The sequence below is a fragment of the Scyliorhinus torazame genome, chromosome 11, assembly GCF_047496885.1.
Source record: "Scyliorhinus torazame isolate Kashiwa2021f chromosome 11, sScyTor2.1, whole genome shotgun sequence".
NCBI lineage: Eukaryota > Metazoa > Chordata > Chondrichthyes > Carcharhiniformes > Scyliorhinidae > Scyliorhinus > Scyliorhinus torazame.
Window position 1 is genome coordinate 228,566,660 of NC_092717.1, and position 141,732 is coordinate 228,708,391.

Consider the following 141,732-nt stretch of genomic DNA (forward strand, 5'->3'; position numbering starts at 1 on the left):
TGCATGAAGGATGTGATGGGGAGTGCCCTTCTCACCACCAGCCAAGCTAGGTCTTGGTGCTTGTTTGAAAGTTCTGTCGATGAGGCATTCTGCCAGGTGACTCTGACAGTCTGCCCAGGGAACCATCCAACATGATCCACCCTCTCCTTTTCCCTAAGGGCCTTGAGGGCATTACGTGCAGGCCACTGCTTGATTGCCTTGTGGTCAAGGGTATTTTTCTTAACAACCTTTTACACAAGGGACAGGTGGTACAATATAACTACTTGGAGCATTCCGCGGCAATATGGCTAGACACATCCTTCGCAACACCGGGGACAAGTAGAGCATCAGTATGTAGTGACACTTAGTGTTTTGCATACTGGGGGTCCATGCACAGCTTGATGCAGCCGCATATAAAGATGACCATCAGGATGAGGGCAGTATTGGGTACATTTCTCACTCCCTTATCCAGAGATTTGTGCATGGTGCCCCTTCAGACACGATCTATCTTGGATCGGCAGATGAACTTGAAGATGGCTTGGGTGATTGCTGGGATGCAGGACCAGGGTATGTCCCAGACCTGCGGCACAAACAGCAACACGAGAGTACCTCACACCTGATGACTAGGTTTTTGCCTGCATTGGAGAGGAAGTGTTGCTCCCACATGCCCAGTTTCTATCTTTTCTTGCCCATATGCTCCTCCCAGCTTTTGGCGCATGTCCCAGCTGCTCCAACCCATATCCCCAGCACCTTCAGATAATCTGACCTGACGGTGAAGTGGACAGAGAACCAGTCAGCCCAGTTCCCAAAGAACATGGCCTCGCTCTTGCCATGGTTTACCTTGGCTCCCGAGGCATGTTTGAACTAGTCAGAGGTGTTCAAGAGCCTGCGCACCGACACAGGATCTGAACAGAAGACAGTGATGTTCTCCATGTACAGGGAGGCTTTGACCTGCTTGCCTCCGCTGCCTGGGATCACTACTCTTATACCCGAATCCTTCCTGATGGACTCGGCAAAAGGTTCTATGCAACACACAAACAAGACAGAGGAGAGGGGGCAGCCCTGCCTGAACAGATTTGATCTGAAAGCTTTCTGATTCTCACCCATCGATTGAGACTGTGCTACTGATGTTTGTGTAGAGCAGTTGGATCCAATTGCGGTTACCCTGCCTAAACCCCATTTTGGCGAAGACATCCATCATGTAGGTGTGCGATATCCTATCAGGCGTCTTCTCCTGGTCCAGGTTGATAAGGCAGGTGTCCTCTCTCCTGTCTGGCACATGGGCGATCATATCCCTGAGTAGCGCAAAGCTAACAGAGATCTTCCTGCCGGGTACAGCACAGGTCTGGTCAGGGTGGATTACCGACTTCAGAGCAGACTTGACTCGGTTGGCGATGATCTTGGCTAGAATTTTATACTCCACATTCAACAGTGAAATGAGTTGACAATTTCGAATTTCTTCCCTTTCTCCCTTCTGCTTGTAGATGAGGGTGATGATGCCTTTCCTCATGGATTCTGACATGCTGCCATCCAGAAGCATACTCTTGTACACGTCCAGTAGGTCCATCCCACAAAGCCGAATACAACTCAGCTGGTACACCATTTTACTCGGCTCAAAGGACTTGATGGCCTTTGCAACTCATCCTGAGTTAGCGGTTTGTCCAGGTTTTCCCGCTCGCTGTCGTCTAAGACCTCTGTGATGGACAACAGGAAAGACTGGGAAGCAGTGCTGTCTGTTGGCTTCAGATCAGACAGTCCGGCATGAAATAATTTGCTGATAATCAGAATGTCAGACTGCGATGGCTTTTCTGAGCCATCTTCTTCCTTCAGGCTGCTGATCACAGAGGTCTCTCATTCAGCTACATGCTCCCCTCCCTCTGGTTTTCCTGTAGGTGACAGTCGGCCATTAGGAGGCAGTGGTCAGAGAAGAACAGCGGTTTGATGTCAGTGGACCTGACCGTGAACGCACGGGACACAAACGAAAGTCTGTCCTTGGACGGACCCACTCGATCTGCAGGGTTGCTGTAGACGTCGTGTAGTTTGGCACCTTTTACCGTTTCCATCCGGAGTCTGGACATAGCGTCCAGTTTGCTGTTGGCCCTTCCGGATCGTCCAGTTGAAGACACCGTCCAGAATGACCGGCATGGAAGTGACCAACAGCAGTGAAGGACTGCCAGCCTCCCACCCTTTATGGCCGGGGCGTACACGTTGATGAGTCTGAGAGGATCGTTTTTGTCTGTGGCGTCAGCTACGAGGAGGTGTCCGGCCACCACCTCCTTAACTGCGGTGCCTCCCCACAGCAGAATACCCAGCCCCGAGGAATGGCAATCCTGACCAGATGGATGACCCGTGGGACCACCAGTTTGACCAGCATCTGAGGTGTGGAATCCCACACTCCTCCTGGAACAGTAACCCACACTCCTCCTGGAACAGTAACCCACACTCCTCCTGGAACAGTAACCCACACTCCTCCTGGAACAGTAACCCACACTCCTCCTGGAACGCTTTAACGTTGACCAGGTAACTAAGCCACACACTGTGAAAAATCTTTAATGCTTCGCACCTTAATAGATGCAATTTGAAAACTAATTTTTTAAAAGTAGAGTTACCAGTCTCAGAGTCCAGAGCCTGTACACCTGCAGGTTCAGGTTGTTGGGTGTGGCCCTTCGTACCGGTGGTGCTGGCAAACTGTTTCAGGATAGCTGAGAAAACAGGCCTGGTCCATATCGGGCTCGTAGCCTCGACTGGATGACACTATGGGGGGTTTGTAGCCACTCAGTTATGCTGGAGGTGGAGGCCCATCTTCGCCTCTTATTTTTCTACTCCCGGATTTTTAAAACATTTTTTTTATTTTTTTAAATTAATTCATGGATGTGAGCATCGCTGGCTGTGCAGCATTTATTGCCCATCCTTAATTGCCCTTGAGAGGGCAGTTAAGAGTCAACCGCATCACTGTGGGTCTGGAGCCACATGTAGACAAGACCAGGTAAGGATGGCAGATTTCCTTCCCTAAAGGACATTAGCGAACCAGGTGGGTTTTTACAACAATCGGCAATGGTTTCATGGTCATCATTTAATTCCAGATTTCTATTGAATTCAAATTTCACCATCTGCAGTGGCAGGATTCAAACCCAGGATCCCAGAGCATTACTCTGGTCTCTGGTTAACTAGTCCAGTGACAATACCACTACGCCACAGCCTCTCCTTTTTCGGGAGCTGGTCTGTGATTTTACTTTTATTGTCTGGGGTGCTTTGGTCACATTGATGCTCGCATCGACCAGCAGTTGATGTTCCTGGGACTTTTCGTCAACTTCATCGTCCCTGGTCTGGGGATTCTGCCACTCCCTCTCCACCTCAGTACTTGGCTTCTTAATTTGTGGATAACGGCCAGCTTGTCCTTCCTCATCTGAGGAGGCATGGCATTGGAGGTGCCCCCAATGTCACCCAGTTGCCGCTTTTCACCAGCAAACCATTCTTCAGTTTCTTTTGCTTTGTCCGCTTTAGTTTTTCTCTGGTCATCAGTGCCCTTCATTTACTCTCCCTCCTCTTCCATGGAATCTTCCTTTTCCGATGGGGGTGGACTGTGTTTTCCATGTGTACTGGGGACTCCGCCTTTTGTTGAGGGTCCTTGTGTTTGTTCCCAACATCTTGTGCTGTGGTGTCTTTGTCATTGGAGGGTACATGAGCCTCCTGTGTGGTGATCTTTTTCACTCCGCCGCTGATGATTTGTGCATAGGTACCATCCTGTTTTGGGCAGGCCCTGTAAAGATGGCCAGCCTCCTCACATAGATTGCAGAATTTGGCTTTGATGCAGTCCTTCATCATGTGTCCCTCCTGCATGTAGCTTTTACAGAAGGTGACGCTGCAGTTGGCAGCAACATGTCCAGTTTTGCCACAGGTGCGACACACTCATGGCTGCCCCACATAATAAAGGTAGCCTCAACTTCCTCCAACTGGAGGGGGCTGCAGGGCCTCTCATTCACTCGTCCAAACACTGAAAGTGTCTTTCACTTCAGCGCTGTTTCCTTTCAGTTTGACGTACCTGATGAGGAACGTGAGCACATCCAGCACAGGGATGTGGGGATTGTACAGTTTTGCTGCGAAGGTAGAGTGAACAGACGCTCCGCAATCAGGATGGACAGGGGGCCTTGCTCGCCTTTTTCCTTGAACATCTTCAGAAGCTTGAAGCATCCCACAACGCTTTTGAAGGTGACGTCAAAGTATCCATTGTTGGGGAAGTCTTGCAAGCAGAAGATATCTGCCGCTTCAAACCCACAGCACTTGAACAGCACCCGCTTCACAAAATAGGTTTGATCTACAGGCGAGTCTCCTCACAATTTCCTCACTGTTACTCGGACAGTGTTCCGCACTCCTTGGCCAGGTGCTGGAAAAGCAGCTGCAGCCATAGCTCAAATGCTGAGAGTCATGTTGTACTGGCATCAGGCCGAAGTCAGAGGCTTAAAGGTAGTTTGAGACACTTGATGGATTAAAATGTATAAAGATTATGTATTATAAAGGCTGGCTGTGCTTCAAGTTGCTGAGACACTTGGACCAGATCTTACTTCAAGATCAGGGTTACTGAGCATAGCGAGAATGGAAATTGCAGAAGCATTGGCCATAATTTTCCAATCTTTCTTAGACTCAAAGAGAATTGCAAATATGCCATTGTTCAAAAAAGGGCATAACGATAAGTCCAGCAACTTCAAGTTGTGACTAATCAAGGAGATTGAATAAAGGCAGGGAGCCAGTTCATCACTGACCAGCTGGAAGCATAACCCTTTGGAGTATTCCACCTGGAACCATAACAAATTTCGGGACCCCACCCAAGGACGAGTCATACCAATATGAGGGGAAACCTTTTTATGTAGTGACCTGGCATGCACAGCCTGAAAACGTGATGGGGGCAGATTCAATCATTGCTTTCAAAAGAAGACTGGATCATTATCTGAAGAGGAAAGGTTTGTAGAACTACGGGGAAATGTTGGGGGAGTTGGACAAGGTGGTTTGTTCTTGCAGAGAGTCAGCATGGGCACTTTGGGCCACATGGCCTGCTCCTGTTCTGTCATCATTCTACGAAGTTATGGTCATTCACTCCAATTAGTCTATTGGTTAGGGTTGCCGCGACTCCAGGATTGTCCTACAGTCTCGAGGAATTAAAGGTTAACCACCAGGTGAGTGCTGCAAACTTCACAAGTGAACAAAAATCATTGAAGTATTAAAATAAAAATTCTATGAGCACTTTTTCTATTCCCTATAAAAATATCAGGGATGGGAGGAAAAGAGAGTTGAGACTCGTGAAATTGAATAATGAATGGTCTTGTTTATTTTCCAATTGGTGCAGGAAGGTGATTTGTTCTGAGAGTATATGTCTTTTCAACCATTACCAGTCGTGTAGGATCTGGTCGTTAAAGATAGGAGGTCATGCAGCAAAACCTCCTCAACTGCATCCAATCAAACGCAGCTATCCTAATGTCAGTCAGCCTGCTAGCTCTGCGTGTTCGTGCGTGTTCTCAGACTTCTGTATCTCCTGCCCGATGGAAGAAGTTGGAAGAGTGAGTAAGCCGGGTGGGAGGGATCTTTGATTATGCTGTCCGCTTTCCCCAGGCAGCGGGAGGTGTAGATGGGTCGGGTGTTTCGTGGTCCGGGTCGGGTCCAAATTGAGGTTGGGGCATCACTTCCAGTTTGGGCCTCATCTACTTCCAGGTCGGGTCGGGTCATCTTGGGTGCAGCCAGGGCAGGTCGAGTCGGGTCCAAAGGTCTCCACCGGCCTCGTAGGATGTTCAAACCTGCAAGGTAAGATAAAAAACAAAGGTTAGTAATAATGTTAGTCTTAAAATTAAATTTTTAAAAATTAGAACGATTATAAGATAAGTGAAAAGAGGATCTGTTCGGGAGAGATCGCAGAGAGTCGCCACGCTCCAGCGCCATCTTGCTGTCCTATTGTAAGATGCCATTTATGTGAATTGCTCGGGAAATGATAGAGTGAGATTCTTGAGCAAATTGTCAGAGGGAGTGACAAGGTATTGGAGATGCTGGCAGGCTTAAAAGTGGACAAGTCTCCAGGTCCAGATGAATTGCATCCCAGGCTGCTGTGGGAAGCGAGGGAGGAGATTGCAGGGGCTCTGACCCAAATTTTTAATTCCTCTCTGGCCACGGGGAAGGTACCAGAGGACTGGAGAACAGTTAATGTGGTCCCACTATTTAAGACAGGTTGGAGAGATAAGCCGCAAAACTACAGACCAGTGAGTCCCTTGTCAGTGATAGGGAAACTATTGAAGAAAATTCTGAAGGAGAGAATCTATCTCAACTTGGAGAGGCAAGGTTTGATCAGCGATAGCATGGCTTTGTCAGAGGAAGGTCAAGCCTAACAAATTTGTTTGAACTTTTGATCATGTGACCAGGTGTGTAGATGAGGGTAGTGCAGTTGATATAGTTTACATGGATTTCGGCAAAGCCTTTGATAAGGTCCCACATGGGTGGCTTATAAAGAAGGCAAATACACATGGCTTACAGGGTAACTTGATAAGATGAATTCAAAATTGGCTTAGCTGTAGGAGTCAGAGGGTGATGACAGACAGCTGCTTTAGTCACTGGAAGCCAGTGACCAGTGGTGTACCACAGGGATCTGTGCTGTGTTCCCTATTGTTTGACATTTATATAAATTACATAGATGACTATGTGGGGGATAGGATCAGTAGGTTTGTGGATGACACAAAGATTGGCCGGGTGGTTAATAGTGAGATTGAGTGTCTTGGGTTACAGGAAAATAACCCTGGTGGTCAAATGGGCAGAAAGGTAGTAGATGGAATTTAACCCTGAAAAGTGTGAGGTGAAGGAGTAATGTGACAAGGAAGTAGTCAATGAATGGCATGACACTGGGAAATTCTGAGAATCAAAGGGACCTTGGCGTGTTTGTCCATAGATCTCTGAAGGAAGAAGGGTAGGTTAATAGGGTGGTGAAAAAGGCATATGGAACACTTGCCTTTGTCAATCAAAGTATCGATTACAAAAGCAAGGAGATCATGTTGGAATTTTATAGAACTGAGGTGAGGCCACATCTGGAGTACTGTGTGCAATTCTGATCGCCACATTAAAGGAAGGATGTGAGTGCCCTGGAGGGGGTGCAGAGGCGATTCACCAGGATGTTGCCTGGGATGGAACATTTAAGTAATGAAGTGAGGTTGGATAGGTTTGGGCTGTTTTCGCTGGAGCAGAGAAGACTGAGGGGTGACCTGATCGAGGTGTACAAGTTATGAGGGGCATGGACAGGGTGGATAGAGAGCAGCTGTTCCCCTTAGTTGAAGGGTCAGTTGCGAGGGAATACAAGTTCAAGGTGAGGGGCAGGAGGTCTAGGGGGGATTTGAGGAAAAACATTTTTACCCAGAGGGTGGTGACGGTCTGGAATGCACTGCCTGGGAGGGTGGTAGAGGTGAGTAAAAGGTACCTGGATGAGCCCTTGGCACATCATAACATTCAAGGCTATGGACCAAGTGTTGGCAAATGGAATTAGGTAGGCAGGTCAGATGTCTTTCATGCATTGGTGTAGATTTGATGGGCTGAAAGGCCTCTTCTGTGCTGTATTATTCTGTGATCTGTGATTCTGTGAAATATTTTAAGTATTATAATGATAAAACTCAATGACTATGTAGAATTACAGAGAAGCTACAGCACTAGGATTAGGCCATCCAGCCCAACTGTACTCATTATGCTCCACACAACTCTCCTTACATGCTACTTCTTCCCACCCAATCGAGTCCTCCATTTATTCCTTTCCCTTAGATACGATCAGCGGGATTCTCCGCCAGCGGGATTCTCTGTTGCGCCGGCAGCGCACCCACGCCCATAGGTTTCCCGGCTGCGTGGGGTGGCCACAATGGAAAATCCCATTGACGGGTGGTGGGAACGCAGAATCCCGCTGCTGGCAAGGGCACGTCGCCCAGGAAAACACGGCTGGTGGACCGGAGAATCCCACTCAATATTTACAAATAGAGATGCGTGACACCCAAGTGCGATGCCTGTTATGTGATGGAGGAATGTCATATACAAGGGGCAGTATTTTCCCATTGGAGGTGGCATTCAGGAGACAGGTTGCAATATCACCTCTGTCTCTAGCCTGTCATGAAGAGCAATTTCCACAGGCTCAGGGTCTTAATGACCCTGGAGATGGGTCTGCTGCCCAATTAGGGGGTGGGAAGCAAGAATAGAAGTGAGACACCAGGGGAAGGGATCATATTCAGGGCTCAAATGGGCGATCATTGCTGTGGCTGCCACCTGTGCAAAATATGGAGAGACTGGTTCTTGTCAAAGTAGCCAAAGAAAAGTACATATGGACCTCGCATGGCATTTCTCCTAACAAGTTTTACAAGAGGTTTACAAGAATGAGCCCAGGAATGAGGAACTTCAGTTATGAGGATAGATTGGAGAGATTGGGACTGTTCTCCTTGGAGAGAAGAAGGCTAAGAGGAGATTTGATAGAGATGTTCAAAATCATGAGGGAGATGGTCAGGGTAGAGAGGGAGAAACTGTGCCCTCGCGTAAACCGTTCAAGAATGAGAGGGCACAGATTTAAAGGCAAAAGAAGCAAATGTGATGTGAGAAATAACATTTTCATTCAGCGAATGGTTGGAATGTACTGCCTGGAAGTGTAGAGGCAAGTTCAATTGAGGCATTCAAGAGGGCATTAGATGATTATTTGAATCGAGACAATGAGGAGGGGTACGGGGAAAAGGTAGGGGAACCGCACTAAGTCATGATGCCCGTTTGGAGAGCTGGTGCTGACACAATGGGCCAAATGGCCTCCTTCTACACTGTAACAATCCTGTGAAGTTCTCAGCTTGCAGCTTTATAAAATCTGGAGCGCTGTGGCATTGTGGTATTGTTCCTGGACTAGCAATCCGGAGAACCAGAGTACTGCTCTGGGATTCCAGGTTCAAATCCCACCACTGTAGATGGTGAAATTTGAATTCAGTTAAATGGAATTAAAAGTCTTGTGATGACCATGAACCCAATGTCAATTGTTGTAAAAACCCATCTGGTTCACTAATATCTTTTAGGGAACGAAATCTGCCATCCTTACCCGGTCTGCCCGACATATGACTCCAGATCTACACAGCGATGTGGTTGACTGCCCCTCAAAGGCAATTAGGGATAGGCAATAAATGCTGGCACAGCCTGTGACGCCCACGTCCCATGAACGATTAAAATAAAACAAGCTTAATCTCTTTAAGGCCACAAAATAATATTATTATTTGGAGACAGTGTTTCAGGTTACTCGAACCGTAATTGCTGTTTGATTGGGTAATGAGAGGCTGATAGTGTATTACCGTACAGGGGCAGTACCTCAATGTCGAATGAAATGCTAAGCCAAGACGTTATCTAGTCTCTCAGCTGGATGTGAAAGCTCCCACATCACTAAAGAGTTGGTGGGGGTGGTGTTTCAATGGTCTGAATGGTGTTTCCATGGTTATTTTGGTCAATATTATCCTTCACCAACATCATTCCAAAAAGAAAATCTTCTTGCCATTGTGACATTGCTGTTTTCAGGGTGTTGCTGTGCGTTATTTGCTACATTCTCTCAATTACAGCAGTGACTACACTCCAAAGGTAATTCACTAGCTGTAGCACGCTTGGTATGTCCTCAAGGTCATGAAAGGCACCAGATCAATATGAGTCTTTCCTTTTATTTTTGCAATGTGCTTGTCATTATCAGACTGCTAATTTACAATTCTAACCAAGTGTAACATCTGGGTCTAATGTCTGAGATTGTGAGCACTAGAACTTTTAACATATTACTAGCTAATAGCCTGTGATGATGCTCATGATGGAATCAGATGATGCTTTTGTAAGGAACAGTGTTAAAAGGGAGTGCACATCTCCTAGGGAAGCATCTTCAGAGACATCTCTGTAAAATTGGAGAAGGCCATTCAACTCCTCACGGTTTGTTCCCACATATAGCTCTATGTGACTGTAATAATTCTTTCAGGTCACTCTAATTTTCCTCTGGAAGGTAACTCAGTAATTTATCCAAATTTCTAGTTACTTCCTCATTGTCCAATCTAATTTGAGGAATGTCAAATTCAGAATCATCTGGATTTATCTCTTTTCTCGAAGTTATAACTATTGACTCATCCTCCTGCTTTCCTTCATAGAATCCCTGCAGTGCAGAAGGAGACCATTCAGCCGATCGAGTCTGCAACGATCCTCCGAAAGAGTACTCAACTCAGGTCCACAGCCCCATCCACCCTGCCCTACCCGTGTAACCCAATCTGCACATCCAATTTTAGCATGACCAATAAGGCCCACTAAATCTTGCTTTTAATGGTTCACCGACCACTGGTAATAACACTTGCCCCCACTAACAAAGCTACAAATTTTTGATTTCTTAATCCGCCTCTTTTTTCATTACAATTTTAAATGCTTTCCAGCCAACTCAACAGCCCGATTTAATCCCTCTCTAAAGTTTTTGTAAAAATAAATTTAGTGTACCCAATTCATCTTTTCCAATTAAGGGGCAATTTAGCGTGGCCAATCCACCTACACTGCACATCTTTGGGTTGTGGGGGCGAAACCCACGCAAACACGGGGAGAATGTGCAAACTCCACACGGACAGTGACCCAGAGCCGGGATCGAACCTGGGACCTCGGCGCCGTGAGACTACAGGGCTAACCCAATGCGCCACCGTGCTGCCCACCCTCTCTAAAGTTTGACACATAGTCCAAACATTTAGTCTCAGAACACGTACTCATCAATTTCTCCTTAATAAAATTAAATGGTCCACTTACCCCATGACCAAAAATCAATTTGAATGGACTGAATTTAGTTGATTCATTAGGTGCATCCCTAATTGCAAATAGTGCAAATGGATTTTTTTATCCCAATCCTCTGGATAATCCTGACTGTAGGTTCCCAACATGACTTGAAGTTTGATGCTCTCTTTCTATTTTTTTTTTTCATAAAATATCAATAACAAAATGAGAAAGAAAAAAGAACCCAACAGGGTTAAGTACAAAACACAATCTAAAAAAGCAACCCCCAAACCCCTCCCCCCCTGTATCTAAATAATAAATTAACATTAGCCAGAGGAAATGGGCGAGGTACTAAATGAATACTTTGCATCAGTATTCACCAAAGAGAAGAAATTGGTAGATGTTGAGTCTGGAGAAGGGTGTGTAGATAGCCTGGGTCACATTGAGATCCAAAAAGACGAGGTGTTGGGTGTCTTAAAAAATATTAAGGTAGATAAGTCCCCAGGGCCTGATGGGATCTACCCCAGAATACTGAAGGAGGCTGGAGAGGAAATTGCTGAGGCCTTGACAGAAATCTTTGGATCCTCACTGTCTTCAGGGGATGTCCCGGAGGACTGGAGAATAGCCAATGTTGTTCCTCTGTTTAAGAAGGGTAGCAAGGATAATCCAGGGAACTACAGGCCGGTGAGCCTTACTTCAGTGGTAGGGAAATTACTGGAGAGAATTCTTCGAGACAGGATCTACTCCCATTTGGAAGCAAATGGACGTATTAGTGAGAGGCAGCATGGTTTTGTGAAGGGGAGGTCGTGTCTCACTAACTTGATAGAGTTTTTCGAGGAGGTCACTAAGATGATTGATGCAGGTAGGGCAGTGGATGTTGTCTATATGGACTTCAGTAAGGCCTTTGGCAAGGTCCCTCATGGTAGACTAGTACAAAAGGTGAAGTCACACGGGATCAGGGGTGAGCTGGCAAGGTGGATACAGAACTGGCTAGGTCATAGAAGGCAGAGAGTAGCAATGGAAGGATGCTTTTCTAATTGGAGGGCTGTGACCAGTGGTGTTCCACAGGGATCAGTGCTGGGACCTTTGCTGTTTGTAGTATATATAAATGATTTGGAGGAAAATGTAACTGGTCTGATTAGTAAGTTTGCAGACGACACAAAGGTTGGTGGAATTGCGGATAGCGATGAGGACTGTCAGAGGATACAGCAGGATTTAGATTGTTTGGAGACTTGGGCGGAGAGATGGCAGATGGAGTTTAATCCGGACAAATGTGAGGTAATGCATTTTGGAAGGTCTAATGCAGGTAGGGAATATACAGTGAATGGTAGAACCCTCAAGAGTATTGGAAGTCAAAGAGATCTAGGAGTACAGGGCCACAGGTCATTGAAAGGGGCAACACAGGTGGAGAAGGTAGTCAAGAAGGCATACGGCATGCTTGCCTTCATTGGCTGGGGCATTGAGTATAAGAATTGGCAAGTCATGTTGCAGCTGTATAGAACCTTAGTTAGGCCACACTTGGAGTATAGTGTTCAATTCTGGTCGCCACACTACCAGAAGGATGTGGAGGCTTTAGAGAGGGTGCAGAAGAGATTTACCAGAATGTTGCCTGGTATGGAGGGCATTAGCTATGAGGAGCGGTTGAATAAACTCGGTTTGTTCTCACTGGAACGAAGGAGGTTGAGGGGAGACCTGATAGAGGTCTACAAAATTATGAGGGGCAGAGACAGAGTGGATAGTCAGAGGCTTTTCCCCAGGGTATAGGGGTCAATTACTAGGGGGCATAGGTTTGAGGTGAGAGGAGCAAGGTTTAGAGTAGATGAACGAGGCAAGTTTTTTACGCAGAGGGTAATGGGTGCCTGGAATTCGCTACCGGAGGAGGTGGTGGAAGCAGGGACGATCGTGACATTTAAGGGGCATCTTGACAAATACATGAATAGGATGGGAATAGAGGGATACGGACCCAGGAAGTGTAGAAGATTGTAGTTTAGTCGGGCAGCATGGTCGGCACGGGCTTGGAGGGCCGAAGGGCCTGTTCCTGTGCTGTACATTTCTTTGTTCTTTGTTTGTTTATTAACACCCCGACTTAAGACAACAGGTGTATACACCCCCTCAGACCCCCCAGTGTAAATAATACAAACAAAAATAAAGTAAACCCCCCCCCCCCCACCCCCCGAGCTGCTGCTGCTATTGACCAATGTCTATCGTTCTGCCAGAAAGTCTAAGAACGGTTGCCACCGCCTAAAGAACCCTTGTACCGACCCTCTCAAGGTGAATTTCACCCTCTCCAATTTAATTAACCCTGCCATATCGCTGATCCAGGATTCCACGCTTGGGGGCCTCGTATCTTTCCACTGAAGGAGAATCCTTCGCCGGGCTACCAGGGATGCAAAGGCCAGAATTCCGGCCTCTTTCGCCTCCTGCACTCCCGGCTCCTCTGCCACCCCAAATATTGCGAGCCTCCAGCCCGGTTTGACCCTGGATCCTACCACCCTCGACACCGTCCTCGCTACGCCCTTCCAAAATTCCTCCCGCGCTGGGTATGCCCAGAACATATGGGTGTGATTTGCTGGGCTCCCTGAGCACCTTACACACCTGTCCTCACCCCCAAAGAACCTGCTCATCCTTGTCCCGGTCATGTGTGCCCTGTGCAGCACCTTAAACTGTATGAGGCTGAGCCTCGCGCATGAAGAGGAAGAGTTCACCCTCCCTAGGGCATCTGCCCACGTCCCCTCTTCGATCTCCTCTCCCAACTCCTCCTCCCACTTACCTTTCAACTCCACCACCGAGGCCTCCTCCTCCTGCATCACCTGGTAAGTTTCCGAGATCTTCCCCACTCCCACCCACCCCCCCGAGAGCGATGCTCTCTTTCTAATGCTCCCTGTTATTCTGGATGAAGCGCAGTTGAGTTAAATTGATTTATTCCTAAGCTATTCATAACTTCTCTCAATATAAACTTTGATCTTGATCTGATTGGACTTCCTTTGGTAGTCCGTATCTGGTAACAAATTTAGTTAACTCCTCTACAATCCTCTTAGCTCTCATATCTGGGAATCTAGTCGACACAGCCATTATAGTTAACAAATACTGATTCTCAGTTTTTGTCCCACAATCAATTATGACCCGAGTAAAAGGTTCCACAGATACAAGAATGGGTATTAAGAGTGGTGATTTGATTATCACTTGAGGTTTTCTTATCACCTGACACGTGTGATATATACGACAAAATTAAACCACATCCTTATGCAGACCAGGCCAATCAAAATGTTTTTTGAATTTTCCTCACTCCTAAATGCCCACACCTGGAATCTCAAGCGCTACTCACAAAACCTCCTTTCTATAACCCAGAACCTTGGCCTTTATCCTCTTTCCCCATTTTGTTGAGGCCCACCAGCATGGTGGCCAGCGCTTCCATCACTGCCACCCTGACTGCTGCCTTGAATTCAGTCTTTATCTCCTCTTTCACCTTTTTCAGTTCCCTTGAGAGGAACATCTCCCATTCATTCTCTGACTTGTTTTGTTGTTGGGGGGGAGCTTGTTTTACATGTCGCTGGTCCCCCCCCCCCCACCGTCTCGTGGGCCCGCTGACCTGCTCGTTCGTGCACCTGTCCTTTAGCGCGATTTCTGATGTCTCTGCGGCCTCTGGAGCTGCTGATTCCTGGCACCTCTGTTGATCCTTGTATTGTTGAAGGTGAGTGGATGTTTAAGTCTGGTTTATGTGGGCTAATTTCAGCCAGAAGTGCCTATTTTCTTGTCATTCGGAGGAGAGCAACCTGATGTGCGACTGCTCAGCACATCCTTGTCACCGGAAGCCTGATCTATCACTTTAATTACCTCTGCCTTCCTCATCCCTGCAGGTAAATACAACTGCAACTTGTCCGCCAATTCCAAAAGTTTTGTTTTAAGCACCTTTTGTAAACCACACGGGGTTATTTCTTCAACACCCAGGAAACTCTTTGCCTCTGAAAGAACCATTTTACACGCCACTCCTTAGCAAACTGATGGAGTATCAACACCTGAAACCAGCATCCCTTACATTCACTGGGCGCCATTCTCCACTCCCATGCCGGTTGGGAGAATCGCCTGGGCCGCCAAAATTTCCGGGGACGCCGGTCCGACGCACTCCCGCGATTCTCCCAAGCGGCGGGAACGGCACGGTCGAATTTCGCGGGCCACAGGCCGGAGAATCGCTGGAGACACCCAAAATGGCGATTCTCCAGCACCCCCGCTATTCTGAGGCCCGGATGGGCCGAGCGGCCAGGCCAAATCGGCGGGTTCCCCCCGGCGCCATCCACACCTGGTCGCTGCAGTCGTGGGCGGTGCGTGAACGCTGGGGGGGGGGGGGCGGCCTGTGGGGGGGGTGAGGGGGGATCCTGCACCGGGCTTCACCTGGAATGTGGGGTGGCCCGCGATCGGTGCCCACCGATCGTCGGGCCGTCCTCTCTGAAGGAGGACCCCCTTCCTTCCGCGGCCCCGCAAGATCCGTCCCCCATCTTCTTGCGGGGCGGATTTAGAGAGGACGGCAACCACGCATGCGCGGGTTGGCCTCGTGGATGACGCCCGTTATGCGGCGCCGGCTGCGTCATCTATGCGGCGCTGCTTTTACGTGGGTGACAAGACCTGGCGCATGTAGATGACGCGGCCCTGATCCTGGCCCATTGTCAGGGCCTGAATCGGTCGTGACCGGGGTCGTTCCGCGCCGTCGTGAACCTCGACGGCGTTCACGGCGGCGCGGCCACTTCGAGTGGGAGTGGAGAATCCCGCCCCAGTCTTTAAATTCAATAATCCCAAGAAAAACAAGGATTACACTTTTTAAATGTTGTTAGGTTTCTAAATGAGAATCCAACTACTTTCAATTTATAAAACTGTGAGGAAATGGTACTGTACTACAGGAGTGATAACACTGACCAATAGGTATCATTTATGTTAAAACAAACTTTGATTAATCACATTAGTAACAAGAAAATAGCTTTACAGTTAATAGTTACAACAGTTCTTAAGTGAAAGGAGAAACCTTAACTTATTTCCTAAATCTGCCACTATACTCCAATTAAGCAAAGCAATGTTTTTAAATACCATTCATGAATAAAGTTAACAGCCAGTGTTTTACTTACTTTACTCTGTGCTGAATCTTTGGTGGGAAGACTAAACTGAAACACCTGTGTTCAGATTAAAGTTCTAGGACCTACTAACTCTTCAGATAGACCTGACTCCTCCCATTAACTACATCGTCTGTACCCAAAGCATAAGGCATTATTTTGTCTCTTCTTACGAGATGTCCTTTGATTTTTTTTTAGCCAGGACCAAACACAATATTCCACATAGATTATCTACACTCCATGGGTTTTTAAACCTAAACAGTATTCTATTAGCTAGCTATCTGTAAAGAAGTAAATGCTTCTCAAGGTCTATTTGCAGAATATTTCATCTGAAAATCAATGATTATCTCACTTTTACAACACCTTGATCATCATTCTAGCAGTCATACTGTCTGTATGCAGCTTAGCCCACATTTTAATGACGTTATTGAAAATAAATATAAAATATGTCAATTTCTTCCATTCATCACAGTTTTTAAGAACTCCGCTGATGTAAAAGGCGAGGGTACCCCAAAACTCAGAAGGGTAACGTGGAACACCGGTTCTTAGTGGTGTGTAATTTCGATATAGTATAATGTGAGGAAAGATATGCAAACCAGTGAGGAAAAATGTTGTAATTAATAGATAAAAAAGTATTTATTAACTTAAAAGAACACATAACAGTTTCATGCACTGCAGCGCCCCTAGACGCAAGCAAAATGTCTTAAGTACATTAATGGCTGTACATACATTATATCTCATGAAGTTAACCCCTGTTATGGCAGCACGGTGCACAGTGGTTAGCACTGCGGCCTCACGGCGCTGAGGATCCCAGGTACGATCCCGGCTCTGGGTCACTGTCCGTGTGGAGTTTGCACATTCTCCCCGTGTTTGCGTGGGTTTCGCCCCCACAACCCAAATGATGTGCAGGCTAGGTGGATTGGCCACGCTAAATTGCCCCTTAATTGGAAAAAAATGAATTGAGTATTCTAAATATATAAAGAAAATGTTAACCCCTGTTCCCAGCTATCCACATTCCTCAATTCTGAGAATTGCCCCTTGCCCAAACAACATTCAATATTATATAATTCTATCAGCTAAATCCAGGTACAGTCACCATGGGATGCACTGTAAATTCTATAATTCTATGCCACTCTATCTTAATAACACCTTGGACCAGGCTTTCAGTATTTAGGTATGAATCATATTCAGTATTTAGATATGAATTATATTCTTATCTCACACTTTGAACTCGCCTCTTGTACAGTTTTCACACCTACTCAGAAGATCTGGCAGCATCTGTGGAGAGAGAAAAAGAGTTCATGCTTGGAGTTTGTGTGACTTTTTCAGAGCCTTTATTCACTTAATCCACTTGATCTGCACACAAGCTTTGTTTTGTTCATATGATAATTGCATCAAATGAAGCGTAAATTGACAGATTTTGCCCTTTCATGCACTGCAGCGCCCCTAGACGCAAGCAAAATATCACCACCACTGTCGCTCCATGTCCATGCGTTTTATTTTAGGTTCAGTTTTTGACACCAGGCAGGATTATGTTGAATGCCACCAGACAATCCTTTTGACGAGGGACCAGGGAACTCAAGAGTGTCCTTACTGAAGGATTGTCTGGCATGGATTGACTCAGCAGTGAGCTGAATTGAGCCTGCAGTAGTGCAGGAATACAGCGGCCTTTGCACTTTCTGTTCGAAGTGGCTCTGCCGGACAGATTACTCAGCGATTCCCGCAGATTTTAGTGGCGGTAAAATGCAAAGAGCTCTGTGTGTGTGTTTGGAAAGAGGGCAAACAGCAGAGTGCTGCAGGAGAGGAAGCTGTTAATTGTTCTGACTGAGAACACAGGCTGTTATTGGGATGCACACTAGAGAGCAGCAGAGAGAGAGTGCGTGAGAGTGAGAGAGAGCTGGGTCAGACGTCCAGATATTATCCACTCTAACCAAAGTGTGAGCGGAGGAAAGGGGCGATGGCTGGGTCGGAGGAGAGGAGCAGCCAGCAGCCGCTGGGAGAATGTCTGGACGCGGCAGTGAAGGTGGCGCTGGAAGCCGGCAAGGTGAATGAGCAGATTCCCGAGGTGATACTTATTCAGTGTGAGAGAAGGGGGTGAAGGACAGTCAGAGCTGACTCCCCGCACACACAGACACACACACACACAGCACCAGGCCGATCAGCAGGGCAGGCAGGACAAGACGCCTTGGTTGTTTAATCTGTTTTTATTTTAGTGGCACTTTTGAGGTCCTGCTGCTCTGGGGGCAGGTCCAAAACCACTCTTCCTGCATCAGGCGGGTTGTTCCTGTCTCTTTTTTTAAACACTGAAATGTTAAAAGGTCTACCACGTTGATAAATTAAATAATGTTGGGCGTCTGGCCAATTACCCAGTCGATCGATTGCTTAATGTAAACGAGAACTGGATTGTATCGCAAAAGTATGGGATGTGTAACCAACTGTTAGGCCAAGAAAAGGGAGGGGGGAGTTTGTTAAAGGAAATCGGATTTGTAAAGATTTGGAAATCAGTACTTGGTTTTTCACAATGCTCCTGTGAATCACCTTCAAATGCAGCTTTGTCACATCTGCAGCTGACCCCCAGTGTCTGTGTTTCCCGTAAATGTAATTGCAGATTGTCATTTCAACAGGAAGGAAATGGAATGAGCAGGTTTGAGAGAGAGAAAACATCCTGGGCGCCACAGCCTGAGGTTGAGAGCCCGGTGGGCTCACTGAGGGCTTGGTGAATGTCAGCGAGACCTTGAGATGAAACTGCAGCCTCAGATAGTGTGGGTTTCATTGATGTGCCGCCGGACAGCAGTGACGTTTGGAAAAGGCTGCATTAAATATTGGTAATTGGAGTGTGAGTGCGGAGAGCCAGGTCTCCGCATTATAAAGAGATCAAGGTTGTGGGTGAAAGTGCAAAAACAAACATTTGCAAAGATAACATCAGAACTGAGAGGCTAAAGCTTCAGGGAAGACGGACAGGCCCAGGGAAGGAGGAGGTACAACCTGACCCAGGCCTGCAAGATTATGCAAGGCTTTGATAAAGTCGACAGGGAGAATCCTCAAAGTGCTACAAATATAAAATGGTCACCGCTTAATCCAGTATAGAATTCAGGAGACATGGTTAGATTGTGGAATTTAGGACCTCAAGGAGCAGCTGAAGTGGATAACATATTTGAGTGGATGTTAGGGAGGAAGGTTATGCTGACAGTGCTGATGTAGGGGGTGGAATGAAGCTACCCTGGAGCATAAACTTTTATTTCTCTTTCTGGAGGTGGTTTGACATTGAACTCACCCACTCTAATTTACACTTCCTCCTCTGTCCCTTGTGCTGTTTATTCATTCATTCTTTAATCTGATTGCTTAAGGAGACACGTAGTTACGTGGCCCTGTCCTCCCTGGCTCTTTTACTGTGCTTTTACCAGCATCTTGTCATTTTAAAACTCTTGTCACAATAAAGATATCCCTAACTTTCACGATACAAACTTTAGTCAATGTGGACTCTTTGAAAGTGTCCCCTTTTAATAAGGAAACGTCAGTGTGCTGCAGTGATTACCAAATAATTCACTCAGGTTTCTGGAAAGTTGTTAAAATAGAAGTAAACATGGATGGAGTGCCCTCCCTTGAATAGGCATTCTCAGGAAACAGTTTAAAATAATCTAGATTCGTATTTGTGCACCTTAGAATAATTGAATGTTGGCTTTCTGTGTAAGAAAGGGGTAAAGCTAGTTAGCTTCATGGGTTTTGGTTTCATTTTAAACTGTGCCTACATTGTAATTAAAAATAAACAAGGTTTAGACCATAAGACAGAGGAGCAGAATTAGGCCACTCGGCCCATTGAGTCTGCTCCGCCATTCAATCATGGCTGATATTTTTCTCATCCCCATTCTCCTGCCTTCTCCTCATAACTCCTGATCCCCTTATTAATGAAGAACCTATCTATCTCTGTCTTAAAGACACTCAGTGATTTGGCCTCCACAGCCTTCTGCGGCAAAGAGTTCCACAGATTCACCACCCTCTGGCTGAGGAAATTCCTCCTCATCGCTGTTCTAAAGGATCGACCCTTTAGTCTGAGATGCTGTCCTCTGCTTCTAGTTTTTCCTACAAATGGAAACATCCTCTCCACGTCTACTCTATCCAAGTCTCGCAGTATCTTTAGATACGTTTAAAGAAAGGGTGTTGCTTAGGAACCAGGCGCCCACACTGAAAAGCGTAAGGACTTGTGATTCAGTTGGAACCAGGTATGTGAGAAGAAAGCAGTTCTCAGAAACTGCCAGCACAGGCAGCACAATGGAGTGAGGGGCAGAAAGCAAATTCCTAAAGCTAAAGAACAGATCGTTCTGAAATGGAAGAGGAGGCTTCTTGCGTTGGGGCGCTGGTCCTTGCCCATCTCCCATTTTCCCAGGCCAGGTATACAGCGAGCCCGATGATGGTGGCAAGCCTTAAAATTTGGAATCAGCTGAAGTGGCACTTTGGATTGGGGGGGCATGACGGTATTGTCGCCGATGTATGGAAACCATAGATTTGCACTGTTGGGGATAGACGCAACTTATAGGAGCTGGAGGAGGGAGGTGTTTGAGAGGATCAGGGATCTGTTTTTGGAGGGTAGGTTCGTGGGGCTGGAGGAGTTAAAGGAGAAATACCAGCTCCCAAGGGGGAGCGAATTTAGATATATGCAGGTGTGGGACTTTGTTCGCAAAGAGTTTCCTTCATTCCTTCAGCTGCCGGGGCATACATTGATGTATAGATTGTTATCATGCGATTAACTTGGGGAAGTGACAATCTCAGATGTATATGAGTGATTGCTGGAGACGGGGAAGGCTCTGTTAAAAGAGATAAAGGGGAAGTGGTAGGTGGAGCTGGGAGTGGCACTGGGGGGAGGTGTCTGGAGTTTTCGGGTGAACTCGACCTCCTCTTGTGCCAGGGTGAGCCTGAATCAATTTCAAGTGGTTCACAGGCCTCATATAACTAGGGCGCATATGCATGGGTTCTTTCCTGATGTGGAGAACAGGTTGAGAGGTGCCTAAGTGGGCGGCAAATCACGTGCATATGTTTTGGTCCTGTCTGAAACTGGGCAAGTTCTGGGCATCAGTGTTTGAGACTTTGTCGACAAATGTGGGGGTGGGGGGAGATTGGAGCCGATGCCTTTGGTGGCAATTTTCGGTGTATCAGGATTTGCCAGAGCTGCTGGAGGGGAAGGGGGCCGATGTCTTTGGCCTTCATCTCTCTGATTGCCCAGGAACGAATCCTACTTTGATAGTCTGGTGATGGCACCACGGGCTTCGCCGTGGTCGGGGGATGTGGCAGAGTTCCTGCAAATGGAAAAAAAATAGTTTTCCCTTAGTGAGTCAGAGGACGGGTTCCATTCGAGGTAGAGGCCGCTCATCTCTGTTTTCAAAGATCTGTTTGTCACCAGCAGTTAAAGGGGGGTGGGGGGAGAGAGGTTGGGGAGAGGGGAGAGTTTGTTTTGGGGGTAAAATTAATTTGTTTAAGAGATATGAAAATGACATTGTCTGTAATATGGTTGTGTGTCTTTAAAACGATTGTGGAGAAGTTTTGGTATTGTTTGGAATAAAATACATTTTCAAAAGAAGAATAGAAACTGAAATGAAAGAGAACATAGAACATACAGTGCAGAAGGAGGCCATTCGGTCCATCGAGTCTGCACTGACCCACTTAAGCCCTCACTTCCACCCTATTCCCGTAACCCAATAATCCCTCCTAACCTTTTTGGTCACTAAGGGCAATTTATCATGGCCAATCCACCTAACCTGCACGTCTTTGGACTGGTGGGAGGAAACCGGAGCACCCGGAGGAAACCCACACAGACACTGGGAAAACTTGCAGACTCCGCACAGGCAGTAACCCAGCAGGGAATCGAACCTGGGACCCTGGCGCTGTGAAGCCACAGTGCTAGCCACTTGTGCTACCATGCTGCCCCAGTTGCTGGAAGACTGAAGTCAAAGGGACAAAGAACTGAAATCTGAACAATGCACTGTTCACTGAAGTTAAACAAAGAGGAAGGGAGAGGCACCCAGTTAAAATCCGAGATGAAATGTGCAGACCTGGTGAAGTTGGCTAGCAAGAAGCGAGATATCTGAAGTAATCCTAAGGCTGGTGATGGCTTAATGCACCTGTAAAGCAGTAGTGGTCTGTTGGCATGGCTGGGCATCTGATCGGTGGTGTGGAAGCTTGAAGGTGGCAATTCAAGACAGAGGAATACTGAAAGGAGAGATTGAAATTCTGGAAGTGGATCCTTGGTGAAGGTGTCTGAGAGAAAGCGATGTTTTGGAGAATATTCTAAGGCTGCTTTTTGGAGAGTGGAGTTTGGAAACACTCATGTGGAAGCCTGAGTTCCAGTGAGACCAATTGTTTGGTTTCAGAGTGTGGTGTGTCGGACCACAGTTGGCCTGTTGGCTTACAGAGATATATTTTGTAACTTGTATTATCCTTAAAAATCTGTGTACATCTGTGAAAATGATAGGTGGGGTGAGGGAGTATTATATTATTGTCAACATTTAATGTCTAATGTTTTATTATTATGCTAAACGTTAATTGGGAGCCCTGCGATTCTGTTCATTCACATCTTGAAACAAAATATAGAAGTTACGGTCTATTGAACTGGGGTTCCATTCTGGGGGCTGACTGTCTAGTAGTAACACCAGCTGGGATTATAACAGCATGCTGAATATGAAACCACTTGTGAACTTACACCTGTCTAAGTATGTACAGGAACTGAATTTCAATGGTTCTGCTGTTCCCGACCCCCACCCCACCCACGACTCAGTGTGGAGAAACCTGTTTATCACAAGCAGATGTGAGCAGCCACCATTGGTCTCCTATTGTGTAGCAAAGCAGCGACTTCTAACTTTAAATAATTTGTGTGGACAGCAGAAGTATTGTTTATGTGACTGCATTATTGGATTGGATTGGATTTGTTTATTGTCACATGTACCAAGGTACAGTGGAAAATATTTTTCTGCGTGCAGCTCAAACAGGTCATTTAGTACATGAAAAGAAAATACATAATAGGGCAACACAAGGACCACAATGTAAATACCTCGGCATCGGGTGAAGCATACAGGAGTGTCGTATTAATCAGGGCAGTTCATAAAGAGGGTCGTTTAGGAGTCTGGTAACAGCGGAGAAGAAGCTGTTTTTGAATCTGTTTGTGCATGTTCTCAGACTTTTGTATCTCCTGCCCGATGGAAGAAGTTGGAAGAGTGAGTAAGCCGGGTGCGAGGGGTCTTTCCCAAGGCAGCGGGAGGTGTAGATAAAGTCAATGGATGGGAGGCAGGTTCGTGTGATGGACTGGGTAGTGTTCACGACTTTCTGAAGTTTCTTGTGGCCTTGGGACGAGCAGTTGCCATACCAGGCTGTGATGCAGCCAGATAGGATGCTTTCTATGGTGCATCTGTAAAAGTTGGTAAGACTCAGTGTGGACATGCTAAATTTCCTTAGTTTCCTGAGGAAGTATAGGCGCTGTTGTGCTTTCTTGGTCGTAGCGTCGACATGGGCGGATCAGGACAGAATGTTGGTGATATACACACCTAGGAATTTGAAACTGTTAACCATCTCCACCTCAGCCCTGTTGATGTTGACAGGGGTGTCTACAGTCATTTGCTTCCTGAAGTCAATGACCAGCTCCTTAGAATTGCTGGCATTGAGGGAGAGATTGTTGTCGCTGCACCACTCCACTAGTTTCTCGATCTCCCTCCTGTATTCTGACTCGTCGTTGTTCGAAACTGACTTCAGATAACAAATCAACTAAGGCATTGAGAGACGTGCTAATTTGTCTTTAGCGGCAAAGATTTGGCTCTACACAAATTTGGTCACAACTCCATGTGGTATCCAGAAACCTTCAACTTTCATTTTTAGCTTCAAATAATCATGAGAAAGACTCTATCCAGGTCTTTAAACACACAATTTGTTAAATTTTCTAAATGCATGCTTCATTTCTAAAATTCATCCTTTCGTGTGTGTGCGTGTGTGCATGCTTCAGGGAGTGAGTGTTTACATTTCAGGGTGAATAAACGTTTCTCTGTACTTCTGAGTTAAACTTATCAGGAAATGTGTTTCACTCCTATTACTAAAAGTCACAACACTCAAAAAGGTTTTAAAACGCTTCCTCCAAATATGCATCTTATTGCGAACAACTGAGAGGTGAGGGAAAGGTCATCCCACCACCACCCCCCTTCTATCCAAAACGAATGAGACACACCATCAGAGTCACTCCCCCAGCAAATCATGGCCTAATATTTTCTGACAGATAGCAAGCAACTTCAATGGCCCAGATTTTGCTACCGCGTGACATCTAACAGCATCTCCCGTTAGATCGAGTTTCCCTTCCATGATTACAACTTTTTACAAGGAGGTTGATGAAAGTGCAAATCTAATAATGACACAGTGAGGATTGATTGTGAAATTAACATTACCAGCACGAGAAGGAAATATAAATTCGACGTGAATTCAATGTCAAATCAGGTACAGAAGAGAAATAGAGGGACAGGAAGATTATGTTGAGGTAGAGGCAGGAAAGACAGAAAGGAAAGGTATTTTTTCATTACCATTTTAACTTTAACAATCTCCATCAGCAATTAAAATCTGACAGAATGAAAGTCCACATTTGTGATAGCTTTCCATACCAGAGAGGTTGAGTAATGGTAATTAAATGTATCATATATTTAAAAAGGTACAAGACTTATATGATGAGATTAGTTTATATCTACCATGTAAATGCAGCAACTTCACACTGTTCAGTGCTGAATCTGACAGTGAGATCCTTTTCTCTGTGAAGCTAATGGTTGAGGAGTGCATCTCCGACAGGAACCTTTGGATTTCCATGTTTAACCTTGCATCTGCCCTTGCCTGCGAGCCACTGTAACAATTGTGCAGAAATAACAGCAAATGCCATTAGCCTCATTGTTCTTTTTCAACAAAATATGACCCATTCATACTGATAAACCTTATTTCCTCTTTTGAATGTTCCATGGGTTTTTGACATGGAGGGTTCGACATACATGCTATCCAGCATCAGTAGGTTCATTTCAAACGAGCCCTGGGGTCAGTCAAGAACTACTTTACTTCGAGAAAAGACCTGTCGCGGCTGGCAACGGAACGTTGAGTGCCTGGTGCCCATCAAGAAAATACACTCCAACGAGAATCTTCAGGGGTGGGGGAGGAGTGGAATAGGAGGAAAGTAGCAAATATAACTTAATGTAACAGTACAGAAAGTGTCTGCAACAATGTTCATGCATTATTTTTATCCACAGATAATCAGGGAAGCATTAAGGATTGAAAAACGAGTGCAGACAAAATCCTCAGCAGCAGACCTCGTAACTGAAACAGATCGACTTGTTGAAAATCTAATTATCTCGACTCTAAGCGAGAAATTTCCTTCACACAGGTAGGTGTTTCTGAATGGCCGCCACGTACCCCATAGACATTATAATTTGGGTGGCACGGTAGCACAGCTCCAGGGTCCCAGGTTCGATTCCCGGCTTGGGTCACTGTCTGTGCGGAGTCTGCACGTTCTCCCCGTGTCTGCGTGGGTTTCCTCCGGGTGCTCCGGTTTCCTCCCACAGTCCAAAGATGTGGATTGCCCTTAGTATCCAAAAAGGTTAGGTGGACTGGGTTACGGGGACAGGGTGGAGATGTGGGCTTGGGTAGGATGCTCTTTCCAAGGGCCGGTGCAGACCTTATGGGCCGAATGGCCTCCTTCTGCACTGTAAATTCTATGATTCTATGATAATCTTCCCCACTTCGATACAGATCATTCTGACCAATGGCGATTAAGCATGGATTATCTGATCTCCTGCCTTTACCCATGGAAATAAGTGGCTGGTAAATTTGAAAATGGCTGAGATAGTTGCCAATACCTAAATGCTGTGCCCCATTTCATGCTTCTATCCCATACTGGATGGCAATAACCCCACAGGACAACCCTCTCATGTCAGAAATGAACCTAAACGGAGATAGAATGGCAGAGGGATGCAATACTCTACTGTATTGCATAATATTTTCAAAGCCAATACAGTAAGCTTTCAGTACTTTATTGTCTGCTTGTTGCTGCTTGATGCTGGATTTAACAAATGACAATTGAAATGACCAATCCCAAATTGGTGTGGAATGATTTAGTTAGTACTTTCGGTGCGTATGTAGCGAAGCGGGTGCACGTGGAGGAGCTCCCCCCGGGGATCGCATCTTTTCCCGTTTTTAGCTGGGAACTTGCACCCAAACTTTTACAATTTGTTTGTTCAAGCCCCCCCACGCCAAGGGGATGCGGAACAGGTGTCAAACCAGACGCCAAAAGAAGAAATAAATAACTTCAAATTGGAGACCTCAGGTGCATCAAAGGAATGCAAAATGGCGGCGGAGGCGACCGCAGTGCCGGGGGCACCCCCCTAACCATAGAGATTTTGGTGGCTGAGTTACAAAAGCTGCGCTAGAGGTTTCTGGGGTCACGAGAAAGCGATGGAGGCAGCGATTTCCTCGATCCAAGGGGCCCAGGCCAAAGTAGACGAGGTGGTGCAGCAGCAGAGTGTGAGGCTGCAGGAGGTAGGCGCTGCTCTGCCGAGGCAGAGCGACCAGATCGTTTGCTTGGAAGAAATGGCGAAGGTGGCGACCGATAATAGGGGTGTGCGGGCTAGGATGGATGGCCTGGAAAATCGGCCAGGAAGACCGGATATGAGGGGGCTGGATTGCCGGAGGGGGTTAGAGGGCCCAAACCCGGTGAAATTCATAGCGCAGGTCTCTGGAGGATGGTGGGTGAGGAGGTAATGGCGGCTCATCCAGAGCTGGATCGTGCCCTTAGGTCTCTGAGACATCGGCCTTGAATTGGGGAGCCGCCTCGTGCTGGGGAGCCGCCTCGTGCTGGGGAGCCGCCTCGTGCTGGGGAGCCGCCTCGTGCTGGGGAGCGGCCTCGTGCTGGGGAGCCGCCTCGTGCTGGGGAGCGGCCTCGTGCTGGGGAGCCGCCTCGTGCTGGGGAGCCGCCTCGTGCTGGGGAGCCGCCTCGTGCTGGGGAGCCGCCTCGTGCTGGGGAGCCGCCTCGTGCTGGGGAGCCGCCTCGTGCTGGGGAGCCGCCTCGTGCTGGGGAGCCGCCTCGTGCTGGGGAGCCGCCTCGTGCTGGGGAGCCGCCTCGTGCTGGGGAGCCGCCTCGTGCTGGGGAGCCGCCTCGTGCTGGGGAGCCGCCTCGTGCTGGGGAGCCGCCTCGTGCTGGGGAGCCGCCTCGTGCTGGGGAGCCGCCTCGTGCTGGGGAGCCGCCTCGTGCTGGGGAGCCGCCTCGTGCTGGGGAGCCGCCTCGTGCTGGGGAGCCGCCTCGTGCTGGGGAGCCGCCTCGTGCTGGGGAGCCGCCTCGTGCTGGGGAGCCGCCTCGTGCTGGGGAGCCGCCTCGTGCTGGGGAGCCGCCTCGTGCTGGGGAGCCGCCTCGTGCTGGGGAGCCGCCTCGTGCTGGGGAGCCGCCTCGTGCTGGGGAGCCGCCTCGTGCTGGGGAGCGGCCTCGTGCCGGGGAGCGGCCTCGTGCCGGGGAGCGGCCTCGTGCCGGGGAGCGGCCTCGTGCCGGGGAGCCGCCTCGTGCCGGGGAGCCGCCTCGTGCCGGGGAGCCGCCTCGTGCCGGGGAGCCGCCTCGTGCCGGGGAGCCGCCTCGTGCCGGGGAGCCGCCTCGTGCCGGGGAGCCGCCTCGTGCCGGGGAGCCGCCTCGTGCCGGGGAGCCGCCTCGTGCCGGGGAGCCGGCTCGGGCTGGGGAGCCGCCTCGAGTCTTCGTGGTCCGGTTCCACAATTATCAGGAAAAATAATAATTTTAAGATGGGAAGGCAACGGGTTGCAAATATATCGAAGCTTGCCAGGAGGCGCGCAGCTCTCAATGAGGCTAAGGTGGCACTGTATCACAAGAAAGTTCGGTTTGGAATGACTTACCCCCTGTCTTTGGGTGACGTATGAGAATGAACATCATTATTTTGAGATGCCAGAAAAGATGAGGTTGTCAGAATTGCAATAATTGTTGCAATAATTGTATCGGAATTGAAGGAAACTTTTTGGGAAAAGGGGGAAGGGTCGTTTGGGAGGTTTTTTTCTATTTGTCTGTACATTCTTGTTCATGGTTGAAGAGATTTGGGGTGATGTTTGTTGCTTTATATGAAGAAGTTTACTGTTTTTGCTTTTCTTACTTGGAATTTACCCCTTGGGCAAAAGGGCTTTTTGAAATGTTATGGTTATTGAAGTTTCTCTGTGCGGGGTCTACTCTGCAAGTGAGATTAATTAGTTAGTTAAAGGAAATGAGGAGTTGGGCTATCTGTGGCTCATAGCAGAGGGGTTCATTTAGTTTAAATTTAAGGGTTTATTAATGAAGTGCGGTAAGGGAGAGGGGTGGGTATTTGGGGTTTTGTCTATAGTTTATTTGGTTGTATGGATGTGGTGTTGGTGGGTGGCAGGGAGGGGGGGGGGGTAAGTTCTCTGGTGACTGGGGATTTTCTTTGTTGATTTGTGCTGGGAAATCTGGATAACTTGAGACCTAAGGTGTTATGACCTGGGATGGCGAGGGCCCTGTTGACCTTCATGGATCACATGGGGGTCTGACCCTTGGAGATTTTTACACCCGGGGGAGAGGGATTTCTTGGTCTTCTCTCTGGTCCACCAGGTCTGTTCTAAGAGTGACTTTTTTTGTGGTCGGTAGGTCCTTGCTGCCGGGGAGGGGTTTGACATTTCGCTGTTGCCGGATTAAAGCTTTTGCGACAGGATCTCCTCTGTCATCAAGACTTTAAAAGGAGTGAGGAGATTTCTCCCCCTACGCAATGGGAGGGGCTGAAGGTGGTCGTTAGAGGGGAGATTATCTCCTTTAAGGTGCATAAGGAAAAGAGCGAAAGGGCAGAGAGACAAAGGTTGGCGGATGCCGTCTTAGAGGTGGACCGTCAATACTCGATCAATCAGACACCAGAACCGCTGGCGAGTAGGAAGAAGCTGCAGTTGGAGTTTGGGCTTCTATCCGTGGACAGAGCGGTGTGCTTGCTGCAATGTTCATGGGGGACTCTTTATGAACACTGAGAAAAGGCTAATTGCTAGCTGGAACATCAGCTGGGGCAGGCAGCAGATGGCCTCTCGGGAAATAGTGCATATCTGGGGGGTGTTTACGGGGGCGGGGCGGGGGGAGGTTAGGTAGACTGGTCTCCCCACCCCTACCATGGTTAATGGGGCATTCAAAGCGTTCAATCAGAACTGTATGAGTCGGAACCCCCAGAGGATGAGTCCTCAATGTCAGAGTTTTTAGACGGTTTGGTCCTCCTGGTAGTGGAGCAAGAGGAGAGGGAGGAATTGGAAGTTCCTCTGACTCTGGAGGAGATTAAGGAGGGTATGGGTTTGATGCAGTCGGGGAAGGCACCAGGACCGGCTGGGTTCCCAAGTTAACTTGACAAAACGATTGGCGGATTGCTGACCCCAATGCTGCTCGAGATGGTTGAGGACTCTCTGATTCGAGAGACCTTGCCAGCCTCGACGGTGCAGGTGGCAATCCCCTTGATATTGAAAAAGGATAAAGACCCGGTGGAGTGTGGGTCATACCGCCCCATGTCTTTGTTGCAGACAGGTGCAAAGTTGCTAGCAAAGATATTGGTGACCCGCCGCCCAGGGATCATTTTGGAGGAGCAGACAGAATTTATCAAGCGGAGACAACTGTTGGCTAATTTCCGGCGACTGCCCAATGTGGTTCTGTCCCCTTCTCCATCTACTGAAGCAGAGATGATCATTTCTCTGGATGCAGAGAAAGCATTCGGTAGGGTGGAAGGGAGCTATTTATTTGAGGTCTTGGGCAGGTTCGGCTTTGGACTTTGGTTCATAGACAGGATATAGCTTTTGGACAGAGCCCCCACTGCAAGAGTCCCGACAAATTAATTAATCTGGAAATACTTCCGACTGGGAAGAGGCACAAGACAGGGATGTCCATTGTCTCCTCTACTGTCTGCCCTGGATATTGAACCTCTGGCTATCACACTGAGGTCATCCACAAAGTGGTGTGGAATAAATAGAGGGGGTAGGGAACACAGGGTATCCTTATATGCGGATGACCTGTTACTGTATGTGACGGACCCTCTCTCCAGTGCAGAGGAGATAATAAAACTGTTTGAGAGGTTTGGCTCCTTCTCAGGATACAGATTGAACCTGGGTAAAAGCAAATGTTTTCCGGTGAATCTCCCAGGAAGGGGAGCCGACCTGAGGAAGTTGCCTTTTCGCCTGGTCAGGTTCAACTTTAGTTATCGGGGAGTCCGTGTGGCCCATGACTGGGCTTTGTTGCAGAAGCTAAATTTTGGGGCCTGGTTGAGTGGTGAGGGAGGATCTGAAGAAATGGAAGAGACTTTGGCTGGAAGGATCCAATCAACTAAAATGAATATCGTCTCAAGATTTTTGTTTTTGTTTCAGTGCCTTCCAGTTTTTTTCAGTCTGTTTTTACAGAGGTCAATAAGATGATTTCATCATTTATTTGGGTGGGTAGGACCCTGCGGATCCATAGGTTTTTTTTTACTAAGGAATAGACAATCTGGGGGCCTTGCGTTATCAACCTGTTATATTATTATTGGGCGGCGAATATTGAGTGCGGGGTGGTATAGAGGTACGGAGTCGATGTGGGGGCGGATGAGAGTAATGACTGTAAAGGTACCAGCTTCAGGCCATTGGTTATAGCTTCCTTTCCGTTTTACCCGATGAAATGGCTGCCATCTTGAAAATATGGGACAATTTAAACGGCACTTCAAACTGGGTGCTATGTCGATGTTGGCCCCAGTCTGTGGAAACCATTGTTTTGTGCCTGGGGTATTGGATCTGTCCTTCAGGGTTGGAAGGGGGAGGGGTTGAAGAGGCTTGGTGATCTGTTGTTGATGGTAAGTTGCTCAGGGGCTGGGGAAGTGTAAGTTCTCAGGAGCTAACCAGTTTTAATATTATCAGGCACGAAACTGCGCGCACAAGGAAATTGTTTCCTTCCCTTTGATTCCCCCCCCCCCGTTGATGGACAAAATTATTTTGGCAGTAGGGGAGAGGGATGGGTGTCGGAGATCTACAGTCACCTGATGGTGTTGACAGATCAGATCCTGTTGGACAAAATTAAAAGAAAGTGGGTGGAGTTGGGCCAGGAACTTGAGGATGGGGAGTGGAGCAAGACTCTATATAGAGTCAACTCTACCTCTTTGTGCGCTAGACTCAGCCTGATACAATTCAAGATAGTGCATAGGGTGCATTTGACCAGGGCCCGAATGAGTGGGTTTTTTGTGGATGTAGCGGCCTGGTGTGATTGACCTCCGGGAGCCCTGCCCATCACACACATATGTTCTGGTCCTACCCTGGGGTCATGAACTTTTGGGTCTCCTTCTTCAGCACCATGTCGGGAATTCTTGGGGTTGACTTGAACCATGCCCTTTGGTGGCTATTTTGGGGATCTCAAACTTGCCGGAGTTACAGACTGGAGCGAAGGCAGCTGCTCTTGTCTTTGCTTCCTTGAGAGCCCTTAGGCGAATCTTGTTTAGCGGAGGTCCTCGTCCTGGCCCAGTGCAACAGCCTGGCTCGGCGACCTGATGGAATTTTTACACTTGGAAAACATCAAGTCTCTAATGAGAGGCTCGGCTGAAAGGCAGCCGCTTATTGCCTTTTTTCGAGAGTTGGTCACCATCAGATGCTGGGTGGGGGGGGGATATTGGTGATCGGTTGTTGTTTCTTTTGGGTTTGTGGGGGGGTGAATGAAAAAGTTGGAATACTGTCAACTGTTGTACATAAATGGTTGTAATGATGGTATTCTGGAAAATTGTTCACAAAATATATATTTTTTTTAACTGAAGTGGGACGGGTTGGGCGGTGGGGGATTGTTTTGTATATTGTATGAATTTGGTTGAATATTTTGTATGTTTGCAATCTGAAAATTTGAATAAAAACATATATTTTTTAAATGTTGCATTTATATATTCCAGTTGTAATAACCCTCACAAGACCCACCGGGACACCCTAATTGATCTCCCTGTGGGACTTGCGGAGTACGAGGACCCCTGCTAGTGAGTGGAGGACCATCAGTCGGGGTTTGTAAAAAATCGCCTCATAAAAGCCGCCTGGACTGAGTCCGGTGCGACCAGTATCCCGATGACCGTGGGACTGTAAGCCATGTTGCGGCCTTTACATTTGTTGTCGAATTAAGCTTCTTTTGGATTTACCTTCTCGGGGCTTCTGAGCTTTTACAACAGTGCTGGCTAGAAAGTCATGAAGTGACTAAATGAGGCGCTGCTGCTGCTTCTGAGGTGCTAAGACCCATCTTGCAGGTAAATTACAGCTTCTGATGGCAGAGGCTGCTGCTAGCCACCATTATCCCAGCTACTGCAGCCCAGAGCTATCATCCAATGAGTACAGGAATGTGGTGTGTTTCGTTTTCAAGCAGTGTTGGCAACCATGGAGCTTCCTCCAACATGGGTTAGGCTCACACCAGGGAAAGAAAAGTGTAAATGCGACTTTTGGGCAAAGCACCATTCATTCATTGACAAAGAGTCATCGGACTCAAAACGTTAGCTCTTTTCTCTCCCTACAGATGCTGCCAGACCAGCTGAGATTTTCCAGCATTTTCTATTTTGTTTCAGATTCCAGCATCCGCAGTAATTTGCTTTTTACCATTCGTTCAGTTCTTGTTTCAGTATTACTCCTGGTGATCTACAAAGTCCGTGAGCAGTGGTAGCCTCACTATACTGTGGTAAATCCTCCACTGGACGTGGTTCTGCTCGCAAATGTGTGAAACAAGTTAGTGATAGAACAGGGGGGGGCAACTAGGGAGTTAAGTTAGTGAGACATGATCTCCCCTTCACAAAACCATATTGCCTCTCGCTAATACATGTACTTATTATTCACTCAATGGGGCTCTACAATAATATTATTTTAAGTTTGCCTTCTTGTCTTAAGTGCCTTGTACAAAACAAAGTCTTGAAGCAGCTTGTTTGGATGTTTAGTGATCTGTCATTTGTAATTTCCAATTCTGTCAAGATGTGAATGCTGTGAACTTCCATATGCCCTTTCATTCCCAAGCATCATGTCTGCTTAAAAAAAAATATTCTCAGGGTACAGCTGGCACTGGCTAGTGTCTGTTGTACTTCTCTAGTTGCCCCTGAGAAGGTGATTGTGCTCCTTGCCATTGAAACACACAGTCCATGTGAAGATTATACACCCATTAGGAAGAGTTTTAAATGGGGAATAGCAAATCAGTAGCCTGTTTCATCTCTCTTCTCGTTGATATATCCAGTCCCTTCAATAGAAATAAAAAGTGGGAGAAATATGAAACCATCCCTTACGACAGTGGTAGGGAAATTATCAGAGAGGATTCTTCGAGACAGAATTTACTTTCACTTGGAAATAAGTGCATGTATTAGCGAGAGGCAATGTGGTTTTGTGAAGGGCAGATCATGTCTCACTAACTTGATCGGGTTTGCCGAGGAAGTGACAAAGATGATTGATGAGGGTAGGGCAATGGATGTTGTTTACAGGAACTTCAGTAAAGCTTTTGACAAGGTCCTCATGGCAGACTGGCACAGAAGGTGAATTTGCACGGGATCAGAGATGAGCTGGCAAGATGGATACAGAACTGGCTCGGTCATAGAAGACAGAGGGTAGCAGTGAAAGGGTGCGTTTTTGAATGGAAGGCTGTGACTAGTGGCATTCCTCAAGGATCAGTGCTGGAACCTTTGCTGTTTGTAATATATATAAATGATTTGGAGGAAAATGTAAACGGTTTGATAAGTAAGTTTGCAGATGACACAAAGGTTGGTGGAGCTGCGAATAGCAATGAGGACTCTCAGGATACAGCAGGATTTAGATTGTTTGGAGACATGGGCGGAGAGATGCCAAATGTGAGGTAATGCATTTTGGAAGGTCTAATGCAGGTGGGAAATATACAGTAAATGGCAGAATCCTTAAGAATATTGATAGGCAGAGGGATCTGGGTGGACAGGTACATAGGTCACTGAAAGTGGTAATGCAAGTGGAGAAGGTAGTCAAGAAGGCATATGGCATGCTTGCATTCATCGGCCGGGGCATTGAGTTTAAAAATTGGCAAGTCATGTTGCAGCATTACAGAACCTTAGTTAGGCCGCACTTGGAATTGTTGCTGATTTTGCCTTAGTTCAATTGCTCTGTTTTATTACCTTTGCTCTCGAGTTGCCAGGTAAGAGCCGTGAGGTGATGATGCAGCTGTACAAAACTTTGGTAAGGCCACATTTGGAGTACTGTGTACAGTTCTGGTCGCCTCATTTTAGGAAGGATGTGGAAGCTTTGGAAAAGGTGCAAAGGAGATTTACCAGGATGTTGCCTGGAATGGAGAGTAGGTCTTATGAGGAAAGGTTGAGGGTGCTAGGCCTTTTCTCATTAGAACGGAGAAGGATGAGGGGCGACTTGATAGAGGTTTATAAGATGATCAGGGGAATAGAGTAGACAGTCAGAGACTTTTTCCCCGGGTGGAACAAACCATTACAAGGGGACATAAATTTAAGGTGAAAGGTGGAAGATATAGGAGGGATATCAGAGGTAGGTTCTTTACCCAGAGAGTAGTGGGGGCATGGAATGCACTGCCTGTGGAAGTAGTTGAGTCAGAAACATTAGGGACCTTCAAGCAGCTATTGGATAGGTACATGGATTGCGGTAAAATGATATAGTGTAGATTTATTTGTTCTTAAGGGCAGCACGGTAGCATTATGGATAGCACAATTGCTTCACAGCTCCAGGGTCCCAGGTTCGATTCCGGCTTGGTTCACTGTCTGTGCGGAGTCTGCACGTCCTCCCCGTGTCTGCGTGGGTTTTCTCCGGGTGCTCCGGTTTCCTCCCACAGTCCAAAGATGTGCAGGTTAGGTGGATTGGCCATGATAAATTGCCCTTAGTGTCCAAAATTGCCCTTGGTGTTGGGTGGAGGTGTTGACCTTGGGTTGGGTGCTCTTTCCAAGAGCCGGTGCAGACTCAAAAGGGCCGAATGGCCTCCTTCTGCACTGTAAATTCAATGATAATCTATGATTAATCGAGGTCAAAGGTTCGGCACAACATCGTGGGCCGAAGGGCCTGTTGTGTGCTGTATTTTCTATGTTCTATGTTCTATGTATCTTTATGATACCGCCACGAGGTTCAAGTCCGAGTAATGATCAATAATCCAATACACAAATTTATTATTTAGGTACAGGGGGGGATGGGTTTGGGGGGTTGCTTTTTTAGATTGTGTTTTGTACTTAACCCTGTTGGGTTCTTGTTTCTTTCTCATTTTGTTATTGATATTTTATGAAAACCTTTAATAAAATTTTTTTTTTTTTTAAATCCAATACACCGATTAGTAAGGTTTAAATCAAAGCACATTTATTATACACAGTAATCGCTACTCATGCACAAATTCTACGTCTAAGCTACTTCTGCAACTAACAGGCCTATACTTAACTTTGGACTGGCCCACCAGGTCAGGGGAACAAATGGCCTTTCGCTCGGGTTCTGAGCCTGCGGGATTCGAAGTTGGTACGGCTTGGTAGCTAGGAGCACCTATCTCGTAGCGAGCGTTGAATTAAGACTTATGATTTTGATCTTCACTGCTCCGGTCACGGTCAATGTTGGTTCGTTGTTGCTGGGTGACCCGGGCAAGAAGAAGAGCGTGAAGAGAGCGAAGAGGTGGAGAAGAAGAGTGAAGAGAGAGCGATTTGAACTTGGGGCTCAACTCTTATAGTCCCCAGAGGCTTCCCGCCTTTCGGGCCGGACCCTGTACCTGGTCCCAAGTGATTGGACTTTGTCCCAATCGCTTGGTTCGATTTTCTCCAATACTGGAGCGGTTCCCTGATCGATGGGCGGTCTTGAGGTGCTCGTTCACCTCCTTTGTGTTGGCTCCTGCTGGCGCCGGGGAGTCTGGCTTTGCTTTGTGTGTCAAAATGTTACTTATTGCTCCTGGGGATTGCTCATCAGTATGCAGGTGGCTGTTCACTTTGTTATACTGATGGTCGCTGGTATCGATGTTGTCTGGTTTTTTGCAGAGGTAAATACACAGCAAACCTGCAGCTGCTGGTTGTTGTCTTGTTGGCTGACTTTCCCATCAGCCTTTGCCGTTCGTCATTTTGAATCGGGAGTTGGCCAATTTAAGTGGCTACAGAATAGTGTTCAATTCTGGTCGCCACACGACCAGAATGATGTGGAGGCTTTGGAGAAGGTACAGAAAAGATTTACCAGACTGTTGCCTGGTATGGAGGGCATTAGCTATGAGGAGAGGTTGAATAAACTTGGTTTGTTCTCATTGGAATGACGGAGGTTGAGGGGCGACCTGATAGAAATTTACAAAATTATGAGGGGCATAGACAGAGTGGATAGTCAGAAGCTTTTTTCCAGGGTGGAAGAGTCAATTACTAGGGGCATAGATTTAAAGTGAGAGGGGCAACGTTTAAAGGAGATGTACAAGGCAAGTTTTTTTACACCGAGGGTAGTGGGTGCCTGGAACTCGCTGCCGGAGGAGGTGGTGGAAGCAGGGACGATAGTGACGTTTAAGGGGCGTCTTGACAAATACATGAATAGGATGGGAATCGAGGGATATGGGGCGCGATTCTCTGCTCCCGCGACTAAGTGCCCACGCCGTCGTGAACGGAGTCGAGGTTCACGGCGGCGCAAAACGGCCCGGATCTCGACCGATTCAGGGCCCGAAAATGGGCTAGGATCGGGGCCGCGAGAAACCTGGGGGGGGGCGTGTCGCTAAAGCAGCGTCGTCAGCGCGCGCTGGGCATTGGCGCCGCATTAAACCGGCGCCATGTCATCCGCCACCTAACTGGCGTCACTCGCACATGCGTGGTTGCCGTCCTCCCCGAGGCCGCCCCGCAAGAAGATGTCGGATGGATCTTGCGGAGCGGCGGAGGAAAGGAGGTCCTCCTTCAGAGAGGCCGGCTCGCCGATCGGTGGGCACTGATCGCTGGCCAGACCCCTTTTGAGTGCAACACCGGCAAAAGTACCCCCCTCGCCCGCCCACAGGCCGCCCCCCCAGCGTTCCTGCGCTGTTCCCGCCGGCAGCGACCAGGTGTGGATGGTGCCGGCGGGAAGCCATCGCTTTGGGCAGGCCGCTCGGCCCATCCGGGCCGGAGAATAGCGGGTGTAGCGGAGAATCACCATTTTGGGTGTCCCGGGTGATTCTCCGGCCTGCGCTGCGCAGAACTCGACGGGGCCGTTCCCGCCGCTTGGGTGCATCGCGGGGAGGGCATCGGACTGGCGTCGCGGGGAAAAATGGCGCGCCAAGCGATTCACCAAACCGGCGCGGGAGCGGAGAATCGCGCCCATGGTCCCCGGAAGGGTAGGGGGATTTAGTTCAGAAGGACAGCATGGTCGGTGCAGGCTTGGAGGGCCGAAGGGCCTGTCCTGTGCTCTAATTTTCTTTGTATGAAAGCTCATTCATTTTGTTCCAGTTCTGCTATTATGGATCATAAACTCATGGGTTCCAAATGATTACACAAAGTGGCTATATTTTTTGAAGGTATTTAATTTTCTACCCTTTGTCTCTGTGGTGCTACATCAAATATTATCCTTTGCCACAAGTATGGGCTTGAACACTACCTTCGCCCCAATGCCGCAGTGTTAGTGACTGCCACATGGTGACTAAAAAAAAGTCCATTGTGATTGGCTGTAATATGTTTATCTGTCTGGTTAGTGTTTAGCACCAATCCTAGACACATGGCCTGGGACAGTGCATTGAAACGTCACTCTATTTGACATATTGAACCAACTCCTACTCTTTCTTTGTCAGGACCTCAAAATTCCCAACTACTATCTCCCTCTCTGTTTACTTCATCCTGCAATACTCAAAAACCAATCCTATTGACATTGAATTATTGATATGTCTTTTCTCATCTTTGGCGATCATAACTCTTCACCCTCACTGCTCCTCCACCCAAATGTTCAGTTTCAAAGCACCACAAGCCATTCTTTACACTGAGAACCGTGCACACCTGGGTGGTCTACAAAGAGGAAAATGAAACAATGGGCGGGATTCTTCGGCCACGCCTGCTCAGCGACCGGGAATTCCCGCCCGAGGTTCATGGACCTTTACGTGGTCTGTGTCCAGTCTGTGGCGACCTTGCAGCAGGCGCAGCCAAAGAATCCACCCCAATTTCTTTGTGGGTAAATACACACAGCTGGTTGGCATGTTACTGAGCCATTCAGAGAAAATCCATGCTTTAAGTTGCAGTCTTTGCTACGTTAGCTGGTCTAAGCCAGAGAGGGCTTCATTTGGCCCCAATTCCCTGGGCTGGGGAGAGAAAATCAGTGAAGGTTTCCATTGCTGAATATCATCAGTGACCCCTGCTGGCAGTCTCGATGATAGTGTAAAATAGCAAGAAGATATTGACAGACTAATTAAATGGGAAAATTTGTGACAGATGGATTTCAATCTAAGCAAGTGTGAGGTTATCCATTTTGGACCAAAAAAGGAGAGAGCAGAATACTTTCTAAATGGGAAGAGGTTGGATACAGTGGATGTCCAAAGAGATTTGGAGGTTCAGGTGCATTGATCCTTAAAATGCCACGAACAAGTGCAGAAATTAATCAAAAAGGCTAATGGAAAGCTAGCCTTTATATCTAAAAGATTGAATATAAAGACACCGAGGTTATGCTGCAGCTATGCAAACCCTGGTTAGACCCCATGTGGAGTACTGTGAGCAGTTCTGGGCACCACACCTTAGGAAGGATACTTTAGCCTTGGAGGGAGTGCAATGTAGCTTTACAAAAATGATACCTGGACTACGGAGATTACTAAGTCATGAGGAGAAGGGCAGCACGGTGGCTTAGAGGTTAACACTGCTGCCTCATGGCGCTGAGGACCCAGGTTCAATCCCGGCCCTGGGTCACTGTCCGTATGGTGTTTGCACATTCTCCCCTATCTGCGTGGGTCTCACACGCTGATGCACGATCAATTACACAAAGACGAGAATAGGATGTAATCGAGGCTTTATTACACTGAGATGTGTGGCCTCCTACAGCAGCTGACGAAATGGCTGCTGTACTGGGAGCACACATATTTATACTCCGCCTACTGGGCGGAGCCGGCAGGCAGGGATCTACCCCTGTACCTGTAGTACAGGGGCCTTACTGTAAAGCACCTATATATACAATATATACATCAGTGGTGACTACCACATTCACCCCCTGTTAAAAAATGAGTCCGGTGGGGGTGGTGGAGAACTATATACAGAAAGTTGTGTTTTAAAAGTACAGATAATATTACAAATTCAGGCGGTCCGGAGCCTTGATCTGTCGTTGAGAGCGCCGCAGTGCTGGTGGCGCGGCGGCTTGGTCTTCGGTGACTCCGGGAGCGTGTCGAAATCCTCTTCATCCCCGGGTGTGAGCAAGAGGAGGACAGATTGTCCCAGAGCGGAGAATGCGGTGGGGTGCGCCGGGGGGGGGGGGGCGGGGGGGGGGTGCGCCGGGGGGGGCGGGGGCAGGCGGGGGGTGGGGTGCGCCGGGGGGGGGGGGGCGGGCGGGGGGCGCCGGGGCGGGGGGGGGCGGGCGGGGGGAGGGGGGCGGCGGGGGGGGAGGCGGGCGGGGGGGGGGGCGCCGGGGCGGGGGGGGGTGGAATCAGCTGGTGCCAGGTCCCTGAGGGAGACTGCATCTTGGCGGCCGTCGGGGTATGCTACGTAGGCGTACTGCGGGTTGATGTGAAGTAGCTGTACCCTCTCAACCAACTGGTCCGCCTTGTGGAGTCGAACGTGTCTACGGAGGAGAACGGGCCCTGGAGCTGCCAGCCATGTCAGGAGCGAAACCCCTGAGATGGACTTCCTGGGGAAGGCAAAGAAACGTTCATGGGGGGGGGGATTCATTAGTCGTGGTTCACAGGAGCGACAGAATGGAGTGAAGTGCGTCGGGGAGGACCTCCTGCCAGCGGGAGGCCGGGAGATTTCTGGACCGTTGGGCCAGCTGGACAGCCCTCCATACCATACCATTTTCCCTCTCCACCTGCCCGTTTCCCCTGGGGTTGTAGCTGGTCATCCCGCTCAAGGCAATGCCCCTGTTGAGCAGGTACTGGCGCACCTCATCGCTCATGAATGAGGATCCCCGGTCGCTGTGGACTTAGGCAGGGAAGCCGAACAGAGCGAAGATGGTGTTGAGGGCTTTGATGACGGTGGCAGACGTCATGTCGGGGCATGGGACGGCAAAGGGGAATCGGGAATATTCATCGACCACACTGAGAAAGTACGTGTTGCAGTCGGTGGAGGGGAGGGGCCCTTTGAAGTCCACGCTGAGGCGTTCAAAGGGGCCGGTAGAAGTGCGGTTTACACTCCGCGCAGGCCTGGCAGTCTCTGGTGATCGCCCTGACTTCCTCGTTGGAGAACAAAGAACAAAGAAAAGTACAGCACAGGAACAGGCCCTTCGGCCCTCCAAGTCCATGCCGACCATGCTGCCCGACTAAACTACAATCTTCTACACTTCCTGAGTCCGTATCCCTCCATTCCCATCCTATTCATGTATTTGTCAAGATGCCCCTTAAATGTCACTATCGTCCCTGCTTCCACCACCTCCTCCGGCTGCGAGTTCCAGGCACCCACTACCCTCTGCGTAAAAAACGTGCCTCGTACATCTGCTCTAAACCTTGCCCCTCAAACCTTAAACCTATGCCCCCTAGTAATTGACCCCCCTACCCTGGGGAAAAGCCTCTGACTATCCACTCTGTCTATGCCCCTCAGAATTTTGTAGACCTCTACCAGGTCGCCCCTCAACCTCCGTCGTTCCAGTGAGAACAAACCGAGTTTATTCAACCGCTCCTCATGGCTAATGCCCTCCATACCAGGCAACATTCTGGTAAATCTCTTCTGCACCCTCTCTAAAGCCTCCACATCCTTCTGGTAGTGTGGCGACCAGAATTGAACACTACACTCCAAGTGTCCTAACCAAGGTTTTATACAGCTGCAACATGACTTGCTAATTCTTATACTCAATGCCCCGGCCAATGAAGGCAAGCATGCCGTATGCCTTCTGGACTACCTTCTCCACCTGTGTTGCCCCTTTCAGTGACCTTTGGACCTGTACACCTAGATCTCTCTGACTTTCAATACTCTTGAGGGTTCTACCATTCACTGTATATTCCCTACCTGCATTAGACCTTCCAAAATGCATTACCTCACATTTGTCCGGATTAAACTCCATCTGCCATCTCTCCGCCCAAGTCTCCAAACAATCTAAATCCTGCTGTATCCTCTGACAGTCCTCATCGCTATCCGCAATTCCACCAACTTTTGTGTCATCTGCAAACTTACTAATCAGACCAATTACATTTTCCTCCAAATCATTTATATATACTACAAACAGCAAAGGTCCCAGCCCTGATCCCTGCGGAACACCACTAGTCACAGCCCTCCAATTAGAAAAGCATCCTTCCATTGCTACTCTCTGCCTTCTATGACCTAGCCAGTTCTGTATCCACCTTGCCAGCTCACCCCTGATCCCGTGTGACTTCACCTTTTGTACCAGTCTACCATGAGGGACCGTGTCAAAGGCCTTACTGAAGTCCATATGGACAACATAAACTGCCCTACCTGCATCAATCATCTTTGTGACCTCCTCGAAAAACTCTATCAAGTTAGTGAGACACGACCTCCCCTTCACAAAACCATGCTGCCTCTCACCAATACGTCCATTTGCTTCCAAATGGGAGTAGATCCTGTCTCGAAGAATTCTCTCCAATAATTTTCCTACCACTGACGTAAGGCTCACCGGCCTGTAGTTCCCTGGATTATCCTTGCTACCCTTCTTAAACAGAGGAACAACATTGGCTATTCTCCAATCCTCCGGGACATCACCTGAAGACAGTGTGGATCCAAAGATTTCTGTCAACCCTTCAGCAATTTCCTCTCTCGCCTCCTTCAGTATTTTGGGGTAGATCCCATCAGGCCCTGGGGACTTCTCTACCTTAATATTTTTCAAGACGCCCAACACCTCGGGCGTCATTCTCCGACCCCCCGCCGGGTCGGAGAATCGCCGGGGGCTGGCGTGAATCCCGCCCCCGCCGGTTGCCGAAGTCTCCAGCACCGGATATTCGGCGGGGACGGGAATCGCGCCCCCCCCCCCGCTCGATTCTCCGGCCCGGATGGGCCGAAGTCCCGCCGATAAATTGCCTGTCCCGCCGGCGTGGATTAAACCACCTTTTGAACGGCGGGACAAGGCGGCGTGGGCGGGCTCCGGGGTCCTGGGGGGGGGGCGTGGGGCGATCTGGCCCCGGGGGGGGCCCCCACGGTGGCCTGGCCCGCGATCGGTGCCCACCGATCCGCGGGCGGGCCTGTGCCGTGGGGGCACTCTTTCCCTTCCGCCTCCGCCAAGGTCTCCACCATGGCGGAGGCGGAAGAGACTCCCTCCACTGCGCATGCGTGTGAAACTGTCAGCGGCCGCTGACGCTCCCGCGCATGCGCCGCCCCGACATGTCATTTCCACGCCAGCTGGCGGGGCAACAAAGGCCGTTTCCGCCAGGTGGCAGGGCGGAAATTCCTCCGGCGCCGGCCTAGCCCCTCAATGTTGGGGCTCGGCCCCCAAAGATGCGGAGCATTCCGCACCTTTGGGGCGGCGCAATGCCCGTCTGATTGGCGCCGTTTTGGGCGCCAGTCGGCGGACATCGCGCCCTTTCGGGAGAATTTCGCCCCTCGTCTTTTTGGATCTCAATGTGACCTAGGCTATCTACACACCCTTCTCCAGACTCAACATCTACCAATTCCTTCTCTTTGGTGAATGCTGATGCAAAGTATTCATTTAGTACCTCGCCCATTTCCTCTGGCTCCACATATAGATTCCCTTGCCTATCCTTCAGTGGGCCAACCCTTTCCCTGGCTACCTTCTTGCTTTTTATGTACGTGTAAAAAGCCTTGGGATTTTCCTTAACCCTATTTGCCAATGACTTTTCGTGACCCCTTCTAGCCCTCCTGACTCCTTGCTTAAGTTCCTTCCTACTTTCCTTATATTCCACACAGGCTTTTCACCTAACCTTTTTGGACACGAAGGACAATTTAGCATGGCCAATCCACCTAACCTGCACATCTTTGGACTGTGGGAGGAAACCGGAGCACCCGGAGGAAACCCACGCAGACATGGGAGAACGTGCAGACTTCGCACAGACAGTGATCTAAGCCGGGAATTGAACCTGGGACCCTGGAGATGTGAAGCAACAGTACTAATCACTGTGCTAACGCGCCGCACAGAAGGAGGCACAAGACGAGGCCATTCAGTCCATCATGTTTGAACTGGCCAAGAGAGAGAGATCCAGCCGAATCGCACTTTCCAGCTCTTTGGTCCATAGGTGGCAGCACTTCAAGGGCATTTAAAAACTAGTTTCTTAAATGCAATGAGAGTTTCTGCCTTTACCACACATTCAGACAATGGGCGGGATTCTCTGGTATCCGGCGGGGGGGGCCATACCGGCGCCAAAGAGGGGCGTGAACCACTCCGGCATCGGGCCACCCGGAAGGTGTGGAATCCTCCGCACCTTCGGGGGCTAGGACTGGCGCTGGAATGATTGGCGCCGCACCAATTGGCGCCGCGCCAACCGGCGGCGAAGGGCCTCCGCCAGCCGCCGCGAGTTGACGCATGCGCGGGAACGCCAGTGTTCCCAGAATCGCTGGCGTGATCCCTGCGCATGCGCAGTGCGTTTCTGCTCCGCGCCGGCCATGGTGGAGCTTTACAGCGGCCGGCACGGAGGGAAAGAGTGCCCCCACGGCACAGGCCCGCCCACAGATCGGTGGGCCCCGACCGCGGGCGAGGCCACGGTGGGGGCCAGGTCCCCACGCGCCGCCCCGAGGACTCCGCAGGCCGCCTGCAGAGCCAGGTCCCACCGGTAAGAACCTTGTGTAACATACGCTGGCGGGACAGGCCGAAAACGAGCGGCCGCTCGGCCCATTGCGGAGCGGACAATCGCCGGGGGGGGGGGGGACTGCCGGAGAATTCGGCAGCTGGTGTTGGGGCGGGATTCACACCGCTCCCCGGCGATTCTCCGGTCCGGCGGTTGGGGGGGGGGGGGGGGGGGGGGGGGGTCGGAGAATCCCGCCCAATGAGTTCCAGACCCTGACCGCCCGCTGGTTAAAAAACACAAATTCTCCTCAATTCCTCTCCAATTCTTTGTCAATAGCCTTAAATTTGTGATCCCTGGTTATTGATAAGACCATAAGACCTAGGAGCATAAGAAGGCCACTCTGCCCATCAAGTCTGCTCCGCCATTCAATGAGATCTCGGCTGATCTGATATAATCCTCAACTCCACTTTCCCACCCTATCCCCATAACCCTCGATTCCCTTACTGATTAAAAATCTGTTTATCTCAGCATTGAACATACTTAATGACCCAGCCTCTACAGCTCTCTGCGGTAAAGAATTCCACAGATTCACTCCCCTCTGAGAGATCAAATTCCTCCTCATCTCTGTCATAAGTGGGCGACTCCTTACTCTGAGAATATGCCCTCTGGTCCTAGTCTCTCCCACAAGGGGAACCATCCTCTCAGCATCCAACCTGCCAAGCCCCCTGAGAATCCTATATGTCTTAATAAGGTCACCTCTCATTCTTCTAAATTCTCATCAGTACAGGCCGAACCTAGTGAACCTTCTGTAGATTACCTCCAATGCCAGTGTATCTTTCCTCAGATATGGGGACCAAAACTGTTCACAGTATTCCAGGGGTGGACCAGGAGGATCACTACGCCTCAGGCAAGGGACAGGGTTGAGGACAGGGTCATGAATAACCTCCGCCGGTACGGGAATTGAACCCGCGCTGCTGGCCTCACTCTGCATCGTGAACCAGCTGTCCAGGCGATTGAGCATTTTATACAGTGCGGTAGTGTCTGTTTTGGACATAATCCGGAAATTTTCAGGTGCCTTTTTAGTCAGCGTCCAGTCATATACCTGCAAGTAACCCCGTTTCAAATAATTGAAAATGACTTTGGTAAACTATACTGAACCATTTAACAGCTTCATTGGTGTAAACTAGTCAGAGTCTTAGGAAGTTAAATACTTTTTTTGTTATGGAAATCATAAAATGTGCAGGTGGGGAGTGGGGAGGTGGGGGGGTGTTGACCAGTTTTGCATGCGAGGCCTGATCCACCAAATTCAGTCTTAAATCAGTGGAAAATATAAACAGAAGTGGATTTGGGCACAATGCACTTGCATTGAAAATTCCCAAATCTTTTACACTGGTTCAGGTGGTTCTGTCCACCGATTGGTGTAAACCAGCATAAATTAGGGGCCCATTATATTTGGAAAGTGTGGCACTACTGACTGGCGTTGAAAACATTTAAAATTGACCAGCCGTCCAGGCGACTGAGCATTTTATATAGTGTTGTAGTGTCTGTTTTGGACATAATCCGGAAATTTGGTAGGGCAGAGCGCAAAGCTATTTGCTGCAAAATGGTCATGTGCTTATCTATTTGCCTTGGAGTTATAGATGCAGTATCAGTACAGTCCCAGTGTGTTTATTGTTTATTTTCCCTTCATTACTATTGGATCATATTAATAACATTAGGTGATTACTGGACAGAATTTCACTTGACCATTTCTGGCTTAATTATTGAGCTGCAGCTTTGCTGAAAATCATCAAGGAAACTATACATTGTTCATTTACTGTTCTGATTTAAGGAACTCTACCTGTTTTAACCTCAATATTGAACATCTGTATCATCCTGCTACAGAACTGATCAATACTTATACTGTTGAATGAAAGATATAATTATGTAATAAATTAATTTAGAATTGCGGCTTGACTTGGTGGCTCAGTGATTAGCACTGCTGCCTCGCGGCGCTGAGGACCTGGCTTTGATCCCGGCCCTGGGTCACTGTCCGTGTGGAGTTTGCACATTCCCCCCGTGTCTGCGTGGGTTTCGCCCCAACCCAAAAAGATGTGCAGGGTAGGTGGAGTGGCCACACTAAATTGTCCCTTAATCGGGAAAAAAAGAATTGGGTACTTTTAAATTTAGGAAAAAAAGAATTTTAGCTTGACTTAAATATTCAATTTTGGTGACTAAGAAACGGTGGTACATATGGTTTGTAGTTAAATGCTGCGGTGTGCAGCTGAATGACCACATGTTGGCTTTTCTTTCATTGAAACAAATTTGTCATTGCAGATTTATTGGGGAAGAATCAGTTGCAGACGGTGAAAAGTGCTTTCTAACCGATGACCCCACGTGGATAATAGACCCCATTGATGGAACGTGTAACTTTGTACACGGGTATGATCTGTGCTTCATAAGATTATTTCCAGCCCTTCTCGACGATGGGAAGTCTCCTTGTATACAAAACTGGATTATGCATCCTTGCTTAAATTGTACAGGAATATTATGTTATTATGCAATGATCTGAATTCCACTTAAATGTTTTGTGTTGTTATTGTCCTTTGCTGGAGGAAATGCTTGCTTTTCAATGGTGGCAACAACAAATGTTGGCTGCTTTTTAGGGGTGAGTCTTTTTGCTTTCTTAATGGAGGCTATGGCGGCAAACGCCTCGGAAACAAGTTTGGGAATTTTAAAGCTACATTTTCTTCCCACTTTGTTGGATGCTGTTTAATTACACAGCCAGAAAACCAGCATTTCCTCATTTTCTATTGAGATGAATTTCATGGCCTAGGTTTTGGGTCCAATTTCCTCACCAGGCCAAGCAATTGTTTTTCTCTCTTTCAGTTTCTAAAGTGTGGGGATGCCGGCAATGGACTGGGGTGAGCACAATACGAAGTCTTCCAACACCAGGTTAAAGTCCCAACCAGTTTGTTTTGAATCACTAGCTTTCGGAGCACTGCTCCTTCCGTAGGTGAGTGGGTTCCAGAAACATTGATATAGACAAAGTCAAGGATGCAAGACGATACTTTGAATGCGAGTCTTTGCAGGTAATTAAGTCTACAGGTCCAGGTGGAGCAACTGGAGAGAGGGATAATCACAGGTTAATGAGGTGTCATCGATGTATCTGGTGTATAATGTCAGTTGAAGGTCCTGTGCGGTGAGGAGGTCTTATTCAAGACCTGGGCTTGCAAAATCCTACCAACTGCCTGGCTTGAGACAATTCACACCTCTTTAACCTGTGATTATCCCTCTCTCCAGTTGCTCCGTCTGGACCTGTAGACATAATTACCTGCAAAGACTCGCATTCAGTGTATCGTCTTGCATCCTTGACTTTGTCTACATATATGTTTATGGAACCCACCTCTTCATTCACCTGAGGAAGGAGCAGTGCTCCGAAAGCTAGTGATTCGAAACAAACCTGTTGGACCTTAACCTGGTGCTGTAAGACTTCTTTCAGTTTCAAAAGTGACATTGCTACATCAAGCAGAATGATGACACTGACTTCTCTGTTTTAGAGCACCGGTGGTGGCAGTTTCTATTGGACTTTCTGTCAAAAAAGAGGTAAAGAATATTGTGTGATGAACTGGCCTTCTGCATTTCAATTTCTTCAGTTGCCTTCCCCTCCTTGCTTTCCGCCTCTCATTCAGAAATTAACTCATCCCTGGGTTGCGATTCCAGATTCACAGCTTACCTGCCCCAAATAACCAGTTATTGAGAATGGATGGCGAGTGTTCCAAGCGGTCATTTGACTGCGCCGAGCATCACAGCCAGGCCTGATCTGAAAACTTGCCTGCTATATGTTCATTGGATAGCAATGAGGAGCTCTTCCCCCCCCCCCGCCTCTCGGCCAGAGGTACTGAGGCTAATTGTGGCAACCATCTCCCCAGATTAGCTGAAGCCAACTAAGGAAGCACTCTGAGATAATCAAACAGGGACCTTCAGGCACTTGGAGTGGAATGAGATTTTGGTTAAGCATGAAATCATTAAGAGAGTTGGAGCTGTGTCAGTATAGAACTGAGGAATTGCTCTAATTTAAAGCAAAACATTCTTTGCCTTAGATCTGTGTCGAGATGGCTTTAATGGATGCGAGGCTTACAGTGGGCGGGATTCTCCGGCCGTGCTGCCCAGCAACCGGAAATTCCCACCCGAGGTCAAAGAACCTTTACATGGTCCGCGTCCCGCCCGTAGCGATCTTGCAGCGGGTGGGGCGGGAAGAATCCAGCCCAATGTGTGTGACTTGAATAATGTGGACCATCTTGGGCGGTTAATGATGGAGTACGTCTGCATGAAGTGCTGACCAGTTGAATTGCCAGGCTTGAGGAGCAACTAATTACACAATACTACATGCAATGAGAAAAAATACCTTTCTAGAATTTGTGACCATTGGGATCGAGGGCCACAGAGCTGCAAAGATTGAGAAGATGTTGGCAGCAGCTTCTAGAGCATTTGGGAAGTGTTGAGGAGGATGGAACTTGAGGCTGTGGGAACCACGAGCAGGGCGACTGACACTAGGCCACAGCTGGATGTTGAAGGAGAACAGGGAATGGCTGAGAATGAAGGTAGGCTTTTAGTTGCCCAGGACTCCATGGTTATAAGGATTGATAGCAACTTTGGAAGCTTGTGTGGGAGGTGACAGCGTTTGGGACAGGACTAAGTGGGTGGGTAAAATTGATGCCAAGAAGATAAGAAATCTGAGTTCATAGTTCATGTGAGAACCAGCCACATAGATTAAGTGTAGAATAGAGGCCCTCACAAAGGGAATTTCAGAAGCTAAGATTGGACAAAAACAAAACGACTTTCAGTAATCTGGCTGCTGTCGTGTGCTAAACCTAATGTTTAGGCTATTCTGTGTGTGGCTGAATGCATTGTGTAGGCACAAAGATAAGGTGGCAGCTTCTAGAGCATGTCAGCACTGTAGTGAAATCCTTGTCCCACAGTGGAAAGGGTGTTTAGGGGGTGGAGGGGATAAGTTAGTATCAGTACTGGTGACTGCAAAGCTATTGCACTGTTGTAAATACCCAACTGGTTCCCTTCAGGAAGGCAATGAACTGCCCTTTGCCAGTATGGCTCATGCGTGACTTAAAAATGTTTGATTCTTGACGTTCCTCTGAAATGGCCTAGCAACCACTCCACTTTTGCTGCAAATCTCAGTCTGTGTCAGAAGGTTCAAAATGCCCCACAGTTACATCTTGGGATGTAGCAATAGTCTTTATGATGTCCCATAGTTCAACATTTTCAATTTACAGTGTTTTGTAACATATGCCTACAACTCTCTATTTCCTAGATGCCTACAAACAGACACTATGTCGATGCCTAGTTCCTTCCCGAGCCCAGTTTAAACCGTCTCTCATTTGTCAAGAAGGCAGCTTCACTGATTTTTTAAAAAAGGGACAGTGCCAAGTGAAGACAGCAAAGGGAATGAGGCATGATCTAAGATGTATATATCTGAACACTGGGAGTAATAAAGTAGATTAGACATGATAGTTAGGGAAGTAATATCAGAGGAACTTCTGAAACCTGTCTTCAGCAAGAGAATACGATTGAAGCACTGAACTGCAAAGTTACATAGAATTGAACAGGAATGAATGGAGATGAAGTGATGTTGTTTAGAAGTGAAGGTTTAAATGTGGCTCAAAGGAAAGAACTCAGCATCGTCAGAGTCTGTTTGCAATATGTTACAAACCACTGTAAATTTAAAATGTTGTACCTCCGGGTGTTGCAGTTTGCTCCCACAGCACCACAAGGCCGTCCTCCATTAAAGGTTAGGTTGAAGAATAATGCAATAACTTGCATTTCTATCGTGATCCTTGTGGAAAAGACAGCTCCTCAGAGTGAAAAAGCTGGTGTGAAGTGGAAAATGTAAATGGTAGAGCGTCCTGGATGAAGGCAAGGTCACTTAGAAATCCATTCAGGAGTGTTTTCAAAGCAAGGTGGAATGTGGCACAATATAGATGTTTAAGAATTTAGGAGAGCCAACATGAGCACATGATTGGTGTATGATGGCTGAACTGCCGTCGACCTGTCTTTTATCGACCCTCTTTCTGAGTGTAGTTTACTGACTGGAAGCACAGGATTGTGGAATCACCTCAATATACTTTTACTGATGGGAAGAAAAAGTAACATTTTATTTATCAGGAACAGGTGCAAATTACCAGGCCAAAAGTGCAATAATGAAAAAGAAAATTTAATCCACAAGAGGCCATTCAGCCCATTGTGCTGTGCCAGAAGATTATAGGTACGTGTCTGGTAAAAGGATTAAAAATTCTGAAAAAGCCAAGAAGGATTGTTTTGCTGTAGTACACAGAGGGTAGTGGGTGCCTGGAACTCGCTGCCGGAGGAGGTGGTGGAAGCAGGGACGATAGTAACGATTAAGGGGGATCTTGACAAATATATGAATAGGATGGGAATAGAGGGATACGGACCCCGGAAATGTAGAAGATTGTAGTTTAGTCGGGCAGCATTGTCGGCGCAGGCTTGGAGGGCCGAAGGGCCTGTTCCTGTGCTGTACTTTTCTTTGTTCTTTGTTCGAAACAGAGTTGAGGAGAGGCCGACCTGGGGGTGAATTTACTGCCAGACCCCATCGGAGGCCCCCCCCCCCCCCCGGTGAAGGAGCGCTTTTCCCCGCCCACAGGCTGCCCCCCCGACCCTTCGTGCAGAGTTCCCGCTGGCAGCGACCAGGGGTGAACGGCGCCGGTGGGACTCTGCCGTTTCCGTGTGGCCGCTCGGAGAATCGGCGGCCCCGCCAATTCCAGCGGCCAGCGCCGCGACGGCGACAATGGCGCCGATTCTCCGCGCCTCGGAAAATCGCGCGCCGGCGATGTGGCGCGGTTGCGGCGATTCTCCGGCCCGGCTCGGAGAATCGCGCCCCACATTGCTGTTTGCAGAACTTTACTAGGTAAAGATTGGTTGGCACATTTTCTACATTATAACAGTGATTACAACCAGTCTTTGGCAGCTTGTACAGACATTTGGAACCATCAAGCTTTTAAAGACTGGCTCTAAAGTGCTCTGGGATATCCTGAGACCAGGCGCTATATAAATGCAAGTCCCTTCTTTGTTAAGAGTCAGTTCTAAAATGTTGGGTTGCGAAATATACACGAGTATATATGCATGTTCCTAAAGACTTTCGCAATGCTGAGAGTTCAGGAGTGACATTTGGGAGGTACCCTGCATCTTATCTTTCCCTCTCCCGCTCAAATTTATTCATTCATTTTCTAAAATGTTTAATTTTTCCGAGTAGTTTGATATTAAATAACTCCTTCTGCCTTCATTCACTTCTGAAAATAAAACTCCAAATTTCAATGACAGCCTGTGGTTTTTGCACAATATCAAAGCACCATTGGGCGTGTGCAGAAACTGCTCACTTCTCCAGAATCATCTTAGATTGCGCGAGTGATTGCAGCTGCTTTACTCCGCAAACCGTCATCTTAAACCCCCGTCGACTGCCTGCTCCACCGCCTAGCATTCTGGCTTCTGAGTCACAACTTGGAAGTCCCACTCCAGGGCTTGAGCACACAGGTCAAGGCTGCTACTCCAGTGCAGTACCAAGGGAGGGAGCACTGCACTGTTGGAGGTGAATGGGTGAGATGTTAAATCTAGGCTCCATCTGCCTTCTCGGGTAGATGTAAAGACCCCATGGCTCTGTTTCAGAATGTAGCGTCCCTCAATCAAAATCAGAAAAGACAGTTTCTCTGGTCATTATCTCATTACTGTCTTTGGGAGCTTGCTGTGCACTGATTGGCTGTCGTGTTTGCCACATTATAACCATGAGTCACATTTTACTTTAAAAATTGTTCATTGATTGTAAAATGCTTTGGGACATTGGTGGTCATGAAGAGCATTATATCAATGCAAGTCTGGCTTTCTTAGTGTGAGGAGCTCCTGGGTATTTTTGTTGCTAAGATGAAGACTATCTGATCAGCTGCCCCTACCACTTCCTTCCCTTCCCTTGGCACACCGGGCAAAACGTCTTTGGAAACTGGCCTCTGCCTCAGCCCTGGACTTGTGTCTTTCTCTCGTTTCTCTCCTATCTCCCAGCATGCCCCCTCTGAGCTCACCTTGTTCATGAGATCCATCTCCAGCTCTCTCGACTAGACTGCTGACCATCCAACTTCCCTTCCTAGCCCCCCACCTTTGCTGATATTGTCAATGATTCCGTCTCCTCAGGTACTGCCCCCATTACTTCAAAACAGACTCAGCCCTCTCTTCAAAAAACCAACATTGTCCTTGGAAACCACAGCCCTGTCTCCAACCTCTCTTTCCCCTCAAGTCCATGAACATGTTGTCGCCTCCCAAACTCCTGTCCATCTTTCTCGGAACCCCATGTTTGAATTTTGGCTCTAAAACAATAACTAAGCGGTCTTGTCAAAGTGATCAACTACATCCGTTGTGACTGTGACAAGGAGTTTACCCCAGGTCCTTCTCGACCTGCCTGTTTGACAAGGTTGGCCACATCATCCTTCTTACAACACCTCTGCGTTGACTTCCAGCTGCATGGGACTGCACTCACTTGATTCTGTTCTTATCTGTCTAATCATAACCACGCAGTTTAAGGGTGATTGGGGATGGGCAACAAATGCTGGCATTGCCAGCGATGCCCACAGCTCATGAAATATATTTTTAAAATGTTTGTCTGATCTCCTATTTTGTTTTATAGTGCTCCTATGAAGCACCTCATTATGTTAAAGATGCTGTATAAAACTATATTACTGTTATTGTCGAAGGGCTCCAGATTGCTGGTGACATTATTTTCCCCCATTTCTTTCCCAATAGCTTGAACTTGGTGTAATATATAGCTGTGTTGAAGAGAAGTTATATACTGGCAGAAAAGGTCACGGAGCATTTTGTAATGGGCAGAAACTTCAGGCATCTAATCAGACAGGTTTGTTCATTTTCTCTGTCTCCTATTTTCAGATGTAAATGTGAAACGGCGATTTGATAAGAGTTTGAATTCATGGCACAAGAAAAAGGAAATTCATTGAATTGCTTTTGACAATGGTTAGTTACTGCTAACTTCATTCCTTTCCCAACCCCATTCACATGGATTGCTCCCAGTTGATGCAAGATAGACAGTTGCATCTTTGAGCACCTCACATCTCCGAGATCTTCACTGGGGCAGAGGCAGAAGGATCGGCAACAAAAATGGTTTTCCTTAAGGGGCTGTTAGAAAGGGTGTCGGTTTAGCTCAGTTGGCTGGACAGCTGGTGTGTGATGCAGAGCGAGGCCAACAGCGCGGGTTCAATCCCCGTACCAGCTGAGGTTATTCATGAAGGCCCACCTTCTCAACTTTGCCCCTAGCCTGAGGTGTGGTGGCCCTCAGGTTAAATCACCACCAGTCAGCTCTCACCCTTAAAGGGGAAAGAAGAGGCCTATGGTCACCTGGGACTATGGCTACTTTACATACTTACTACAAAGGTAACATTGCTTTGAATGTGAGTTCTAACTACCAGAGGACCTGGAGGACCAACATCTGACAGTGGGGTGCAGGATGAGTAATTAATCCTGAGTTACAGGAGTGGTGAGTACAGGTTAGAGAGGAAATTGGCAATGGCGTGAGTGCAGGGTGTGCAGGTTTCTGTACAGCAGCCTGCATCTATCACCCTTAACATAGTAAAACGACAGGACCAGTATCCAATTAAATCTGACATACTGAGCGATTAGATCGAGTGACCAAAAACCTGGTCATTGATGTATGTTTTAAGGAAAGTCTTTAAAGGGTCAGCAGAGAAGCAGAGAGATTTAGGAGAGAGCTCCAGAGCTCGGGGCCTAGGTAACTGCAAGCAGGCAGCTGAAGACAGAGCCACGAATGGTCTAGTGATTAAAATCAGGGGTGGCAAGAGGCCAGAATGGGAGGAGTATCAAAATCTCGGAGGATTGTAACTCTGGAGGGATTATGGAGATTGGGAGGAGGTGAGGGATTTGAGAACAATGATCAGAATTTTAAAATGGAGGCTTTTAATTTATTCTTTCACAGGGTGTGGGCATCACTGACTAGGTCAGCATTTATTGACCATCTTTTTATTAAATTAAAGGGCAGTTCAGCATGGCCAATCCACCTAACCTGCATATATTTGGGTTTTGGGGATGAAACCCATGCAGACACGGGGAGAATGTGCAAACTCCACACGGAGAGTGATCTGGGGCCGGAATCGAATCCGAGCCCTTGGCAACTTGAGGCAGCAGTGCTAACCACTGAGCATCTCTTTCATCACCTGGCCCATTCCCAATAATTACTGATTAACACAGCCACACCATCATGGTATAACCTGTAATGTTTAACCTGCCAATCTTGTCTGCAGCCATGTTTCCAATATCCCTCTTACATCTAAATCCTCACTTTAGATTATTAAGACTAATTTTATTGTTGATTTTGTGTCGATTGCTAGACGGGTAATTTAATATGCCATGTTTTTCATCTTCCTGTGTTTTACATCAGTGTTTTTATTGTTTTTCTTTATTCATTACATTTAAGTTAGACAACGTATAGATAGCAGATTTCCTTACCTCAATGACAGAAAGAAAAGGAAAAATTGTTCAGCAGGTCAGGCAGCAATTGTGGCGAGAGACTTGATGTTTCAGATCAATGACCTTAGTGAATCAGATGGGATTTTACGAGAATCCACTCGTTTCATGACTATTTCTAACGAAACTAGTGCATTATTCTGGATTTATTAACTAATGAGATTTAAATTTCCTCATGGTGGGATTTGAACTTAATTCTCTGGAGTGTTAGACCAGGCCTCTGGATTACTAGTCTAGTAACATAGGGCAGGATTTACCGACCACCCCGCTGTGTATTTTCCGGCAGCGAAGGTGGCCCGCCAGTGGGATCTACCAACCCCGCTGTTGTCAATGGGATTTGCCAGTGACAGCTCCCCTCGACGCTGGGAAACATGTGCGCTGGCGTGGGATGGAATTTCCCACCGGTAGATCCCGCCCACAGTCACTATGCTACTGCCTCCATGAACCTAAACTCCTAAAACCTTTGTTCCCCGAATAGTTGTTATCTTTTCTCTTCTTATGACCTTTGCTTTCAACATTTTTCTTGTTGTTAGGTTGCCAGCAATTCCACCAAATTCTACACACTCCCAACCCCTTACTGGTTTAAAGTCCTTTTGAGACCTTGTGTCGGCTAGGGCTTTGGTCCCAGCCTGGTCCAGCTGCAGTCTGTCTCAGCTGTATAGCTCCTTCCTGTCTGTCAGCAGTACACACGGGAAGATCCCTCCTCTGTTGTAAAATGGCCCCTATCGGGTCCGATAATTGTGTAATTGGTTGCCCACCTTGTTGGAGTGTGTTGGCAATTTTCTCCCCCACCCTCTCCTGGGAAAGTTCCTTGGAGGTGAGAATCCAATGCCCTTGCCTCAAGTGCCATCACCTCAAGTGCCATCGCCCCAAACGCCATCGCCCCAAACGCCATCGCCCCAAACGCCATCGCCCCAAACGCCATCGCCCCCATCGCCCCCAGCCCCATCGCCCCCAGCCCCATCGCCCCCAGCCCCATCGCCCCCAGCCCCATCGCCCCCAGCCCCATCGCCCCCAGCCCCATCGCCCCCAGCCCCATCGCCCCCAGCCCCATCGCCCCCAGCCCCATCGCCCCCAGCCCCATCGCCCCCAGCCCCATCGCCCCCAGCCCCATCGCCCCCAGCCCCATCGCCCCCAGCCCCATCGCCCCCAGCCCCATCGCCCCCAGCCCCATCGCCCCCAGCCCCATCGCCCCCAGCCCCATCGCCCCCAGCCCCATCGCCCCCAGCCCCATCGCCCCCAGCCCCATCGCCCCCAGCCCCATCGCCCCCAGCCCCATCGCCCCCAGCCCCATCGCCCCCAGCCCCATCGCCCCCAGCCCCATCGCCCCCAGCCCCATCGCCCCCAGCCCCATCGCCCCCAGCCCCATCGCCCCCAGCCCCATCGCCCCCAGCCCCATCGCCCCCAGCCCCATCGCCCCCAGCCCCATCGCCCCCAGCCCCATCGCCCCCAGCCCCATCGCCCCCAGCCCCATCGCCCCCAGCCCCATCGCCCCCAGCCCCATCGCCCCCAGCCCCATCGCCCCCAGCCCCATCGCCCCCAGCCCCATCGCCCCCAGCCCCATCGCCCCCAGCCCCATCGCCCCCAGCCCCATCGCCCCCAGCCCCATCGCCCCCAGCCCCATCGCCCCCAGCCCCATCGCCCCCAGCCCCATCGCCCCCAGCCCCATCGCCCCCAGCCCCATCGCCCCCAGCCCCATCGCCCCCAGCCCCATCGCCCCCAGCCCCATCGCCCCCAGCCCCATCGCCCCCAGCCCCATCGCCCCCAGCCCCATCGCCCCCAGCCCCATCGCCCCCAGCCCCATCGCCCCCAGCCCCATCGCCCCCAGCCCCATCGCCCCCAGCCCCATCGCCCCCAGCCCCATCGCCCCCAGCCCCATCGCCCCCAGCCCCATCGCCCCCAGCCCCATCGCCCCCAGCCCCATCGCCCCCAGCCCCATCGCCCCCAGCCCCATCGCCCCCAGCCCCATCGCCCCCAGCCCCATCGCCCCCAGCCCCATCGCCCCCAGCCCCATCGCCCCCAGCCCCATCGCCCCCAGCCCCATCGCCCCAGCCCCATCGCCCCCAGCCCCATCGCCCCCAGCCCCATCGCCCCCAGCCCCATCGCCCCCAGCCCCATCGCCCCCAGCCCCATCGCCCCCAGCCCCATCGCCCCCAGCCCCATCGCCCCCAGCCCCATCGCCCCCAGCCCCATCGCCCCCAGCCCCATCGCCCCCAGCCCCATCGCCCCCAGCCCCATCGCCCCCAGCCCCATCGCCCCCAGCCCCATCGCCCCCAGCCCCATCGCCCCCAGCCCCATCGCCCCCAGCCCCATCGCCCCCAGCCCCATCGCCCCCAGCCCCATCGCCCCCAGCCCCATCGCCCCCAGCCCCATCGCCCCCAGCCCCATCGCCCCCAGCCCCATCATCTCAAGCGCCATCACATTAAGCACCATCGCCTCCAGCCCTATCACCTCTAATCTCATCTCACAGGGGCTGGGAAATTTGAGTCCCACATAATTACTTCATACGGCATTTATTTATTCTAGTGTTAACTGATTTGCCTTTTCTGGGAATTCTTTAGCTCAATTTGGTTCGATGGTTAAAGCATGTTGCAGAATGACAGCAACAGCACGGTTTCAACCCTCGTATCGGCTTTGGTAGTTCATGGAGGCCTGTTTCCTCACCAGATGTGGGGCCCCTCAAGCTATCTAACCACTCTCTGTAATGGAGAGAGATGTTTTTGGTCCTTCATGGACTATGGCTGATTTCCGTGATTAACAACAGACATAATTTGATTTCTATTAGTTACTTTGGGTGCTCAGTTTATTTATATTTTGTTTGTCATGTATCTAATTATTTATTTATACCTAATAGTTAGATACTGTTGGGTCTTGTTCGCTAGTTAGATTTTAAAAGAAGTGGCCACTGAGGTAGTAGATGTTTTGATTTTGCAAAATTCCATAGATTCTGGAAAAGTTCTGTCAGATTGGAGCATGGTGAATGTAATTCCTCTATTCAAGAAAGGAGGGAGATAGAAAGTGGAAAACTACAGGCCAGTTAGCCTAACATCTGCCTCAGGGGAAATGCTAGAATCTATCATTAAGGTGGTTATAGTGGGGCATTTAGAAAATCTCAATCCAATTGGGCAGAGTCAACATTGTTTTGTGAAAGGGAAATTTATTTGATTTCTTTTGAGGAAGTCACAAGCAATATGGATAAAGGAGAACCTGTGGATATACTGTATTTAGAATCCCAGAAGGCATTTGACAAGGTGCCGTATCAAAGATTAATATACAAAATAACAGCTCATGGTGTAGTGGCTAATATATTAGCATCCATAGAGGATTGGTTAGCGAACAGGATACGCAAAGTAGGCAAAAATGGATAATTTTCAATTTGGTTGACAAGATGTTATCAGTAGAACAGTGCTGGGACCATAACTGTTTACAATCTAGATCAATGAAATAGTTGAAGGGACTGATTGTATTGTTGCTAAATTTGCTAATGATACAAAGATAGGTAGGAAAGTGAGTTATGAAGAGAACATTGGAGTCTGCAAAGCTAAATAGATAGGATAGGCAAGGGGGCAGAAAATTGGCAGATGGACTGTAATGTTGAAAAATATGAACTTGTCCACTTTGGCTGGGAGAATAGAAAACCGGCGAATTACCTCAATGGAGAGAGATCGCATAACTCTACAATAAAGAGGCACCTGGATGTCCTGGTGTATGAATCTCAAAGTCGGTAAGCAAGGACAGCAAGTTATCAGGAAGGCAAATGAAATGTTGTTGTTTATTGCAAGGGCAATTGAATATTTTGGGGATATTTTGCTAGGTTGTACAGGGAGTTGGTGAGGCCACTGTAGAGTACTGTGTACGGCTCAGGTTTCCTTATTTAAGAAAGGACTGAATTGCATTGGAAGCAAATCACAAAAAGTTCAACTTGACTGAGGGGGGAGGGGGGTTGGGGTCATCTTATCAGGAAATATTGGACAGGCTGAGGCTTGCACAAGTGGGTAGCACTGTGGCTTCACAGCGCCAGGGTCCCAGGTTTGATTCCCCGCTGGGTCACTGTCTGTGCGGAGTCTGCACGTTCTCCCCGTGTCTGCGTGGGTTTCCTCCGGGTGCTCCGGTTTCCTCCCACAGTCCAAAGACATGCGGGTTAGGTGGATTGGCCATGCTAAATTGCCCTTCGTGTCCAAAATGTTAGGAGGGGTTATTGGGTTACGGGGATAGGGTGGAAGTGAGGGCTTAAGTGGGTCGGTGCAGACTCGATAGGCTGAATGGCCTCCTTCGGCATTGTATGTTCTATGTTGAGTTTAGAAGGATGAGATTGATCTTATTGAAACATAGCAGATCCTGAGAGGGGCTGACATGGTGGATGCTGATTTATCTTATGGGAGAGTTTTGAGCGAGGGGGCAGTGTGAAAATAAGGGGTCTCCCATTTAAGACTGAGATGAGGAAAAATACTTTTCCCTGAGGGTCATGCGTGTGTGAAATCCTCTCCTTCAGAGAGTGATAGAGGCAGGGTCATTGCATATTTTTAAGGCAGAAGTAGATAGTTTCTTGACTAACGAGGGAGTGAAGGAGTATTGGTGGTCAACAGGAGAGTGACCTTGAGGTCATGGTCACATTGGCCTTGATCGTATTGAATGACAGAGCACGCATGAAGGGATGGATGGCCACCTCCTCCTGATTCGTATGTTCATATGTATTGCTCTGGAATATTAATTTCTTCAAATTTAAACTGCCTTTGATCTATTATTAATCTAAATATTAAAGTGCCAGGAAGTCACTGAATAATTAGCTTTTATTTCTCATATTCCGAAGTTTCCTGTGCCTCCGCTATGAAGACAAAATATCGAAGTCTTCCCATTGTTTGTTTCAGTCTATCGCTGCTCCTGAGTTCCAGCAGTGTTCCAATCCCTGGGGTGAATTCTCCGCTGGCGGGATTCTCTGTTCCGCTGGCAGTGCACCCCTGCCCGCGAGACATTTCCCAGCGGCATGGGGTGGCTATATTGGGAAGTTACATTGGCCGGTGGCGAGAACGGAGAATCCGCTGCCAGCAATGGCGCGCGGCACCGAGGAACACGCGGCTGGGGAGTTTTTTCATTCATTCATGGATTCTGGGCGTTGTTGGCAAGGCCAACATTTATTGCCCATTCCCAATTGCCCTACGACGAAGGTGGTGGTAGTGAACCATTTTCTTGAGTTGTTGCTGTCCATGTGGTGTAGGTACATCTACAGTGCTATTACGGAGTTACAGGATCTTGATTCAACAACTGGGAAGGAACGGCGATCTATTTCCAAGTCAACATCGCGTGTAGCTCCGAGAAGAACTTGGAGATGATGATGTTCCCGTGCATCTGTTGTCATTGGTTTCTTTCACAAAGTACCAGGTAAAAGGCTTATTAACAAAATTGAAGCTCCTGGAATAAACAAGATCCTTTTGATTAAAAAACTGGCTTAAAGACAGAAAGTAGCGAGTAGTGGTAAATGTTCAGACTGGAGGATGTTAGACAGTGGTGTTCCCCAAAGACCAGTGCCAGGACTGCTTTTTAAAAAATATCTATAAATGATTTGGATTTCAGAATACAGAGTAAAATTTCAGAATTTCCTGATGATACTAAACTTGGAGAAGCGGCAGACAGACGATGATATCAATCAACTGCGGTCAAGACTCGCAGAATAGGCAGACGAGTGACGGATGGAATTTAATACAGAGAAGGGCATGATCTTGGGCAGGGGCAGCCATGCGAGCAGGTTATGCTGGTGAACGGAAGTGAGGTGGCGGGGAAGAAGGCCAAAAGGGATGGCTGGGGGAGGGGGAAAGGGGAAGTGGGGGGGGAAGAAGGAGAAGGGAAAAGCGGGGGGGGTGGCGGGGGGAGGGGGAAAGGGGAAGTGGGGGGGAAGAAGGAGAAGGGGAAAAGCGGGGGGTGGGGGGGCGGAGTTTTGCAACGTGGCAGGGGGTGAGATGACATGGTCAAGGGGGAAGAAAGGGGCCATCTGGGATGGGCTAGGTACAGGGTGGAATTAAAGGGGCAGGAGTTAAGTGGGGAAGATGACGGATGGTGGAGGGGATTGGAGGCGCAAGCCTCCGGTAAGGTTGGTAACGTGGAACGTCCGGGGACTGAATGGGCCGGTTAAAAGGTCGCGGATATTTGCGCACCTCAGGAGCTTGAAAGCGGGGGTGGTCTTTTTGCAGGAGACACACCTCCGTGTGAAGGACCAGGTTAGGTTAAGGAAGGGGTGGGTCGGGCAGGTTTTTCACTCGGGGTTTGATTCAAAAACGAGGGGTGTGGCAATTTTAATGAGGAAAAAAATGGGATTTGTGAGTGCGAAGGAGGTGAGGGATCCAGGTGGGAGATATGTGATTGTGAGTGGGGTATTGGAAGGGGCACCGGTAGTGTTGGTAAATGTGTATGCCCCAAATTGGGATGATGTAGATTTTATGAGGGGGTTGCTGGCAGCAATCCCGGATTTGGCCACGTACCAGTTGATCATGGGAGGAGATTTTAACTGTGTCCTGGAGCCGAGGGTGGATAGATCGAGCCCCAGGTCGATGGGTAGGGTACGAATGGCAAGGGTGCTGGGGGGGTTTATGGATATGGTGGATCCTTGGTGCTTTCAGAACCCAGGGGGAAGGGAGTGTTCCTTCTTTTCACACGTCTGTAAGGTGTATTCGAGGATTGATTGCTTTGTAGTGAGTCGGGAGATTTTGGTTGGGGTGGGGGGGGGCAGAGTATGCGGGGATAGTTATCTCGGACCATGCACCCCACTGGCTGGATATTTGGTTCAGTACGGGACGAGAGCAGAGGCAGGGGTGGAGGTTTGAATTGGGGTTGTTGGCGGATGGAGCTTTTTGTGACCAGGTGCGGTTGGCGAATGGGGATTGTGTGGGGTTCGGTCGGAGTGGGGAGGTGACGGCGGGCATTTTTTCCAAGGTGCTGGGGGCAGTGGTCCGGAGAGAAATTGTCTCGTTTGCGGTTCGTGCAAGTGGGGGGGGCGGAGAGGGGGTACATGGCCATCTAGTGAGCGAGATGGTGGAGGTGGACAGGGAGTGTTCAGGGATGCCCATCGTGGAGGGATTGGCGGGGGGAAAGGGTTGCAGGGGCAATTTGGCGGGCTGGCAACAGGGAGGGCGGTGGGGCAGCTGTGTGGCGCAGGAGGGGTGCAATACGAGTATGGGGAGAGGGCAAGCCGCATGCTGGCGGAGACAGGCTGCACCCGGGGAAATATTGGGGATCCGGACTGGGGCTGGGGATGTGGTGTAGGAGCCAGGGAAGATAAATGAGGCATTTAGAGAGTGTTGCCGGGGACTTTGTGGAGCAGACCCAGGGGGAGAGGAGTGGGACATGGGGTGGTTTCTGGAGGAGCTGAAATTTCCCCAAGTGGAGGAAGCAAAGAGGAAGGCGTTGGAGGAGCCCCTGGGGCTGAGGGAAGTGCTGGATAGTATCAGGGGTATGAAGTCAGGGAAGGCCACAGGGTCGGATGGGTACCCGGCAGAATTTTATAAGGAATTGGCACCACATCTGTTGGGGGCGTTCAATGAAGCACTGGAGAAGGGGGAGTTGCCGGAGACGATGAAGCTGTCAGTAATCACACTAATCCCCCAAAAAGGGAAGGATCCGGTGGAATGTGGGTCGTATAGACCCATATCACTATTGAACACGGATGTGAAAATATTGGCTAGGTTGTTGGCGGGGAGGATGGAGGATTGTGTCCCGAGGGTGGTTGCAGAAGATCAAACTGGCTTCGTGAAGGGCAGGCAGCTCGCGAGTAATATAAGACGGCTGTTGAATGTGGTGATGAATCCGTCAAGAGCTCTGGTCCCAGAGGTGGTGGTGTCCATGGACACGGAGAAAGCATTTGATCGGGTGGATTCGCGGTACTTGTTCAAAGGTTTGGGTTTGCGCCGAGATTTGTGGCATGGGTGCAATTGCTGTTTGTGGCGCCAAGAGCGAGGGTGAGGACTAATGATATGAGCTCACGAAGCTTTGACTTACACAGGGGTACGAAGCAGGGATGTCCGCTGTCGCCGCTGCTGTTTGCGCTGGCCATAAAGCCATTGGCGATGGCTCTCGGGGGATCGGCAGAGTGGCAGGGGATAATGAGGGGACAGAGGGAGCATCGGGTTTCGCTCTATGCCGATGACCTCCTGCTGTATGTTTCGGATCCGTTGGAGAGTATGGGAAGGATTATGGGCCTGTTAGGGAGGTTTGGAGGGTTCTCGGGATACAAGCTGAATGAAGGGAAAAGCGAGGTATTCCTGGGGAATGAGTTGGCACAGCGGGCTAATTTAAGGGGGATGCCATTTACAGTAGCGAAGGAGAGGTTTAGGTACTTGGGGATTCAGTTAGTGAGAGAATGGACGGGGCTCCATAAGTGGAACTTACGAAGCTGGTGGAGGAGGCCAGGGAGGATCTTAAGAGGTGGGATACACTGCACTTAACATTGGCGGGCAGGGTCCAAGTGGTGAAAATGAATATTCTGCCGAGGTTCTTGTTTATTTTTCAGGCTCTCCCGATCTTTATATCAAAGGCCTTTTTTCGGAAAGTGGACACAATCATCTCTGACTTTGTATGGGTGGGGAAGGTGCGGAGGGTGGGGAGGACCCTGCTACAGAGGCAGAGGCAGCAGGGGGGGTTGGCGTTGCCAAACTTGCTTCATTATTATTGGCTGGCGAATGTGGGAATGAGAAGGGGTAGAGTGGGTTAGGATGGAGGAGGAATCTTGTAAGGGGTCTAGTTTGAGGGCTATGGTGATGGCCGCATTGCCAATGGCTCCGAGTAGGTATCCAGGGAGCCCAGTGGTGCAGTCCACGGTGAAGATATGGAATCAGCTGAGGAGGCATTTTAGGGTGGAAGGGATGTCTGTGCTAACGCCGCTGTGCGAGAATCATGGGTGTGAGCCGGGGGGGATGGATAGTGTATACAGGAGGTGGAAGGAAGTGGGGCTGGTCAAGGTGAGAGATCTGTATTTGGAGGAAGGGTTCGCCGGTCTGGAGAAGCTAAGGGAGAGGGTAGAGCTGCCGAGGGGTAGTGAGTTCAGGTATCTGCAGGTTAGGGACTTTGCACGAAAGGTCTGGAAGGGGTTCCCTAGGTTGCCGGGATACACCCTGCTGGAGCAACTGCTGCTTCTGGATGTGGAAGGGGAGGGAAGAATTGGGGATATATATAAGTGGCTGGCGGAGCAGGGAGGCGAGCGGGTGGTGAAGATCAAGGTGAAATGGAAAGTGGAATTGGGACGGGAGATCAATTGGGGAGTATGGAGTGAGGCACTGCGAAGGGTAAATGGGACCTCCCCTTGTACAAGGATGAGCCTGATACAGTTCAAGGTGGTGCACAGGGTGCATATGACTCGGACGAGAATGAGTGGGTTCTTTCAGGGGTATCAGATGAGTGTGAGAGGTGTGGGCGGGGGCCAGCGAATCATGCGCACATGTTTTGGGGTTGTGCAAAATTGGGAAGATTCTGGGCGGGAGTGTGTGGTGATATGCATCACTGTAAATACACAAGGGGTTAATGCAAATACACATAGACTAGATAAACACTAGAGGGGGCACCAGAGACATCATGACACACAGACATTCAACCAATAGGTCAGGTAAGATAGGGCATGACCAATGGGCATTCAAGACACATCCAGACATGACACTACCACAGGGATGCATTACACCAACCCATATAAAAGGATACAGCACACATGCTCAGTCTCTTTCCAGTGGAGACACTTAGTGAGTACAGACAGGGTTCATTGAAACATATCACACCCACCACGTGGATTGTAGCAGACTGGTTAGTCAGTCTGAGTAGCTATAGCAGGATTAACAGGAGAGTCGAATCCAAGTACGAGAATTGTTAATAGTTTAATAAATGTGTTAAAGCTATCTCCAAGTCTGAACCTTCCTTTGTCAGAGTGCACATCAAGGAAGCAGCTTTTGCTACGACAAGAGCATAACAAAACAGTGTTCGCGGTCTTAGCCAGGATAGTGGAGGAGGGAGTGGACCCGGACCCTTTGGTGGCGATATTTGGGGTTTCAGAGAAGCCGGAGCTCATGGAGAGGAGGAAGGCCGATGTCTTGGCCTTCGCCTCTCTGATTGCACGGCGACAAATTTTGCTGGCGTGGTGGTCGGCATCGCCACCGGGGGTCGCAGCATGGTTGGGTGACCTGTACGACTTGCTGCGGTTAGAGAAGATAAAGTACGAGTTAAGGGGCTCTGCAGGGGAGTTTGAGAGAAGGTGGGGGATGTTTGTGACCGTGTTTGAGGAGCTGTTCATCGCGGGGGGGGGGGGGTTAAAAAGGTGGAAAATCTGTACAAACTGTATAGTTGATTGTTGGGAAGAATGTTTCCCGGAGTGTTTATTTGCTGTAACCTACTTTGATACAAGTTTGAATAAAATGCATTTGTATCGAGAAGGGCGAGGTGATGTGTTTTGGCAGAAGGAATGAGGACAGGTGATACTGTAAAGACTCAATAGCACAGTGTGCAGGGACAGAGAACCCAGGGCTGCGGGTACATAAGCCTTTGAATGTGGCAGGATATATTGATGGCCTATTTATTTGCGTGGCTGAGTAAGCAGTTACAGTTTGATGTTAAGATAACAATTTATTCAAAGGCTTCAGCTGACGCAGTGTGAACGGTTGTGAGGCCTCCAGGACTGATTGGGAATAATATTCCGACACTTACTCTAATTGCTGGCTCGGGTGAGGAAACCGTTGTGCAGCTCCCGGGCAGCACAGCCCGATTTTCTCATCAGATAATGGAGCACTAAAAAATCAACAGAATGACAGAAGTGTACGCTGGTAAGAGAGCATTTCTTCATGTTTTCTGCTCTTAGTTCAGATATACCCTGTGTTAGATTCTGGGTGAAATAGAAGGAGATTTTCAAACCACTGCTCTGGCTTGGATTTCGACCCAAGCCACAGAAGTGAAATGGTCAGTGCTTACGTTCACAGTGATCGCCAGGTCCCCCGTCACTCCAGAGTTACACCGGACGTTTCGACAGGACAACTCACTTGTCCCGAGACGAGCGGACCTGTGCCAGCAATGTGGAGAGGACACTTCAGTGCAAAGGGACCTTGGGCCTGTCGTGTTGGGTGTTCTGCTATACAGACGAACCAACTCGGTTGTAGATGGTACAACTCTGTTTTATTACTCTTGATAACAACATCTGTAAACTTATGACTGTGGTTCGTAATTTACCCGTTAACCTGTGGACCCAGCCCTAACACTATCTTAGAGAGGCACTCAGCACATGGTGTCTGTCTGAGTGGCACGCTGTGAGCTCTGTGCCCTGAGCTGTCTCCTGCTGGAATGAGCGGGAACTGTGGCGTTCCCCGTTTTATAGTGCGTGTGCTGTCACTGGTGATTGGCTGTGATGTTGCGTGTGTGTTGATTGGTCCATTGATCTGTCCATCAGTGTGTATGTGTGTTTGCACCATGATATGTTTATCTGAATATCATGATCTCCCCCCTTTTTACAAGAATATGTGCCTTTGTGGTAATAAATATTGGTGTGTACTGAGTGCAGCTGAATATGTGTGTGCAATATCTACAACATGTACATGAGGCTAAACTATGTACATAGGAAGGTGTCAGGTGCAACAGAGCAACGAGGTTGTACCATAAACAAAACAAGTGCAATCATCAAACATCGAAAACGAACTCCTGTAACGACAAAAAGAGAAACACATTAACATTGCGGCAGAACATTTAGTGTGTCCACTGTGCAAACAGGCTCATAAGTCCAGCCTAGCAGGTGGGCGACGAGTTCGGGTTGACCGCCTCAAGGGTGGGTCAGGATCCACCGGCTGAGGAATGGGCATAGTGGCAGGAAGCTCCACGAAGTCGACATCAGGGACAACAGGAGGGCGTGACACCGGTGCACGATCACGTAGCGAGCACGGAAGCAGCCGAAGAGCCCGGCGATTACGCCGGCGAATGGAGCATCAGGCATGCGAACCAGGAACGAGCGGGGAGCCACGCGGCGGAGAACTTCGGCAGTTGCCGACCAGCCACCCTCTGGTAGGTGGATACGGACGTTGTCTCCAGGCGCCAAGGCAGGAAGATCAGTTGCCCGAGTGTCATGTGCCACCTTCTGCTGAGCACGCTGCTGTCGCATTCTCTGCAGTACTGGAGCATGGCCGGGTTTAGGAACATGAATGGACGGTACATTGATCCTGAGGGCGCGACCCATCAACAGCTGGGCTGGTGAGAGGCCAGTGGACAGTGGGGCCGAGCGATATGCCAGCAGGGCTAAACAGAAATTTGATCGGGCATCAGCAGCCTTGCAGAGGAGCCGCTTGACGATATGGACGCCCTTTTCCGCCTTGCCATTTGACTGGGGATGCAGAGGGCTGGACATCACGTGTGTGAAGCCATACGAAGCGGCAAAAGACCATTCTTGGCTCGCAAAACAGGGCCCGTTGTCAGACATGGCGGTGAGCGGAATGCCATGGCGAGCGAAGGTTTCGTTGCATGCCCTGATGACAGCTGATGATGTCAAGTCGTGCAGGCGTACGACCTCTGGATAATTTGAAAAATAGTCAATTATAATGACGTAGTCCCTGCCGAGCGCATGAAAGAGGTCCACACCCACCTTCGCCCAGGCACCGTTACCAACTCATGGGGCTGAAACGTCTCAGGGGGTTGTGCCGGCTGAAACCTTTGGCAGGTGGGGCAGTTGAGCACCATGTTAGCGATGTCGCCACTGAAGCCCGGCCAGTATCCAGCTTTTCGGGCCCTCCGCCTGCACATCTCGACCCCGAGATGGCCTTCGTGTAATTGTTCGAGGACCAGCCTGTGCATGCTGTGTGGAATCACAATCCAGTCCAGCTTTAGGAGGACACCGTCAATGACGGCCAAGTCGTCCCGGACATTGTAGAATTGCGGGCACTGTCCTTTGAGCCACCCTTCCGTCATGTGGCGCATCACACGTTGTAGAAGGGGATCAGCCACAGTCTCCCGGCGAATACGGGCCAGACTTGCATCATTAGCTGGCAGATTGGCCGATGTGAAGGCCACATGCGCTTCGACCTGACATACAAACCCCCCCGATTCGGGCGGGTTGCTCACTGCTCTCTGGACAGGGCATCCGCGATGATGAGGTCCTTTCCCGGGTTGTAGACCAGTTGGAAGTCGTACCTCCGGAGCTTGAGCAGAATGCACTGGAGGCGAGGGGTCATCTCATTCAGGTCCTTATTTATGATGCTGACCAGGGGGCGATGGTTGGTTTCCACGGTGAACTGAGGGAGACCATACACGTAGTCATGGAGCTTATCTATGCCGGTTAACAAACCCAGGCACTCCTTCTCAATCTGCGCATAGCGCTGATCTGTGGGGGTCATGGCCCGCGAGGCATAGGCGACCAGGGCCCATGATGCAGTGTCGTCTCGTTGCAGGAGTACCGCCCCAATGCCGGACTGGCTGGCATCAGTCGAGATCTTCGTATCTCGAGAAGTGTCGAAGAACGCGGGGCTGTGGTGAGCTTAATCTTGAGCTCCTCCCATTCCTTCTGGTGTGCGGGCAGCTACTGAAACTCTTCACCAGGTGGCAAAGAGCCATTGTGTGGGAGGCAAGGTTGGGAATGAACTTCCCCAGGAAGTTGACCATCCCAGGAAAGCGTAGCACTGCCTTCTTGTCTCCCGGCTGCGGCATGGCTGTAATAGCTGTCACTTTGTCTGCATCCGGACGCACTCCTGACCGGGATATGTGGTCCCCCAGAAACTTTAGCTCAGTTTGGCCAAAAGAACACTTGGCTCGGTTGAGGCGCAGGCCGTGTTCTTGTATCCGAGCAAAGACGCGCTGGAGACGACTGATGTGCTCCTGTGGTGTGGTGGACCAGATGATGACATCATCAACATAGACGCGCACCCCTTCGATGCCCTCCATCATCTGTTCCATGATTCTGTGAAACACCTTGGATGCCGAGATGATGCCAAACGGCATTCTATTGTAGCAGTACCTGCCAAAGGGAGTGTTGAAGGTGCACAGCTTCCTGCTGGACTGATCCAGTTGAATCTGCCAAAAACCCTTTGAGGCATCAAGCTTTGTAAAAATTTTAGCCCGGCCCATTTCGCTTGTGATCTCTTCCCATTTGGGTATAGGGTAGTGTTCCCCCATGATGTTGTTGTTCAGGTATTTCGGGTCGATGCAGATCCGGAGTTCGCCAGAGGGCTTTTTTACGCACACCATGGAGCTGACCCATGGCGTGGGCTCTGTGACCCGGGCAAGCACTCCTTGGTCCTGGAGATCCTGCAGCTGCTGCTTGAGGCGGTCTTTGAGTGGTGCTGGGACTCTACGAGGTGCGTGAATGACCGGGGTGCCATCCGGTTTGAGCCGTATTCTGTAAGTGTAGGGCAGTGTGCCCATGCCCTCAAAAGCCTCCTGGTTGTGGGCGAGGAGCGAGTGGAGCTGTGCCCTAAAGTCTGCATCCGGGAAGTCGGACGTGCCTTCTGGAGACAGAGTGTGTACCCGCTGAACGAGGTGGAGAACCTTGTGCGCCTAGCAAGGAGTCCTTCGATGATCCAACTATCTCAAAGGACACTGTGGCTGTGTATGCATTGTGTGTAACTTCGAGCTGGCAGGATCCCATGGCCGGGATAACATTTCCGTTGTAATCGACCATCTGACAGCGGGATGGCTGAATCGGTGGTTTGACCTTCAAGGCATAGAAGGCTGACCATGCAATAAGGTTGGCGGAGGCACCAGTGTCTAAACGGAATGTGATTGGTGATTGGTTCACCATTACGGTGGCACACCATTCATCACCCGGATTAACCCTATTCACTGGCATCAGCTGGTGGGTCCTACTTGGGGACATCCGATTCCTGTCAATGACCGCAATGCGGAAGGCTTCCCGGTCGTCAGTATCACCGGTCTGTACATCGTCAGGGTATGACTCGGTGTATGGAGGCTAAATGGCCCGCACGTCCCTGCAAGGCTGGCGGAATTGGGGAGCGTTGGCAGGTTGAGCTGCTCGACAGCAGGCAGCGTAGTGGCCCATCCTGCCACAGCGGAGGCATTGTCGATTCTTTGCTGGACATTGCCGCTTTAAATGTGCGGATCCACAGTTGCCGCACGTCGTGACGTCATGGCGTTCGTTGCGCCACCGCGCATGCGCAGCTCGGCCCTGCGTAGAGCGCGCTTGTGCATCATGTCCCTCTGCGCCGACGTCTCTTTTGGCGCGTACAAGCGTGGGAGGCCGCGGAAAGCGCGCGAAATGGCCGCCCTCGTCCGGGCCGCAGGCCGGGAGGAACTCGATCGACTGGACCCGCTCGGCCTCGTAGGACCCCTGCCGTGCCGATTCGGCCGCCTGGAATTGGGAGTACCGGCTGGTCGCTTTTTCATGGATGACGCAGGCTTCGATGGCGGTGGCTAGGGTGAGCCTCTTAATTTTGAGGAGCTGCTGGCGTAGGGTGCCCGAGGTGACCCCAAAAACTATCTGGTCCCGAATCATGGAATCGAAGGTGGCCTCATAGCCGCAGGACTGCGCGAGGATACGGAGGTGTGTCAGGAAAGATTGAAAAGACTCATCCTTACCCTGCAGGCGCTGCTGGAAGAGGTACCTCTCGAAGCTCTCGTTCACCTCGGCGCTGAAGTGTTGCTCAAGTTTTAGAAGGACCATCTTTTACTTTGTCTTGTCCTCGCCTTCCGTGAACACCAGGGAGTTGTAGATGTGGATGGCGTGTTGCCCTGCCGTGGAGAGGAGGAGGGCGATGTTCCTGGTGTCCGATGCATTCTCCCTTTCTGTGGCTTCTAGGAAGAACTGGAAGCGCTGTTTAAACAGCTTCCAGTTGACGCCGAGGTTTCCAGCGATTGGGAGCGGCTGCGGCGGGCTGATGGTGTCCATGGCGCAGGATGGCGGATCCCTGAAGATGTGCAGGTAGGTCTCACAGTTGCTGGGTTCCAATCCTGGTACTATGTCGTGTTGGGTGTTCCGCTATACAGACGAACCAACACGGTTGTAGATGGTACAACTCTGTTTTATTACTCTTGATAACAACATCTGTAAACTTATGACTGTGGTTCGTATTTTACCCGTTAACCTGTGGACCCAGCCCTAACATTATCCTAGAGAGGCACTCAGCACATGGTGTATGTCTGAGTGGCACGCTGTGAGCTCTGTGCCCTGAGCTGTCTCCTGCTGGAATGAGCGGGAACTGTGGTGTTCCCAGTTTTATAGTGCGTGTGCTCTCACTGTGGCTGTGATGTTGCGTGTGTATTGATTGGTCCGTTGATCTGTCCATCAGTGTGTATGTGTGTTTGCACCATGATATGTTTATCTGAATATCATGACAGGGCCCGCCTTCTCAACTTTGTCCCTCGCCTGAGGTGTGGTGATCCTCTGGTCAAATCACCACCAGTCAGCTCTCACCCTTAAAGGGGAAAGCAGCCTACAGCAAAGGGGCCTTGGAGCTAATTCCTGAAGTGCTCTTTTGTTGGCAATGCTGTTTCTGACTGGGGTCAATGTAAGTTCGCTGAACAATTTGACGTCTTCTCTTACAGACTTGTCAAAGGCTCTGATATTAACTGAACTTGGCTCAATTCGAGATCCTGTGGCAGTAAAGAAGCTGTTTAACAACATGGAGAGGTTACTGAAGGTGCCAGCACATGGGTGAGAAAGTCTAAATCTTCGAAAAAGCTGTAAAATGATTTGTTTTTTCCAATTAAGATGTTACTTGCTCCTAATGCAATGATTTCCAGATGATCACAGAGCCCTATACGTACAGTGTAGATTCTGAGATGTTTAGATTGAATAATAAAATGATAATTTATTCAGGGGAATTAGAAAGTATAAACAGAAATTAAGCTCTTTTGTTCTGAATATCACTTAAATAGGCCCCAGGTGGCAGAGTGGTTAGCACTGCTGCCTCACAGGCAATGGACCCAGGGTCGATTCCAGCCTTGGATGACTGTGTAGAGTTTGCACTTTCTCCCTGTGTCTGCATGCATGGGATTTCCTCCTGGTGCTCCGGTTTCCTCCCACAGTCCACAAATATGCAGGTTAGGTGGATTGGCCATGCAGGTTAGTTGGGGTTATGGAGAAGTAGTGGACAAGGTAGGGTACTTCTTAAGAGGGTCGGTGCAGACTCGATGGACCGAATGGCCTCTTTCTGCACTTTAGGGATTCTGTGGATTAAATTCTACATTTTTACTGACCACTATTTATTGTTTTTCTTCTGTTGAACACTAGGATTTTACCACACACAAATCAGCCATTGAGTGTATCACCTCCCTATGCTCTAACACTTTTTTGTGGTGTATTTTCACACACAGCATAATCAAGCCAGATTTAATAGAAATAAAAATAAATGGCAGATATTAGGCGAATGGTTTACCGACCTCGTTGCCATTGACTTGGTGACGTGACAAGGCTGGTGATTTGCGACACCGGAGATGTCTTGTGAGATTCACCGAACCCTGTGAGACATCACGATGTGGATCTCGCTCCCCCCCCCCCCCCCCCCACCCTCCCATGGCGGCCCACCCCTGAGGAGGGTCCCCCCAAACCTCACTGATCACTGGGGTGGCAAGTCCGGCACCCCCGGGCTCTTTGCCTGTGAGCAAAGAAAGCTACTCACCTCCTCGGCTCCCCGCAGAAGCCCTCCCAACAGGTTCACGTTTTAAAAGGGCGTACTAATTGGCACCAGCGTGACCACTTGCTGGGGAGGCCGATGAATCACAGGAGGCCGTTGGATATGGGGTGGCTCCCGTTAATTGCATGGAAATGGGGCTTAAGTGGTGATAATTGGTTTTTCGCCACGCTACGGCGAGATCCCGATTTCGCCTACGGGAGTGGGCCGGTTGCATCGCAAACCGTTTGGCACCAGGCGCAGTTCTTGTTTTCAGTCTCTCCCGCTATTCACCAGCCTTGTTTTGCTTGAGCAAGAGCGTAACAAGGCCGGAGAATCATAGAATTTACAGTGAAGGAGGCCATTCAGCCCATCGAGTCTGCACCGGCTCTGAGAAAAATCACCCTACCCAAGCCCACACCTCCACCCTATCCTCGTATCCGTACCTAACCTTTTTGGACACTACAGGGCAATGTATCATGGCAATCTTCCACAGACCTGCACATCTTTGGACTGTGGGAGGAAACCGGAGCACCCGGAGGAAACCCACGCACACACGGGGAGGACGTGCAGACTCCACTCAGCCAGTGACCCAAGCCGGGAATCGAACCTGGGACCTTGGAGCTGTGAAGCAACTGTGCCAACCACTGTGCTACCGTGCCTCACATGTTCATCATCATGTTCAAATCCCTGTATGGCCTCATCCCTTCCTATCTCTGTAATCCTCTCATGTATAACTCTCAGAATTCTGCATTTGTCCAGCTCTGATCCTGCTGTACATCCCTGCATGCTCTTTGCCTAATCATTTTGGCCATGTCTTCAGCTGTCGAGGCCCAAAGTTCTGGAACTCTTACCCTGGGCCTTTACCTCTAACTCCCTCTCTTTCTTTGAGGCCTCCTTGAAACCACATGTTTGAGGCAGCTTTTAATTACCTCCTAATATTTCCCGCTTGAGCTCAGTGATGATTTATCTCTGATTACACTTCCTCAAGGCTTTGGGGGTTACTGATCCTACGTTAGAGGCATCATTGTAAACGCAAGTCGTTGTTTTTTGTGTTATGTCGCTTTAATGAGGGGCAGTGAGTTATTTATCAGAAACAATCTCAGCCCAACTTTGAACCTTTATGTATAATCCTCTTTTTAAGATCCCGCCTTACCATCCATGGTTTGAAACTATGGGTAGTCAGCTGAACAAGTCTGTACATAAGAATACTTCAAATCCCCGATTTGTTTTAAAAACAGGGACTTCCTATTTTCCAATAGCCTTAAAGTAAGAATAATATTCCTTGAAGTCTGGAAGACAGTGAATGCAATTAGTGCAGATTTTTGATCATAATTGTACTGATTTTTTTTCTTGCTGTTTCTACGATTCCCAGGATCAGGATAATAGGAAGCGCGGCTCTTGACTTGTGCCATGTTGCAGCTGGTGATGTAGACGCCTTTTACCAGTTTGGCCTCCATTGCTGGGATATGGCTGCCGCCGCTGTGATCGTGAGGGAGGCCGGAGGAATCATGATGGATACAACAGGTAGGTGCAGCTGGCTCGTAAATTCTGGCTGATAACGCCACACGCAAGAACCCGATAGACATTTGTTTCCTGTAGGGTTTGCACCATGGAACAGTCCAACCCTAATCCCAAAGTATGTTTTAATCCCCCGAGAGTATTGTTCAACTGTCTTCTAACCGACCTAACAAGCCTGGTCCACACAGAGCTGAAAGTAGAACATCCTCCTGCGTCAGAGCCAACCCAGAGGCTCTGCATAATGAACAAAAGTCTGGTGATGATATTCCCTCTGCTAGATGCCCCCCCTCAGTCCACAGTTGAGATTAGATACAGTGCGGGGAGGTTTGCCAGAAAAACAGATGGGCTTGGGTTGGGTGGCTAGGTGGCAGGACCAGTGTGACTGGCAACCCAGCTTGCCCAGGAAGTGGGTTGGTAATTTAAATATTATAATGAGGCTACGCACCTTCTATTTAACCACAAGACTATCAAAGAGTGCTGATGGATCCAGGCGGTAAATGCGTTTCCACTTTCCTGCTGAATTTAGTTTTACCCGCTTCATCCCTCATCCTTTCCTTCCCCCTTCTGATCGTCACCCGATGTTTCTCATCTCCACACCAGGCCTCTGTTCTCTCCCTTTCTCCCTCCCACGCCTCCAGCCCCCAACTGCAGCCCCGTGCTGACCGCCAGCCATCCTCTCAATCTGACTGGCTGCAGCAGGGAAATGGAGGCAACAAATTGCTAATCCCATCCTCCCGTTAAACGCAGCAGGACTGGAGGGAAACCCAGTTTTCCCGACCTCAAAACTCCTACCCCGCTTCCGAGTTAATATCCAGCCAGCAAGCCGCCATCCAACCCATATTCCCTCCATTCAAGGTACAATGCAGTGAAGCCCCAAATATGCCTCCCATCTGATAACTTCTAATGGATAGAAAGCAGAACTGTTCCAGTGATTGGATGCTTTAGGTGGAGCAATCATGACTTGAGAGCAGTGACCCTAATAGAACATAAAGGAGAAAGCTTGTTAATAAGGACACTAGGATTCATTTCATTTGGGAAAACTCAGTAAGCCAGTGATAGGCACCCTAGGCTAGTGAGTGCTTCATCTTAGTGGACCATGAGATTGAAATCAGGTTTGTTCACTAACCATAGAATCCCTACAGTGCAAAGGAGGCAATTCGGCCCTTTGAACAAACACACTACATAGGCCCAATCCCCCATGGTATTCCTGAAACCCTACCTTAAGAGGCAATTGATCATGGCCAATCCACCTAACCTGCACACCTTTGAACTGTGGGAGGAAATCGGAGCACCCGGAGGAAATCCACGCAGACACGAGGAGAAAGAGCAAACTCCACACATCCAGTCACCCAAGGCCGGAATCACACCCGAGTCAATGATGCTGTGAGGCAGCAGTGCTTACCACTGTGCCTCCCATGACCCCATGAACAAGATTAAATATATTTAATACGTGTCGAATATTTCATAATGAGTTATAGAAAATACTTAATCATTTATCTATTAACTATCATTAACTTCAAATGATAAAAGCAAAATAAATATTTACACTTTGAATGCAGAGGGTGTGTATGGCCCTCAGAATGAATGTTGTGAGCAATCAGAATGCTCCTCACTGAACTTGCCCTTGCTTTATGTGCAAATGACTTCAGTCACATTGGTATGAGGTAAAAGCATGGACAGAAATCAGCAGAATGCGGCAATGGTCAACAAAATGTCTTGTGAGTCACAATCAGAACCCAGATGGGCTGCATGTGGCACCAAGGCTGCAGGTTGCCCACCATTGCGGTAAACCCATGTCCTAATATGTAACATGAGGCGTGGCACGGTGGCACTGGTTAGCACTGCTGCCTCACAGCACCAGGGACTCGGGTTTATTTCCAACCTTGGGTAAGTATTGATGTGGAGTTGGCACATTCTCCCCGTGTCTGCGTGGGTTTCCTCCCACAGACCAAAGATGTGATGGTTCGGAGGATTGGCTAAACCCTAAATTGCCCCTTAGTGTCCAGGGATGTGCAGGTTAGGTGGGGTTACGGGAATGGGCCTAGGTGGGGATGCAGGTTAGGTGGGTCGAATGGCTTCTATGATTCTAGCTGGACAAGCAGCATGTAGCTTACTAATGTTCCAGTTGTTAGGTTGTAGCTGGGTAAACTACAGCAGTACACCTGTGCATGTTGGGAAATCCTTCAACGTTAGACCTACTGAGGTGCAAACGGCCTCTCTAAATTGGAAGTGGCTCTATGGGAACCATGTCTGATCTTCATAAAGGGCAAACTGAAAATCTGTCTTTTACAATACCTTGACGATATTTAAAGATAAGCTATTGGTTGTTAGTGGAAACCATCTTCCTTTGTGCTGGGTAGGACTCCAGCCATTGGAGAGATTTCCCTTTGAACGCCATTGAATGAGTTTTACTGGGCGGTGCCTCAATCAGAGGGCAGTTGCTGTCACTGCCCCTCCTGCAGTAGTCAGCACGTGTCTACATTTGCATTGAGGTGATGCAAGGCCGAGAGACTGCAGCAGCATTTGAACCGAGTGCTGGTGAGTACATCGGGTGCTGGCTTTTCCTTTCAGACCAGATGAAGAAGTAAACTGTGCCACTGCTTGGCAGGCTGCTTGCTCTTCGATGACTTGTGGCAATAAATGGAATGGAGAGAGAGTGAGGAATACCATCATAGATATATAGCCAACGTATGGTCAGATTCTTGACCCAGATCTCCACCCATTTGTCTCTTCTTGGTTTTGCTGCTTTGTGGAAGTCATTGAGCAAAATTGAGCGTTAATAGCAAACAGGTTGATATTTGTACCAGTGTTACCTCATTGAATCTTACAATGCCCAATTGTTATATGGATTTATGAAAAGTTGATCCTGCTTTTACTGAGCCGACATCAGTTGTAGTTATCTTGTTTCTAGGAGAATCGTTAGACCTCATGTCTCGGAGGGTGGTGGCTGCTGGCACTTCTGAGATGGCTCATAAGATTTGCAAGGAACTGCAGCCAGTGGTGTACGAACGGGATGACAGCACTGAAAGCACAAGTAACTGACTGTTTAAATAAAGACAAATTCGGAGTGTTCACTGGTGGAACCGTAGCAGAACTGCACTGTTGAATCTTAAACCTAACTTACAGTGACAAGCTGCCATGATCTCCACACTGCTCCTTGCACTGTGACTGATGGCAAAAAAAATGTAACAGTGAACTGGCCGAATAATGTCCCATTCTCCATGCAGGAACCAACAATGTGCATCTTCTATTGAGTTGTGTTGGTCTAATTTTCTACTGTTACCATTTAATGTTTGGACAGATTGATGGGGATAAATGATCATTGTAACCCAACTGGCTGGTGAGGGAGCACGGTACATGGAATTCGGTGCACTGCTGCCTTTACACTGACTACAATGGACAATTAAACCAGACGAGCTGTAAAGTCAAGATTGCACCTACTCCTATCAGTTCCTCCATAAACATATTGGCAGGAATTTTCCAGCCGCTCACCAGCGGTGGGATTCTCCGGCACCCCCACCCACGGCATTCCCTGTAGCGTGGAGTGGCTTCAATGGGAATTTCCGTTGATAGCGGCAGGAGCAGAGATTCCCGCTAACAATGACCAGTGCGCCACCTCCTGCTGCCAAGAAACACGTGGCTGGGGAGGGTCTGCGAATCCCGTCCATTGGCCCAACCCCCCCCACGTAGTCTGTTGGGTTGGAGCTGACACAGTGACTTACTGAAGTGTGATGGGAGTGTGCAAAAACCTGGAACTAAAACTGTGATTCTGCAAAATATCAGTAAAAGATTAATCTCTCATCCTTTATCCAATATTTCAACCAATTCAACAATAATTCATTACTAACGGAGAAAATAAAAGTCAGGTTTAACATGTGTGTTCTCTTACTTAAACTACTCTCTGATTAAATGGGTCTTTGATGGGAGAGCAAAATGTGAGTGATAATGAGCCCGCTGTCCATTATCAACGATGCTTTTGTCTTATTCTTTCATGAGATTTGTGTGTGATTGGCAAGATCAGCATTTATTCCCCACCTCTGATTGTCCTTGAAGTGAGCAGCTTGCCATTTCAGAGGGCAGTTAAGAATCACCCATATTCTTGAGGATCTAGAATCATGTCGGCCAGACCAAGTAAGGATGGGAGATTTCCTAAAGGGCATTATCAAACCAAGGTTTTCACGTCAATCAATCAATGATAGTTATCATGGTCAGCATTACTGAGACTGGTTTTACATTCCAAATTAATGAATAGAATTTTAATTCCATGGGGGGATTCAAACCTACATCCCCAGAGAATGAGCCTCTGAATTACTAGTCCAATGACATAACCACCACACCACCATCTCCCCATCTCCCCTATCACACTGAGTGCGGCCTAAACAGGCTCCGTATTGATCAGCATACATTACTGTCAAAGATCAATTTGACCCTCCAAAATGTTTGAATCCAAACTCAAATGTTTTTGTAACTAGTTTTCATTTTAATTACTGTTGAGTGCATCGCTGAAAGTCTAACAGTCTGTAAACAGAGACATACTCCGACTGCTTTTAAAAAATGTCCTATTTTTTAAACCAACTTGTATTTCAGGGTTTTATTAATTTTACTGAGAATGCATCGTTGGCATAGAAATAAAATTTAAGTTCATTAATAAATAGTTTTATATTGTTGTCTCATCTCATGTCATTTCAAATCTGAAACATATTTGAACACACATTCCTGCTCTTTGACACACACCGGTTCCGGGGGGCACGGATCTTAACCAATTCAATCAAAATGACGAGTAGGTTCAATGTAGGGGGCGGGATTCTCCGCCGTCGGGATGCTCCGTTTTGCCGGCGCCCGGGGGTTTCCCGATGGCGTGGGGCTGCCCCACAATGGGAAATCCCATTGACCAGCCGGCAAAATGGAGCATCCCGCCCAGCGTTTTAAGAGGGACTTGGATTGTTAGTTGACAAGGGCGAATGTGCAGGGTTACAGGGAGAAGGTGGGGAGAATGGCACGAGGTACATTGTTCATTCAGGGAGCAGGCACAGATATAACCCATCCGTGTGATTTTTTTTTAATGTAGTTTTTCAAGTTTTTACAAGTGTTGCTTCAAAATAAAAGAAAAAGAGGGGGGAAAAAGCCATAAATATCAATGCAAAACAGGTACAGCACATAACAGAGGTCATTGCAAAAGCAGGGACAAATAAAATCGGATGAATCGGGGACAATATTCCCAACGTATTCCTTCCCCGGATACCGATCCGTCTGTATCACAGCAGGACACAGTTACATCCTACCCAGAGCTTCAAAAGAGAATAACAGGAAAAACATACCCTGAAAACCCCAGAGTTAAAGGAGAATTATACTGACGCCCACAACGTAATCAAACTCCCCTCCAGGCCCAGGTCAGAGCAGACAACCAACACAGAACTCCAAGAGTACAAGGAGAGAATCGGGCACCACCGGTTCAAGGAAATCCCAAACCCAGGGGGAGCGATTAAGCAATCGTGATGTGCCTGGCGCAGATCCAGGTGCTTCCCTGGAGAGCCCCAAATTGGGTTTTGTGCTGGGCGCCAGGCCGATTGTGAGTCACCTGACTCGCTCCGTCCGATGCGATCTGGACCTCGCCCTCACTTGGTGAAATTCAGATCAGCATATTTAAATGAGCCATTCGGCTTATTTAAATACTCGGACGCCAGATGAGTTGACGACCACGCGTGTGAGACCTCGCTAGGGTGCCATTTAGTACTGCTCTACACCAACGTGGACCAGGTGTAACAGCATCTCATGGCATCTTGCAGGCCATTAGAGACCCCCAGGTGGTCAGGGACGGGCAGTGTGGTACGCTGGCACCTTGGCACTGTCAGTCTGACACCCTGGCAGTGTGCCAGGGTGTCCAAATAGCAGTGCCAGGAAGCCAAGTGCACTGCCTGGTGCCAGGTTGGCACTACCAGGGTTCAGGCCCATTGAAGGAGAGGGGAGTTCCTAGAGGTTTTGCCAATGCTGGGGGGGTGGGGGGTGACGAAGGGGGTCAATAAAGTGAGCTTGAAGCAGGGGGAGAAAGATCAGAACTGCTGTTCAAAATTGCGCCCCGATCTGAAAGCAGCCATTCCTGCTGGCGAGATCAGCATGCCAGCAGGAAAAGTCTCGGAGTGTGGTCTCAGCAGGGAGGTGAAGTGCTGTTGAATAATGAGGTGGTTCTCGGCACTGCAGCCGCCAAACGTGCCCAAAAGCAGACTTTAAATTTTGTGTACTGAATCGCACCCAGGGTCACCGACAAAAAATTAAGAGAAGAGTAAAGAGCAAGGACATGAGCTACCAAACGCCATCCATCCGGTCCCAGGTCCTAGGGAAGGAGAGGCCACCGGACAGTCGAACCACATCTTCCCTCAGGGCACGTCAAAATAGCCTTTCTTGTGAAAGACTTTCCAACTTAAAGGTCAGAATTTTCCAGCGAGCCATTCAAACGTCTGATTACTTTGCCGGGATCAGAAGATTTCTAGGGAGAGGGGCCAGAAAATTCTGGCTAACATATCCAAGCCTCTAATGCTTGGACTACTGACGGAGCATCAAGTGATTAAATTCCACATTGTTCTGGTAAATTAACTTGCAAAATGGTTGGCACTACATCCGGAAGTGCAATTTGTTTCTAGTCTGTTTACCCTGGTAGCGCCTGTGTCCGTGCAGGACGTCCAGGTGTGCGCACTTTTGTTGTCTTTGGTTATGCTTTGGTCTCCTTGGATCCAATTTAATTGAGGTATTCAAAATCATGAAGGGTATTGAAATAAAGAGAAACTGTTTCCAATGGCAGAATGATCAATAACAAGATTGCAGATTTGCGATTAGTAAAAGACCCTGAAGCAATTTGGGGAGACGACAATGAGTTGTTGTGATCAAGAATTCACAGCTTGGAAGGAGATTCAACAATAACTTTCAAAAGGGAATTCCATAATTATTGGAAGGGCTTTGGGTGAAGAGCAGGGCAGTGGGGTTAATTAATTAGCTCTTTCAAAGGTCTAGTGTAGACACGATGGGCTAAATAGCCACCTCGGGTATTATTCTATCATTCTATATATTGCAAAGTGCCAGGCTGGTGTTGCAAAGTTATTTAACAGCGAAGAATAAAGGAATATCCCTCCCCTTGGGACAGGAAAGGCAGATGGAGTTTAATCCGGACAAATGCAAGGTGATGCATTTTGAAGGATCAAATCTAGGTATGAATTATACTGTAAATGGCAGCACCCTTAGGAACATTAACATCCAGAGGGGTCTGGGCGTGCAGGTCCACAGTTCTCTAAAAGTGGCAACAGAGGGGGCCAAGGTGATTAAGAAGGCATAAGGCATGCTTGCCTTCATCAGCCAGGCAGCAGTATCACAGCTGTGAGCACTGCTTCACAGTTCCAGGTCCCCAGGTTCGATTCCCAGCATGGGTCACTGTCTGTGCGGAGTCTGCACGTTCTTCCCGTATCAGCGTGGGTTTCCTCCGGGTGCTCCGGTTTCCTCCCACAGTCCAAAGATGTGCAAGTTAGGTGGATTGGCCATGATAAATTGCCAAAAAGTGTCCAAATTATTTATATTAATGATTTGGATGAGAATTTAGGAGGCATGGTTAGTAAGTTTGCAGATGACACCAAGATTGGTGGCACAGTGGATAGTGAAGAAGGTTATCTAGGATTGCAACGGGATCTTGATCAATTAGGCCAGTGGGCCGACGAATGGCAGATGGAGTTTAATTTAGATAAATGTGAGGTGATGCATTTTGGCAGATCGAATCAGGCCAGGACCTACTCAGTTAATGGTATGGCGTTGGGGAGAGTTATAGAACAAAAGGATCTAGGAGTACAGGTTCATAGCTCCTTGAAGGTGGACAGGGTGGTGAAGAAGGCATTCGGCATGCTTGGTTTCATTGGTCAGAACATTGAATACAGGAGTTGAGACGTCTTGTTGAAGTTGTACAAGACATTGGTACGGCCACACTTGGAATACTGTGTGCAGTTCTGGTCACCCTATTATAGAAAGGATATTATTAAACTGGAAAGAGTGCATAAAAGATTTACTAGGATGTTGCCGGGACTTGATGGTTTGAGTTATAAGGAGAGGCTGGATAGACTGGGACTTTTTTCCTTGGAGTGTAGGAGGCTTAGGGGTGATCTTATAGAGGTCTATAAAATAATGAGGGGCATAGATAAGGTAGATAGTCAACATCTTTTCCCAAAGGTAGGGGAGTCTAAACCTAGAGGGCATAGGTTTAAGGTGAGAGGGGAGAGATTCAGAAGGGCCCAGAGGGGCAATTTCTTCACTCAGAGGGTAGTGAGTGTCTGGAATGGGCTGCCAGAGGTAGTAGTAGAGGCGGGTACAATTGTGTCTTTTAAAAAACATTTAGATAGTTACATGGGTAAGATGGGTATAGAGGGTTATGGGCCAAGTGCGGGCAACTGGGACTAGCTTAATGGTAAAAACTGGGCGGCATGGACTGGTTGGGCCGAAGGGCCTGTTTCCATGCTGTAAACTTCTATGATTCTATGATTCTATAACCCGCACATCTTTGGACTGTGGGAGGAAACCAGAGCACCCGGAGGAAACCCACGCACACACGGGGAGAACGTGCAGACTCCGCAGACAGTGACCCAAGCTGGGAACGAACCTGGGACCCTGGAGCTGTGAAGCAACTGTGCTAACCACTATGCTACCGTGCTGCCCAGTAAACAGGTAAATCATTCTTTTCAAATTATTCCAATGTTTTGTAGAAAGTAAATATTAATTTTCCAATGCTTTGTGGCATCAACCATCAATAAATTTACAGTTTGAGCTCTCAAAGGCCGTTTTAGGCAACCAGATAGCAATGAAAGTTGCTTAAAAATAAATTACAATGGAGTCTCTTTGCTTAAGAAGGCTTCATCTTCACAGAACCCGTCCATTTTAATTAACCATTCTAATTCTGAGAGCACTAGATTTTTGTATGCAAGGGTATTATGGGATATGGAGCCAAGGCGGGTAGATGGAGTAAAGATAAAAGAGCCACAATCTCACTTAGTGTTAGAACAAGCTGGAGGGGCTGAATGACCCACTTCTGTTCCTGTGGAGGAAATTAGATTTACCAATGAAAATAATCTGCTGAATTTACATTCAGAATTTACTCTGCCACTCATTCTGTCCCAGCAGAAGAGGAATATAACAGGTAGAGGCTGTCGCTGATCTCAAATTGAATGTATACGGTCGACAGGGAATTCTTCTCATTAACAGGTGACTCAGAACAAGAGGACATGACGTCCAAACATAGAACATAGAACATACAGTGCAGAAGGAGGCCATTCGGCCCATCGAGTCTGCACCGACCCACTTAAGCCCTCACTTCCACCTTATCCCCATAACCCAATAATCCCTCCTAACCTTTTTGGACATTAAGGGCAATTTCGCATGGCCAATCCACCTAACCTGCACGTCTTTGGACTGTGGGAGGAAACCGGAGCACCCGGAGGAAACCCACGCAGACACGGGGAGAACGTGCAGACTCCACACAGACAGTGACCCAGCGAGGAATTGAACCTGGGACCCTGGCGCTGTGAAGCCACAATGCTATCCACTGTGCTACCGTGCTGTCCTAACGAGTAGTAACTAAATGTGAATCCAGAAAAGCATTTCTTCATGAGAATATCTGGCCCAAAATACCTTTGCTGCAGAAGGACTAGTCCTGGCCAATATGTATCCCTCAATCAACATCATTAGAACAGACTACCGATTATTATCATATTGCTGTTTGGTGGGGGGGGCGGGGGGGAGTTTCCTGTATGCAAATTGGATGTTGCGACTTGGGGGCTGGATTCCCCACTGGCGGGATTCGCCATTGCGTCGGCAGCGCACCCACGCCTGGGGATTTCCCGACGGCGTGGGGCTGCCCACAATGGGAAACCCCATTGGCCAGCTGGCAGGACAGAGAATCCCGCTCCTGCGGGGCGCACCGCACTAGAAACCTGATGCAGCGGGACGGAGATTCCCAATATTTCAACAGTGACTACGCGTCAAAAATACTCCTTTGGCTATAAAGGGCGGGATTCTGTGATCCTGAGGCTAAGTGTTGACGCCGTCAGAAACGCCGTCGCATTTCTCGACGGCGTCAACATGGCCTCAGGATCAGCAATTCTGGCCCCTACAGGGGGCCAGGACGGCACTGGAGCGATCCACGCCGCTCCAGCTGCTGATCCTGGCGTAAACTGAGAGCCGCGAGGTCCGCGCATGCGCAGTGATACCGACCCCAACGGGCGCATGCGCAGTGCCTCCCTTCTCCGCGCCGGCCCCAATGCTTCATGGCGCAGAGCTACAGGGGCCAGCGCGGAAGAAAGGAGGCCCCAACCAGAGAGGCCGGCCCGCCGATCGGTGGGCCCGGATCGCAGGCCAGGCCACATCGAAGGTCCCCCCCCCCCACCCCGGGGTTGGTCTCCCCCTCCCTCCCACAGGCCGCCCCCGGACCATTCCATGCCGAGGTCCCACCGGCTGAGAGCAGCTGGGAACGGCCGGCCCCGGGCTGAGAGAATCCCGCCCAAAGTGTTTTGAGAATCCTGAGGTTTTGCAGGGTGCCGTCACAAACCATTCCTTTAAAGGGAGAAAGACACTCGGAAAATTAAGATGTTAAGGAATATAAAGATTATATAGTGTAAGAGAGCTGCCATTCCTCACAAGTTCAATGGGAAGACATTCCTTTAGATTCACCTTTCATTAACAACTTCCTGTTAATGATGTTTTAGCAATGCCTTGTACTGGCTCTCACTGAAGAGACTGCCAGATGTACCAGTTGAACTAAAGTCGAGTGGGCAGGCTTTATGTTGCACTGCTGAGGAAAGGTACGCCCCTCTGTTAGGAAAATAAAGGTAGTTTTAAGGAATTTATATTTCTATTGGTAACATTAGAAATAATGTATCGTTTTAAGTGGGTTTAATTTAATGTTTCTGTGCCTGGAAGGGTAAAACCTATAGTTGGATCTGTGGTGATGTGCATCACTGTAAATACATGTAAGCTAGACAGACACTAGAGGGAGCACCAGAAACATCACACACACACACACACACTCAACCAATAGATAAGTTAGATGGGAGGCGACCAATGGACATTCACGATACACAAGGAGGTGACACGACCCATACATAAAGGACACCACACACAAGATCAGCCCTTTTGGCCAGTGGAGACAGTCAGTGAGGAGAGGCACAGGGTTGATTCAAGATTACACCCACCACGTGGAAGACAGCAGCTGGTTAGTCAGTTAGGTAGCTACAATAGGATTAGCAGTAGTGTCGAACTCAAGTTATAAAAGTGTACATAGTGTAAATAAATGAGTTGAAGTTATTTACACGTCTCAACTTTCCTTGACAAATGCACACAAGGAAGCCGCTTATGTTACAAAGGAAACATAACAAAACATAGTACCAGGAGTGAACTGCTTAAATCCAGATAGCCATACCTCAGCGTACAGTGACAACCAGCAATACCCAGGCAAGATGTACAGGCTCCCGATTCCGCAGCCGCTCCGGTGCCACGGCGATCTCCGCGAAAACTGACAGCGATTCCGGCAAACGTTTGAATTCTACCTGGTGGCAGCCGAACTTAAAGACCTGGCCGATAATGAAAAAATAGAGTTTCTCCTCACCATCGCCGGTACAAAAGCAGAGGAAATCTTAAAAAAATTCAAGTTCTCCAAGGGGCAAAACAGGTCTGACTTCCAGACAGTCCTGGACAAATTCGACAAATACTGTGAGGAAGACACACTCCAATCGGCAAGGAAAGGTAGGAGAAGCGCCAGTACTCACCTCGAGGCCGAAATCCCGGACCAGAGAGCGATTTGTTGGGTCGAGGTCGGCGGCCATCTTGCTAAAGGGACTACACTAGCGCAGTTGCGCGAGAAGTGCGCAGAACCGGAAGGTTCGTTTGCACATGCGCATGACGCCGTGCATGCGCAATCAAGAAAACGGCCATCGGTAAAGGAACAGCGATCTACACATGCGCAATCGCTTCCTACGTGCTACGTCACGCGCGTCATGACATCAGAGGCCCCAGACCGCACCAATTTAAAGGGGAAACGTCCCAAATCCAATTTAAAGGGGAAACGTCCCAAATCAAAGAAAAAATCTTTTAAAGCTGTAAAACAACCTTCCTTCACCTGGAATGACAGCACAATGCCTCAAATTGAGCCAGGAAATGAATTTAACCTCTGAAGAACCCTGCAACAAGCAGTTACCTATGCACAAACCGATGATTCCGACCTCGAATACTTCGATACCGATCTTTACATTTTTTCTGGACCTCGCGAGCCCAATGACAGCTCCATGGTCCTAGACGACTACGACCCGGCCAAACCTTTTGTGTTGCACATTGGCGACCCCCGCATTGAATCCGACGCAGATGCGGAGTCATTTTTCGGATTTGAGGATCTTCAACCCAGCAGATATGATGTTCCAACTCATCAGTGCAGGATGATGCTGCAGCCTGAAATTAAGAGACAGAAAGCGGTACAAGCCCACAGAGAGCGGCCTGCTGCCACACAGAGCGTGGTCCACGTCCCGCTCAGGGTTCCCGACTCTACGAAAGAAGACATGCAAGACTCCACACCGCAGTCCTTGCAGGAACAAGACGTGACTCCAGTGTCACAAGACTCCACAGCAAGCTCGTGGACAGACTCCACAATGGCAGAAACGCATGACTCTGATGCGCAGTCCTTGCAGGAACAAGACCATGAGGGTCTAGCAACCTCCTCTGACCAACTAGCGGCAGACGATGCAAGTCTGCCATGCTCACGTAAACAGCAAGAAGGCTATAACAGTCTACCACGCTCCACTGCACAGCAGGACGACCATGACGGTCTATCATGCTACAATGAAGGGCACAGCGCTGATGACTGTTCAAGCCCAAATTAAGACAAGCCAAAGGAATTGCCTCTTCCAAGCCCAAAGAAAAAAGGATTATGCGCTGACCATCAGGATCATTCTAGCCGAAGAGATATTAATAATGCTGCACAGTCACAGAAGGATGCTGAGGATTTGCTAAAGAAATTGCTTGTATGTCTAACTTGCAAGGAGCAGACTGAAAATTGCCATTGCTTTAGTACGGATCGAAAAAATGGACAAGACATTGATTCTCATTTAATGGAAATAACACAACCTGAATCATATCTACAGCAGGGACAACTGTCTCCCTTCAACACAAAACCGCAAAGTCCCAACTACAGAGACCAGCAGTTAGTCAGTAATGACTCTTCAACCCCTGATGGGAATATTAATCGCATTGAACCTCTGTACACTCCACTGATAAATGAGCAGAACATTGGAGCAAGAATCCTGAGGACACCGACATCGAGTAGCCAGATAAAGCACTTAAAAGCCGCAGCAGTTTCAAGTGAACCAATTGTGCTTTCCAGTGATGGTGAAGATGCAGATAAGGTCGACCCGATTAACCATTGTACCACATTAACTCCAGAGATTAAGCATTTGTGTCTGGGGAGTAGTTTGTGGGCAATTGAGAACAGTAAAAGAGAGACTGTGACTGTGTCAATCCCAGCAAAATCAGAGCCAGAGACGATGAAGGCATGTACATTAGAAAAGGATGCATATGAAGTAACTGAGAAGAAAATTGAAACGGACTGTTCTTTGGAAACTAGTACAATGACGAAAGAAACATTGGATCTAACATTTGATGCCCTACATATGGGAGAAATTGAGGGAAATGAACAAGGTTCTGTAATGTCTGGGGGAAGATTTAAAATTCCAAACAAGAAAAGCCCAAATGAAGGACAACGGCAAGACAATGACAGTCCACCCACATTGTTTGCACCACCAGATGAAAACTCTGACAATTTACCCAACCCTAGTGAACAGCAAGCAGCTACTGAGGCTCTACCCACGGTATGTGAAACGAGTGACGACAGCATCCCACTTCCCTTGCAAAAGGTGCAAAGTGACAGACCTCAGCTAGTGTGTACAGAGGCACTCGACGATCACGGTGAGACCACTGGTGCCTCCGGTGACACCACGCTACTTCCACCCTCAATTGCTCGAACCTCTCCACTAGTCAATGCATTCCTGCATGTTCCGACTCCAGACGTGCAGCTTCAAGAAATCTCGGCTGACTTCAGTGAACCTGCTAAGACTCCGGACGGGGAGCATCAACAAAAAACAGACGAGACTCCAGATGGGGAGCAACCAAACGCCGACTCTGATTCACGTAAGCCAGACTTTACTCCAGACAGGCAGTGTCGCAACCTCAGTGATGGCATGCTCAGGGTGACAGCAGATGCCACAACGACAAGAGATGGATCACGTGACAATCACACAGGGTCAGCAATAACAAGCAGCAGCTACAGTCCAAGAGGAATACACCAATTCTCACCACAGCTATGTCCACACATTTGTTCCACACCGACAGTGCGGCCAATGACAGCTCATGCTGGACAAACCCAGTGTTCAAGCCTGCAGCAGCCAGCAGTCTATACAGCATATTCTCAAACAGGCCAGCACTACGGATTGCCCACTAATGGAATCAAGACCGAAGGAGGACTACCGCCAGCGCAATCTGCACTACAGACTGGATGCCTTAGTTACTGCCCAGGATTTGCTGCACCACAGCCTGGCCAGACGGCATATTCCTATCAGATGCAAGGTTCTAGTTTCACACCATCACCAGACATTGATGCGAGCAGCAATTCTGTCTCCAAATCGACATGGTTCAACGGTTCTCAGCAGGATCACCCTTCCTGCACAGCATGTGGCCAGAACCAGCATGCACAGTCTCATCCGACTTCAACATCTGGCACACCCATGACCTCGAATGATACTGTTGATGGTACCTCTTCAATGTCAACGACCTATTAGCTACAAGATGCCATCCGACAGCACCTCCACAAACATTTAAAAAAAGGGAAAAAAAGACTCCAAAGCGGACAGCGCAGTGATTCGACCACTTCTTGGTTCCTGTTGATGGCGTTCATCGCCAAGAGAGACATTTGACCATGGTGATTGATGGTTTATGGACTCACATGAATGATTTGGACTTATTGTTTACTCACCATTCCCATGACTTGTATATACCTTACCTTCTCTACCTGTTCTTTGTTCAGTTTTTCTTAAAGTGTACAGAAAATATGAACATATAAAAAGGGGAGGATGTGGTGATGTGCATCACTGTAAATACATGTAAGCTAGACAGACACTAGAGGGAGCACCAGAAACATCACACACACACACTCAACCAATAGATAAGTTAGATGGGAGGCGACCAATGGACATTCACGATACACAAGGAGGTGACACGACCACAGGGGGGCATTACACCAACCCATACATAAAGGACACCACACACATGATCAGCCTTTTTGGCCAGTGGAGACAGTCAGTGAGGAGAGGCACAGGGTTGATTCAAGATTACACCCACCACGTGGAAGACAGCAGCTGGTTAGTCAGTTAGGTAGCTACAATAGGATTAGCAGTAGTGTCAAACTCAAGTTATAAAAGTGTACATAGTGTAAATAAATGAGTTGAAGTTATTTACACGTCTCGACCTTCCTTGACAAATGCAACACAAGGAAGCCGCTTATGTTACAAAGGAAACATAACAAAACAGGATCCATGTTGGACAATGGTGCTTGTATGTGTGGGGTAAATAAATCAGCAGTGATTGCTTAGCAACTGGGGCCTCGTAAGGGAGAGAAGTTTTTAAGTTTTAGTTTAGCTAATTTGTGAGCAGTTGGAGATAAGCAGTGAGAAAGAAGGCAGCTCTCACAGCTCGGCTGGAAGCAGTTGATTTTAGAAGGCTAAAGAGCGAACATCTTCCTCAGCCTTTCAGATTATAATGGCATAATGGTTAAGAAAAAAAATGCCAGGAACATAAAGTCCAATTAGTTAAGGAAATTAAGAGAAATAATGAGAGGTTTCCAAGAAGTCTGGAGTTAACAGGACAGAGGGAATTGGGAACCAGAACAAATTACTGTTCAGTAAAGTCACAGAGAGTTGAAAAGGCATTGTGTTGTGAGCGACCAGAAAGATACCTACAGTAGTGCTGAGGTTTGTGAGAAATTACTACAGTTCGGGAGACATTATTTGAAATAATTGCAGAAATTGGCAACTGGAATCCAATCCAGATATGTGTGAGATGATGCTCTTGGGCAGGACAAACAAGACAAGGGAATACATAACAGTAGAACCCTAGGAAGCACCGAGGATCAAGGGGATGTCAGTGTGATCCCTTAAGGTAGCAGAGCAAGTGCATACAATGGTTAAGAAGGCATATGGTATACTTGCCTTTATTAGCCAAGATATGGAGATGCCGGTGTTGGACTGGGGTGAGCACAGAAAGAAGTCTTACAACACCAGGTTAAAGTCCAACAGGTTTGTTTCAAATCACTAGCTTTCGGAGCGCTGCTCCTTCCTCAGGTGAAGGAAGGAGCTGCGCTCCGAAAGCTAGTGACTTGAAACAAACCTGTTGGACTTTAACCTGGTGTTGTAAGACTTCTTACCTTATTAGCCAAGGCATAGAGTTGAAGAGCAGGGAGGTTCAGCTAGAACCGTATAAAATGTGGGTTAGGTGGGAATCTGGAACTCGCTACCTGAAAGGGTGCTGGAGGCAAAGACCCTCGTAACAATTAAAAGGTATTTAGATCTGCACTTGCGATGTCAAGGCATACAAGGCTACCGGCCAAGTGCTGGAAAATGGGATTAGAATAGATGGTTGTTTTTGGCCAGTGCAGATACAATGGGCCCAAGAGCCTTTTCTGTTCTGTAGACCACTATGACCCTATGACCTTGGAGACAAAGGCAATCTGAAGGGAGAGGTGTAAAACCTGAAAGCAAAACCTTGATGGATGCAATCAAGGGAAAGCATAATTTAAAAGAAGATTTGAAAGTGTGACTTTTGAAAGCGGAATTTGAAACCGCTCGTGTGGAAGCCGGAGTTTAGTGAGACAAGGCGGCTCAGGGTATAAAAATCATCGGGGAGGATTTTGAGGTGGAATTCACAGACATGCACTTGGCTTCAGAGAGGAGCGTGCCTTACCACAGTCATATTGGGTGCTGAAAAGGGACTTTGTGTGTTAATGAGACCATTGTAGTTTAAAATGTACTTTGTAATCAGCATTAATCTTAAAATCTGTGTGTAATTGTTAAACTAAGGGGGGGAGTAAAGGCGTATCATCGAATTTACAGTGCAGAAGGAGGCCACTCGGTCCATTGAATTTGCACCAGCCCCTGGAAAGAGCACCCCAACCAAGCCCACACCTCCACCCTATCCCAGTAACCCCAACTAACCCTTTTGGATACTCAGGGCAATTTAGCATGGCCAATCCACCTAACCTGCACCTCTTGATTAATTGATATTTATTGTCACATATACCGAAGTACAGTGAAAAATATTTTTCTGCAGCCAAGGGAACGTACACAGTACGTACATAGCAGACAAAATAATAATCAACAGAGTCGTTGAGGAGTCTGGTTGCTGTGGGGAACAAGCTGTTCCTATGCCTGGATGTGCGCACAGACAGCGACCCAAGTCGGGAATCGAACCTGGGACCCTGGAGCTGTGAAGCAACCGTACTAACCACTGTGCTACTGTGCCACCCATGTATCATAATCCAATTTTTCGTGTTTAATAAATGCTTTTTTCTTGTTGTTTAAACTAGCGATCCTGTAGCTCTTCATCCATGTTTTATAAAGGAAAAGTAAAGGAGCCAGGGTTCCATTCTGGGATCTTTCCATCCAATTATAACATCAAATGGGATCTGAACACCTCTTGACATTGTGTTCTAAAATAGAGCCAGCACCATTCAATATCTGCAATGGTTTGGCCTCTCTCCGCTCCGCTTTGCAATGACCCCAATCATTTTTTTCCAAAGGGACTTTGTGGCCATGAAAATCCCTACCCTGCATTACATGGACAAGCAGCACACTCACCCATGGTTCACCTCAAGAGTTTCAGACTATCCAATACTCGCTTCCATTTTCATCCACACCCCAGCCTGCCGCTGTGTGATTGGTGATAGCTAGCGGCTCATATTTTGCAAACATTCCTCCGCGGTAAGCATCCGGTTTCTTTGTTGCCATTATACCACAACTGGAACCCAAACAAACACAGCAAGTTACAATTCCTGAGCGGTTTTGGTCAAGCGGATAGAAAAGGAGAAATTTTATACCGCTGACACACACACAGACTGACAAACAATTAGAAAAACAATCCAAGGGAAAGAAATGGGAAGTATCGTTTTTTAATGCTGTGAGTTATTACAATCTAGAATGTAATACCTGATAAGATTGTGGGGACAAAGTGAATAATAATTTTCAGAAAGGAGTTGGATAAATACTTGAAAAAAGAGTAATTTTTCAGGAGAAAGGCCGAGAAGTGGGCTGAATTGGAAAGCCCTTGCCAAGAACCAGCACAGATACAATGGAGTGTAGCTTCTTTGGGTGCCTATGATTCGATGATTCGATGTTAAAACATGAGCCAACTTCTTTTTAATCTGAGTATTCTTCCTTTTCGACAAATGTCAGCAAGGCGACCGAGTGATATAACTATATTCCCTTCTTTCATTCCTTTTGGATTTTCCCACTAACGGGAAAGTCCAAAGATGTGCGGGTTAGGTGGATTGGCCATGATAAATTGTGCCTTAGTATCCAGGGACGTGCAGGTTAGGTTATGGGGTTACAGGGATAGGGCAGGGTGGACAGGGGAGTGGACATGAGTAAAGTGCTCATTCGAAGGGTCGGTGCAGACTCGCTGGGCCAAATGGCCTCCTTCTGCACTGTAGGGATTCTATGATTCTGTGATACTTTGACTGGCCAAATGGACATGCAAGGCACTTTCTCAGTTCCTATGCATTGCTCACATGCAGCTGGTGTAGTGGCCATGGTGGTGTCATGAGGCTAATGTTACCTTTTGGTAAAGAAATGCTCTTGTGAAAATCACACATGACCTAATTCGATTTCATGTTGTCATAGTCCCCCGCTATCAACATCCTGGGGTTTATCACTGACCAGAAACTTGAACTGAACATGCCATATAAATACCGTGGCAGGTGAGAGGCAGGGAATCCTGTGCTGAGTAAGTCACTTCCTGACTCCCCAAAGCCTGTCCACTATCTACAAGGCACAAGTCAGGATGAATGCAGCTCCAACAACACTCAAGAAGCTTCACACCATCCAGGACACCACTTGATTGGCACTTCCGCAAACATTCACTCCCCCCACCACCAAAATAGAAGTAGATTGAATGGATGTATGAATTTATTATGTGATGTCCACTCATACCAATGTAGATTTCTTTTTGCTGCAAGCATTTTAAGTTATATGATGTTTGCTGATCTATGATTGAGTAACTGCAAGTTTGAGTGTTGAGTTTTTTTATTCACTGATGGGATGTGGGCATTGCAGGCTAGGCCAGAATTCATTGTCAATCATTAATTACCCTCGAGTAGGTGGTGATGAGCTGTCTTCTTGAACCGCTGCAGTCCACGTGGTGTAGGTACACCCACACTGCTGTTAGGAAGGGGGTTTCAGGATTGTGACCCAGCAACAGCGAAGGAACAGTGATATATTTTGAAGTCAGGATGGTGAGTGACTTGGAGGCGAACTTCCAGGCAGTGGGATTCTCATGTATCTGCTGCCCTTGTCCTTCTAGATGGTAGTGGCTATGGGTTTGGAAGGTGCTGTCTAAGAAACCTTGGTGAGTTGCTGCAGTGCATCTTACAGCTGATGCATACTACTGCCATCTTGTGTTGCTGGTGGATGGAGTGAATGGTTAAAGTGGCAGATGGGGTGCCAATAAAATATTGGATGGTGTCTAGTTTCTTGAGTGGTTTGGAGCTGCACCCATCCAGGCAATTGGAGAATATTCCATCACAATCCTGACCTGTGCCTTGTAGATGGTGGACAGGCTTCGGGGGCTGGTCAGGAGGTGAGTTACTCGCCGCAGGATTCCTAGCCTCTGACTTGCTCTTGTAGTCACAGTATTTATATCATAGTCCAGTTGAGTATCTGGTCAATGGTAACCCCCAGGACATTGACAATGGGGGATTCAGTGATGGTAATACCCTTGAATGTCAAGGGGCGATGTTAGATTCTCTCTTGTTGGAGATGTTCATTGTCTAGCACTTGTGTGGCGCGAATATTACTTGCCATTTGTCAGACCAAGCCTGGATATTGCCCAGGTCTTGATATATTTGGACATGGACTGCTTTGTTTTCTGAGGAGACATGAATGGTGCTGAACATTTTGTAATCATCAGCGAACATCCCCTCTGCTGACCTGATGATGGAAGGAGGTCATTGATGAAGCAGCGGAAGATATTTGGGCCCAGGACACTGAAAACAAACCCTTTTGCTTTTTCCAAGCAGAAGGCTATATTTGCCTCCACCACATATTCCAACATGGAGGCCATCTGTCCTCTCCTTTATTGGACTGGGTGGGATTCTCTGCAACCTCCCCCAGCCCTGCAACTCTGACATCTCTCAGTTCTTCCAATTCAGGTCTCCTGCCAACCCTGATATCAGTCACTCCACCAATTGCCTTTAGCTGCCTAGGCCCTACACTGGAATTTCTCCCCGAGACCGATGTCGCTCTCTCACTCTCTCTTCCTGTAAAATGCTCCTTAAATCCTTTGGTCTTCTGGCCTGAGGTTTCCCTATCTGGCTTGGAGTCAAATTTTGTTTGCTAACATTCATCGTGAAGCCTCTTAACACCATTAAATGTCTGGTGGGTGCATTATAAATGCAGGTTTTTGTGTCATAGGTCAACCAGCTGTATTCTGGCCAGACAACTTGAGAAATCCTTGCCTTGGAGACTGAATTCCTTGCTTCTCGAAAGGCTCGTTGCAATAACTGGAATTGAAAGAGTGGCAGGGAGGGAACTAGTAAAGGAAAACTAACATTTTCAAGCAGCAGCACTTTTGTCAAACACCTGATAGAGGCACCAATAACTGGCAATACCCAAAACCTCCTTTTCTTTTTTCAGCCCACTTCATCCACACCAGCCAAATAACTGAGTTCGGACAAATAACCAACAGAGAAAAGTCTTAATGAAATAACACAGGTTGGACAAGGCAGTAACAACCAAGTCCATTACCTGATAGGCCCATTGGTGTAGATCTCTGCCTTTATCTGGTCACCATAATCCCCAACTTTCCACAGGGTATAGTTCTGGAACACATTGCAGACACCAAAGGTAGTGCATGTACCACACTGGTTAAATGAATACAAATGAATATAATAGTCAAAAAGTGCATGTCAGAAGCTAAGTGACTAAAACTGACCTCCAATAGAGGTTTACGAATTATGATCTGGAGGCCGTTACTGGATGCTGTCTCAGTGGACAGAGCGAGGGTCAGGAAAAGGCCAGTACTCCCACAAAGTGTACTTCATCCAGCCAATAGTGTAACCACCAACACTATTTACCTACTCCCTAACAACACTGTGGAGCTGACAACTGCAAGCCGGCCCAAAGCGATTGTTAAACTTTCTCATGTCACAGGCTGGCACTATTTGAAGCGAATGACCAACGCAGCACTATCATTGTTTGCTTCAGCTACCCAGCTTAAGCAGCTTTGAGTTCAGTACAACTGAATGCTTAAACTTCAATCTTTTCCGGCACTGTACAGGAATGTACACTTACTCTGCAACACCTGTAACCATTTTAAATAGCATTTCCCCATCAATGTGACACCAAAATACTTCAAGAATTGCTTTGGGTCTGCATTATCTTCCTGATAGTATTTTTATTATTTTCTTTCTTTTATGCATTGCTCTTATCGGATGGCGGATCAGGCTTAAAGTGCCAAATGGCCTACTCCTGCTCCAACAATCTATGTCGCTCTGTAGTTATCAAATGTGGCCACTTGATGACAGCGCAGAGCACTTTTCACAACTCTGACTTCCATGTTGAATTTCTGATGTAGAAGGTGATTTTTTTTAATTTTAACTTTTTACATTTATACTTTAAGGATATAAATGGCACTCAATAGCCTAATTTTCACATTTCAGGTGATACTTGCACCCCAAATTTATGTTTAGCCACCCACAGTCACACAAATCTGTAACAATCTCAAACACCAGCCTTAATAGCCAAGCAGTTAACACTAAGGGGAAATGGTCGGTTAGCTCAGTTGGCTGGATGGCAGGCTTGTGATGTGGAACAATTGGGTTCAATTCCCGTATCGGCTGAGGTTAATCCATGAAGGTTCTGCCTTCTCAATCTTGCCGGAGGTATGGTAATCCTCAAGTTAAATCACCACCAGCAGGCAACGTGCCTCAATGACTACCGTCCGGTGGCCCTGACTTCAGTCGTAATGAAGTGCTTTGAGAGGTTGATCATGACGCGCATCACCTCCATACTCCCAGAACGCCTTGATCCACTGCAATCCGCATACCACCGCAACCGGTCCAGATCAGACGCCATTTCCCTGGCCCTACACTCATCCCTAGAGCATCTCGTAAAACAAGGCATCTCCTACATTAGACTCCTATTGATTGACTACAGCTCCGCCTTCAACACCATAATCCCAGCCAAGCTCATATCAAAGCTCCAAAACCTAGGACTTGGCTCCCCACTCTGCAACTGGATCCTCGATTTTCTGACCCACAGACCACAATCAGTAAGAATGAACAACAACACCTCCTCCACAATAGTCCTCAACACCGGGGCCCCGCAAGGCTGCGTACTTAACTTCCGGTTGCGGCTATACCTAGGTACGTCGCACGTTCGGCAGCTCCCGCCGGGAACGGACTTTTGGGCTCTTCAGAAGGGCCCCAACGTCAATTGTTCGACAACTTCCAGTGTGGGAAGGTGACAGCAAGGTCCCCCCGACACTATATGGATTGGACCAGGAGTGGAGCGGTTAAAAAAGTGATCCTGGTGCAGCGGAAAGTGCGAGGGAGGAAAAGCAAGATGGCGATGGGTGGAGACCAAGCAGCGTGGGCGCAGTGGTCGCAGGAGCAGCAGGAGTTTCTTAAACGCTGCTTTGCGGAGCTGAGGACAGAAATGCTGGCACCAATGAAGGCGGCGATTGAGAAGCTTGTGGAGACCCAGAAGGCCCAAGGGGCGGCAAAAAGCCTCGGAGAACGAGGACGAGATCTTGGGCCTGGCGGTGAAGGTGGAGGCGCACGAGGCGCTGCACAAGAGGTGGGCGGAAAAATTTGAGGACCTGGAGAATAAGTCGAGGAGGAAGAATCTTCGGATTCTGGGTCTCCCTGAAGGAGTGGAGGGGCCCGATGCCGGGGCATATATGAGCATGATGCTCAATTCACTGATGGGCCCGGGTGCTTTCCCGAGGCCCCTGGAGCTGGGTGGGGCTCATCGGGTCCTGGCAAGGAGACCCAAAGCCAATGAGCCGCCAAGGGCTGTAGTGGTGAGGTTCCACCGCTTTATGGACAGAGAGTGTGTCCTGAGATGGGCGAAAAAAGAGCGGAGCAGCAGGTGGGAGAACACGGAGATCCGAATTTACCAGCACTGGAGTGCGGAGGTGGCTAAGAAGAGGGCTGGTTTTAACCGGGCTAAGGCGGTGCTCCATCGGAAGGGGGTGAAGTTCGGGATGCTGCAGCCAGCGCGATTGTGGGTCACGTTCCAAGATCGGCACCACTATTTTGAAACGCCTGATGAGGCATGGAACTTTATACAAACTGAAAAGTTGGACTCAAACAGAGGGTTTGTCGTGGGGGGATGTTTATTATGTTTACTGCATTTGGGGAATGTTCTTTTTGTTTTGGTGCTGGGTGGGGATGGGTGAATGGATTTGATGTGGGGGCTGTGGGAGAGTTTGGGTTCTGAGCCTGCGGGATTCAAAGCTGGTACAGATCGATAGATAGGAGCTCCTTTATCGTAGCGAGCGTTGAAGTAAGACTTATGATTTGAGTGGCTGTTGCAGAAGGCTAGCAGAAGGGTGCAGAAGGGTGGCAGAAGGGTCGATTTGAACTTGGACTCTATTCTTATAGTCCCCAGGGGCTTCCTGCCTTTCGGGGCAGACCCTGTACCTGGTTCCAAGTGATTGGACTTTGTCCCAATCACTTGGTTCGATATTCTCCAATGCTGGAGCGATTCCTTGATCGATGGGCGGTCTTGGGGTGATCGTTCACCTCCCTTTGTGTAGGCTCCTGTTGGCGCCGAAGAGTCTGGGTTGGCTTTATGTGTCTAAATTGTTGCACATTGTTCCCAGGGATTGCTCATTAGTATGCAGATGGCTGGTGTTTTGTTGTGCTGATGGCTGCAGGTATCGATCTTGTCTGGCCTTCCCAGTGGTGAATACACAGTTTACCTGTAGCTGCTTGTTTTAGTCCTGTTGGCTGATTTTCCCATCAGCCTTTTCCGTTCGCCATTTTAAATGGGGGTTAGCCATTCTAAATCGGGAGTTAGCCATTTTAACTGGCTACAGTGGTCAGGGGAGAGCTAATCCCCATTAGGACCCACAGGGAGAAGAGAGAGAGGAGGGAGAGAGAAGGTTGGTGGGGGACATTTTAAGGGTGGACAGGAGTTATGCAGAGGCCCCCGAGAGGGGCTGCTTAGGGAACGACGGAACCTCCAGACGGAATTCGACCTGATGACCACGGAGGAAGCAGAGGCACAGTGGAGGAAAGCGCAGGCGGCGGCGTATGAGTATGGGGAGAAGGCGAGTCAGATGCTGGCACATCAGCTTCATAAGAGGGAGGCAGCGAGGGAGATTGGTGGAGTTAAGGATAGAGGGGGGAATACGGTGCGGAGTGCGGTGAGAATAAACAAGGTATTTAGAGACTTCTATGGGGATCTGTACAGGTCTGAGCCCCCAGCGGGGGAGGAGGGGATGCGACGATTCCTGGATCAGCTGAGGTTCCCGAGGATGGAGGAGGAGGTGGCTGGTTTAGGGGCGCCGATTGGGCTGGAGGAGCTGGTTAAAGGATTGGGGAGCATGCAGACGGGGAAGGCCCCGGGGCCGGATGGGTTCCCGGTTGAATTTTACAGGAAATACGTGGACCTGCTGGGCTCGTTGCTAGTGAGGACTTTTAATAAGGCGAGGGAGCGGGGGACCTTGCCCCCGACAATGTCCAGGGCGCTGATTTCTTTGATCTTGAAGCGGGACAAGGATCCATTGCAATGTGGGTCGTATAGACCGATCTCATTCCTCAATATTGACGCTAAGTTGCTGGCAAGGGTGCTGGCTACGAGAATTGAGGACTGTGTCCCGGGGGTGATTCATGAGGACCAGACGGGATTTGTGAAGGGTAGGCAGCTAAATACAAATGTGCGGAGGCTCCTCAATGTGATTATGATGGCCTCGGTGGAGGGGGAAGCGGAGGTAGTGGCAGCTATGGATGCGGAGAAGGCCTTTGATCGTGTGGAGTGGGAGTATCTTTGGGAAGTGTTGCGGAGGTTTGGGTTCGGGGAGGGGTTCATCAGTTGGGTCCGACTGCTATATCGAGCCCCGGTGTCAAGTGTGGCTATGAACTGGCGGAGGTCGGAGTACTTTCGGCTGTACCGGGGACGAGGCAGGGGTGCCCCTTATCCCCCTTGTTGTTTGCACTGGCAATTGAGCCGCTGGCCATGGCACTGAGGGAGTCCAGGAAATGGAGGGAATTGGTCCGGGGGGGAAGAGGAACACCGGGTGTTGTTGTATGCCGATGACCTGTTGTTGTATGTTGCGGATCCAGTGGAGGGGATGGTGGAGGGCATGCGGATCCGTAGGGAGTTTGGGGACTTTTCGGGGTATAAACTGAAGTAGGGAAGAATGAGCTCTTTGTGGTGCATTCAGGGGACCAGGGAAGGGGGATAGACGAGCTACCGCTGAAGAGGGCGGAAAGGAGCTTTCGGTACCTAGGGATCCAAGTAGCTAGGAGTTGGGGGGCCCTACACAAGCTCAATTTGACGCGGTTGGTGGAGGAGGATTTTAAAAGATGGGATATGCTGCCACTCTCACTAGCGGGTAGGGTGCAGTCGGTCAAAATGACAGTCCTCCCGAGGTTTATCTTTGTGTTCCAGTGCCTTCCCATTTTGATCCCCAAGGCGTTTTTCAAACGGGTAAGCAGGAGCATCATGGGATTTGTGTGGGTGAATAAGACCCCGAGGGTGAAAAGAGTGTTTCTGGAGCGTAGCAGGGACCGGGGGGGGGGGGGGGGGGGGGGGGGGGGGGGGGGCGCGGCTGACACTGCCGCATTTGTGTGGCTATTATTAGGCAGCCAATGTGGCGATGATCCGTAAGTGGGTAATGGAGGGAGAGGGGGCGGCGTGGAAGAGGCTAGAGATGGCATCCTGTGTGGGCACGAGCCTGAGGGTGCTGGTGACGGCACCGCTGCCGCTCTCGCCGACAAGGTACACCACGAGTCCGGTGGTGGCGGCGACGCTGAAGATCTGGGGGCAGTGGAGGCGACACAGGGCCGAGGTGGGAGCCTCGGTTTGGTCCCCGATACGGGAGAACCATCGGTTCGTCCCGGGAAGGGTGTATGAGGGGTTTTGGAGCTGGCATCGGGCAGGGATTAGAAGAATGGGGGACCTGTTCATCGATGGGACGTTTGCGAGCCTAGGGGTGCTGGAGGAGAAGTTTGGGCTACCCCCGGGAAACGCTTTCAGGTACATGCAAGTGAGGGCGTTTGTGAGGCGGCAGGTGAGGGAATTCCCGCTGCTTCCGGCACGTGGGATTCAGGCCAGGGTGATTTCGGGTGTATGGGTTGCAGAAGGCAGGGTTTCGGCGATTTACCAGGAGCTGAAGGAAGAGGAGGAGGCCTCGGTGGAGGAGTTAAAGGGCAAGTGGGAGGAGGAGCTTGGGGAGGAGATAGATGAGGGTCTGTGGGCTGATGCCCTGAGTCGGGTTAATTCTTCCTCCTCTTGCGCCAGGCTCAGCCTAATACAGTTCAAAGTTACTCACAGAGCGCATATGACAGGGGCGAGGTTGAGTAGGTTCTTTGGGGTGGAGGACAGATGTGGGAGATGCTCGGGCAAATCACGTCCATATGTTCTGGTCGAGCCCGACGCTGGATGGGTTTTGGAGGGGTTTTGTGAGGACTATGTCCAAGGTGGTGAAAGCCCGGGTCAAGCCGAGCTGGGGGTTGGTATTATTTGGGGTAACGTACGAGCCGGGAGTGCAGGAGGCGAAAGAGGCCGGTATTCTGGCCTTTGCGTCCCTGGTAGCCCGGCGGAGGATTTTGCTACTATGGAAAGATGTGAAGCCCCCTAATGTGGAAGCTTGGATCAATGACATGGCAGGGTTCATCAAGCTGGAGAGGATAAAGTTTGCCTTGCGAGGGTCTGTGCAAGGGTTCCTCAGGCGGTGGCAACCGTTCCTAGACTATCTCGCGGAGCGTTAGGAGGAGGTCAGCAGCAGCCCAAGGGCGGGGGAAGGGGTGATGGTGGGAGGGAGGGGGGGATTTCTTTTGGGGTGGCGTTTGGGTGAAGGTGGGGCGGGCGGGGGGGGGTTTCCCTATTTGTGTTTTTAAATGTTATATGGGGGGGTTTTGTATATGGGGGAAATCCAATGTATAAATTCTGCTTGTTGTGTTCTTGTTTCTTTCTTCTTGTGGGGGGGAGGGGGGACTTGTTGAAAATTTGTTGAAAAATTTGAATAAACATATTTTTTTTAAAAGGCTGCGTACTTAGCCCCCTACTCTACTCCCTGTACACAAACGACTGCGTGGCAAAACTTGGTTCCAACTCCATCTACAAGTTTGCTGACGATACGACCATAGTGGGCCGGATCTCGAATAACGACGAGTCAGAATACAGGCGGGAGATAGAGAACCTAGTGGAGTGGTGTAGCGACAACAATCTCTCCCTCAATGCCAGCAAAACTAAAGAGCTGGTCATTGACTTCAGGAAGCAAAGTACTGTACACACCCCTGTCAGCATCAACGGGGCCGAGGTGGAGATGGTCAGCAGTTTCAAATTCCTAGGGGTACACATCTCCAAAAATTTGTCCTGGTCCACCCACGTCGACTCTACCACCGAGAAAGCACAACAGCGCCTATACTTCCTCAGGAAACTAAGGAAATTCGGCATGTCCACATTGACTCTTACCAAATTTTACAGATGCACCATAGAAAGCATCCTATCAGGCTGCATCACAGCCTGGTATGGCAACTGCTCGGCCCAGGACCGCAAGAAGCTTCAGAGAGTCGTGAACACCACCCAGTCCATCACACAAACCTGCCTCCCATCCATTGACTCCATCTACACCTCCCGCTGCCTGGGGAAAGCGAGCAGCATAATCAAAGATCCCTCCCACCCGGCTTACTCACTCTTCCAACTTCTTCCATCGGGCAGGAGGTACAGAAGTCTGAGAACACGCACGAACAGACTCAAAAAACAGTTTCTTCCCCACTGTCACCAGATTCTTATGGACTGACCTCATTAACACTACACCCTGTGTGCTTCATCCGATGCCAGTGCGTATGTACATTGTATACATTGTGTTGCCCTATTATATATTTTCTATTATTCCCTTTTCTTCCCATGTACTTAATGATCTGTTGAGCTGCTCGCAGAAAAATACTTTTCACTGTACCTCGGTACACGTGACAATAAATAAATCCAATCCAGTCAGCCCTGGGGAAAGGGGGGGAAAGCAGTCTATGGTGCTCGGGGACTATGGCGACCATCATTTTCAATGTGATATAACCTCTATTTATTTCATCATTTAACCCCATCCATGAATTATTTACATGCTCACAGTTTAAGTGCTGTTAATCACGATTCCAAGATTTAAACAATAATTAAAAAATCTTAGCAGACTTTGCTGCCTGACGTACTGATAACTGACCAAAAAAATGGATTAAGGCGCACATTCGGCAGCGTGTTTGCTTCCTGAGGGGAGATTGGTTATTGCTAACATCATCTGAAGCAGTTGATGTACGAAAATTCAATGAGCCAATCTTAATTCATCTTTCAAAGATTAATTCTGAGGCGTAGACTGGGTGGTTCTTTCCGATGGTTCTTGAGTGAAGAGTAAACAGAGAACAGTCCAGCACAGTACAGGCCCTTCAGCCCACAATGTTGTGCCGACCACTTATCCTAATCTAAGATCAACCTAACCTACACCTCTTCAATTTACTGCTGTCCATGTGCCTGTCCAAGAGTCGCTTAAATGTCCCTAATGACTCTGACTCCACCACCTCTGCTGGCAGTGCATTCCACACACCCACCATTCTCTGTGTAAAGAACTGACCTCTACCTGAGTAAAGGTGAAGAGGTTCCTTCCTGATGTCCCTGATGAATATTCTTGTTGGAGCATCACTCAGCCAGCTCTTACACAGGGAAGGAGGTCATCTAGAGACATTCACAATTCTAAGTAGTTCTGATGAGGTAAATAGGAAAGGACAATTGTTGAGCCTGTAACCAAGAGAACATTAATTTAAGACAAACACTAAAAAAATGGAAGGTGGGGTTGGAAAATTACCGTGGAACGCTGTACCAAAAACATTGGGGGAAACAAAATGCAAGGTAAGTTCTAAAAGGGAATGGATAAAAATTTGAAAGAAGAAAAAAAAGAGATGGGATTAAGAGTAGGGCAGGAAAATGGGATATGTAGGCAACTATTTTACGAGAGCTAGCATGGGCATGAAGGGCCAAATGGTTTTCCGCTGTGATATAAAACTCTGTGTGGGTGAGTTACAGATTAAATGGGGACTGCAAATCCACCCACTGCCCAAAGGCTGAATTGCAATCTCAAAGAGGTATTTCAGTAAGGAGTAGAGGGATAAATTTATTATAATAATAATCTTTATTGTCACAAGTAGGCTTACATTAACACTGCAATGAAGTTACTGTGAAAATTCCGTATTCCTGTTCGGGTACATGGAGCGAGAATTCAGAATGTCCAAATTACCTAACAGCACGTCTTTAGGGACTTGTGGGGGGAAACCGGAGCACCCGGAGGAAACCTCGCAGACATGGGGAGAGCGTGCAGACTCCACACACACAGTGACACAAGCCGGGAATCGAACCCGGCTCCCTGGTGCTGTGAAGCAACAGTGCAACCACTGTGCTGCCGTGCTGCCCTTGATGCGTTAGATGAAGTAGGGTGTGTGGAAAATCATTTGCCGCATCAACACCAGCATGGACCAGTTGGGCCGAGTGGCCTGCTACTAAATTGCAAACTCTATGTAATTCTATGTAACATTGATGGCCATCCTTGGTTTTCAGGTGTGGCAAAGGGATCACATGCAAAATGTTTATTGTCCCGTGGATCAAGAACAGCTCCAATGAAACATAACAGTAATATTAAGACTGACATTTAAGTCTATTTAAAAGTATTTGTGCACACACAAAGGAGGTTCAGGTCTTAAGAGTTAAGAGAGGATCGTACCTTGGTCCTTCGCCTGGTAGTTGTTGCAGGTTTCATCTGGAATTCCATTAGCATGAGCGTAACTCCGAACCTCCAAGTGGTCTCCCCCGTAGCAGGAGCCAGAATGACCACAGTCTAGGACATTCTGGACAGACAGGTATGCAGATGGCCAAGCACCTTTCCTATTGATGTTGATACAATCTGAGGACACTAAGTAAAAGCAGACTTTTATCCCAAAGCCTTTTTCTCAGACATTACAACACTGACTTACAGGTCACTGGCTGTGAAGTACTTTGAGACGAGTTAGGGTTGTGAGATCCGCTGTATAAATTCTAGCCTTTCTTTTATTAGTTTACATTATTAAGTATGTAATCTTCCAGGGCAAGTTACCCAGACATCAGGGTATTTCAGGCAAGATAGCCGGAGTGAAACACATTGCTATTGGCTATTTGAAATGTCGTGCAGTGTAAACCACTGGGCTCCAATCTAAACGATCTCAATCTTCACATCCTATAACTCCAGGTGGCTAAATATTCGGGGAGTTCAGTGGTGGTGGCCACGTTGAAGATTTGGAGGAAATTTTGGCAGCACTTTAGGTTAGGGACAGAGTCGAAGCTGATGCCGATCCGAGGGAAACATGGGCGGGATTCTCCGAGCTTGCGTCGGGTGGGAGAATCGCCAGGGGCGCGGGAAATTCCCACCATGCCGCTCCGACGCCGGAGCGCGATTCTCCGCGGGCAATGGGCCGAACTCCCGCCGAGTCCCGCCGGCGTGGTTCAAACCTGGTGCCACCTGGCGGGAGGTCGGACCCACGGCCGCGGTGAACGTCCTGGTGGGGGGGGAGCGGGGGGATCTGACTCTGAGGAGGGCCTCCGCGGGTCCAGGCCCGCGATCGGGGACTTCCGATCATCGGACGGCCACGATCTGGAGGTGGCCTACCTCCTTACGCACAGCCCGCTGTAAGTTCCCCGACATGTTGCTCCGCGCCGGTGCGGAGATGGCAACCATGCGTATGCGCTGGCGCGGGTCCGGCGGGACTCGGCGGGAGCAGCAGCGTGCAGCACTCCGGCGCCATGCTAGCCCGCTAAAGATGAATTGTTGGGCCAGGAGGCCTGTTGTCGCCGGCGTACCACACTCCGGTGTTTAGGCTGGCGTCAACACTTGGCCAGGTGTTCGGAGAATCCCGGTCCAGGGGCGGGATTCTCCGACACCCCGCCGGGTCGGAGAATCCCTGGGGGCCAGTGCGAATCCCGCTCCGCTGTTCTGACACCGGCTGCCGTATTCTCCTGGTGGGGGTGGGGTTTAGGGCCCCCCCCGGCAATTCTCCGGGCCCCGATGGGCCAAGCGGCCGTCGTTTCCTGGCCAGTCCCGCCGGCGTGAAATGGACATGGTCCATCACAGCGGGACCTGGCTTGTAGGCCGGCACGGTGAGTTCTCAGGGGGCGCAGGGGGATCCAGCCTGGGGGTGCCCCCACGGTGGCCTGGCCCGCAATCGGGGCCTACCGATCTGCGGGCAAGACTGTGCCCCCCTGCGCAGGAAACACGCTGGCCGGTCTGCACATGCGTGGAACCACGCCGGCAGTTCTACGCAAGCGCCGGCCCTTCGGCGCTGGTTGGCGCGGCGCCAACCTCTTTGGCGCCGTCCTAGCCCCCAGAAGTGCGGAGGATTCCGCACCTTGCAGTCGGCCCGACGCCGGAGTGGTTCGCGCCACTCTTGGCGCCAGCGTCGGGCCATCCGGCCAGTTGCGGGAGAGTCCCGCCCCATGTGTTTGAGCCAACGAGGCTGGATGCGACGTTTCGGAGTTGGGAGGAGTGGGGCCGATGGAAATTAAGGACTTATTTCTAGAAGGGCGGTTTGTGAGTTTGGAGGAGTTGACGGAGAAGTTTGGGATTCCGCGGCGGGTGGCCTTTAGGTAGATGCAGCTGCGGGACTTTGCGAAGAATGTTTTCCCGATGTTTCCGTTGGCAGCGCCCTCCTCATTTTTAGAGGGGGTGTTGTTGGTGATGGCATTGGAGGGGGGGTCATCTCGGTGATCTGCGGGAGGATTTTGGAGGAGGTTAGGGCATTGTTGGAGGGGATTAAGGCCAAGTGAGAGGAGGCGCTCGGGAAGGAGCTGGAGGAGGGATTGTGGTGTGAGGTGCTGCAGAAGGTGAATGCCTCAACCTTGTGTGCGAGACTGGCTAAAGGTGGTACATAGAACGCACCTGACAAAGTCGAGGATGAGCCGGTTGTTTGAGGGGGTCGGAATGGAGGACATTTGTGAACGGTGTGGGATGGGCTTGGTCATTCATGTACATACATTCTGGTCCTGCCTGAAGTTGGATAAAGTTTGGAGGTAGCTTTTAAGCACGATGTCGGTGATGCTGCAGGTAGACCCGGAGCCCAGAACCCCGGGGGCCATATTCATGATGTCGGACTTGCCGGAGCCGTGGACGGGAGCGGGGGCAGATGCTCTAGCCTTCGCCTTGCTAATTGCTCACAGGCGGGTCCTGTTGGGGTGGAGGTCTCTGAACAAATACAGGAGATCCTGACGGAGGAGGGTGAACAGCCAGAGGTCATAGTACACATAGGTACTAACGACATCGGCAGGAAGAGTGATGAGGTCCTGCAGAAGGAGTTCAGGGAGTTAGGCAGTAAGCTGAAAAGCAGGACCTCTAGGGTTGTAATCTCAGGATTACCCCCTGTGCCACGTGCCAGTGAGGCTAGAAATAGGAGGATAGTGCAGCTAAACACGTGGCTAAACTGGTGGTGTAGGAGGGAGGGTTTCAGATTTCTGGACGGGTTGCATCTAAACTGGAGGAGCACCAATATCCTGGCGGGAGGTTTGCTAGTGTCACTCAGGAGGATTTAAACTAGGATGGCAAGGGGGTGGGAAACAGAGCGTTAGCTTAGAAGGTGTAATAACTGAAGGGGAAATAGAGAACCAAAATAAGAGAACAACATCACCCTCAGGCAGAGCAAAAAAGGTGACAAGTGTGAGAAAGGAGGTGGGCAATGCAGGTCTGAGTGTGTTGTACCTTAATGCGCGCAGTATACGGAACAAGGTGAATGAGCTTGTTACGCACATTGAAATTGGTCGTTAAGATGTTGTGGGCATCACAGAGACATTGCTGCAAGGGGATCAGGGCTAGAATCTAAATATACAAGGATATGTGTCCTATCGAAAGGACAGGCAGATGGGAAAAGGGGGCGGGGTTGCATTGTTAGTAAGGAATGAAGTTAAATCGATAGTAAGGAGCGATATAGCATCAGAAGGCATAGAATCTCTGTGGGTAGAGTTGAGGAATCAGAATCACCCCGTGTTTAAGGGGCAGCACGGTAGCATTGTGGATAGCACAATTGCTTCACAGCTCCAGGGTCCCAGGTTCGATTCCGGCTTGGGTCACTGTCTGTGCGGAGTCTGCACATCCTGCCCGTGTGTGCGTGGGTTTCCTCCGGGTGCTCCGGTTTCCTCCCACAGTCCAAAGATGTGCAGGTTAGGTGGATTGGCCATGATAAATTGCCCTTAGTGTCCAAAATTGCCCTTACTGTTGGGTGGGGTTACTGGGTTATGGGGATAGGGTGGAGGTGTTGACCTTGGGTAGGGTGCTCTTTCCAAGAGCCGGTGCAGACTCGATGGGCCGAATGGCCTCCTTCTGCACTGTAAATTCTATGTAAATTCTATGTAGATGTAACGATATTACGATTAAATAAGGGTAACTACAAAGACATGAGGGAGGAGCTGGCCAGAGGTGATTGGAAAAGGAGCCTAACAGGGAAGAAAGTGGAACAGCAATGGCAGGGGTTTTGGGGGGTTATTCAGAAGGCACAGCAGAAATGTATCCCAAGGAGGAGGAAACATGCTAAGAGGAGGACAAGGCATCCATGGCTGACGAGGGAAGTCAAGGACAGCATAAAAGCTAAAGAAAAAGCAAATAAAGTGGCAAGGATTAGTGAGAAGCCAGAGGATTGGGAAGCCTTTAAAAGCGAGCAGAGGACAACTAAAAAAGCAATAAGGGGAGGGAAGATGAAATATGAGTGCAAGCTAGCTAACAATATAAATGAAGATAGGAAGAGTTTTTTCAATATATAAAAGTTAAGAGAGAGGCAAAAATAGACATTGGACCACTGGAAAACGTGGCTGGAGAAGTGATAATAGGAAACAAAGAAATGGCAGATGAAATTAATAGTTACTTTGCATCAGTCTTCACGGTGGAAGACAACAGTGGGATGCCAGATCTCCAGGAGAACCAGGGGGTAGAGGTGGGTGTAGTGGCCTTCACGAAGAAGAAGTTTCTGTGGAAACTGAAAGGTCTGAAGGTGGATAAGTCACCTGGACCGGATGGACTACACCCCAGGGTCCTAAACGAGATAGCTGAGGAAATTGTGGAGGCATTGGTGGTGATCTTTCAGGAATCACTGGAGGCAGGAAGGGTCCCAGAGGACTGGAAAGTGGCTAATGCATCACCGCTGTTTAAGAAGGGAGGGAGGTAGAAGACGGGAAATTATAGGCCAGTTAGCCTGACTTCGGTCATTGGTAAGATTTTAGAGTCCGTTATTAAAGATGAGATCGCGGAGTATTTGGAAGTGCATGATAAAATAGGACTGAGTCAGCACGGCTTCGTCAAGGGCAGGTCAGGTCTGACAAATCTGTTAGAGTTCTTTGAGGAGGTAACAAGGAAGTTAGACAAAGGAGAACCAGCGGATGTGATTTATTTAGATTTCCAGAAGGCCTTTAACAAGGCGCGACATAGGAAACTGTTAAATAAGTTAAGAGCCCATGGTGTTAAGGGTAAGATCCTGGCATGGATAGAGGATTGGCTGACTGGCAGAAGGCAGTGAGTGGGGATAAAGGGTTCTTTTTCAGGATGGCAGCCGATGACTAGTGGTGTGCCTCAGGGGGCTGTGCTGGGACCATAACATTATACATTAATGATGCAGCATGGTAGCATAGTGGTTAGCACAGTTGCTTCACAGCTCCAGAGTCCCAGGATCGATTCCCTGCTGGGTCACTGCCTGTGCGGAGTCTGCACGTTCTCCCCGTGTCTGCATGGGTTTCCTCCGGGTGCTCCGGTTTCCTCACACAGTCCAAAGATGTGCGGGTTAGGTGGATTGGCCATGCTAAATTGCCCTTAGTGTCCAAAAAATATTAAGTGTGGGTTACTGAGCTATAGGAATAGGGTAGATATGTGGGCTTCAATAGCGTGCTCTGTGTAAGGGCCAGTGCAGACTCGATGGGCCGTATGGCCTCCTTCAGCACTGTAAATTCTATGATTCACTGAATGATCTGGAAGAAGGAACTGAAGGCACTGTTGCTAGGTTTGCAGATGATACAAAGATCTGTAGAGGGACAGGTGGTATTGAGGAAGCAGGCGGGCTGCAGAAGGATTTGGAAAGGCTAGGAGAGTGGGCAATGAAGTGGAGATGAAATATAATGTGGAAAAGTGTGAGGTTTTGCACTCTGGAGCGAGGAATTTAGGCATAGACTATTTTCTAAATGGGGAAATGCTTAGGAAATCAGAAGCACAAAGGGACTTGGGAGTCCTTTTCACGATTCTCTTAAGGTTAATGTGCAGATTCAGTCGGCAGTTAGGAAGGCAAATGCAATGTTAGCATTCAAGAGGGCTAGAATACAAGAGCAGTGATGTACTTCTGAGGCTGTAAAAGGCTCTGTTCAGACCCCATTTGGAGTATTGTGAGCAGGTTTGGGCCCCATATCTGAGGAAAGATGTTCTGGCCTTGGAAAGGGTCCAGAGGAGATTCACAAGAGTGATCCCTGGAATGAAGAGCTTACAGTATGTGGAATCGTTGAGGACTCTGGGTCTGTACTCATTGGGGTTTAGAAGGATGAGGGGGGATCTTATTGAAACTTACAGGATACTGCGAGGCCTGGATAGAGTGGACGTGGAGAGGATGTTTCCACTTGCAGGAAAAACTAGAACCAGAGGACACCAACTCAAACTAAAGGACGATCCTTTAAAACAAAGATGAGGAGGAATTTCTTCAGCCAGAGGGTGGTGAATCTGTGGAACTCTTTGCCGCAGACGGCTGTGGAGGCCAAATCACTGAGTGTTTTTAAGACAGAGATAGATAGGTTCTTGATTAATAAGGGGACCGGGGATTAAGGGGAGAAGGCAGGAGAATGGGGATGATTGAATGGCGGAGCAGACTCGATGGGCCGAGTGGCCTAATTCTGCTCCTATGTCTTATGGTCTTAAGGCCAGCCTCTTCGCCCTGTGCCTCGGTATGGCTGGCGCACTTGGTGGAGTTTCTGTATTTGGAGAAGGTTAAGTTCATTTTGAAGGGAGTGAGTGAGGGGTTCCACATGAGATGGTTTTTTTTTTAAATTACGCTTTAAGGTGTTGGTTACCATCAGCTGCAGGGGGGGTGGGGGGGTGAGGTGGGGGTGCAGGGAATCGGGGGGGGGCTTGTTTTGAGTCACTGGGATGTTGGGGGGCTTTGCTTTTCAAATTCGAGGGGCTTTGCAGGGGGGTTTGAGAAAGGTGGGGGATGTTTGTGACCATGTTTGAGGAGCTGTTCATCGCGGGGAGAGGGGGAGGTGGGGGGGAGGGTGAAAAAGGGAAAGAATTTGTACAGACTGTACAGTTGATTGCTGGGACGTATGTTTCCCGGGGTGTTTATTTGCTTTGATATATGTTTGTATTAAAATCCATTTTTTTTAAAACTCTCGTGGATACAAATCTAACCTTGCCAATCTTTCCCCATAAGAAAACCCACCCAATCCTGGTATTAGGCAAGTAAACCTTCTCTGAACTGTTTCAAAAACATTTACATCTTTCCTTAAAGAAGGAGCTCAGTCATGTACAGAATGCTCCAGATGTGGTCTCATCAATGCAACTGAAGTATAACCTTTGTGAACAATTTTACTCACGATAAACTATAATATTCACGGGGCACCACGGTGATGCAGCAGTTAGCACTGCTGCCTCATGGCGCCGTGGTCTCAGGTTCGATCCTGGCTCTGGGTCACTGTCCGTGTGGAGTTTGCATATTCTCCCCGTGTTTGTGTGGATTTCGCCCCCACAACCCAAAGATGTGCAGGGCAGGTGGATTGGCCACGCTAAATTCATCCTGCTAAAATTAACAATTTCACATTTGCCCACATTATATTCTATTTGCAAGCTTTTCTTCTCACCCACTTAACCTATGGATGTCCCTTTGTAGCCTCCTTACGTCTTCTTCACAATTTACTTTCCTACCTGAAATGAAAATGGCTTGTTGTCACAAGTAGGCTTCAAATGAAGTTACTGTGAAAAGCCCCTAGTCACCACATTCCAGCGCCTGTTTGGGGAGGCTGTTACGGGAATTGAACCGTGCTGCTGGCCTGCCTTGGTCCACTTTCAAAGCCAGCGATTTAGCCCTGTGCTAAACAGCTAGCTTTGTGTGGTTAGCAAATTTAGCAACCCTACCTTCAGTCCCTTCATCCAAATACCAGGGTGCTGCACTGTCGGTGGTGCCGTGTTTTAGATGAGATGTTAATCCAAGGCCCCAGTTGCCTGCCTGGTCGATATGAAAGATCCCATGGCAGTATTTTGATAAAGGGAGCTTTCCCCTTGCTAATATTTATCCATCAGACCAAAATCAAATTGATCATTGTCACATGCTGTCTGTGGGAGCTTACTGTGCACAGATTTCCTGACAGATTTCCCACATTACCAACAGTGAGAACACTGCAAAAAGTAGTTTAATGACTGCAACGAGCTTTGAGATGGCAGTGGTTTGGAAACAACTAAAAGTTTTTAAAAAACCATCCCAACCAATTTACTTCCACACCTCCACATAAAAGACAGTTCTTAAAAGTGTTCTCCTACCAAGAGACTTTATCTATCCGTGTATTTCAATTTTTCCCACACTCAGTCTTAATAATATTATTAAACCATCAGAGGCTGAGTGATACACTTCAAAAGCAATTGGTTGTCCCTGATGCACTGTGGGGTGGTTGAGTTTTTGAACTCCCTCTCACAAACAGCAGTTGAAGCTAGATCAGTTGTTAAATTGAAATCCGAGATAGAGAAGACGTTTTTTAAGCAAAGACATGAAAAGATGTGGGCCAAAGGCGGGTATATAGAGTTAGGTCACAGATCAGCCATGATCTCATTAAATGGCAGGACAAGCTCGAGGGGCTGAATGGTCTACTCATGTTCCTGTTTTCCTATGTAATAATCCAGCCAATTACTGCCCTATCAGTCTATTCTCAATCATCAGTAAAGTGATGCAAAGGGTCATTGACAGTGCTATCAAGTGACACTTACTTTGCAATAACCTGCTCACGGACACTCAGTTTGGGTTCCGCCAGGGTCACTCAGCTCCTGACCTCATTACAGCCTTGGTTCAAACATGGACAAAAGAGCCGAATGCCAGAGGTGAGGGGAGAGTGACTGCCCTTGACATCAAGTCAACATTTGACCGAGTATGGCATCAAGGAGCCCTTGCTCCTTGAAGTCAATGGAAATCAGGGGGGAAACTCTCCGCTGTTTGGAGTCATACCCGGCACAAAGGAAGAAGTTTGTGGTGGTTGAAGGTCAGTCATCTCAGTTCCAGGACATCACTGCAGGAGTTCCTCAGGGTAGTGTCCGAGGCCCAACCATCTTCAGCTGCTTCATCAATGATCTATCGTCCAACTGAAGGTCAGAAGTGGAGATGTTCGCTGATGACTGCACAATGTTCAGCACCATTCGCAACTCCTCAGACACTGAAGACCTGGACAATATCCAGGCTTGGGCTGACAAGTGGCAAGAAAGATTCATGCCAAAAACGTGCCAGGCAATGACCATCTCCAATAAGAGAGAATCAAAGCATTGCCCCTTGACATTCAATGGCATTATCATCACTGAATCCCTCACAATCAACATCCTGGGGGTTACCATTGACCAGATTATATTCTATTTGCAAGATTTTCTACTCACTCACCTAACCTATGGATGTCCCTTTGTGCAGTGTGTCCAGGAAGCTTTTCTAACACAGTATGTAGATTGTCTGACCAGAGGGGAGGCCATATTGGATTTGGTACTTGGTAATGAACCAGGGCAAATGATAGATTTGTTAGTGGGGGAGCATTTTGGAGATAGTGACCACAATTCTGTGACTTTCACTTTAGTAATGGAGAGGGATAGATGCGTGCAACAGGGCAAGGTTTACAATTGGGGGAAGGGTAAATACGATGCTGTCAGACAAGAACTGAAGTGCATAAGTTGGGAACATAGGCTGTCAGGGAAGGACACAATTGAAATGTGGAACTTGTTCAAGGAACAGATACTACGTGTCCTTGATATGTATGTCCCTGTCAGGCAGGGAGGAGATGGTCGAGTGAGGGAACCATGGTTGACAAGAGAGGTTGAATGTCTTGTTAAGAGGAAGAAGGATACTTATGTTAGGCTGAGGAAACAAGGTTCAGACAGGGCGCTGGAGAGATACAAGATAGCCAGGAGGGAACTGAAGAAAGGGATTAGGAGAGCTAAGAGAGGGCATGAAAAATCTTTGGCGGGTAGGATCAAGGAAAACCCCAAGGCCTTTTACACATATGTGAGCAATATGAGAATGACTAGAGCGAGGGTAGGTCCGAACAAGGACAGTAGCGGGAGTTTGTGTATTGAGTCTGAAGAGATAGGAGAGGTCTTGAACGAGTACTTTTCTTCAGTATTTACGAATGAGAGGGGCCATATTGTTGGAGAGGACAGTGTGAAACAGACTGGTAAGCTCAAGGAGATACTTGTTAGGAAGGAAGATGTGTTGGGCATTTTGAAAAACTTGAGTCCCCCGGGCCTGACGGGATATATCCAAGGATTCTATGGGAAGCAAGAGATGAAATTGCAGAGCCATTGGCAATGATCTTTTCGTCTTCACTGTCAACATGGGTGATACCAGGGAATTGGAGAGTGGCGAATGTCGTGCCCCTGTTCAAAAAAGGGAATAGGGATAACCGTGGGAATTACAGGACAGTTAGTCTTACTTCAGTGGTAGGCAAAGTAATGGAAAGGGTACTGAGGGATAGGATTTCTGAGCATCTGGAAAGACACTGCTTGATTAGGGATAGTTAGCACGGATTTGTGAGGGGTAGATCTTGCCTCACAAGTCTTATTGAATTCTTTGAGGAGGTGACCAAACACGTGGATGAAGGTAAAGCAGTGGATGTAGTGTACATGGATTTTAGTAAGGCATTTTCATAGCATTTACAGTGCAGAAGGAGGCCATACGGCCCATCGAGTCTGCACCAGCTCTCGGAAAGAGCACCCTACCCCAAATGCCAAAATGGCATTTGATAAGGTTCCCCCTTGTAGGCTTATGCAGAAAGTAAGGAGGCATGGGATAGTGGGAAATTTGGCCAATTGGATAACGAACTGGCTCACCGATAGAAGTCAGAGAGTGGTGGTGGATGGCAAATATTCAACCTGGAGCCCAGTTACCAGTGGCGTACCGCAGGGATCAGTTCTGGGTCCTCTGCTGTTTGTGATTTTCATTAATGACTTGGATGAGGGAGTTGAAGGTTGGATCAGTAAATTTGCAGACGATACGAAGATTGGTGGAGTTGTGGATAGTGAGGAGGGCTGTTGTCAACTGCAAAGAGACATAGATAGGATGCAGAGCTGGGCTGAGAAGTGGCAGATGGAGTTTAACCCTGAAAAGTGTGCGGTTGTCCATTTTGGAAGGACAAATATGAATGTGGAATACAGGGTTAACTGTAGGGTTCTTGGCAATGTGGAGGAGCAGAGAGATCTTGGGGTCTATGTTCATAGATCTTTGAAAGTTGCCACTCAAGTGGATAGAGCTGTGAAGAAGGCCTATGGTGTGCTAGCGTTCATTAGCAGAGGGATTGAATTTAAGAGCCGTGAGGTGATGATACAGCTGTACAAAACCTTGGTAAGGCCGCATTTGGAGTACTGTGTACAGTTCTGGTCGCCTCATTTTCGGAAGGATGTGGAAGCTTTGGAAAAGCTGCAAAGGAGATTTACCAGGATGTTGCCTGGAATGGAGAGTAGGTCTTACGAGGAAAGGTTGAGGATGCTGGCCTTTTGGAGAAGGATGAGGGGCGACTTGATAGAGGTGTATAAGATGATCAGGGGAATAGATAGAGTAGACAGTCAAAGACTTTTTCCCCGGGTGGAACAAACCATTACAAGGGGACATAAATTTAATGTGAATGGTGGAAGATATAGGAGGGATATCAGAGGTAGGTTCTTTACCCAGAGAGTAGTGGGGGCATGGAATGCACTGCCTGTGGAAGTAGTTGAGTCGGAAACATTAGGGACCTTCAAGCGGCTATTGGCTAGGTACATGGATTACGGTAAAATGATGGGGTGTAGATTAATTTGTTCTTAAACTAGGACAAAGGTTTGGCACAACATCGTGGGCCGAAGGGCCTGTTCTGTGCTGTATTTTTCTATGTTCTATGTTCTAGATACTCAACTGGACTAGCCACATTAATACTGTGGCTACCAGGGCAGGTCAGAGGCTAGAAATCCTGTGGTGAGTAACTCACCGCCTGAACCCCCCCCCCCCAAAAAAAAGCCTGTTCACCACCTACAAGGCACAAGGCAGGAGTGTGATGGAATCGTCTCCACTTGCCTGGATGATGCAGCTCCAACAACACTCAAGAAGCTCAACACCATCCAGGACAAAGCAATCCTCTTGACTGGCATCCCTTCCACAAAATTAATTCCGTCCACCACCAATGAACAGTATTAACCGTGTGTACCATCTACAGAATGTACTGCAGGAACTCACCAAAGTGCCTTAGGCAGCCCCCTTCCAAACCCACAACTACTACCATCTAAAACGACAAGGACATCAGATACCTGGGAACCCCACCACCCACCACCTGGACGCTCCGCTCCAAGTCACTCACCACCCTGACTTGGAAATATATCGCCGTTCCTTCACTGTTTCTGGGTCAAACTCCTGGAACTCCCTCCCTAACAGCACAGTGGGTGTACCTATACCACATGGACTGCAGTGGTTCAAGAAGGCAGCTCACCACCACTTTCTCGAAGGTGGCATATTGGTATTGTCACTGGACTAGTAAACCGGAGACCGGAGTAATGCTCTGGGATCCAAGGTTTCAATCACGCCACTGCAGATGGTGAAATTTGAATTCAATAAAAACCTGGAATTAAGTGAGATTGTGTTTAAATGAGTGAGTGAGATTGTGTGATTGTGTTTAAGTGAGTGAGTGAGATTGTGTTTAAATGAGTGAGTGAGTGTGTGTGATTGTGTTTAAGTGAGTGTGTGTAATTGTGTTTAAGTGAGTGAGTGTAATTGTGTTCGAGTGAGTGATTGAGTGAGTGTGATTGTGTTTATGTGAGTGAGAGTGTGTAATTGTGTTTAAGTGAGTGAGTGTGATTGTGTTTAAGTGAGTGAGTGATTGTGTTTAAGTGAGTGAGTGTGATTGTGTTTATGTGAGTGAGAGTGTGTAATTGTGTTTAAGTGAGTGAGTGTGATTGTGTTTAAGTGAGTGAGTGATTGTGTTTAAGTGAGTGAGTGTGATTGTGTTTATGTGAGTGAGAGTGTGTAATTGTGTTTAAGTGAGTGAGTGTGATTGTGTTTAAGTGAGTGAGTGATTGTGTTTAAGTGAGTGAGTGTGATTGTGTTTCAGTGAGTGAGTGAGATTGTGTTAAGTGAGTGAGTGTGATTGTGTTTATGTGAGTGAGAGTGTGTGATTGTGTTTAAGTGAGTGAGTGTGATTGTGTTTATGTGAGTGAGTGAGTGTGATTGTGATTAAGTGAGTGAGTGTGATTGTGTTTAAGTGAGTGAGTGAGATTGTGTTAAGTGAGTGAGTGTGATTGTGTTTATGTGAGTGAGAGTGTGTGATTGTGTTTAAGTGAGTGAGTGTGATTGTGTTTATGTGAGTGAGTGAGTGTGATTGTGTTTAAGTGAGTGAGTGAGATTGTGTTAAGTGAGTGAGTGTGATTGTGTTTCAGTGAGTGAGTGAGATTGTGTTAAGTGAGTGAGTGTGATTGTGTTTATGTGAGTGAGAGTGTGTGATTGTGTTTAAGTGAGTGAGTGTGATTGTGTTTATGTGAGTGAGTGAGTGTGATTGTGTTTAAGTGAGTGAGTGTGATTGTGTTTATGTGAGTGAGTGAGTGTGATTGTGTTTATGTGAGTGAGTGTGATTGTGTTTATGTGAATGAGTGAGATTGTGTTTATGTGAGTGAGTGAGATTGTGGTAAGTGAGTGAGTGTGATTGTGTTTATGTGAGTGAGAGTGTGTGATTGTGTTTAAGTGAGTGAGTGTGATTGTGTTTATGTGAGTGAGTGAGTGTGATTGTGTTTAAGTGAGTGAGTGTGATTGTGTTTATGTGAGTGAGTGAGTGTGATTGTGTTTAAGTGAGTGAGTGTGATTGTGTTTATGTGAGTGAGTGAGATGGTGTTTAAGTGAGTGAGTGAGATTGTGTTAAGTGAGTGAGTGTGATTGTGTTTATGTGAGTTAGAGTGTGTGATTGTGTTTATGTGAATGAGTGTGATTGGGTTTATGTGAGTGAGTGAGATGGTGTTTAAGTAAGTGAGTGTGATTGTGTTTATGTGAGTGAAAGTGTGTGATTGTGTTTATGTGAGTGAAAGTGTGTGATTGTGTTTAAGTCAGTGACTGCGATTGTGTTTAAGTGAGAGTGAGTGTGATTGTGTATAAGGGAGTGAGTGAGTGAAATTGTGTTTAAGTGAGTGTGGGTGAAATTGTGTTTTAGTGAGTGAGTGAATGTTTGAGTGAGTGAGTGTTTGAGTGAGTGAGTGTTTGAGTGAGTGAGTGTTTGACTGAGTGAGAGAGTGTTTGAGTGAGTGAGTGTATGTTTGGGTGAGTGAGTGTTTGAGTGAGTGAGTGTTTGAGTGAGTGTGTTTGAGTGAGTGAGTGTTTGAGTGAGTGTTTGACTGAGTGAGAGAGTGTTTGAGTGAGAGAGTGAATGTTTGGGTGACTGAGTGTTTGAGTGAATGAGTGTTTCAGTGAGTGTGTTTGAGTGAGTGAGTGAATGTTTGGGTGAGTGAGTGTTTGAGTGAGTGAGTGTCTGAGTGAGTGAGTGTGTTTGAGTGAGTGAATGTTTGGGTGAGTGAGTGTTTGAGTGAGTGAGTGTGTTTGAGTGAGTGAATGTTTGGGTGAGTGAGTGTTTGTGTGAGTGAGTGAGAGAGTTTGAGTGAGTGAGTGTTTGAGTGAATTTTTAATTGAGTGAGGCAGTGTTTGAGTGAGTGAGTGAATGTTTGGGTGAGTGAGTGTTTAAGTGAGTGAGTGTTTGAGTGAGTGAGTGTTTGACTGAGTGAGAGAGTGTTTGAGTGAGTGAGTGAATGTTTGGGTGAGTGAGTGTTTGAGTGAGTGAGTGAGTTTGAGTGAGTGAGTGAGTGTTTGAGTGAGTGAGTGTTTGAGTGAGTGAGGTGTTTGACTGAGTGAGTGCGTGTTTGAGTGAGTGAGTGTTTGACTCAGTGAGTGAATGTTTGAGTTAGTGAGTCAGTGAGTAATTGAGTGAGTGTTTGACTGTGTGAGGTGTTTGACTGAGTGAGTGTGTTTGAGTGAGTGAGCGTTTGAGTGAGTGAGTCAGTGAGTGTTTGAGTGAGTGTTTGAGTGAGTGAATGTGTGAGTCAGTGAGTGAGTGTGTGTTTGACTGAGTGAGTGAGTGTTTGACTGAGTGAGTGAGTGTTTCAGTGAGTGAGTGTTTGAGTGAGTGAGTGTTTGATTCAGTGAGTGAATGTTTGAGTGAGTGAGTCCGTGAGTAATTGAGTGAGTGTTTGAGTGAGTGAGTGCGTGAGTCAGTGAGTGAGTGTGTGTTTGACTGAGTGAGTGAGTGTTTGAGTGAGTGAGTGTTTGACTCAGTGAGTGAATGTTTGAGTGAGTGAGTCAGTGAGTAATTGAGTGAGTGTTTGAGTGAGTGAGTGCTTGACTGAGTGAGTGAGTGTTTGAGTGAGTGAGTGCTTGACTAAGTGAGTGGGTGATTGAGTGAGTGAGTGCTTGACTACGTGAGTGATTGAGTGAGTGAGTGATTGAGTGAGTGAGTGATTGTGTTTTAGTGATTGAGTGAGTGAGTGTTTGAGTGAATTTTTCACTGTGTGAGTGAGTGAGTGCTTGAGTGAGTGAGTGAGTGTTTGAGTGAGTGTGTGCGTGAGTGAGTGTTTGAGTGAGTGAGTGTTTGAGTGAGTGAGTGTTTGAGTGAGTGAGTGATTGACTGAGTGAGTGAGTGTTTGAGTGAGTGAGTGCTTGAGTGAGTGAGTGTTTGACTGAGTCAGGTGTTTGACTGAGTGAGTGTGTTTGAGTGAGTGAGTGTTTGAGTGGGTGAGTGTTTGACTGAGTGAGTGAGTGTTTGAGTGAGTGTTGGAGTGAGTGAGTGTTTTGACTGAGTGAGTGTTTGACTGTTTGAGTGAGTGAGTGTTTGAGTGAGTGAGTGTTTGAGTGAGTGAGTGTTTGAGTGAGTGAGTGATTGACTGAGTGAGTGAGTGACTGAGAGAGTGTTTGAGTGAGTGAGTGTTTGAGTGAGTGAGGGTTTGAGTGAGTGAGTGTTTGAGTGAGTGAGTGATTGACTGAGTGAGTGAGTGAGAGAGTGTTTGAGTGAGTGAGTGTTTGAGTGAGTGAGTGTTTTAGTGAGTGTTTGAGTGAGTGAGTGTTTGAGTCAGTGAGTGTTTGAGTGAGTGAGTGAGTGTTTGAGTGAGTGAGTGTTTGAGTGAATTTTTAATTGAGTGAGGCAGTGTTTGAGTGAGTGAGTGAATGTTTGGGTGAGTGAGTGATTGACTGAGTGAGTGAGTGAGTGAGTGTTTGAGTGAGTGAGTGAGGGTTTGAGTGAGTGAGTGTTTGAGTGAGTGAGTGATTGACTGAGTGAGTGAGTGAGAGAGTGTTTGAGTGAGTGAGTGTTTGAGTGAGTGAGTGTTTTAGTGAGTGTTTAAGTGAGTGAGTGTTTGAGTGAGTGAGTGTTTGACTGAGTGAGAGAGTGTTTGAGTGAGTGAGTGAATGTTTGGGTGAGTGAGTGTTTGAGTGAGTGAGTGAGTTTGAGTGAGTGAGTGAGTGTTTGAGTGAGTGAGTGTTTGAGTGAGTGAGGTGTTTGACTGAGTGAGTGAGTGTTTGAGTGAGTGAGTGTTTGACTCAGTGAGTGAATGTTTGAGTGAGTGAGTCAGTGAGTAATTGAGTGAGTGTTTGACTGTGTGAGGTGTTTGACTGAGTGAGTGTGTTTGAGTGAGTGAGCGTTTGAGTGAGTGAGTCAGTGAGTGTTTGAGTGAGTGTTTGAGTGAGTGAATGTGTGAGTCAGTGAGTGAGTGTGTGTTTGACTGAGTGAGTGAGTGTTTGACTGAGTGAGTGAGTGTTTCAGTGAGTGAGTGTTTGAGTGAGTGAGTGTTTGATTCAGTGAGTGAATGTTTGAGTGAGTGAGTCCGTGAGTAATTGAGTGAGTGTTTGAGTGAGTGAGTGCGTGAGTCAGTGAGTGAGTGTGTGTTTGACTGAGTGAGTGAGTGTTTGAGTGAGTGAGTGTTTGACTCAGTGAGTGAATGTTTGAGTGAGTGAGTCAGTGAGTAATTGAGTGAGTGTTTGAGTGAGTGAGTGCTTGACTGAGTGAGTGAGTGTTTGAGTGAGTGAGTGCTTGACTAAGTGAGTGGGTGATTGAGTGAGTGAGTGCTTGACTACGTGAGTGATTGAGTGAGTGAGTGATTGAGTGAGTGAGTGATTGTGTTTTAGTGATTGAGTGAGTGAGTGTTTGAGTGAATTTTTCACTGTGTGAGTGAGTGAGTGCTTGAGTGAGTGAGTGAGTGTTTGAGTGAGTGTGTGCGTGAGTGAGTGTTTGAGTGAGTGAGTGTTCGAGTGAGTGAGTGTTTGAGTGAGTGAGTGATTGACTGAGTGAGTGAGTGTTTGAGTGAGTGAGTGCTTGAGTGAGTGAGTGTTTGACTGAGTCAGGTGTTTGACTGAGTGAGTGTGTTTGAGTGAGTGAGTGTTTGAGTGGGTGAGTGTTTGACTGAGTGAGTGAGTGTTTGGGTGTGTGTTGGAGTGAGTGAGTGTTTTGACTGAGTGAGTGTTTGACTGTTTGAGTGAGTGAGTGTTTGAGTGAGTGAGTGTTTGAGTGAGTGAGTGTTTGAGTGAGTGAGTGATTGACTGAGTGAGTGAGTGACTGAGAGAGTGTTTGAGTGAGTGAGTGTTTGAGTGAGTGAGGGTTTGAGTGAGTGAGTGTTTGAGTGAGTGAGTGATTGACTGAGTGAGTGAGTGAGAGAGTGTTTGAGTGAGTGAGAGTTTGAGTGAGTGAGTGTTTTAGTGAGTGTTTGAGTGAGTGAGTGTTTGAGTCAGTGAGTGTTTGAGTGAGTGAGTGAGTGTTTGAGTGAGTGAGTGTTTGAGTCAGTGAGTGAATGTTTAATTGAGTGAGACAGTGTTTGAGTGAGTGAGTGTTTGAGTAAGTGTTTGAGTGAGTGAGTGTTTGAGTGAGTGAGTGTTTGAGAGTGTTTGAGTGAGTGAGTGTTTGAGTGAGTGAGTGAGTGACTGAGAGAGTGTTTGAGTGAGTGAGTGTTTGAGTGAGTGAGGGTTTGAGTGAGTGAGTGTTTGAGTGAGTGAGTGATTGACTGAGTGAGTGGGTGAGAGAGTGTTTGAGTGAGTGAGTGTTTGAGTGAGTGAGTGTTTGAGTGAGTGTTTGAGTGAGTGAGTGTTTGAGTGAGTGAGTGTTTGAGTGTGTGTTTGACTGAGTGAGTGAGTGTTTGACTGAGTGAGTGAGTGTTTGAGTGAGTGTTTGAGAGAGTGTTTGAGTGAGTGAGTGTTTGAGAGAGTGTTTGAGTGAGTGAGTGCTTGAGTGAGTGAATGTTTGACTGAGTGTTTGAGTGAGTGAGAGAGTGTGTTTGAGTGTGTGAGTGAGTGTTTGAGTGAGTGAGTGTTTGAGTGAGTGAGTGAGTGTGTTTGAGTGAGTGAGTGAGTGTTTGAGTGAGTGAGTGTTTGAGTGAGTGAGTGTTTGAGTGAGTGAGTGTTTGAGAGAGTGTTTGAGTGAGTGAGTGTTTGAGTGAGTGAGTGTTTGGGTGAGTGAGTGTTTGAGTGTGTGTTTGACTGAGTGAGTGAGTGAGTGAGAGAGTGTTTGAGAGAGTGAGTGAGTGTGTTTGAGTGAGTGAGTGAGTGTGTTTGAGTGAGTGAGTGAGTGAGTGTTTGAGTGAGTGAGTGTTTGAGTGAGTGAGTGTTTGAGTGAGTGAGTGTTTGAGAGAGTGTTTGAGTGAGTGAGTGTTTGAGTGAGTGAGTGTTTGGGTGAGTGAGTGTTTGAGTGTGTGTTTGACTGAGTGAGTGAGTGAGTGAGAGAGTGTTTGAGAGTGAGTGTAAGTGAGTGAGTGTTTGACTGAGTGAGTGAATGTTTGAGTGAGTGAGTGTAAGTGAGTGAGTGTTTGAGTGAGTGAGTGAATGTGAGTTAGTGTTTGAGTGAGTATTTGAGTGAATGTTGGAGTGAGTGAGTGTTTGAGTGAGTGAGAGTATTTGACTGAGTGTTTGAGTGAGTGTTTGAGTGAGTGAGTGAGTGTTTGAGTGAGTGAGTGAGTGTAAGTGAGTGAGTGTTTGAGTGAGTGAGTGTTTGAGTGGGTGAGTGTTTGACTGAGTGAGTGAGTGTTTGAGTGAGTGTTGGAGTGAGTGAGTGTTTTGACTGAGTGAGTGTTTGACTGTTTGAGTGAGTGAGTGTTTGAGTGAGTGAGTGTTTGAGTGAGTGAGTGTTTGAGTGAGTGAGTGATTGACTGAGTGAGTGAGTGACTGAGAGAGTGTTTTAGTGAGTGAGTGTTTGAGTGAGTGAGGGTTTGAGTGAGTGAGTGTTTGAGTGAGTGAGTGATTGATTGAGTGAGTGAGTGAGAGAGTGTTTGAGTGAGTGAGTGTTTGAGTGAGTGAGTGTTTGAGTGAGTGTTTGAGTGAGTGAGTGTTTGAGTCAGTGAGTGTTTGAGTGAGTGAGTGTTTGAGTGAGTGAGTGTTTGAGTCAGTGAGTGAATGTTTAATTGAGTGAGACAGTGTTTGCGTGAGTGAGTGTTTGAGTGAGTGTTTGAGTGAGTGAGTGTTTGAGTGAGTGAGTGTTTGAGAGAGTGTTTGAGTGAGTGACTGTTTGAGTGAGTGAGTGTTTGAGATAGTGAGTGTTTGAGTGAGTGTTTGAGTGAGTGAGTGTTTGAGTGTGTGTTTGACTGAGTGAGTGAGTGTTTGAGTGAGTGTTTGAGAGAGTGTTTGAGTGAGTGAATGTTTGACTGAGTGTTTGAGTGAGTGAGAGAGTGTGTTTGAGTGAGTGAGTGAGTGTTTGAGTGAGTGAGTGTTTGAGTGAGTGTGTTTGAGTGAGTGAGTGAGTGTTTGAGTGAGTGAGTGTTTGAGTGAGTGAGTGAGTGTTTGAGTGAGTGAGTGAGTGAATGTTTAATTGAGTGAGACAGTGTTTGAGCGAGTGAGTGAATGTTGGGTGAGTGAGTGTTTGCGTGAGTGAGTGTTTGAGTGAGAGAGTGTTTGAGTGAGTGAGTGTTTGAGTGAGTGAGTGTGTTTGAGTGAGTGTTTGACTGAGTGAGAGAGTGTTTGAGTGAGTGAGTGAATGTTTGAGTGAGTGAGTCAGTGAGTTATTGAGTGAGTGTTTGACTGAGTGAGGTGTTTGACTGAGTGAGTGTGTTTGAGTGAGTGAGCGTTTGAGTGAGTGAGTCAGTGAGTGTTTGAGTGAGTGTTTGAGTGAGTGAATGTGTGAGTCAGTGAGTGAGTGTGTGTTTGACTGAGTGAGTGCTTGACTGAGTGAGTGAGTGTTTGAGTGAGTGAGTGTTTCAGTGAGTCAGTGAGTGTTTGAATGAGTGTTTGAGTGAGTGAGTGCGTGAGTCAGTGAGTGAGTGTGCGTTTGACTGAGTGAGTGAGTGTTTGAGTGAGTGAGTGTTTGACTCAGTGAGTGAATGTTTGAGTGAGTGAGTCAGTGAGTAATTGAGTGAGTGTTTGAGTGAGTGAGTGCTTGACTGAGTGAGTGAGTGTTTGAGTGAGTGAGTGTTTCAGTGAGTCAGTGAGTGTTTGAATGAGTGTTTGAATGAGTGAGTGCGTGAGTCAGTGAGTGAGTGTGCGCTTGACTGAGTGAGTGAGTGTTTGCGTGAGTGAGTGTTTGACTCAGTGAGTGAATGTTTGAGTGAGTGAGTCAGTGAGTAATTGAGTGAGTGTTTGAGTGAGTGAGTGCTTGACTGAGTGAGTGAGTGTTTGAGTGAGTGAGTGCTTGACTAAGTGAGTGGGTGATTGAGTGAGTGCTTGACTACGTGAGTGATTGAGTGAGTGAGTGATTGAGTGAGTGAGTGATTGTATTTTAGTGATTGAGTGAGTGAGTGTTTGAGTGAATTTTTCACTGTGTGAGTGAGTGAGTGTTTGAGTGAGTGAGTGAGTATTTGAGTGAGTGCGTGCGTGAGTGAGTGTTTGAGTGAGTGAGTGTTTGAGTGAGTGAGTGTTTGAGTGAGTGAGTGATTGACTGAGTGAGTGAGTGTTTGAGTGAGTGAGTGCTTGAGTGAGTGAGTGTTTGACTGAGTGAGGTGTTTGACTGAGTGAGTGTGTTTGAGTGAGTAAGTGTTTGAGTGGGTGAGTGTTTGACTGAGTGAGTGAGTGTTTGAGTGAGTGTTGGAGTGAGTGATTGTTTTGACTGAGTGAGTGTTTGACTGTTTGAGTGAGTGAGTGTTTGAGTGAGTGAGTGTTTGAGTGAGTGAGTGTTTGAGTGAGTGAGTGATTGACTGAGTGAGTGAGTGACTGAGAGAGTGTTTGAGTGAGTGAGTGTTTGAGTGAGTGAGGGTTTGAGTGAGTGAGTGTTTGAGTGAGTGAGTGATTGACTGAGTGAGTGAGTGAGAGAGTGTTTGAGTGAGTGAGTGTTTGAGTGAGTGAGTGTTTGAGTGAGTGTTTGAGTGAGTGAATGTTTGAGTCAGTGAGTGTTTGAGTGAGTGAGTGTTTGAGTGAGTGAGTGTTTGAGTCAGTGAGTGAATGTTTAATTGAGTGAGACAGTGTTTGAGTGAGTGAGTGTTTGAGTAAGTGTTTGAGTGAGTGAGTGTTTGAGTGAGTGAGTGTATGAGAGAGTGTTTGAGTGAGTGAGTGTTTGAGTGACTGAGTGAGTGACTGAGAGAGTGTTTGAGTGAGTGAGTGTTTGAGTGAGTGAGGGTTTGAGTGAGTGAGTGTTTGAGTGAGTGAGTGATTGACTGAGTGAGTGAGTGAGAGAGTGTTTGAGTGAGTGAGTGTTTGAGTGAGTGAGTGTTTGAGTGAGTGAGTATTTGAGTCAGTGAGTGTTTGAGTGAGTGAGTGTTTGAGTGAGTGAGTGTTTGAGTCAGTGAGTGAATGTTTAATTGAGTGAGACAGTGTTTAAGTGAGTGAGTGTTTGAGTGAGTGTTTGAGTGAGTGAGTGTTTGAGTCAGTATTTGAGTGAGTGAGTGTTTGAGTGTGTGTTTGACTGAGTGAGTGAGTGTTTGAGTGAGTGTTTGAGAGAGTGTTTGAGTGAGTGAGTGTTTGAGAGAGTGTTTGAGTGAGTGAGTGCTTGAGTGAGTGAATGTTTGACTGAGTGTTTGAGTGAGTGAGTGTGTTTGAGTGTGTGAGTGAGTGTTTGAGTGAGTGAGTGTTTGAGTGAGTGAGTGTGTTTGAGTGAGTGAGTGAGTGTTTGAGTGAGTGAGTGTTTGAGTGAGTGAGTGTTTGAGTGAGTGAGTGTTTGAGAGAGTGTTTGAGTGAGTGAGTGTTTGAGTGAGTGAGTGTTTGGGTGAGTGAGTGTTTGAGTGTGTGTTTGACTGAGTGAGTGAGTGAGTGAGAGAGTGTTTGAGAGAGTGAGTGAGTGTGTTTGAGTGAGTGAGTGAGTGTGTTTGAGTGAGTGAGTGAGTGAGTGTTTGAGTGAGTGAGTGTTTGAGTGAGTGAGCGTTTGAGTGAGTGAGTGTTTGAGAGGGTGTTTGAGTGAGTGAGTGTTTGAGTGAGTGAGTGTTTGGGTGAGTGAGTGTTTGAGTGTGTGTTTGACTGAGTGAGTGAGTGAGTGAGAGAGTGTTTGAGAGTGAGTGTAAGTGAGTGAGTGTTTGACTGAGTGAGTGAATGTTTGGGTGAGTGAGTGTTTGAGTGAGTGAGTGTTTGAGTGGGTGAGTGTTTGACTGAGTGAGTGAGTGTTTGAGTGAGTGTTGGAGTGAGTGAGTGTTTTGACTGAGTGAGTGTTTGACTGTTTGAGTGAGTGAGTGTTTGAGTGAGTGAGTGTTTGAGTGAGTGAGTGTTTGAGTGAGTGATTGACTGAGTGAGTGAGTGACTGAGAGAGTGTTTTAGTGAGTGAGTGTTTGAGTGAGTGAGGGTTTGAGTAAGTGAGTGTTTGAGTGAATGAGTGATTGACTGAGTGAGTGAGTGAGAGAGTGTTTGAGTGACTGAGTGTTTGAGTGAGTGAGTGTTTGAGTGAGTGTTTGAGTGAGTGAGTGTTTGAGTCAGTGAGTGTTTGAGTGAGTGAGTGTTTGAGTGAGTGAGTGTTTGAGTCAGTGAGTGAATGTTTAATTGAGTGAGACAGTGTTTGAGTGAGTGAGTGTTTGAGTGAGTGTTTGAGTGAGTGAGTGTTTGAGTGAGTGAGTGTTTGAGAGAGTGTTTGAGTGAGTGAGTGTTTGAGTGAGTGAGTGTTTGAGTTAGTGAGTGTTTGAATGAGTAATTGAGTGAGTGAGTGTTTGAGTGTGTGTTTGACTGAGTGAGTGAGTGTTTGAGTGAGTGTTTGAGAGAGTGTTTGAGTGAGTGAGTGTTTGAGAGAGTGTTTGAGTGAGTGAGTGCTTGAGTGAGTGAATGTTTGACTGAGTGTTTGAGTGAGTGAGAGAGTGTGTTTGAGTGAGTGAGTGAGTGTTTGAGTGAGTGAGTGTTTGAGTGAGTGAGTGAGTGCGTTTGAGTGAGTGAGTGAGTGAGTGTTTGAGTGAGTGAGTGTTTGAGTGAGTGAGTGTTTGAGTGAGTGAGTGTTTGAGAGAGTGTTTGAGTGAGTGAGTGTTTGAGTGAGTGAGTGTTTGGGTGAGTGAGATTTTGAGTGTGTGTTTGACTGAGTGAGCGAGTGAGTGAGAGAGTGTTTGAGAGAGTGAGTGAGTGCGTTTGAGTGAGTGAGTGAGTGTGTTTGAGTGAGTGAGTGTTTGAGTGAGTGAGTGTTTGAGTGAGTGAGTGTTTGAGTGAGTGAGTGTTTGAGAGAGTGTTTGAGTGAGTGAGTGTTTGAGTGAGTGAGTGAATGTTTGGGTGAGTGAGTGTTTGAGTGAGTGAATGTGTTTGAGTGAGTGTTTGACTGAGTGAGAGAGTGTTTGACTGATTGAGCGAGTGTTTGAGTGAGTGAGTGAATGTTTGGGTGAGTGAGTGTTTGAGTGAGTGAGTGTTTGTGTGAGTGAGTGTGTTTGAGTGAGTGAATGTGTTTGAGTGAGTGTTTGACTGAGTGAGAGAGTGTTTGAGTGAGTGAGTGTGTTTGAGTGAGTGAATGTTTGGGTGAGTGAGTGTTTGAGTGAGTGAGTGTGTTTGAGTGAGTGAATGTTTGGGTAAGTGAGTGTTTGAGTGAGTGAGTGAGTGCGTTAGAGTGAGTGAGTGTTTGAGTGAATGCTTAATTGAGTGAGACAGTGTTTGAGTGAGTGAGTGAATGTTTGGGTGAGTGAGTGTTTGAGTGAGTGAGTGTTTGAGTGAGTGAGTGTTTGACTGAGTGAGAGAGTGTTTGAGTGAGTGTTTGACTGAGTGAGAGAGTGTTTGAGTGAGAGAGTGAATGTTTGGGTGAGTGAGTGTTTGAGTGAATGAGTGTTTGAGTGAGTGAGTGTGTTTGAGTGAGTGAATGTTTGGGTGAGTGAGTGTTTGAGTGAGTGAGTGTTTGAGTGAGTGAGTGTGTTTCAGTGAGTGAATGTTTGGGTGAGTGAGTGTTTGAGTGAGTGAGTGTGTTTGAGTGAGTGAATGTTTGGGTGAGTGAGTGTTTGTGTGAGTGAGTGAGAGCGTTTGAGCGAGTGAGTGTTTGAGTGAATTTTTAATTGAGTGAGGCAGTGTTTGAGTGAGTGAGTGAATGTTTGGGTGAGTGAGTGTTTAAGTGAGTGAGTGTTTGAGTGAGTGAGTGTTTGACTGAGTGAGAGAGTGTTTGAGTGAGTGAGTGAATGTTTGGGTGAGTGAGTGTTTGAGTGAGTGAGTGTTTGAGTGAGTGAGTGTTTCAGTGAGTGTTTGACTGAGTGAGAGAGTGTTTGAGTGAGTGAGTGAATGTTTCGGTGAGTGAGTGTTTGAGTGAGTGTTTGACTGAGTGAGTGAGTGTTTGAGTGAGTGAGTGAATGTTTGGGTGAGTGAGTGTTTGAGTGAGTGAGTGTTTGAGTGAGTGAGTGTTTGAGTGAGTGAGTGTGTTTGAGTGAGTGAATGTTTGGGTGAGTGAGTGTTTGAGTGAGTGAGTGTGTTTGAGTGAGTGAATGTTTGGGTGAGTGAATGTTTGAGTGAGTGGGTGTTTGAGTGAATGTTTAATTGAGTGAGACAGTGTTTGAGTGAGTGAGTGAATGTTTGGGTGAGGGAGTGTTTGAGTGAGTGAGTGTTTGAGTGAGTGAGTGTTTGACTGAGTGAGAGAGTGTTTGAGTGAGTGAGTGAATGTTTGGGTAAGTGAGTGTTTGAGTGAGTGAGTGAGTGAGTGGTTGAGTGAGTGTTTGACTGAGTGAGAGAGTGTTTGCGTGAGTGAGTGAATGTTTGGGTGAGTGAGCGTTTGAGTGAGTGAGTGTTTGAGTGAGTGTTTGACTGAGTGAGTGTTTGAGTGAGTGAGTGAATGTTTGGGTGAGTGAGTGTTTGAGTGAGTGAGTGTTTGAGTGAGTGTTTGACTGAGTGAGAGTGTTTGAGTGAGTGAGTGAATGTTTGGGTGAGTGAATGTTTGAGTGAGTGAGTGAGTGTGTTTGAGTGAGTGAGTGAATGTTTGGGTGAGTGAGTGTTTGAGTGAGTGGGTGTTTGACTGAGTGAGTGAGTTTTTGAGTGAGTGAGTGAGTGTTTGAGTGAGTGAGTGTGTTTGAGTGAGTGTTTGACTGAGTGAGAGAGTGTTTGAGTGAGTGAGTGAATGTTTGGGTGAGTGAGTGTTTGAGTGAGTGTTTGAGTGAGTAAGTGTTTGCGTGAGTGAGTGAGTGTGTTTGAGTGAGTGAGTGTTTGACTGAGTGAGAGAGTGTTTGAGTGAGTGAGTGAATGTTTGGGTGAGTGAGTGAGTGTTTGAGTGAGTTTTTGAGTGAGTGGTTGACCGAGTGAGTGAGTGTTTGAGTGAGTGAGTGTGTGTTTGAGTGAGTGAATGTTTGAGTGAGTGTTTGAGTGAGTGTTTGAGTGAGTGAGTGTGTTTGAGTGAGTGAGTGAGTGTTTGAGTGAGTGAGTCAGTGAGTGTTTGAGTGACTGTTTGAGTGAGTGAGTGTTTGAGTGAGTGAGTGAGTTTGACTGAGTGAGTGAGTGTTTGAGCGAGTGAGTGTTTGAGTCAGTGAGGTGTTTGACTGAGTGAGTGAGTGTTTGAGTGAGTGAGTGTTTGACTCAGTGAGTGAATGTTTGAGTGAGTGAGTCAGTGAGTAATTGAGTGAGTGTTTGACTGTGTGAGGTGTTTGACTGAGTGAGTGTGTTTGAGTGAGTGAGCGTTTGAGTGAGTGAGTCAGTGAGTGTTTGAGTGAGTGTTTGAGTGAGTGAATGTGTGAGTCAGTGAGTGAGTGTGTGTTTGACTGAGTGAGTGAGTGTTTGACTGAGTGAGTGAGTGTTTCAGTGAGTGAGTGTTTGAGTGAGTAAGTGTTTGATTCAGTGAGTGAATGTTTGAGTGAGTCAGTGAGTAATTGAGTGAGTGTTTGAGTGAGTGAGTGTTTGAGTGAGTGAGTGATTGACTGAGTGAGTGAGTGACTGAGAGAGTGTTTGAGTGAGTGAGTGTTTGAGTGAGTGAGGGTTTGAGTGAGTGAGTGTTTGAGTGAGTGAGTGATTGACTGAGTGAGTGAGTGAGAGAGTGTTTGAGTGAGTGAGTGTTTGAGTGAGTGAGTGTTTGAGTGAGTGTTTGAGTGAGTGAATGTTTGAGTCAGTGAGTGTTTGAGTGAGTGAGTGTTTGAGTGAGTGAGTGTTTGAGTCAGTGAGTGAATGTTTAATTGAGTGAGACAGTGTTTGAGTGAGTGAGTGTTTGAGTAAGTGTTTGAGTGAGTGAGTGTTTGAGTGAGTGAGTGTTTAAGAGAGTGTTTGAGTGAGTGAGTGTTTGAGTGACTGAGTGAGTGACTGAGAGAGTGTTTGAGTGAGTGAGTGTTTGAGTGAGTGAGGGTTTGAGTGAGTGAGTGTTTGAGTGAGTGAGTGATTGACTGAGTGAGTGAGAGAGTGTTTGAGTGAGTGAGTGTTTGAGTGAGTGAGTGTTTGAGTGAGTGAGTATTTGAGTCAGTGAGTGTTTGAGTGAGTGAGTGTTTGAGTGAGTGAGTGTTTGAGTCAGTGAGTGAATGTTTAATTGAGTGAGACAGTGTTTAAGTGAGTGAGTGTTTGAGTGAGTGTTTGAGTGAGTGAGTGTTTGAGTCAGTATTTGAGTGAGTGAGTGTTTGAGTGTGTGTTTGACTGAGTGAGTGAGTGTTTGAGTGAGTGTTTGAGAGAGTGTTTGAGTGAGTGAGTGTTTGAGAGAGTGTTTGAGTGAGTGAGTGCTTGAGTGAGTGAATGTTTGACTGAGTGTTTGAGTGAGTGAGTGTGTTTGAGTGTGTGAGTGAGTGTTTGAGTGAGTGAGTGTTTGAGTGAGTGAGTGTGTTTGAGTGAGTGAGTGAGTGTTTGAGTGAGTGAGTGTTTGAGTGAGTGAGTGTTTGAGTGAGTGAGTGAGTGAGTGTTTGAGAGAGTGTTTGAGTGAGTGAGTGTTTGAGTGAGTGAGTGTTTGGGTGAGTGAGTGTTTGAGTGTGTGTTTGACTGAGTGAGTGAGTGAGTGAGAGAGTGTTTGAGAGAGTGAGTGAGTGTGTTTGAGTGAGTGAGTGAGTGTGTTTGAGTGAGTGAGTGAGTGAGTGTTTGAGTGAGTGAGTGTTTGAGTGAGTGAGCGTTTGAGTGAGTGAGTGTTTGAGAGGGTGTTTGAGTGAGTGAGTGTTTGAGTGAGTGAGTGTTTGGGTGAGTGAGTGTTTGAGTGTGTGTTTGACTGAGTGAGTGAGTGAGTGAGAGAGTGTTTGAGAGTGAGTGTAAGTGAGTGAGTGTTTGACTGAGTGAGTGAATGTTTGAGTGAGTGAGTGTAAGTGAGTGAGTGTTTGAGTGAGTGAGTGAATGTGAGTTAGTGTTTGAGTGAGTATTTGAGTGAATGTTTGAGTGAGTGAGTATTTGAGTGAGTGAGAGTATTTGACTGAGTGTTTGAGTGAGTGAGTGTTTGAGTGAGTGAGTGAGTGTTTGAGTGAGTGAGTGAGTGTAAGTGAGTGAGTGTTTGAGTGAGTGAGTGTTTGAGTGGGTGAGTGTTTGACTGAGTGAGTGAGTGTTTGAGTGAGTGTTGGAGTGAGTGAGTGTTTTGACTGAGTGAGTGTTTGACTGTTTGAGTGAGTGAGTGTTTGAGTGAGTGAGTGTTTGAGTGAGTGAGTGATTGAGTGAGTGAGTGACTGAGAGAGTGTTTTAGTGAGTGAGTGTTTGAGTGAGTGAGGGTTTGAGTGAGTGAGTGTTTGAGTGAATGAGTGATTGACTGAGTGAGTGAGTGAGAGAGTGTTTGAGTGACTGAGTGTTTGAGTGAGTGAGTGTTTGAGTGAGTGTTTGAGTGAGTGAGTGTTTGAGTCAGTGAGTGTTTGAGTGAGTGAGTGTTTGAGTGAGTGAGTGTTTGAGTCAGTGAGTGAATGTTTAATTGAGTGAGACAGTGTTTGAGTGAGTGAGTGTTTGAGTGAGTGTTTGAGTGAGTGAGTGTTTGAGTGAGTGAGTGTTTGAGAGAGTGTTTGAGTGAGTGAGTGTTTGAGTGAGTGAGTGTTTGAGTTAGTGAGTGTTTGAGTGAGTAATTGAGTGAGTGAGTGTTTGAGTGTGTGTTTGACTGAGTGAGTGAATGTTTGAGTGAGTGTTTGAGAGAGTGTTTGAGTGAGTGAGTGTTTGAGAGAGTGTTTGAGTGAGTGAGTGCTTGAGTGAGTGAATGTTTGACTGAGTGTTTGAGTGAGTGAGAGAGTGTGTTTGAGTGAGTGAGTGAGTGTTTGAGTGAGTGAGTGTTTGAGTGAGTGAGTGAGTGCGTTTGAGTGAGTGAGTGAGTGAGTGTTTGAGTGAGTGAGTGTTTGAGTGAGTGAGTGTTTGAGTGAGTGAGTGTTTGAGAGAGTGTTTGAGTGAGTGAGTGTTTGAGTGAGTGAGTGTTTGGGTGAGTGAGATTTTGAGTGTGTGTTTGACTGAGTGAGTGAGTGAGTGAGAGAGTGTTTGAGAGAGTGAGTGAGTGCGTTTGAGTGAGTGAGTGAATGTTTGGGTGAGTGAGTGTTTGAGTGAGTGAATGTGTTTGAGTGAGTGTTTGACTGAGTGAGAGAGTGTTTGACTGATTGAGCGAGTGTTTGAGTGAGTGAGTGAATGTTTGGGTGAGTGAGTGTTTGAGTGAGTGAGTGTTTGTGTGAGTGAGTGTGTTTGAGTGAGTGAATGTGTTTGAGTGAGTGTTTGAATGAGTGAGAGAGTGTTTGAGTGAGTGAGTGTGTTTGAGTGAGTGAATGTTTGGGTGAGTGAGTGTTTGAGTGAGTAGTGTGTTTGAGTGAGTGAATGTTTGGGTGAGTGAGTGTTTGAGTGAGTGAGTGAGTGCGTTAGAGTGAGTGAGTGTTTGAGTGAATGCTTAATTGAGTGAGACAGTGTTTGAGTGAGTGAGTGAATGTTTGGGTGAGTGAGTGTTTGAGTGAGTGAGTGTTTGAGTGAGTGAGTGTTTGACTGAGTGAGAGAGTGTTTGAGTGAGTGTTTGACTGAGTGAGAGAGTGTTTGAGTGAGAGAGTGAATGTTTGGGTGAGTGAGTGTTTGAGTGAATGAGTGTTTGAGTGAGTGAGTGTGTTTGAGTGAGTGAATGTTTGGGTGAGTGAGTGTTTGAGTGAGTGAGTGTTTGAGTGAGTGAGTGTGTTTCAGTGAGTGAATGTTTGGGTGAGTGAGTGTTTGAGTGAGTGAGTGTGTTTGAGTGAGTGAATGTTTGGGTGAGTGAGTGTTTGTGTGAGTGAGTGAGAGCGTTTGAGCGAGTGAGTGTTTGAGTGAATTTTTAATTGAGTGAGGCAGTGTTTGAGTGAGTGAGTGAATGTTTGGGTGAGTGAGTGTTTAAGTGAGTGAGTGTTTGAGTGAGTGAGTGTTTGAGTGAGAGAGTGTTTGAGTGAGTGAGTGAATGTTTGGGTGAGTGAGTGTTTGAGTGAGTGAGTGTTTGAGTGAGTGAGTGTTTCAGTGAGTGTTTGACTGAGTGAGAGAGTGTTTGAGTGAGTGAGTGAATGTTTCGGTGAGTGAGTGTTTGACTGAGTGAGTGAGTGTTTGAGTGAGTGAGTGAATGTTTGGGTGAGTGAGTGTTTGAGTGAGTGAGTGTTTGAGTGAGTGAGTGTTTGAGTGAGTGAGTGTGTTTGAGTGAGTGAATGTTTGGGTGAGTGAGTGTTTGAGTGAGTGAGTGTGTTTGAGTGAGTGAATGTTTGGGTGAGTGAATGTTTGAGTGAGTGAGTGTTTGAGTGAATGTTTAATTGAGTGAGACAGTGTTTGAGTGAGTGAGTGAATGTTTGGGTGAGGGAGTGTTTGAGTGAGTGAGTGTTTGAGTGAGTGAGTGTTTGACTGAGTGAGAGAGTGTTTGAGTGAGTGAGTGAATGTTTGGGTAAGTGAGTGTTTGAGTGAGTGAGTGAGTGAGTGGTTGAGTGAGTGTTTGACTGAGTGAGAGAGTGTTTGCGTGAGTGAGTGAATGTTTGGGTGAGTGAGCGTTTGAGTGAGTGAGTGTTTGAGTGAGTGTTTGACTGAGTGAGTGTTTGAGTGAGTGAGTGAATGTTTGGGTGAGTGAGTGTTTGAGTGAGTGAGTGTTTGAGTGAGTGTTTGACTGAGTGAGAGTGTTTGAGTGAGTGAGTGAATGTTTGGGTGAGTGAATGTTTGAGTGAGTGAGTGAGTGTGTTTGAGTGAGTGAGTGAATGTTTGGGTGAGTGAGTGTTTGAGTGAGTGGGTGTTTGACTGAGTGAGTGAGTTTTTGAGTGAGTGAGTGAGTGTTTGAGTGAGTGAGTGTGTTTGAGTGAGTGTTTGACTGAGTGAGAGAGTGTTTGAGTGAGTGAGTGAATGTTTGGGTGAGTGAGTGTTTGAGTGAGTGTTTGAGTGAGTAAGTGTTTGCGTGAGTGAGTGAGTGTGTTTGAGTGAGTGAGTGTTTGACTGAGTGAGAGAGTGTTTGAGTGAGTGAGTGAATGTTTGGGTGAGTGAGTGAGTGTTTGAGTGAGTTTTTGAGTGAGTGGTTGACCGAGTGAGTGAGTGTTTGAGTGAGTGAGTGTGTGTTTGAGTGAGTGAATGTTTGAGTGAGTGTTTGAGTGAGTGTTTGAGTGAGTGAGTGTGTTTGAGTGAGTGAGTGAGTGTTTGAGTGAGTGAGTCAGTGAGTGTTTGAGTGACTGTTTGAGTGAGTGAGTGTTTGAGTGAGTGAGTGAGTTTGACTGAGTGAGTGAGTGTTTGAGCGAGTGAGTGTTTGAGTCAGTGAGGTGTTTGACTGAGTGAGTGAGTGTTTGAGTGAGTGAGTGTTTGACTCAGTGAGTGAATGTTTGAGTGAGTGAGTCAGTGAGTAATTGAGTGAGTGTTTGACTGTGTGAGGTGTTTGACTGAGTGAGTGTGTTTGAGTGAGTGAGCGTTTGAGTGAGTGAGTCAGTGAGTGTTTGAGTGAGTGTTTGAGTGAGTGAATGTGTGAGTCAGTGAGTGAGTGTGTGTTTGACTGAGTGAGTGAGTGTTTGACTGAGTGAGTGAGTGTTTCAGTGAGTGAGTGTTTGAGTGAGTAAGTGTTTGATTCAGTGAGTGAATGTTTGAGTGAGTCAGTGAGTAATTGAGTGAGTGTTTGAGTGAGTGAGTGTTTGAGTGAGTGAGTGATTGACTGAGTGAGTGAGTGACTGAGAGAGTGTTTGAGTGAGTGAGTGTTTGAGTGAGTGAGGGTTTGAGTGAGTGAGTGTTTGAGTGAGTGAGTGATTGACTGAGTGAGTGAGTGAGAGAGTGTTTGAGTGAGTGAGTGTTTGAGTGAGTGAGTGTTTGAGTGAGTGTTTGAGTGAGTGAATGTTTGAGTCAGTGAGTGTTTGAGTGAGTGAGTGTTTGAGTGAGTGAGTGTTTGAGTCAGTGAGTGAATGTTTAATTGAGTGAGACAGTGTTTGAGTGAGTGAGTGTTTGAGTAAGTGTTTGAGTGAGTGAGTGTTTGAGTGAGTGAGTGTTTAAGAGAGTGTTTGAGTGAGTGAGTGTTTGAGTGACTGAGTGAGTGACTGAGAGAGTGTTTGAGTGAGTGAGTGTTTGAGTGAGTGAGGGTTTGAGTGAGTGAGTGTTTGAGTGAGTGAGTGATTGACTGAGTGAGTGAGAGAGTGTTTGAGTGAGTGAGTGTTTGAGTGAGTGAGTGTTTGAGTGAGTGAGTATTTGAGTCAGTGAGTGTTTGAGTGAGTGAGTGTTTGAGTGAGTGAGTGTTTGAGTCAGTGAGTGAATGTTTAATTGAGTGAGACAGTGTTTAAGTGAGTGAGTGTTTGAGTGAGTGTTTGAGTGAGTGAGTGTTTGAGTCAGTATTTGAGTGAGTGAGTGTTTGAGTGTGTGTTTGACTGAGTGAGTGAGTGTTTGAGTGAGTGTTTGAGAGAGTGTTTGAGTGAGTGAGTGTTTGAGAGAGTGTTTGAGTGAGTGAGTGCTTGAGTGAGTGAATGTTTGACTGAGTGTTTGAGTGAGTGAGTGTGTTTGAGTGTGTGAGTGAGTGTTTGAGTGAGTGAGTGTTTGAGTGAGTGAGTGTGTTTGAGTGAGTGAGTGAGTGTTTGAGTGAGTGAGTGTTTGAGTGAGTGAGTGTTTGAGTGAGTGAGTGAGTGAGTGTTTGAGAGAGTGTTTGAGTGAGTGAGTGTTTGAGTGAGTGAGTGTTTGGGTGAGTGAGTGTTTGAGTGTGTGTTTGACTGAGTGAGTGAGTGAGTGAGAGAGTGTTTGAGAGAGTGAGTGAGTGTGTTTGAGTGAGTGAGTGAGTGTGTTTGAGTGAGTGAGTGAGTGAGTGTTTGAGTGAGTGAGTGTTTGAGTGAGTGAGCGTTTGAGTGAGTGAGTGTTTGAGAGGGTGTTTGAGTGAGTGAGTGTTTGAGTGAGTGAGTGTTTGGGTGAGTGAGTGTTTGAGTGTGTGTTTGACTGAGTGAGTGAGTGAGTGAGAGAGTGTTTGAGAGTGAGTGTAAGTGAGTGAGTGTTTGACTGAGTGAGTGAATGTTTGAGTGAGTGAGTGTAAGTGAGTGAGTGTTTGAGTGAGTGAGTGAATGTGAGTTAGTGTTTGAGTGAGTATTTGAGTGAATGTTTGAGTGAGTGAGTATTTGAGTGAGTGAGAGTATTTGACTGAGTGTTTGAGTGAGTGAGTGTTTGAGTGAGTGAGTGAGTGTTTGAGTGAGTGAGTGAGTGTAAGTGAGTGAGTGTTTGAGTGAGTGAGTGTTTGAGTGGGTGAGTGTTTGACTGAGTGAGTGAGTGTTTGAGTGAGTGTTGGAGTGAGTGAGTGTTTTGACTGAGTGAGTGTTTGACTGTTTGAGTGAGTGAGTGTTTGAGTGAGTGAGTGTTTGAGTGAGTGAGTGTTTGAGTGAGTGAGTGATTGAGTGAGTGAGTGACTGAGAGAGTGTTTTAGTGAGTGAGTGTTTGAGTGAGTGAGGGTTTGAGTGAGTGAGTGTTTGAGTGAATGAGTGATTGACTGAGTGAGTGAGTGAGAGAGTGTTTGAGTGACTGAGTGTTTGAGTGAGTGAGTGTTTGAGTGAGTGTTTGAGTGAGTGAGTGTTTGAGTCAGTGAGTGTTTGAGTGAGTGAGTGTTTGAGTGAGTGAGTGTTTGAGTCAGTGAGTGAATGTTTAATTGAGTGAGACAGTGTTTGAGTGAGTGAGTGTTTGAGTGAGTGTTTGAGTGAGTGAGTGTTTGAGTGAGTGAGTGTTTGAGAGAGTGTTTGAGTGAGTGAGTGTTTGAGTGAGTGAGTGTTTGAGTTAGTGAGTGTTTGAGTGAGTAATTGAGTGAGTGAGTGTTTGAGTGTGTGTTTGACTGAGTGAGTGAGTGTTTGAGTGAGTGTTTGAGAGAGTGTTTGAGTGAGTGAGTGTTTGAGAGAGTGTTTGAGTGAGTGAGTGCTTGAGTGAGTGAATGTTTGACTGAGTGTTTGAGTGAGTGAGAGAGTGTGTTTGAGTGAGTGAGTGAGTGTTTGAGTGAGTGAGTGTTTGAGTGAGTGAGTGAGTGCGTTTGAGTGAGTGAGTGAGTGAGTGTTTGAGTGAGTGAGTGTTTGAGTGAGTGAGTGTTTGAGTGAGTGAGTGTTTGAGAGAGTGTTTGAGTGAGTGAGTGTTTGAGTGAGTGAGTGTTTGGGTGAGTGAGATTTTGAGTGTGTGTTTGACTGAGTGAGTGAGTGAGTGAGAGAGTGTTTGAGAGAGTGAGTGAGTGCGTTTGAGTGAGTGAGTGAGTGTGTTTGAGTGAGTGAGTGAGTGAGTGTTTGAGTGAGTGAGTGTTTGAGTGAGTGAGTGTTTGAGTGAGTGAGTGTTTGAGAGAGTGTTTGAGTGAGTGAGTGTTTGAGTGAGTGAGTGTTTGAGTGAGTGAGTGAGTGCGTTAGAGTGAGTGAGTGTTTGAGTGAATGCTTAATTGAGTGAGACAGTGTTTGAGTGAGTGAGTGAATGTTTGGGTGAGTGAGTGTTTGAGTGAGTGAGTGTTTGAGTGAGTGAGTGTTTGACTGAGTGAGAGAGTGTTTGAGTGAGTGTTTGACTGAGTGAGAGAGTGTTTGAGTGAGAGAGTGAATGTTTGGGTGAGTGAGTGTTTGAGTGAATGAGTGTTTGAGTGAGTGAGTGTGTTTGAGTGAGTGAATGTTTGGGTGAGTGAGTGTTTGAGTGAGTGAGTGTTTGAGTGAGTGAGTGTGTTTCAGTGAGTGAATGTTTGGGTGAGTGAGTGTTTGAGTGAGTGAGTGTGTTTGAGTGAGTGAATGTTTGGGTGAGTGAGTGTTTGTGTGAGTGAGTGAGAGCGTTTGAGCGAGTGAGTGTTTGAGTGAATTTTTAATTGAGTGAGGCAGTGTTTGAGTGAGTGAGTGAATGTTTGGGTGAGTGAGTGTTTAAGTGAGTGAGTGTTTGAGTGAGTGAGTTTTGACTGAGTGAGAGAGTGTTTGAGTGAGTGAGTGAATGTTTGGGTGAGTGAGTGTTTGAGTGAGTGAGTGTTTGAGTGAGTGAGTGTTTCAGTGAGTGTTTGACTGAGTGAGAGAGTGTTTGAATGAGTGAGTGAATGTTTCGGTGAGTGAGTGTTTGAGTGAGTGTTTGACTGAGTGAGTGAGTGTTTGAGTGAGTGAGTGAATGTTTGGGTGAGTGAGTGTTTGAGTGAGTGAGTGTTTGAGTGAGTGAGTGTTTGAGTGAGTGAGTGTGTTTGAGTGAGTGAATGTTTGGGTGAGTGAGTGTTTGAGTGAGTGAGTGTTTTTGAGTGAGTGAATGTTTGGGTGAGTGAATGTTTGAGTGAGTGAGTGTTTGAGTGAATGTTTAATTGAGTGAGACAGTGTTTGAGTGAGTGAGTGAATGTTTGGGTGAGGGAGTGTTTGAGTGAGTGAGTGTTTGAGTGAGTGAGTGTTTGACTGAGTGAGAGAGTGTTTGAGTGAGTGAGTGAATGTTTGGGTAAGTGAGTGTTTGAGTGAGTGAGTGAGTGAGTGGTTGAGTGAGTGTTTGACTGAGTGAGAGAGTGTTTGCGTGAGTGAGTGAATGTTTGGGTGAGTGAGCGTTTGAGTGAGTGAGTGTTTGAGTGAGTGTTTGACTGAGTGAGTGTTTGAGTGAGTGAGTGAATGTTTGGGTGAGTGAGTGTTTGAGTGAGTGAGTGTTTGAGTGAGTGTTTGACTGAGTGAGAGTGTTTGAGTGAGTGAGTGAATGTTTGGGTGAGTGAATGTTTGAGTGAGTGAGTGAGTGTGTTTGAGTGAGTGAGTGAATGTTTGGGTGAGTGAGTGTTTGAGTGAGTGGGTGTTTGACTGAGTGAGTGAGTTTTTGAGTGAGTGAGTGAGTGTTTGAGTGAGTGAGTGTGTTTGAGTGAGTGTTTGACTGAGTGAGAGAGTGTTTGAGTGAGTGAGTGAATGTTTGGGTGAGTGAGTGTTTGAGTGAGTGTTTGAGTGAGTAAGTGTTTGCGTGAGTGAGTGAGTGTGTTTGAGTGAGTGAGTGTTTGACTGAGTGAGAGAGTGTTTGAGTGAGTGAGTGAATGTTTGGGTGAGTGAGTGAGTGTTTGAGTGAGTTTTTGAGTGAGTGGTTGACCGAGTGAGTGAGTGTTTGAGTGAGTGAGTGTGTGTTTGAGTGAGTGAATGTTTGAGTGAGTGTTTGAGTGAGTGTTTGAGTGAGTGAGTGTGTTTGAGTGAGTGAGTGAGTGTTTGAGTGAGTGAGTCAGTGAGTGTTTGAGTGACTGTTTGAGTGAGTGAGTGTTTGAGTGAGTGAGTGAGTTTGACTGAGTGAGTGAGTGTTTGAGTGAGTGAGTGTTTGAGTCAGTGAGGTGTTTGACTGAGTGAGTGAGTGTTTGAGTGAGTGAGTGTTTGACTCAGTGAGTGAATGTTTGAGTGAGTGAGTCAGTGAGTAATTGAGTGAGTGTTTGACTGTGTGAGGTGTTTGACTGAGTGAGTGTGTTTGAGTGAGTGAGCGTTTGAGTGAGTGAGTCAGTGAGTGTTTGAGTGAGTGTTTGAGTGAGTGAATGTGTGAGTCAGTGAGTGAGTGTGTGTTTGACTGAGTGAGTGAGTGTTTGACTGAGTGAGTGAGTGTTTCAGTGAGTGAGTGTTTGAGTGAGTAAGTGTTTGATTCAGTGAGTGAATGTTTGAGTGAGTCAGTGAGTAATTGAGTGAGTGTTTGAGTGAGTGAGTGTTTGAGTGAGTGAGTGATTGACTGAGTGAGTGAGTGACTGAGAGAGTGTTTGAGTGAGTGAGTGTTTGAGTGAGTGAGGGTTTGAGTGAGTGAGTGTTTGAGTGAGTGAGTGATTGACTGAGTGAGTGAGTGACAGAGTGTTTGAGTGAGTGAGTGTTTGAGTGAGTGAGTGTTTGAGTGAGTGTTTGAGTGAGTGAATGTTTGAGTCAGTGAGTGTTTGAGTGAGTGAGTGTTTGAGTGAGTGAGTGTTTGAGTCAGTGAGTGAATGTTTAATTGAGTGAGACAGTGTTTGAGTGAGTGAGTGTTTGAGTAAGTGTTTGATTGAGTGAGTGTTTGAGTGAGTGAGTGTTTAAGAGAGTGTTTGAGTGAGTGAGTGTTTGAGTGACTGAGTGAGTGACTGAGAGAGTGTTTGAGTGAGTGAGTGTTTGAGTGAGTGAGGGTTTGAGTGAGTGAGTGTTTGAGTGAGTGAGTGATTGACTGAGTGAGTCAGAGAGTGTTTGAGTGAGTGAGTGTTTGAGTGAGTGAGTGTTTGAGTGAGTGAGTATTTGAGTCAGTGAGTGTTTGAGTGAGTGAGTGTTTGAGTGAGTGAGTGTTTGAGTCAGTGAGTGAATGTTTAATTGAGTGAGACAGTGTTTAAGTGAGTGAGTGTTTGAGTGAGTGTTTGAGTGAGTGAGTGTTTGAGTCAGTATTTGAGTGAGTGAGTGTTTGAGTGTGTGTTTGACTGAGTGAGTGAGTGTTTGAGTGAGTGTTTGAGAGAGTGTTTGAGTGAGTGAGTGTTTGAGAGAGTGTTTGAGTGAGTGAGTGCTTGAGTGAGTGAATGTTTGACTGAGTGTTTGAGTGAGTGAGTGTGTTTGAGTGTGTGAGTGAGTGTTTGAGTGAGTGAGTGTTTGAGTGAGTGAGTGTGTTTGAGTGAGTGAGTGAGTGTTTGAGTGAGTGAGTGTTTGAGTGAGTGAGTGTTTGAGTGAGTGAGTGAGTGAGTGTTTGAGAGAGTGTTTGAGTGAGTGAGTGTTTGAGTGAGTGAGTGTTTGGGTGAGTGAGTGTTTGAGTGTGTGTTTGACTGAGTGAGTGAGTGAGTGAGAGAGTGTTTGAGAGAGTGAGTGAGTGTGTTTGAGTGAGTGAGTGAGTGTGTTTGAGTGAGTGAGTGAGTGAGTGTTTGAGTGAGTGAGTGTTTGAGTGAGTGAGCGTTTGAGTGAGTGAGTGTTTGAGAGGGTGTTTGAGTGAGTGAGTGTTTGAGTGAGTGAGTGTTTGGGTGAGTGAGTGTTTGAGTGTGTGTTTGACTGAGTGAGTGAGTGAGTGAGAGAGTGTTTGAGAGTGAGTGTAAGTGAGTGAGTGTTTGACTGAGTGAGTGAATGTTTGAGTGAGTGAGTGTAAGTGAGTGAGTGTTTGAGTGAGTGAGTGAATGTGAGTTAGTGTTTGAGTGAGTATTTGAGTGAATGTTTGAGTGAGTGAGTATTTGAGTGAGTGAGAGTATTTGACTGAGTGTTTGAGTGAGTGAGTGTTTGAGTGAGTGAGTGAGTGTTTGAGTGAGTGAGTGAGTGTAAGTGAGTGAGTGTTTGAGTGAGTGAGTGTTTGAGTGGGTGAGTGTTTGACTGAGTGAGTGAGTGTTTGAGTGAGTGTTGGAGTGAGTGAGTGTTTTGACTGAGTGAGTGTTTGACTGTTTGAGTGAGTGAGTGTTTGAGTGAGTGAGTGTTTGAGTGAGTGAGTGTTTGAGTGAGTGAGTGATTGAGTGAGTGAGTGACTGAGAGAGTGTTTTAGTGAGTGAGTGTTTGAGTGAGTGAGGGTTTGAGTGAGTGAGTGTTTGAGTGAATGAGTGATTGACTGAGTGAGTGAGTGAGAGAGTGTTTGAGTGACTGAGTGTTTGAGTGAGTGAGTGTTTGAGTGAGTGTTTGAGTGAGTGAGTGTTTGAGTCAGTGAGTGTTTGAGTGAGTGAGTGTTTGAGTGAGTGAGTGTTTGAGTCAGTGAGTGAATGTTTAATTGAGTGAGACAGTGTTTGAGTGAGTGAGTGTTTGAGTGAGTGTTTGAGTGAGTGAGTGTTTGAGTGAGTGAGTGTTTGAGAGAGTGTTTGAGTGAGTGAGTGTTTGAGTGAGTGAGTGTTTGAGTTAGTGAGTGTTTGAGTGAGTAATTGAGTGAGTGAGTGTTTGAGTGTGTGTTTGACTGAGTGAGTGAGTGTTTGAGTGAGTGTTTGAGAGAGTGTTTGAGTGAGTGAGTGTTTGAGAGAGTGTTTGAGTGAGTGAGTGCTTGAGTGAGTGAATGTTTGACTGAGTGTTTGAGTGAGTGAGAGAGTGTGTTTGAGTGAGTGAGTGAGTGTTTGAGTGAGTGAGTGTTTGAGTGAGTGAGTGAGTGCGTTTGAGTGAGTGAGTGAGTGAGTGTTTGAGTGAGTGAGTGTTTGAGTGAGTGAGTGTTTGAGTGAGTGAGTGTTTGAGAGAGTGTTTGAGTGAGTGAGTGTTTGAGTGAGTGAGTGTTTGGGTGAGTGAGATTTTGAGTGTGTGTTTGACTGAGTGAGTGAGTGAGTGAGAGAGTGTTTGAGAGAGTGAGTGAGTGCGTTTGAGTGAGTGAGTGAGTGTGTTTGAG

At 47.8% G+C, this 141,732-nt stretch overlaps 2 protein-coding genes across 3 annotated transcripts; one reads left to right on the plus strand and one right to left on the minus strand.

Moving 5' to 3' along the window:
- The first annotated feature begins 17,691 nt into the window (after positions 1–17,691).
- LOC140385828 (inositol monophosphatase 2-like) lies at positions 17,692–76,384 on the plus strand. 2 transcript variants are annotated; one of them, XM_072468392.1, is made up of 8 exons: positions 17,692–17,868; positions 25,076–25,209; positions 45,880–45,984; positions 47,103–47,148; positions 52,360–52,468; positions 70,600–70,708; positions 73,042–73,193; positions 76,084–76,384. In XM_072468392.1, exons 1-8 carry the CDS (start codon positions 17,782–17,784, stop codon positions 76,227–76,229), a joined length of 888 nt encoding a protein of 295 aa, XP_072324493.1. In that variant the 5' UTR covers positions 17,692–17,781; the 3' UTR covers positions 76,230–76,384. The 2 variants fall into 2 exon arrangements, with proteins under 2 accessions (XP_072324493.1, XP_072324495.1); XM_072468394.1 differs by having other exon boundaries at positions 76,099–76,384.
- Positions 76,385–90,913: 14,529 nt separating this feature from the next.
- On the minus strand, positions 90,914–105,835 carry LOC140385959 (cathepsin Z-like). Its single transcript, XM_072468604.1, is given in 5 exon segments — positions 90,914–91,256; positions 94,259–94,388; positions 102,802–102,807; positions 103,449–103,637; positions 105,724–105,835. Coding segments are annotated over 5 exon segments (780 nt in total).
- Positions 105,836–141,732: the final 35,897 nt, after the last annotated feature.

What these genes read in the sequence shown, in the direction of transcription:
- LOC140385828 (XM_072468392.1), top strand. Translation starts at nt 17,782, where the DNA reads ATGGCTGGGTCGGAGGAGAGGAGCAGCCAGCAGCCGCTGGGAGAATGT. An exon ending in ACGTGTAACTTTGTACACGG is followed by an intron (nt 45,985 to 47,102) that starts GTATGATCTGTG and finishes TCTCTGTTTTAG; the next exon opens with AGCACCGGTGGTGGCAGTTT. An exon ending in CTGAAGGTGCCAGCACATGG is followed by an intron (nt 70,709 to 73,041) that starts GTGAGAAAGTCT and finishes TACGATTCCCAG; the next exon opens with GATCAGGATAATAGGAAGCG.